The sequence below is a fragment of the Oreochromis aureus genome, linkage group 22 (assembly GCF_013358895.1).
Source record: "Oreochromis aureus strain Israel breed Guangdong linkage group 22, ZZ_aureus, whole genome shotgun sequence".
NCBI lineage: Eukaryota > Metazoa > Chordata > Actinopteri > Cichliformes > Cichlidae > Oreochromis > Oreochromis aureus.
This window is the reverse complement of record NC_052962.1, coordinates 619,041-763,219: the sequence shown is the minus strand read 5'-3', so window position 1 is coordinate 763,219 and position 144,179 is coordinate 619,041. Positions and strand designations below refer to the sequence as shown.

Sequence of the window (144,179 nt, the reverse complement as noted above, 5' to 3'; positions counted from 1 at the left end):
AGGACAAGAGACTGTGTATATACTGGCCGTATCAGTGGACTAGCAGAGGAAGATGGCAGTAGTGATTTATGTAATGATACTGAATGACAACTCGAGAAGCTGGAGGAGTACCAAGGGCTCAGAGAAGAGCTGGAGCAAATGTGAAGGGTGAAGGTAACAGTGGTCTCAGTGATAGTTGGAGCGCTTGGCGCGGTGACTCCCAAGCTAGGCAAGTGGCTCCAGCAGATCCCAGGAACAACATTTTTTAAATTTTATTTTATTATTTATATATAAAGACAAAGATAAATTTCTGAGGCTGAAGCTGACGTCACGCAGATGCTGTTTACTCAGAAACCAGAGCAGAAGAAGAAGAAGACAGCTCGACCTGTTTTGCTGCAGCTTCAGCGACCTTGGGAGAGAAATGAGAAACACCAGCAGCAGCAGATTAAATCAAACAAATCGCAGCAGCAGTCCTTGTCCTCCTCAAACACACATACAGAACTTCAGCCACATTTCAGAGCGTTATCTTTCCTCATAAATAATCAGGACAGATAAGGTCAGGTGACCGTGGAGGAAGGTCTGACAGTCAGCTCCTCTGTGGTCTTTGAGCTGTGTGAGCTCATTATCGTCCATAATGACTGAACTTTCAGGTTACACGAGATAAAACAGACTTTCACTGAGCTCCACACGGATATTCAAACGGCCAGGAACAAGGAATGTTTTATTATCTTCATCAGGAGACTTCATCATCACGCCGACGATGATTTTAGAGCTGGAGCTAGGATGGTGATGATGATGAAGGTCAGCGACACAGCCCAACACATCAAACACACCTTTCATCTTCAGTGTGTGTGTGTGTGTGTTTGTGTATGTGTGTGTGTGTGTGTGTGTGTCTGCGTGTGTGTGTGTGTGTGTGTGTGTGTGTGTGTGTGTGTGTGTGTGTAGTGTCTACAGGACTCTGCATGGACACATGTCAGACCTAAACCTTCATACTGAGGATGTTTCTGCACTTTAAGGACGTGTCCTCTCCACAGAGACAGTCCTGGATTAAAAGGACATCGCTGTGAAAACCGTGGGCATGATTGTGATCCGCATGGAGGAGGACACCACAACAAACACCAGTTTCTTCTTTGTGTGGTTTAATTCTGTGTTGTGTGAATATTTAAGGTCTTTACCTTACAGTGTTGTTGTGATTTGGCTCTGTGTAAATGAGCTGTTGTCATCACAGTTTAAAAGCTGGAGCTGATTTCTTCTGATGTCTGAATGTTTCTCCTGTTTTCTGTGTTTACATGATGAAATCTTTAAATCCAGAGTAAAACTCTTCTCGGTGAGCAGGTTTGGGGTTTGCGGTGTCGTGCAGCTTCCTCCTGGACTGAAATAACTTCTCCGCCTGAGGCATCCATCAGCTTCTCCTCCTCTGCATCTTTATCAACACTCACTGTGAGTTCTGACACTGACGGACTTTTCCTGGTTAGCAGACACCTCCGATCACGATCAAACCTCCGTCGCACGGCCGACATCAGAAATAAACGCAAAATGTGTGAAGCTGGAAGGCTTCATGCAGAGAAGAGGGTGTTGCTCTGAGTTTGTAATATCATTCTTTGTCACAACTACACCCTGCCCCCACAAAACCCCCCAAACAAACAAAAACAAAAAAACAAATGAAGTTTGTCAGAGTCAGAGGCTCGGCAGCAGAGCTTTATCTGGAGGAGGAAAAATGACTTCTTGATCTGTAGATAAATACACACCAGGAAATAAAAAGAAATAAAACGTAAGTGAACAAATATTTACATGCAGAAAATGTGCAGACCAGTAGTGTTGGTCAAGTTACTTGAAAAAAGTAATCAGTTACTAATTACTGATTACTTCCCCCAAAAAGTAATCCCGTTACTTTACTGATTACTTATTTTCAAAAGTAATCAATTACTTAGTTACTTAGTTACTTAGTTACTTTTTAAAAACACGATTTACAACCTGAATAGGTGATAAAGCGATAGATCTTTCAGCCCAATTCTACTTTTTCTGCATAATTCATCATACAAAATGTAATCAAATGGAAAAGTCTCTTTTTAAAACTTGTTTTATTAGTTTTAATCTTTTAACTTTATGCATCAAGCAAAAATTAAATTATATGCAACATTCTCTGACTGGAAGAAATTTGTTTAACATTTAAATCTATTTTCTGCACATTCCAGCACATAAAATAAAATATGTTTTTGTGTTTACACTCACTCTTTCAAATAGATGCAAGTAAAACACAGCAGAAAATAAATAAAATCAAAGACTAGCGGTCCTGTTGCTCTATTTTCACCTGTAAAGCAGGACTGGGGTAGGCGGAGGAGGTTTACCCTGGTGCAGGTGTGCCGCAGCGGTCAGTGGAAGAATCCGCGAGTTTCTCTGTGAATTTCACATTACGTCAGTGGCGCACTCGCTGCTTGCTTGGAAGTTTAGGGTTTTTTCGCTGTAAAAAGAAGTTTTCTTCCACGCACAACGGACACTAATGTTTTTGTCACTTTTATAGAATCAAACTCAAAATAAGGTCAGTACTTCCACGCTTTAAACGCTGCATGCTACACTCTGTCCCGCACTCGATATATTATGATCTGCAGACAGCTGTTGTCACGAACGCCGCACTCGCTTACGTCACTGTCATGAGACGTTCTCGCAAAAATCACGGTTTTAGTAACGCAGTAACGCAGCGTTCCTACGTGAAAGTAACGGTAATCTAATTACCGTTTTTGCAATAGTAATCCCTTACATTACTCGTTACTTGAAAAAAGTAATCAGATTACAGTAACGCGTTACAAGTAACGCGTTACTGCCCATCTCTGCAGACCAGCAGCCTTAAACACACGTTTGTCCTGTTTATTATTTAGAGCTGTCAATAGATTAAGAAAAAATACCTAATTAGTCTCACAATTGTCTGTAATTAATCGCGATTAATTGCAATTACTTGATCAATGCAATTACATTTTTTCAACTTTATATTTAACCTTTAAACTGACATTTATGCAATAATGAAGTAAACGCAGAATAAACACAAAGAGCGTATGCTTAAATTCAAAGAGAATATGAATAGTTTTCTTCAGTCTTTTAGCACAGGTAATAAAACTTAAAAAAAAAAAGAAACTATATACTAATATGTAAGTATACACTAATATATAATATATATTAGCACTCTCAAACAATCAAAATGTTCAATCTGATTCATCTCAGGGTTACGGTGGATTTTGAATAATCACAATTAAATATAATTCATTTTTATTCCATATTAATTGCATTTCATTTTGCATGAGCAAACAGACTCGGGGAAAAAAAAGGTGTTCTTAATGATATTAACAGGTCTGCAGTTTGTTGCAATCCACTTGTGTCAGTCAATATGTCCGAGGTAGACTTACTGCGTCCCCGATGCTCCGTGAGTGGTTTGTTGCAAGCTGGGTGACGCGTTAGCCAAAGTGCTAGCAGCATCCCCGGCTAACGTATGCTTCCGTCAATGTGATATTTTAAGCTGGAAGTGCTTCGGTGAAAAGAAAATTCCTTCGTGCACAATGTGCATAATACTCTATGTTGGTCGACTGTTCCGTCTTGTTATTTTTTTAATACTCAAATTTCCCATCGAGAGGGCCAGTGTGCGTTTATCATCTTCCATATTGAGTTGATTGGTTCAGCTGCCCGTCACTACCAGATCCATACCAGAAACCCGATTGGTACCACGTATGTGCGAAAGGCCACTACTAACGCTTGAAGCATTTTACAATAGTTACGCGTCAGAGTATCTGTTAAGATGTTAACAATAATAAGTATCTCTTAAAATGTTTGCAGTAATGAAACATATTAATATAAAGTGGACAAAAACAGAAAAAAAAGGTAGTTATGGATCAGGACTCCCCGATCCTTACTGCACATGTGCAAAGTTGGACCGTACAAAACGGGTCTACCCAGCGCCTCCTCCCATTGTACAAAACTGAAGCCAAAATATCCCATTTGTGGAGGCTGCCATCCTGCATTTTTGGAGCCGAAGTCTGCGCAGTAGTGACTTGAGGTGGAGCGACTGTGTCACGCTCCCGCCCACACACCCGCTGGACGTGACTGCAAACACGCCCCCCTACACTTTTACGTAGCCCGGCTGCTCCAGTTTATTTGCTGATGAGTATACCGCCACTGACGACTTCTTCAATTAAGGTAAATACAACCATGTCACAGTTATGAAAAAGACACACAGCTTATCATTTTATACTTCTAAAACATCTAAAATCACACTAATTCGTTCGCTAGATAAGCCGCTAGCATACGCACTGTGTTGGAGGCTTGTTGCTAGCTAGTTAGCGATGCTACACACCTGTTACTCTAATAGTCTGTGTTATTGAAGGATTCAGCACTTCTTAGGTTTTTTTTAATCCATTTTTAGACAGCAATGAGATCATCTGCTCACTCTGCAGAGGCCCAGAGTTACTGTTAATATCAAAAATATAATGCTGTCCTTTGAGATTTTAACATAAGACTGTGAGTGTAATGGATCTAAAACTGTTTAAATCTTCAGAGCCCTCTACATCCTGGTAACATGGAGACTTTAAAAACATCAGCAGAACGTTTCAGTGGTGTAGTCTAATTTGTTCTTTTCATTTAATAATAGAGTCCATATTATATCAACAGCTACATTCACCCTGGGGAGAAACTAGTGAGGGAGACCACCAGGACCAAGTAGACTTGTAGTCAAGACCACCTAAACCGAGACCAAGACAAGACCAAGACGACCAGAGGGTATCGAGACCAAGACAAGACCAAGACCAGAGGGTACCGAGACCAAGACAAGACCAAGACCAAGACAAAGTCGAGACGGGACCAAGACCGAGACAAAAAAGTCTTTAAACTGCAGCCAGATGCTGCTTCGTTTACAGGTGTCAGGCATGTTTATGTGTTTTTGCTTTCGCACAGCCCTCCTCACCGCTGTCTACTGTCTCAATCACTTACTGAGAGGACAGACGCACCCTCCACTTGACTGTCGCGTCTCTCACCCTCTCTGTTTTTCACACAATGATATTATCCTATATCCTCGCATGTGATTGACCATAATATGGAGCGATTGGAGCATAGCTGAGCCACTGTGTGAGAGCTGAGCAGCGAAAGGAAATTAAGTGAGGGTAGAAATGACTGAAAGATTAACAGGCTCTGTTTTGAATTTTGTTTAAAAAAGAATGACTTCATATAGGAAAAAATATATATATCACATATGCAGGACACCTTAAACTAGTTTTTTAATTAAGCAGCAAGGCAGAACAAATTTGGGGCTGTATCAAGACACAGGGACTAAACCCCAATTCAACCAGACCCAGAACTGATCTGGAATTAAAACAGGACTACAACAGTTCAAAATCAGGACTACTTAGGACTTAACCAGGACAGAACTAGAACCAGAACTACATGATAGTAGCACTAAAAATCATCATAGACCTGCACTACACTAGAGAGGGATATTAGGCCCCTTATGTCAAACTGAGTGATTTGTGGCCCCAATAAGTTATTCATGAGCTCAGGAAGTAAAGGAAGTAATAAAGGAAGTAATAAAAATATGATATTTATTAAAAAAAATATGATATTCATAAAAAGTATGATTTTCATAAAATTATGATATTGCTCAAAAAATATGATAGTTCATAGCTCATTGCTTTTTCTTCCCCCCCCAAAAAAGAACTAAGTGATTATTTAGAAAGTTTTTATATCAAATAGCATTCTTTTATTTTTAAGCCATTAAAAAGTTTTTACTTTTTTATACTTAAAAAACGCCATCTGGTGGTGGCTCAGCGCGTGTGTGCGCGCCTGTCTCGGGCCCGTGCTTGTGTCTCTGGGACCGTGCTTGTGTGTGTGTGTGTGTGTGTGTGAAAATGTGTTAAACCGTAGTAAAAGTGCTTAGTTAAACTTGTGCTTTTGTAACGTTCAGTATGGCCACACATACAGGGTGCATGCCTTGGGGGAAAACTTTATTTCAATTTGGTCAAAGGAGTTTGCAAAGAAAAGCGTCTGGACTTCTTAAAATTGCTTGAAGACGTTTCACCTCTCATCCGAGAAGCTTCTTCAGTTCTAAGGTCAAATGGCCGAGAGTCCCAGATTTAAACCCAGTGGGAGTATCCCCCCAAAGAGGGACAAAGGACCCCCTGGTGATCCTCATATGACAAGGTGGGGCCAGGTTTCACAATGAGCTCACCCGAAACCCTGGCTGATTAGGTCCCACACCCGCTTTCACACCTTGGCTCATGTGATTAGAGGATCACCAGGGGTCCTTTGTCCCTCTTTGGGGATACTCCCACTGGGTTTAAATCTGGGACTCTCGGCCATTTGACCTTAGAACTGAAGAAGCTTCTCGGATGAGAGGTGAAACGTCTTCAAGCAATTTTAAGAAGTCCAGACGCTTTTCTTTGCAAACTCCTTTGACTACGATGACCTGGATGACTGAGAACCTTCACAGATTTATTTCAATTTATATGCATTTGTTTAATCCGAACAAGGAGATTTAGAATCAAAGTCAGAGTCACAAAAAACTCTCGCAATCATAAACGCACCGCGGCTCCCAACATTAAAAACTTCCTGAAAAAAACTCTTTTCTCCAAAACACGCGCAACAAAAAAACCCTAGAATAACTTGTAGGGAACCCTCTATACCCAAAGCCTTATATTTGAAAAAAGGGGAAATCCTGAAAAAATCCTTAGTCTTTTTTCTTCAAACCAGCCCTCTACTAGCTCCGTCTCAAATTCAGCAAAGTCTAAGTTCTCCTTTCGGTCTGACTCGCATCGAACCTCTCCCAGAGCAGCATCTTTTTCCTTCTGTTCGCTCCCCGGCTCATCCCCGAATGCTGCTTACCTAGTTTGAAAATTTGCGCCAGAGACCAACTCCGCCTCCCAGGCGTGCCTAACTCGCCCCGCTGCCAATCACATAACAAAGGGGCGGCTCCCCTCGCACCCCAGTTAGCCAATCGGCTGCAGGTCCGATGGAGGAGAGATTCAGGCTCAACACCGGTGGGCTTTGGGGCTATGCTTTCAGCCTTAGAGAGAGCAAAATCTATTTCTACCAGCTAAAAGCGGGTGAAGGTTTTGGCCCGCTAACACCGCGGATCGCCTTTACTTCGTCTGATTGGGGTGTTTTGAGCCTCATCGCTACACCCGAAGTGCAGAAGAGCCTGCGGGACGAGCTCGCAACAACCGCGAACCAGGGATCAACAACAACTCGCCTCGCTTTCCCTATGTGCATATCAGTCGGTAAGTGTTAATCTTCCTCTCTAACTACATTTTTGCATTTTCCTTTTTACCATTCTGTCAATCCTTTCATTTAAAAAAATATCACAATGGTTTGTAACACGTACAATACACCATCCGTCCATCCATTCGCTTCCGCTTATTCTTTTTTCAGGCTCGCGCAGGGCGCTGGAGCCTATCCCACGTACAATACACTTTGAAAATATATAAAAGCTCGACTTTAACTCCCGTTAAAAGTTTATACATTACATGTCTACATCACCTATCATGGCCTCATCAGGTATCTCATATCATCGTGTTATTGTTATGTTATGCTCCTTTGATATTTTGCTAGTTTGCGTGTTTTAAAACTCTTTTTGTTTTTCTTTATATTTTTAGACTCTGATTTAAGCCAGATGTGTTAACCTGATCCCTGCGAAACACCAGCTCTGCGTGGATTTTGACCGCGAGTGACCGGATGTTGTTTCCGGCCTGAGGTTGCCTGAAATGCCGTCAGGCTCGTTTGAAAGATTGCGCCCGAGACCAACTCCGCCTCCAAGGCATGCCTACCTTTAGCTGCCACCAGTGAGATATCAGAGCCGGGCTCCACATATCCAATCAGGAGCATGTCCAGAGGAGAAATATTTCCTGCTATTATTTGCTGCTATTAGTACAATCATCATTACCATTTCATTATTAATAGTGATGTTGCATTCAGTTGCAGTCAGATGTTCAAATATATTGGTATTATATTAGTCTTTATTACAAGTCCAGAAGAACCACTTTAAACTGTGGAGTTGAATCTATAATTTTAAATGTTTTTCAATGCTCCTATATAATAATCTTAAATGTTTCTGTGTAGACTGCAGGGACAGGAAATACACGGTGCCAAAATGAGACAGGAAACACTTCTGCAAGGCATGCTCCTGCAGAAGTGAAACTGAAAGCCGAGTCTTATATATTAGTCAAGATTACTGCACACATACACACACACATAGTTTCAGTTGTGCTGGCCTTCTGTCTGGTGGAAAGGTTACGAGGGTTAGCCGATGAAGTGAAGGGTGAAACAAAGGGCAGCAGAAGCTGACACACATACACATACATATTAGACTCATTTATATAGGTAAGAGTAATTATGTTTTGCTTGCGACTGCAAAGTTTGGGTGCGTACGTGGTAGTCTGTTCCAGGAAGTACACCAGATGTCCCAGAGATAAGCGACAGCGAAGGAGAGCTGAGAGGAAGCACCTGGCTTCGACCCGAAGAAGATGTTCTGTTTTAACTATGTTAAAAGTCATTGTGGTTTTGGAGTGACGTATGCTTTGTTTGAGTCTGCCTGGCAACAGAAAAGGGGGCTGTACTATCTTAACCCTATAAAACCGTGGTCTGACTATTGTAAAGCAGTTCAATACTGAATCTGAACAGTATTGGCTCCGCATATGTGTATTCATTAAAATGCCGTCTAATTTGCACCCGGCTGGATCTGTGGTTATTTTTGGATTTCCCCTCAATATTCTGAACCTTAACAAGCACAAGCAAGACAGCTTTTGCAGACTCGCCAGAAATATACAAATCCTTACCAACTGCTCTGCAACCCAGTGTTTCTGGTCCCCTCACTAACATCGCTTTTTGAGATATTTTTTTTTATGAACCACCAAAAAGAGCCATTTTACCCCCCAGTACAGAAGACTGGATCTGAGGGCAGCAGCAGCGGGGACAAATGCTTGTAATGAAGCGACGGACATTTCATGGCTGGTCTTAGATAATCGTGAGTTATTGTGTCTTATGGTGAAAAGTAGTTTTGCAAGAGGCATGCAAGCACTGTGGAAAAAGTAATCGTGTGTAAGTCCTCTAAAACTGTGTTTTGTGAACACTTTGCTCCCCACGTTATGCTTTAAAAAATTTGATACATGTAATGTGATCATCAAAGAACATGAGTTTTTAAAAAGACTTTTATTCTTATGCTTTTAAAACTATCTCAGATTATCATAAAACACTTATTTGTATGTTATAATGTTTTTCTTACACCATGTGTAATTTTCATTCACACCTTGTTCATTGTATCAATGTGTAATTATGTATCTTTGATAAATAAATAACATATTTAATCCTGTATTTGTGTACTTTCTGGTGATTCAATAAAAAATTAGTCACATATCGCTCTGATAAACACAGATGGCTGAAAGAAATGTTTGATGGAACAAAAGAAACAAGTGTCTTGCTGCTAAACTTTTAAGTCACCAAGGTTTAAATGAGAAATTGCCACTAGGAAACTAGCAGCCCTAAGTCTTTATGTAAAACATGAAAAACTCCATATCTGGGATATTTGTTCTTACAAAGGTGTACTCATTTCTTTGTTATGGTACTTTACTGTTCCAATGAAACGAAAGAAAATATCCTGACCTATTTTCAGGGACAACAATGTTCATGTTAGACTGTGTTTTAAATCAGGTTGTGATCTTAAACGAACTATCACAGCACTGATTTTACAGTAATGTGCAACAGTTGTAATGTCAATTAGAATTCCAAACTGGCTTTTCTCCACTCAGTGTTATGGTGAAATTTAAACTTGTTCTTTTGTGTAATTGCACATGGCCCATCACAAAGCCCCTTAGTAAGCTGTACAGCAGAAGTTTTCAATTCACTTTTTGTCAGAAACCTTCACAATAGCACAGCACAGTTTCTCCAAATGTGTGCTTCTTTTTCATCACTCAGTGTGCTTTTAGAGCATCTACATTAGCTCATCAAATAAAAGTACAATCAGTAAGTGTACTTTAACATTTCAGGTTCCAATAGAGTCTTACTTAGATAATCTCAACTATCTCACTAACCTCTTTTTTTGTATTATTCATCAAACAAATCTCTTGTAATTTATCTGAACAAATGTAGGGACAAGCAACTCCTTTTTAGCTTCTGTTATGCATTTACCTCTCACGCGTTAAACTAAATGTTCGTGTTCTCAGAGTTAACATGTCTCATGTTACCATGTTGTATTTCTAATACCCAGCCTCAGTGTTCGCCCTGTAGACCCTCAAATCCAAACACCAATGATCTAGATATTCACAAAATTCATCAGGAGATTCTTAAGGTCTTAAGTTTTTGTTGTTTTTAATGTTTTACACAAAAACTTCACATTTTTATATTTTTAAATGAAAGTGTCACGGAAAGATATTTTTTCTTTAATGATGTTGCTGCCACATTCTCAAATAGTAACTATTCTGGGATTTTATGGTCAAACTATAAGATAAGATGAGATAAGATAACCTTTATTAGTCCCACATGTGGGAAATTTGTTTTGTCACAGCAGGAAGTGGACAGTGCAAAAGTTATGAAGCAAAAATTAGAATAAAATAAAATAAGAATAAATACAGTGCACAACTGTACAGAATAGAATAAAATAAAATACTATATACAGTAGAATAAAATAGAATAAAATATACAATAAGATAAAAATAGAATACAAATGCTATATACAACTGAGTAAAAAATACAACGATGCCAGGAAGATTATTGCACTTAGTGTTATTGCACATGTGTGTGTTTGATCAGTTAAAGTCTTTATTGTGGAGTCTGACAGCAGTGGGGAGGAAAGACCTGCGAAATCTCTCCGTCCCGCACTGTGGGTGCCGCAGTCTCCCACTGAAGGAGCTGCTCAGTGCTATCAGAGTCTCCTGCATGGGGTGGGAGATGTTGTCCAACAGGGATGACAGCTTAGCCACCATTCTCCTGTCACTCACCACCTCCACTGGGTCCAGAGGGCATCCTAGAACAGAGCTGGCCCTTCGGATCAGCCTGTTCAGTCTCTTCCTGTCCCCAGCAGAGATGCTGCCACCCCAGCAGACCACACCGTAAAAGATGACTGAGGCCACCACAGAGTCATAGAAGGTCTTCAGGAGTGGGCCCTCCACTCCAAAAGACCTGAGTCTCTGCAGCATGTACAGCCTGCTCTGCCCTTTCCTGTAGAGGGCGTCTGAGTTATGAGTCCAGTCCAGTTTGCTGTTCAGATGAACACCAAGGTACCTGTAGCTGTCCACAGCCTCAATGTCCATACCTTGGATGTTCAGTGGTTGCAGTGGAGGATGTTTGTGCCTGCGGAAGTCTACCACCAGCTCCTTGGTTTTACTGGCATTGATCTGGAGGTAGTTCAGCTGGCACCAGTCCACAAAGTCTTGAGTCAGTCCTCTGTACTCCTTGTCGTCCCCATCAGTGATGAGGCCGACTATTGCAGAGTCATCAGAGAACTTCTGCAGGAAGCACTGGGTGGAGTTGTGGGAGAAGTCTGCAGTGTAGATGGTGAAGAGGAACGGAGCCAGAACCGTTCCCTGTGGGGCCCCCGTACTGCAGACGACCCTGTCCGACACACAGCCCTGAGTCCTCACATACTGTGGTCGGTCGGTGAGGTAGTCCAAAATCCAGGTAGTGAGGTGATGGTCCACTCCAGAGTTCTCCAGCTTGTCCTTCAGAACCGAGGGAAGAATAGTGTTGAAGGCACTGGAGAAATCAAAGAACATGATTCTCACAGTGCTTCCAGCGGTCTCCAGGTGAGCGAGGGAACGATGTAGGAGGTGAATGACGGCATCATCCGCTCCAATGCCAGGTTGGTAGGCAAACTGAAGTGGGTCCAGTGATGAGCTCACCAGGTGCCGAAGCTGAGCCAGGACCAACCGCTCCAGGGTCTTCATCAGGTGGGATGTCAGAGCCACCGGCCTGTAGCTGTTGAGGTCCTTGGGGCGTGAAGTCTTTGGCACTGGTACGACACAGGAGGTTTTCCAGAGCTGTGGGACTCTTCCCAGCCTCAGGCTCAGGTTGAAGAGGTGTTCCATAACACCACACAGTTGGTCCGCGCAGGACCTGACGACCCTCGAGCTGATGCCATCTGGACCCGCTGCCTTCTTGGCTTTAATCCTCCTCAGTTCCCTCCTAACCTGGGTGGTTGAGAGAGACAGGCTGGAGCCTTGTGTTGATTGTGTATTGGATGCCGTTGTTGGGGGTGGGGAGGAGTGAGCAGGGTGAATAGAGGAGGTGTGAAGTGTCTGAGGTGTCAGAGGTGGAACAGCAGCAGTGGGGGTGGGTGAGTCTGCAGCCGATGTTGGAGACTGCCTCATGGCTGAATCAAATCTGTTGAAGAAATGATTCAGTTCATTTGCCCACCTCACATCCCTCCCAGGCAGAGAGTTCTGATGTTTGTGGCCTGAGATGGTTCTGAGGCCTCTCCAGACTTCACCAACGTTGTTTTGCTGAAGCTGGTTCTCCATCTTCTGCCTGTAGCTGTCCTTCCCATTCCTTATCAGTCCCCTCAACTCTCTCTGCACCCTTTTCAACTCCTCTTTGTCTTTGGATTTGAAGGCCCTCCTCTTCTGCTTGAGGACAGCTTTAATTTCTGGAGTAATCCAAGGTTTCTTGTTGGAGAAACACCGTACAGTCCTGGTAGGTACGGTGTTATCCACACAGAAATTAATATAGTCAGTAATGCATGTAGTAAGGCTGTCGATGTCCTCTCCGTGGTCGCCACAGATCACCTCCCACACAGTCGACTCAAAACAATCCTTAAGAGCCTCCTCGCCTCCTCCGACCATCTCTGCACTGTGCGGGTGGCTGGTGGCTCCCTGCGCACTAAGGGCTCATACACAGGGACAAGGTGCACCAGGTTATGTTCAGATCTGCCCAGGGGAGGGATAGGTGATGAACTGTATGCCTCTTCTGCATTGGCATACAGTAAGTCCAGTGTTTTATTGTCTCTGGTTGGGCAGGTCACATACTGGGTGAAGGTGGGCAGTGTGGAGTCCAGTGAGGCATGATTGAAGTCCCCTGATATTATGAAGAGGGCTCTCGGAGATTGTGTTTGCAGTCTGCTGACCACAGAGTGGAGAGAGTCACAGGCTGCATCCGCGTTGGCCGAGGGGGGGACATACGCTGTTATCGCGATAACATGCGAGTATTCCCGGGGCAGGTAGTACGGATGCATGCTAACGGCTAACAGCTCAATGTCTCTGCTGCAGAGTTGTTCTTTTACAGTGATGTGCCCAGGGTTACACCATCTGTCATTCACAAACACTGTCAGTCCCCCTCCTTTCCTCTTACCGCTCTCTCTCGTCCTGTCCGCTCGCAGCAGCTGGAAACCCGGTAGTGTCACGCTCGTGTCCGGAGTTAGCGGTGTTAGCCATGACTCCGTTAGCATCATGATGCTACATTGCCGGTACTCCCTCTGTGACCAGGTTAGCGACGTGAGCTCATCCATCTTATTGGGCAAAGATCTTACATTTCCAATAATTACAGAAGGAAGAGATGGTCGATAACGTCTCCTTCTCGGGCGACGGCGCTCCTTCCCAGCACGACACCCCCGTCTTTTCCTCCTCAGCTCGCTGGGAATGTCGGGTCTGTCCGCCGGCAGTACCGCTGTGGGACGCAGCGCTAACAGCTGATCCCTACTGTAAACAAAGGATCCCTGCTCTGGGTCCCCAGACACGGGTGAAAAAAGTAGAAAAAAACTAAGAAAAACGACCAGAACTAGCACAAAACGGTAGAACATGGTTGCAGAGACTAATTACTAATACGTTAGTTATAAAAAATTACGAGAAGAAAAAGATAAGAAAGAAAGAAACTCAGAATGAGCAGAGCTGCTGTAACAGGCTGCCGCACACGGGGGGCGCCAGAAGTATGTGATTTTCCAAGTGTGTGTGTGTGTGTGTGTGTGTGTGTGTGTGTAGTAAAATGACCTTCTTATGATGTTGTCACCGTGAATCATTCAGGATTAACAACACAAATTGTTTTGATAGCAGAAACAGTCTTATAACTTATAATTCTCAGACGTTACCGCTAGTTTTTACAAACACACTCTTCTTCAGCTCTGTTTATGTAGCGTTTATGAAACTGATTTTCCATAGTACAAGTAGCATTTAATTTTTCTTTGCTCTCCAGTATAAATGCAAGAATTCGCAGGCTTTATTGAAACTCTCACAATGCAACACTCAATGCCTAAAACAGAGTTGATCCATGTTTCTATGAACATTGCTTCATATATCAACAGCTCTGAAAATATCTTCTTTTTTTTTTAAGTAATGCAGAACAGGATCTCTCTCACTCTCTGTGTCTCTAAAAATCCCAACAAAACTGGCAATCACCTTGTAGAGGAATTTCTTTCATTTATGTATTGATCACTGTGTTTATTGGTAATGCTTTTAGGTCATTGTTTTAGCATGTCTGCCTCATACTCCATTCAAACAGTTTGACAGACAGTGGGGTCTGGTAAGGAAGTTGGGGGGAAGCAGACAACTCCACAGGAAGAGTCTTTTTGTCTTTTCTCCACTGTAAGAGATAGCAAGGGAGTGTGAAACTTTCTTTGGGGGAAAGACCAAAGGTGTGAAACAGCTGTGTACTGCCTTTTGTTCCTGTAGGAGGTATTTAACTGAGAGCCATGCTCACCCTCTGCCCCAGCGATGGCAGTCCCTCACCAAGCTTGGTTTCTGTTCTTTGTCTTGATTAAAGTATGTTAGCTACATCTCATCACTTCTCTGCAGGCTTTATTAAATGGAAAACTACTACATCAGCCTCTAAACAGTGGCTTATCGCTTTTTGTCACCTGCAACACCATGTAACACTTGGATGTTAGATTCTTCTACCAGTCAGTGTAGTCAACCCCAACCCTCAGGCTCCAGGTGTCTGAGCTCTAACCCTGGCTGCCAAATGTCCCCCTGAGGCCTTTGTGCCTTTTACCACCAGACTAAGTTTGTAGTCCTATCTACTAATATTATTTTATTTTTTATTATAGCATAAGGTTCAGTTAGGTTACTACTTTGACTTCCTCACTTTGAGCACATTTCTGACCCGATACTTTATCAAACCTTTACTCGAGTGTTTTTGACACTAGCAGCTGTACCTCTACTTAAGTAAAAAATTGCCTGCACTTTTGCCACCTCAGTTGCCACTTTTCTGGAGTTTGTACAGTTTTTATATTGAAACGTTCAACATTTTACGTGTTATTCTTGATCACAGTTCTAAACAAGTTAACTTTCTTAACTTCAAAGTAACCCAAAAAAGCTAATACAGTGGCTTGCAAAAGTATTCGGCCCCCTTGAACTTTCCCACATTTTGTCACATTACAGCCACAAACATGAATCAATTTTATTGGAATTCCAGGTGAAAGACCAATACAAAGTGGTGTACACGTGAGAAGTGGAACGAAAATCATACATGATTCCAAACATTTTTTACAAATAAATAACTGCAAAGTGGGGTGTGCGTAATTATTCAGCCCCCTTTGGTCTGAGTGCAGTCAGGTGCCCATAGACATTGCCTGATGAGTGCTAAATAGAGTGCACCTGTGTATAATCTAATGTCAGTACAAATACAGCTGCTCTGTGACGGCCTCAGAGGTTATCTAAGAGAATATTGGGAGCAACAACACCATGAAGTCCAAAGAACACACCAGACAGGTCAGGGATAAAGTTACTGAGAAATTTAAAGCAGGCTTAGGCTACAAAAAGATTTCCCAAGCCTTGAACATCCTACGGAGCACTGTTCAAGCCATCATTCAGAAATGTAAACCTACCAAGACAAGGCCGTCCACCTAAACTCACAGGCCGAACAAGGAGAGCGCTGATCAGAAATGCAGCCAAGAGGCCCATGGTGACTCTGGACGAGCTGCAGAGATCTACAGCTCAGGTGGGGGAATCTGTCCATAGGACAACTATTAGTCATGCACTGCACAAAGTTGGCCTTTATGGAAGAGTGGCAAGAAGAAAGCCATTGTTAACAGAAAACCATAAGAAGTCCCGTTTGCAGTTTGCCACAAGCCATGTGGGGGACACAGCAAACATGTGGAAGAAGGTGCTCTGGTCAGATGAGACCAAAATGGAACTTTTTGGCCAAAATGCAAAACGCTATGTGTGGCGGGAAACTACCACTGCACATCACTCTGAACACACCATCCCCACTGTCAAATATGGTGGTGGCAGCATCATGCTCTGGGGGTGCTTCTCTTCAGCAGGGACAGGGAAGCTGGTCAGAGTTGATGGGAAGATGGATGGAGCCAAATACAGGGCAATCTTGGAAGAAAACCTCTTGGAGTCTGCAAAAGACTTGAGACTGGGGCGGAGGTTCACCTTCCAGCAGGACAACGACCCTAAACATAAAGCCAGGGCAACAATGGAATGGTTTAAAACAAAACATATCCATGTGTTAGAATGGCCCAGTCAAAGTCCAGATCTAAATCCAATCCAGAATCTGTGGCAAGATCTGAAAACTGCTGTTCACAAACGCTGTCCATCTAATCTGACTGAGCTGGAGCTGTTTTGCAAAGAAGAATGGGCAAGGATTTCAGTCTGTAGATGTGCAAAGCTGGTAGAGACATACCCTAAAAGACTGGCAGCTGTAACTGCAGCAAAAGGTGGTTCTACAAAGTATTGACTCAGGGGCTGAATAATTACGCACACCCACTTTTCAGTTATTTATTTGTAAAAATGTTTGGAATCATGTATGATTTCCGTTCCACTTCTCACGTGTACACCACTTTGTATTGGTCTTTCACCTGGAATTCCAATAACATTGATTCATGTTTGTGGCTGTAATGTGACAAAATGTGGAAAAGTTCAAGGGGGCCGAATACTTTTGCAAGCCACTCTATATGTCCAGTTCTCTTTACTCCAAACCTGGTTTAAGGCTATGCTGTTGTTGTGATATGGCCATACAAATAATATTAAGTTTAATTAATCTTAAAAAAAAAAAAGGTTGCTTCATGGCTACCTGTTCAGAGAATTTGCAGGCTTTTATGGAAACTGTCACAATGTAACACTCTCACTGTCAAAACAGGGTTGATCCATGCTTCTATGAACACTGATTCATATATCAACAGTTCTGAAAATAATTTTTTAATGCAGGACAGGATCTCTGTGTCTCTAAAAAACCCCACCAAACTGGCAATCACCTCTAAACAAATGGAAGTAGTTTATGGCTCTTTATCACCTGCAACACCATGTAACACCTAGATGTTAGACTCTTTTACCATCACATTTTCAAGGGTTTATGTGTTATCCTTGATCACAGTTCTACAAAAGTTAACTTTCTTGACATAAAAGTAGCCCAAAGAAGACAAATATATGTCCAGTTCTTTTTTACTCCAAACCTACTGATCGGAAAACATTATGTGATGCTGGAAGTTTTCATCCTATCCACCTCCAAAACAAGTTTACCTGTAAGCCAACACATTAGACTTAAGCAAATTTGTGAAATTCCTGAACAATATGCTTTGTGCAGTAGCAGTAGTACTAGAACTAGTACTAGTAGTCCTAGTATTGTGCAGCAACCAGGCTTCAAGAGTGATCACTCTTCTGGCTTGCAAATGGTGAAAACATGTCACAGTCTTAGCTGCAAATCAGAAATGTTGGTAAATTTAAAAAAGGAGTTTAAACGTCAGCTTTGACATAGACACAGACTTTCTTAATCCCACACTCGGGAAATTCACATGTTACACATGATTTAGCTCACCTGCTAAATCCCCAGAGCAATAACCCCATCAGCATCATTAGCCTGAGTGTTGATCCTCCAGGTGAGTGAGTGGAGTTGAGTGTGTGTGTGATCAGAGGTGAAGCTGCTTTCTGCAAAGTCTCAACAACAACATCTTTAGAAACAAACATCAACAACCAGGAAGAGTCTAAAAGCACTGAATATGAAACTGACCATTTACCATACCCAACACTGAGCTCCTGCACAGTCAGATGGAGTGAAACATAAGGTCCCAGTGGTGTTGTTGGATTTAGCAGGTGAGCGTTGTTGCCAGTCAAAACCTTTTTTGGAAACTCTTTACAAGTATCAATGTAATTATTGGTTTTACAAACAAATGTATTGGTTTATATACATCAAATAAAACTTTCTTGGAAAAGCATTGCAAGAATCAATCTCGTTATTTGTTTTACCCCGTTCAAATCTATTGGTTACGAACTCTGCAAAAGGAATACTGCTCAACTGATGGTAGCTGAACCTGAAGAGCTTAACCACTACATCCCATTGTCAGCATACACTGTACGGGGCAGACTCCTGGTGTCACCAAAGGCATTTCTTGTACATTAAGGTAATTTGTTTTTGTGGCATATCATCCAGGTCATCGTAGTCTAAGGAGCTTGGAAAGAAAAGCGTCTGGACTTTTTTAAGTTGCTTGAAGACGTTTCACCTCTTATCTGAGAAGCTTCTTGACCTTAGAAGTGAAGAAGCTTCTTGGATGAGAGGTGAAATGTCTTCAAGAAACTTAAAGAAGTCCAGACGCTTTTCTTTCCAAGCTCCTTAGACAATATTTAAAGTTGTTTTCTTCCCCCCTCCATAAGTACAGTGGAACCCCGGCTTACGAAGACCCCATTTAACAAAAAATTCAAGTTACGAAGGCACTTAACGGCAATATTTTTGCCCGTGGTACGACAAAATGCCCGTGTAACATAATGGGTTTTGCTGTTCCACTTGAAAGACGTACAGGGAGTGCAGAATTATTAGGCAAGTTGTATTTTTGAGGAATAATTTTATTATTGAACAACAACCATGTTCTCAATGAACCCAAAAAACTCATTAATATCAAAGCTGAATGTTTTTGGAAGTAGTTTTTAGTTTGTTTTTAGTTTTAGCTATTTTAGGGGGATATCTGTGTGTGCAGGTGACTATTACTGTGCATAATTATTAGGCAACTTAACAAAAACAAATATATACCCATTTCAATTATTTATTTTTACCAGTGAAACCAATATAACATCTCCACATTCACAAATATACATTTCTGACATTCAAAACAAAACAAAAACAAATCAGCGACCAATATAGCCACCTTTCTTTGCAAGGACACTCAAAAGCCTGCCATCCATGGATTCTGTCAGTGTTTTGATCTGTTCACCATCAACATTGCGTGCAGCAGCAAACCACAGCCTCCCAGACACTGTTCAGAGAGGTGTACTGTTTTCCCTCCTTGTAAATCTCACATTTGATGATGGACCACAGGTTCTCAATGGGGTTCAGATCAGGTGAACAAGGAGGCCATGTCATTAGTTTTTCTTCTTTTATACCCTTTCTTGCCAGCCACGCTGTGGAGTACTTGGACGCGTGTGATGGAGCATTGTCCTGCATGAAAATCATGTTTTTCTTGAAGGATGCAGACTTCTTCCTGTACCACTGCTTGAAGAAGGTGTCTTCCAGAAACTGGCAGTAGGACTGGGAGTTGAGCTTGACTCCATCCTCAACCCGAAAAGGCCCCACAAGCTCATCTTTGATGATACCAGCCCAAACCAGTACTCCACCTCCACCTTGCTGGCGCCTGAGTCGGACTGGAGCTCTCTGCCCTTTACCAATCCAGCCACGGGCCCATCCATCTGGCCCATCAAGACTCACTCTCATTTCATCAGTCCATAAAACCTTAGAAAAAAACAGTCTTGAGATATTTCTTGGCCCAGTCTTGACGTTTCAGCTTGTGTGTCTTGTTCAGTGGTGGTCGTCTTTCAGCCTTTCTTACCTTGGCCATGTCTCTGAGTATTGCACACCTTGTGCTTTTGGGCACTCCAGTGATGTTGCAGCTCTGAAATATGGCCAAACTGGTGGCAAGTGGCATCTTGGCAGCTGCACGCTTGACTTTTCTCAGTTCATGGGCAGTTATTTTGCGCCTTGATTTTTCCACACGCTTCTTGCGACCCTGTTGACTATTTTGAATGAAACGCTTGATTGTTCGATGATCACGCTTCAGAAGCTTTGCAATTTTAAGACTGCTGCATCCCTCTGCAAGATATCTCACTATTTTTGACTTTTCTGGGCCTGTCAAGTCCTTCTTTTGACCCATTTTGCCAAAGGAAAGGAAGTTGCCTAATAATTATGCACACCTGATATAGGGTGTTGATGTCATTAGACCACACCCTTCTCATTACAGAGATGCACATCACCTAATATGCTTAATTGGTAGTAGGCTTTCGAGCCTATACAGCTTGGAGTAAGACAACATGCATGAAGAGGATGATGTGGACAAAATACTCATTTGGCCTCCTTGTTCACCTGATCTGAACCCCATTGAGAACCTGTGGTCCATCATCAAATGTGAGATTTACAAGGAGGGAAAACAGTACACCTCTCTGAACAGTGTCTGGGAGGCTGTGGTTGCTGCTGCACGCAATGTTGATGGTGAACAGATCAAAACACTGACAGAATCCATGGATGGCAGGCTTTTGAGTGTCCTTGCAAAGAAAGGTGGCTATATTGGTCGCTGATTTGTTTTTGTTTTGTTTTTGAATGTCAGAAATGTATATTTGTGAATGTGGAGATGTTATATTGGTTTCACTGGTAAAAATAAATAATTGAAATGGGTATATATTTGTTTTTTGTTAAGTTGCCTAATAATTATGCACAGTAATAGTCACCTGCACACACAGATATCCCCCTAAAATAGCTAAAACTAAAAACAAACTAAAACTACTTCCAAAACATTCAGCTTTGATATTAATGAGTTTTTTGGGTTCATTGAGAACATGGTTGTTGTTCAATAATAAAATTATTCCTCAAAAATACAACTTGCCTAATAATTCTGCACTCCCTGTAATCCTATTCGAAGTAATTAAGTTTTGTAGAGAGGCGGGATGAGTTTGGAAGTGATCCAATCAGAAGTATCCCTATGCAGTAAAGTGAGAATGCACAATTTGATCTGCTCCCTCTTTCTCATGAAAATGTGACAAAATGCCAGTGCATGGGGAGAAAAGTAGACATATCGACACATTTCAAATGAAGGAAAATAAGAAGCTTTGTGAATAGTGTGGAGCAACTCTCACCAGTAAAATCTTGAAAAACTTTATATTTTAGTCACTGAATCAACTTTAGATTAAGTCAATGATAATCTCCTGGTATTTATTATAGTCTAAAACTAAATGATGTTTTAGTCAAAACACTGACTATAACTAAATCAAAATGTTCTGTCAAAATTAACACTGGTTCAATGTTTTGTAACTTTTCCAGCTTGTTAAATGCATTATTTAAAATTTACACAATTCTCCTTTTTTTAATAATGGTAAAGCTCTTTTTTTATATACAGTACATAGATGGCTGCCAAAAAAGGCAGTAGTCGTATGTGAATGGTTGATATAATTTTTTTTTCTTAGCATCTCCTGTGAAAATGTATTCGTGCTATTCACACTTTATTTCTGTTTTTCTTGTTGGAAGCGATTCATCATGCTGCTGCGCATCATCCTGAGTGAAGATGACATAAGAAAGGTTACCATCGACAACTTGCCAGAAACTGTTGAAAACTTCCATATACTTCTGAAGACGAAACTTGGATTGGAGGGGGACCTTGTGGTTCAGTATCAAGACCCTGAATTTGATAATGAACTGTGCAATCTGAGTAGCATATCAGAACTTCCTAAAGAGAAAGCAACATTGAAGGTGTACACAAAGACTTTTACAACCTACAACACAGACTCCACTCTAGACACAGCAAGCCTGTCATCATCTCTTGAGGAGGGCACCAGTGGTGGCCAAACTCGTCAGCTGCCTCAGCCATTTGTCATTCCTGCCTTTTCTTTTGATGTTGAGTTAAAACTGAAGCAAGGAAATGAAGCCTACCACAGAGATGGATCCTTACTTGACATATCGAAGGACATGAAATCGGATATCTTGGAGAAGCTGGCAGAAGCCATGTATATCCACAACCCCTACCCAACACGTGACAAATATGATTGTGTGGCCCAGGCTCTCATCAACAAGCATCCTTGTCTCAAGGAACCAGGGTCTGTCAATGGGTGGTACTGTTGGAAGTTTAGTTTAAAGTTCAAAATGGGAAACTTCAGACAGAGGCTGCGAGTGGCTGGATGTCCTGAACTCAAAGTAAACACACGTACCTCTAGTCAAACTGGGTCAAAAAAAACTGAAGCGGGCCAAAAAGTCAGAGGTAAATTTTCTACCAGGTTTTCCAGAGGGGAAAACCCAACATGATCTTGACATAGAGAGATCAGTCTTGGTCAGTGAGATGAAGAAAAGAAAGGTTGACTGGAGGCAAATTGATGAAATGATGTACAACACATTCTCTTTACGGAGAAAAGAGATTGTTGAGGATGAACCTCTGGTGGCACAAGTCAAAGAAAGATGGCCAGCCTTGTTCTCTGAACGGCAGGTAAAATGCATCTTTGTAGTTGTTTTGCTTTTGTGTGTGTATTTTGTCTAATGGGCCTCAGATGATGTTTGCTTAAATTTAGGTCTTAAATTTTTTTTTTAAATTCTGCCTGTACCCCCCACCCCTCTTCTTCCATTGCTCAGGTTGAAGCTGAATTTGCCCGTCTTACATCTGTTGACCTGAAAGGCTCCCTCTTTGCTGGGCTTGACCAATATCTGGAGAGGTTCCTTGACATTTAAACATGAGATCTAAGATAAACCTAACAGTTTGTTGTTTTGTTTTTTGCTGAAATGGATGATGGAAAGCTCAAATAATAACTTTTTTGTGTAGTAAACATCTTTACATCAAGTCAATCAACCTTTAAATCAGTTTCATTTTATTTATAAAGTTCACACAGCTACCTTAATTAATAAACCTTAATCAATAAATTAAGATAAGCTAAAATAGATTCCTAAGTTGAGAGAACTACTAAAACATTTGAATTAACTAAGAAACCCAAGTCAACTAAATTAGAACAAGAGTTTAAACAATTGATTATTTTAATTTAGCTTAAATAGTTTTCCCAAGTAAAAATGACTATTAAAGCAGTTGAACTGACTAACAAACCTTAGTCAACTAAACTAAGACAAAAGTTTAGACAACATGTGATTTTTCATTAAGATAACAATTGGTTGTGTTATAAGAACAAACTCTATTTCTTGACTTAACTTAAAATTTTAAGGCAGCCCTGTACCTGATATTTTTAAATTGAAACAACAAGTTATATTTTACAGTGTGGAGTTTAGTTGTGGCAGCACGGTGGCACGGTGGTTAGCACTGTTGCCGCACAGCAAGAAGGTCCTGAGTTCAATTCCACCATCAGGCCGGGGTCTTTCTGTGTGGAGTTTGCATGTTCTCCCCGTGTTTGCGTGGGTTCCCTCCGGGTACTCCGGCTTCCTCCCACCATCCAAAGACATGCAGCTTGTGGGGATAGGTTAATTGGATAATCCAAATTGCCACTAGGTGTGAATGTGTGAGTGAGTGTGAATGGTTGTCTGTCCCTGTGTGTTGGCCCTGCGACAGACTGGCGACCTGTCCAGGGTGTACCCCGCCTCTCGCCCTATGACAGCTGGGATAGGCTCCAGCGCCCCCCGCGACCCTGAAAAGGATAAGCGGAAGCGAATGGATGGATGGATGGATGGAGTTTAGTTGTTCAGATTATTGCACAGTGTCCTATGAAAACGTTCTTTTTCACATGACTGTATGTTTTTGCAAATTATAACTTTTGATTTGTTATAAGTCACTCAGTGTTTTCTTCTCTGTAAAACTTTAGCAGCTCATTAAGGGGTGTTGGTCACAACGAAGCCCAGGTAATGCTACGAAGCATGTAAAGAAGATGCCTGAAAAGTTGAACCCCTACACAGTCAGCCCTGTGAACACAATGATGAACCTGGTAAAAAGAAAGTTCCATCCATCCATCCATCCTCATCGGCTTTATCCGAAGTCGGGTCGCGGGGGCAGCAGCCTAAGCAGAGAAGCCCAGACCTCCCTCTCCCCAGCCACCTCCTCCAGCTCATCCGGGGGAACACCAAGGCGTTCCCAGGCCAGCCGAGAGATATAATCTCTCCAGCGCGTCCTGGGTCTGCCCCGGGGCCTCCTCCCGGTGGGACATGCCCGGAGCACCTCACCCAGGAGGCGCCCAGGGGGCATCCTTGTCAGATGCCCGAACCACCTCAACTGGCTCCTTTCGATGTGGAGGAGCAGCGGCTCTACTCTGAGCCCCTCCCGGATGGCCGAACTTCTCACCCTATCTCTAAGGGAGAGGCCAGCCACCCTTCGGAGGAAGCTCATTTCTGCCGCTTGTACCCGCGATCTCGTTCTTTCGGTCACTACCCACAGCTCGTGGCCATAGGTGAGGGTCGGGACGTAGATCGACCGGTAAATTGAGAGCTTCGCTTTTACACTCAGCTCCCTCTTCACCACGACGGACCGGTGCAGCGTCCGCATCACTGCAGCCGCAGCACCAATCCGCCTGTCGATCTCCGGCTCCCTTCTCCCATCACTCGCGAACAAGACCCCGAGATACTTGAACTCCTCCACTTGGGGCAGGAACTCATCCCGACCCGGAGTGGGCACTCCACCCTTTTCCGGCTGAGAACCATGGCCTCAGATTTGGAGGTGCTGATCCTCATTCCCGCTGCTTCACACTCGGCTGCGAACCGTTCCAGTGCGAGCTGGAGGCCCCCACCGATGAAGCCATCAGAACCACATCATCCGCAAAAAGCAGAGATGAGATTCTGAGGCCACCAAGTGAAAGCCCTCCGCCACTTGGCTGCGCCTAGAAATCCTGTCCATAAAAATTATGAACAGAATCGGTGATAAAGGGCAGCCCTGGCGGAGCCCATCACCCACCGGAAACAAGTCCGACTTATTGCCGGCAATGCGAACCAAACTCTTACAACGGTTGTATAGGGATCGAATGGCCCGTAGCAGTGGGCCAGACACCCCATACTCCCGCAACACCTCCCACAGGACACCCGAGGGACACGGTCGAATGCCTTCTCCAAGTCCACAAAACACATGTAGACTGGTTGGGCAAACTCCCATGCACCCTCAAGTATCCTCGAGAGGATAAAGAGCTGGTCCAGTGTTCCGCGACCAGGACGAAAACCGCATTGTTCCTCCTGTATCCGAGGTTCGACTAACGGACGAACTCTCCTTTCCAGCACCCTGGCATAGACTTTCCCAGGGAGGCTGAGGAGTGTGATCCCCTGTAGTTGGAACACACCTCCGGTCTCCCTTCTTAAAGATGGGGACCACCACCCCGGTCTGCCAGTCCAGGGTACTGCCCCTGATCTCCACGCAACATTGTAGAGGCGTGTCAACCAGGACAGCCCTACAACGTCCAGAGCCTTCAGGAACTCGGGCGGACCTCATCAACACCAGGGGCTCTGCCACCGAGGAGTTGTTTAACTGCCTCAGTGACCTCGACCCCAGAAATTGGCGGGTCATTCCCTCATCCCCAGACTCTGCTTCCTCCTCGGAAGACGTGTCAGTGGGATTAAGGAGGTCCTCAAGTATTCCTTCCACCGCCTGACAATTTTCTCAGTCGGCGTCAGCAGCGCACCGCCAGCACTATACACAGTGCAGGTAGAGCACCGCTTTCCCCTCCTGAGACGCCTGACGGTTTGCCAGAATCTCTTCGAGGCAGTCCGAAAGTCTTTTTCCATGGCCTCTCCGAACTCCTCCCACACCCGAGTTTTTGCTTCAGCCACTGCCCGAGCCGCATTCCGCTTGGCCTGTTGATACCTGTCAGCTGCCTCTGGAGTCCCACAGGCTAACCAAGCCCGATAGGACTCCTTCTTCAGCCTGGTGGCTCCCTTCACCTCTGGTGTCCACCATTTGGTTCGGGATTACCACCACGGCAGGCACCAACCACCTTGCGGCCGCAGCTCAATGCAGCAGCCGGCAATGGAGACGCTGAACATGGTCCATTCGGACTCAATGTCCCCAGTCTCCCTCGGAATGTTGTTGAAGCTCTGCCGGAGGTGTGCGTTGAAGATCTCGCGGACTGGGGCCTCTGCTAGACGCTCCCAGCACACCCTCACTCGCGTTTAGGTGCACCGGTCTGTCCAGCGTCCTCCCCGCCACCTGATCCAACTCACCACCAGGTGGTGATCAGTTGACAGCTCAGCCCCTCTCTTTACCCGAGTGTCCAGAACATATGGTCGCAGGTCTGGTGATACGATTACAAAATCGATCATCGACCTGCGGCCTAGAGCATCCTGGTGCCACGTGCACTTATGGACACTCTTATGTTCGAACAAGGTGTTCATTATGGCCAAACTGTGATTTGCACAGAAGTCCAATAACAAAACACCACTGGGGTTCAGATCAGGGAGGCCGTTCCTCCCAATCACGCCCCTCCAGGTCTCGCTGTCGTTACCCACGTGAGCATTGAAGTCTCCCAGTAGGACAACAGAGTCTCCAGGTGGGGCACCTTCCAGCACCCCCAGGGACTCTAAGAAGGCTGGGTACTCTGAACTGCCACTCGGCGCATAAGCGCAGATGACAGTCAGGACCCGTTCCCTGACCCTGAGGCGCAGGGAACAAACCCTCTCATCCACCGGAAAAACCCCAGCGTGCCGGCAGCAAGCCGGGGATATTAGAATACCCACCCCAGCCCGCCGCCTCTCACCAGGGGCAACTCCAGACTGAGACAGAGTCCAGCCCCTCTCCAGGAGACTAGTTCCAGAGCCCAAGCCATGCGTGAGGTGAGCCCGACTATATCTAGCCGGTACTTCTCAACCTCACGCACTAACTCAGGCTCCTTCCCCACCAGAGAGGTGACATTCCATGTCCCTATTGCCAGTCTTGGCAGCCGGGATCGGTCCGCCAGGGCCTCCGCTCCTGGCCGCCGCCCGACACACATTGCACCCGACCCCTATGGCGCCTCTTGCGGGTGGTGGGCCTGCGGGAGGATGGGCCCATGTCTCCTCTTCGGGCTGTGCCCGGCCGGGCCCCATGGACTAAGGCCCGCCACCAGACGCCGCCCTCGGGCACCCTCCCGGGCCTGGCTCCAGGGCGGGGCCCCGCAACCCTATCCCGGGCAGGGTAAACTGTTCCCTCGATGTTCTTTTCATACGGGTCTTCTGAATCGCTCTTTGTCTGGTCCCTCACCCAGGACCAATTTGCCATGGGAGACCCTACCAGGGGGCAAAAGCCCCCAGACAACATAGCCCCTGGGATCCCTGTGACACACAAACCCCTCCACCACGATAAGGTAGCGATTCACGGAGAGGAAAAGATTGCGTCACTACAACAGAAGAAAAGTCTGACTCGAGCTTCATCGGGAGATGAAAGTTAAATTTGAAATAATTACAGACTGTTATCTTTAAGAAATCTGGGTTTCTGTGAGTTTTAGACTCACAGAAACATCTGGTGTCCTTGGAGGAAGTCCACTAGATCTTCTTCAAGAGAAAGTGAAGACTGATTGATATACTGTAAGAAAAACAATGAGGAGAGATGGAAAGGGTCCACACTGCTTTAATGAGGATTATGAGAAGAGAACACACTAAAATATATAGGCCAGCAGAACTTATATTTATATAATAGGTGGTTAGGAACAGTAAAATATTGTATTACTACTACTTTGTATTTCCGCTGTGCGCATTTCACAGTGAAGCATATGAACAAAAAACAACACTTGAATTGAGATTTAGTAGTGTGGTGGTGAAATGTACTCACTGCCATCTGGTGGAACATTAGAGACAGTTATCGCTCCAAATACAGAGTGAAAGCACCGTCAGCTGTGAAATCTTTGTGCAGGTATGCTACCAAAGCTAATGGCTGCACAACATTGGACACAATGCTGTTTACTTAAGCTTTGTGTCCACTGAGCTTGTTTCCTAGTGGATATTATTTAATTTGAAAATAATACGTCTGAAAGATTTATTATCTAAAGGGTAATTTATCAATTTGCTGTCAGAGATTTTCTAATTGTTAGTGGAGCTGTTCCTGTATTTCCTCCATGGCAGTCTCTGGGGTCCTTGAAGAAAGTGGCATCAATCATGCGGGAGAGGAGAGATTCCCAGTATGGCACTGGATCTTGAGCGCGTCTAGCCCACAGTTCAGATCAATCCTGACACACAGATGAAGATCCCTCAATCCGCTCCTGTGGTCATCCTTTTAACAGTTAGTCTCACCACACAAACTACTGTGCACCATGAATCAGACTGTACATAAAAATAATCTGACATGCAGATAAAAAAATAATATAAAGACTATAATTAAACCACGAGAACAAACGTCAGCTTTCTTTTTACCTAAACACAGTGTTTGCTTAGTTTATTGGGATCCAGTCACCCTGCACATACGTGAAGTCTGATCAGGACTCATAGTACTTCTTTTTCAACTTTTACTTGCGTGTGCATTTCTGTGGGGAAATACATTTACAAACACTCGAGAAGGGGGCGATCTTCAGCACATTCCTGGCCACTGGCAGCGTCGTTGCTGCAGTGATTGGATCTTTTGTGGCATCTCAGTGAACAAAGAGGATCCCTAAACCCACTCAAGTTAAACCTAATTATGGTGGTATTTCTTGCATACCATGACATTTGTTATTTTTTTATGTATTTTGAAGGGAAATGGATGATATAATAACAGATAAGCCTCTCTCATATTTGAAACTGACTAGAAAACACATTTATAAAGCCAGGGAATCTTCACTCCAAATATAAATGCGTGTAACAGATATTTGTACTCATTTCCCATTAACTTGTACATTTCTGGCTTCTTTTCACATGGTAACCTAAAACCTCTTTTTATGTGGGTGGTGCCAGTATGATTACCGGGGAGTGGTTAACATCTCGTTCCCGGGGGACAGGGCCGAAGAGCTGACGTTGATGTCTTACTCAGATGGAGCCTCAGCTGCTGCTCTCTGCCATCAGATCCTAATGGCTTTATTGGTAGGCCCTTAAAAATGCACCCTTTAAGGGTCCTAAGGCCACAAAACGGCCACGCCCCAAAAAGTGCTATAAAAATATTATATATTCATATTTTTTCCACTTTAAATGAGTCAGTCTTTTAAAACTACTTCTCCCTGAAATATTCATAAAGTTTTAATTATATTTCGGGGGTTTTAACCCTTTAAATCCCAGTTTCGTTACATGAGCGCACTGGTTTTTTAGCTGAAAAAAAAAAAAAAAACTTAAATATTTTCCATAAAATACATTTGAAGTAATATTCGTTTGTTATTATAATTAGGCCTTTGGATGGTCCAAAGATTACCACTGACATTCATTTTGATACATTAATATTTTTTTGGCAGAAGCACACTAAATGTCATAGTGCCATATCAGGTTTATCATGTTTTGCTTACACTAAATGCTTATTACCTTATTTTGTTCTAAAATAAAATAAAAAAAAAGTCTAAATAACAATGCAAGATCACTTTGAACGGGAAAAACATTTATTTTACAAGGATGAACATGATTATTTATGTTGCTGGAAATCGGGAAAGTTGTGTGTCCAGCGGCGGCTCTCAGTGGCTCCAGCAGCCGCAGCTCCAGTGCCTACTGCCAGTAGCTGCAGGGGTGGGATAGTGTTTGGGTCCCGGTGTCCCCAGCACGACACGTCCGATACCACGTTAAAACAAATATATAGTGTTCTGTTGTAGCCTTCACACTGAATGTAACGACACAAATTTTTTTTTTACTCTTTTTGTTATTCATGACACAAAGATACTACTTTGTGCATAATCACAACCTAGTGGAAACTTGTTCCATCTAATTTGGCATGGCAGGTCACATAGCACGATAGCATGTGTGAACAGTAAGATTCAAGATTATTATTATTTGTCACATGCATAGTTATACAAGTACAACACGCACTGAAATGTATCAAAATAGAGGGAACGCAGCGCGTTTTACCTGGCGCTGTGCGCTTAGCGGATTGATTAGCGGCATGTCGGCGTGGAACAACAATAGACGGGCAGCCTCGGTCGGGTTTAAAAGTGTCCAAGATTACATGTGCAACCTTATCACCGACGTTTAGAAGTGATCTGCTGTCGTTGACTATAAAACTAGAGGACTTGGGGATGTAAACAAGTTGAGCGTAACAACAAGGCGGATAGACCGGAAGGAAGTTGTCGTGACGTCAACGTGCCGCCTTAAAATTTAAAAATATAATTTTTTGTTGTAACCTTCAAACTCAATGGTAATGTAACGATACTTATTTTTCACGTTTTCAAACGAAAACATCAGCACTTTTCGTACCTCCGACAGCGGGCGTGGGGAGTTTCTGTGCGCATTTGGCACACGGTGAGTCAGACGCTGTACGCTGCTTCCGGAGCAAAGTCATTGTCCGTGAGTTTGTTGACATCATCCTGTGGCTGTTCCCATCGATCTCCTCTTCGCTCACAATTTGCAGATAATTTGTGTCGCTACATGATCCATTGACAGTGTGAGATGAGAGAAGCTCCATTTTCTGCTCAATGCGCATCTATTTAGAAACGCGGTTTCTTAGCTTTCCATCAATGACTACTTCCGGGTCATAGGTCATTCAACCGCAGCTGTATTTAAAAAATGATTTTGAAGAGAAAAATAAAATCTAATTTGCTTTTGGTCCATGCTTTTATATTTAATTTGTTTGTATTGCAGTGTGGCCGTCTGAGAGAAAATACTTTTGAAAGCTTTGGAATACATTTGAAAAAAAAAGTGTTTGTCTTTTTTTCTTTTTTTTTTTTAGGCATAAAGACCTTTATATTTTAAAAAAATATAAAAGTTATTGATAGTGACACACAACACCACTCTCTTTTTTCCCACTTTTTAAAGCAGAAAGACACGCTCAAAACCTGAATTTTTGGCTTGAGTTTGTTCAATGCTCAAAAATGGGGGGGGAAAGGGCGCCACCTGGTGGACAAATAAAATTTTTTACAATTTTAAGGCCTGGACTCCAAAGGATGGCCCTTCAATTAGTTATAATGATCGTACAATGAAAAATAGCGTTTATAATGGGTTTCAATGGGGCACAAATCAACCACTGAAGCTAATTTAAGGAAGTCAGACTGAAATTTTAAAATAAAATTTAAAAAACTGTTTTTTTGGAAAATTTGGCTATACAGGGAGTGCAGAATTATTAGGCAAATGAGTATTTTGTCCACATCATCCTCTTCATGCATGTTGTCTTACTCCAAGCTGTATAGGCTCGAAAGCCTACTACCAATTAAGCATATTAGGTGATGTGCATCTCTGTAATGAGAAGGGGTGTGGTCTAATGACATCAACACCCTATATCAGGTGTGCATAATTATTAGGCAACTTCCTTTCCTTTGGCAAAATGGGTCAAAAGAAGGACTTGACAGGCTCAGAAAAGTCAAAAATAGTGAGATATCTTGCAGAGGGATGCAGCAGTCTTAAAATTGCAAAGCTTCTGAAGCGTGATCATCGAACAATCAAGCGTTTCATTCAAAATAAGCGTGTGGAAAAACCAAGGCGCAAAATAACTGCCCATGAACTGAGAAAAGTCAAGCGTGCAGCTGCCAAGATGCCACTTGCCACCAGTTTGGCCATATTTCAGAGCTGCAACATCACTGGAGTGCCCAAAAGCACAAGGTGTGCAATACTCAGAGACATGGCCAAGGTAAGAAAGGCTGAAAGACGACCACCACTGAACAAGACACACAAGCTGAAACGTCAAGACTGGGCCAAGAAATATCTCAAGACTGATTTTTCTAAGGTTTTATGGACTGATGAAATGAGAGTGAGTCTTGATGGGCCAGATGGATGGGCCCGTGGCTGGATTGGTAAAGGGCAGAGAGCTCCAGTCCGACTCAGACGCCAGCAAGGTGGAGGTGGAGTACTGGTTTGGGCTGGTATCATCAAAGATGAGCTTGTGGGGCCTTTTCGGGTTGAGGATGGAGTCAAGCTCAACTCCCAGTCCTACTGCCAGTTTCTGGAAGACACCTTCTTCAAGCAGTGGTACAGGAAGAAGTCTGCATCCTTCAAGAAAAACATGATTTTCATGCAGGACAATGCTCCATCACACGCGTCCAAGTACTCCACAGCGTGGCTGGCAAGAAAGGGTATAAAAGAAGAAAAACTAATGACATGGCCTCCTTGTTCACCTGATCTGAACCCCATTGAGAACCTGTGGTCCATCATCAAATGTGAGATTTACAAGGAGGGAAAACAGTACACCTCTCTGAACAGTGTCTGGGAGGCTGTGGTTGCTGCTGCACGCAATGTTGATGGTGAACAGATCAAAACACTGACAGAATCCATGGATGGCAGGCTTTTGAGTGTCCTTGCAAAGAAAGGTGGCTATATTGGTCGCTGATTTGTTTTTGTTTTGTTTTTGAATGTCAGAAATGTATATTTGTGAATGTGGAGATGTTATATTGGTTTCACTGGTACAAATAAATAATTGAAATGGGTATATATTTGTTTTTGTTAAGTTGCCTAATAATTATGCACAGTAATAGTCACCTGCACACACAGATATCCCCTAAAATAGCTAAAACTAAAAACAAACTAAAACTACTTCCAAAAACATTCAGCTTTGATATTAATGAGTTTTTTGGGTTCATTGAGAACATGGTTGTTGTTCAATAATAAAATTATTCCTCAAAAATACAACTTGCCTAATAATTCTGCACTCCCTGTATTCCATTCAACACAGTGCAAATGGCTTAGAACTGAAAAACGCAAAAGCCACAAAATGGTCCCAGGACCTCCAGAGGTTAAAGAAACAAATTGTTTCATGACAAATCATATTAACATCACAGTGGTCTAAAGTCACTATCTTCTACATAATATGTAAACTGTGCAAGATGTTACATTCTTCCTATGCAAAAGCAGCAGATATACTACCTGTTATAAACCTAACAGCAACATTTACTGGAAAAATGCAGCTGTCACTCATTCTCAGTGTTGTAAACAAAGAGCCGGCATACTTGATTTGATTTGACTTAATACAGAAGAAACCATAAACACTGGACATTAATGATACGTTTAATTCAGTGATGGGAGTTTTTGGCTTCAGATGAAGCTGTTCTTCTCCTGTGAGAGTGTGTGGTCCTCACTGTACTCCCACTGTTGGTGCTGGATGATCGATTCCTCCGCATGCTCCCCGTTTGTCTTTGGTTGCACTGAGCTGCAATCACATTGAGGGGAAAACTTCAAATTAAGTTCATGCAGGTACATTATGCCATGCTTATTACTAATTCAGAAATTGTGGTACACATAAAGCTACCACACCTGTTTTCTGGGATAAGGCAAAGCGTGGGCTACAGGTCAGCGGTGGAAGCTGACGCGAGCGGGACACACTGGGTGTGGGGGAGGCTGTGTCTGAAGGACATTTGATGAGCTTTTCTGGAGCCACCGTCGCAGCCGCCTCTGTTTCAGCTGCTGGGGAAAAAAAGAGGCTGATTTAATGATTGCTGGAACTGATGGAAATTACTCATCACTTAAAAAGAAACTTAGTCATAAGTCTATTTGGATATATTTTCCTTTTTTCAACTCCTGTTAATATGTAACATTTTCAAACCATCTAAAGCAACTGCTGCTCATCATTTTAGGGAAATTGATAGAAAACTGAGAGACTCACATATCAAAAAGGCACCTTTAGATTTTAACAATGGGGTTTTCTTTGAGTCTGCAAATGGACTCAAGTTTAAAAACCGGTCTTTGAGCCATGTTGCTCGATCCTCCTCAAGGGCCCACCTCTGCAAAATGAACCCCCAAAAAAGGTTTTAAAAACAGTTCAAACATCTTAACTGAAGTCAGTAACCTGTCATATGCACACAACTTTGCACAAGATCTAAACTAATATTTGTTTTTAATCACCTCGTGGCTCAGTCTGATGGCTGCCTCTGTAAAGTTCTTCCTCTCCCTCTCAAAGATCTTCCTCTGCTCCTCCAGAGTCTTCCACTCCTCCCTGAGGCGCTCCTTCTCTTGAAGCATGTAGCAATTGCTTAGCAGGGATGCGGTTTCCTCATCACATGGAGAGCTTAGCTGCTGCTATAGGAAAGAAAGGAACGTGGATGGATTAATCAACAATTTATTGATTATTTATAGAACAAAATGAGTTTCAACCAGAACACAAACAACAGTAAGTCAGGTGTTCATTCCAGGGTAACGTGAGAAGTAGCAGACATCTCTGATCCTGGTTTTGGTAAATGTATATTACCTTTCACTAAACACCGATAAATATTAAAGACACTTTCTCTCTCTGTGCAAATATCAGCTTGACCTTTTAAATCCACAAAACCTCAGGGCTAATTCATCCGTACCTGTAGGAGCTGCTGCTGTGTTGGAATAAAGTCTTTGCACTGCTGGATCTCCAGCTTTAGTCTGTCCATCTCTTCCTCCTGAGTCTCTTGTGGAACAGCATCAGTGTTTTTGCTTTCCACCGTCTGAACCAAGGATGCTAAGCAAAAAGCCCAAATAATTAATCAGATTTAAATGTGTCTTATAAATACTGAATTCAGCAAGAAGAAGGAACAAGAAGTAAACATCAAACACAAAGTGACAGAGCCGCTGTATACAAAATATTCAAACCACACATTATCTTTTGCTTCCAATCAGCTCATAACATTTCTTGATTTTAACAGACAAAAAAATAACAGGTCCATGTGTGAACATGAACTTTTAATTCTTTGAGCAATCACAGCAGAGGCTTCAGTTAATAATTTAAACAATTATTTGCATTAGTGAGGAATCGTTGATGTCACAGTATTTTACCTTGGCTGTCCAGTCTTTCGACGTGGCTCTTAAGTCTTCTCCACTGGAGACGAATACTGTTGGTCAGTTTCTCCGGGGCATGAACGCAATAAAGCTCTACACTTTCCTTACTGGAATCAAACACCTCTTCCTCTTCCTCCTCCGATGTGGCCTGGAGTGAATAAATAAAATAAAACATTTTTCAGTCTGCTGGTAGCATATCTAACAAACATTTTTGAATGACTAAGTGAAACAAAAAAGGAGGCTGATTGTTTAAAATTGCGAGGAAATGTCATCAGCAGCTTTAAAATGTGACGGAAGAGTCTCAAAAGAAAAATACAAAGTATACAAAAGGTGATCAAACACTACCTGTACGCCACTGTGTTCACGTTTGTTGCTTTTCACGGCTGGTTTTCTTGAACTTAGAATGGACACCATGTCTTTTTTTATCTGCTGCAACACTTTTCTCAGCTCTGCATTTTCCAGCACGAGCTCTCTCTGGCGAGCGTCATAGTAGCTCAGCAGAGTCTTATACATTTCCTGTTCATGCCTTATGAAGAGAAACACAGCTCTCTTATCAGTTAGACAGTTGCGCTCAATTTAAGAGGAAACATCCAAGATTAGTGCCAGCCATGTTTGAGGTTCATGCTGCCAAAAATGTTCATTAGAGTGACCTAGAAAACTGACAAAGGCACTAATCTGCTTCTTGTTTGAGGCTCCAAAGTACAGTGACTAACATAGAGGAGTTTCTCTGATCCAAAAAAGGTTCACCTATATATCTAGGGTTCTCAGAGTGCCACTGGCCACCCTTACTAACATTTTATGCAAACAACAAAGAAGATTGAGCAGAGGGGTCATTTCTCTAATGCCAACTTTCCACTCTTCAGTCATCTTAGTCACACAGGTCTAGACACCAGTGTCTCTAGGCGAGTGGTTATTGGAGGTTGCTGGTGAATAGGTGAACATAATCACAAAGAGGTATGCAGTGATACACCAAAGACCACCTTATGATTAATTTGGTCACTAGCAGATAGCCGCGGTTACTGTAGCTGTAATGCTGTCTGCAAACACTTGCCAACTACTCACCGAGTGCTAGTCAAATTGTGGAAGGTGCAACACAAACTGGTCTCTGTATCATCAGGAAAGGCAAAGTTTGCCACAGGATCCATCTACGCAGCCTGCTCCTGAAATAGACGATCAGATTAACAGCAGCGATTCAACTTGTCTGGATTACAAGGATTTGGGAGGCAGTGGTGAGAGATGGAGGCATGAAGCTAGATAGCACGGTCTAAGGATAAGTGATTTATTCACTTATCAGTGGCAACAAGCTACACAGAAAACATCCAGCGCACTCGCAGTTACCCCACAGTGTGTTTATTTAAAAAGTTTAGCTTCAAATCTAACGATGTAGCTTTTGTTATCAAACCATTGTCAGTGCAGGCTGAGTATCTAACAGGTTACTGTTTGGGACACGGGAGATCATCTTATCTCAATGTGCTTATCAGCTGATTAGACTAATCCCAGACAGACAACATGCTTGTTTGTCTGCAGGCAATCACGTTCAAAAACATGAATGAAAAAAATTATGTGAGGAAAATATTTGCTTCTAACAAAATAAACAGTGTGCACTAACACTACTTCAAACATACAACATCCTTTTACAGCGCTTCACAAGACATCAGCTACTGTACCAGAGCGAGACCTAAAAAATATTTTTTCCCTCTTATCTGCATCTGTAATGAGAAGTGTGACTTTTAGGGGACCTACCTTTGGTTTCAGTGATACTTAATCAGTCTGCACAAACAGATGGCAAGCCTTCAGCCACAAAGCCTGAGGAGCCTGGGCCCGGCTTATATAGATTACTCAACAAGTATTAACCTTTAGCTCATTAAGTCACCATTCACAAATTGAGTCCTGACAGAATGTGTTTACAGTGTAATGGTGAAATAATATAAAATAGTCACTGAAATTTTAGACCGCATCCTCAAACATGAGGAGAACTTGATGGAATCACAGCAGAAACTAAACTAAGCCGCACTGTTTATGTTTACCGGGTGGAAGCTAAAGCTCTCTGTAGTAAATCTTTCCTTCATATAATAGTATAATATAATATAATATAATTAAAAGTTCAGCTACATCCCTTTATAAAATTGGCAGCTATATTAAATTTAAAACATCTCTAAAATTATTTAAATTGGAAATGAAGATTATTGGCCGTTTGAATGAAGGATTTATTACACCATAACTGCGTAGTCGGTGTTCCTAATTATTGGAAACTCAAAAATCCCAGGTAAGTAAAGTGTCATCCAGTTACGCATTATTTTAGCTAACGTTAAGGTTTGCCGATGAAATTAAATAAATAAATAAAGCATAATAAAGCAAATGTTATTCGGGTTTCTCACCAGCCGTCAGTGCTAAACTAACGTTGTCCACGGAGCGCTACCACCTCAGAACAGTGAAAACAGAAGCAGGTGTTCTGGGAATCCATCCCACCCGTTGTTTCTGCGCATGCGCACAACACGAAATTAAGTGGCAAACCGTCCTACCTTTGTGAATATTAGCTCGAAAAATACTCTGACGGGTAAAATTAAGTGCCAAACCATCCTACCTTTATGAAAATGAGCTAGTGTGGAGGTAAACACAGACGACACGAGAGCTGTCGATTAACACTCCTCGTTTATTACTCATCACCACACAACTGAACACTTCAAAACATAGCAACCACACTTCCTGAGAACTGGGTGTGAGTGGAGCCCTCCAGTGGTCCACCACACTAGAAGCATACTTTAACGGCTAAAATTAAGTGGCAAATCATCCTACCTTTGTTAATAAGAGCTAGAAACATACTCTGACGGGTGAAATTACGTGCCAAACCATGCTACCTTTGTGAATGTTACCTATAAGCATAATTTAATGGGTAAAATGAAGTGGCAAACTGTTATATTCCCACTGTAGTGTCAGTACACTATTAGGGCTTATGCCAGGGGTCTCAAACTCGCGGCCCGCGGGCCATTTGAGGCCCACGTCTCCTCTACTTGCGGCCTGCATATTGATGTGAAGAAATTTTTTTTTTTTAAATTATTATACAAAAAATGATTTAATACGACGGCAGAGTGTTACAGGCATGGCCCTTTAAGACTGTAGCCTCATGGGCGGTGTAGTCCTTGCTGCAGGGAGAACCTGTGGGAGCGCCCCTCCCGCTGTGTGTCTGAGCGTGAGGGAGGGAGAAAAAGGAGAGTCAAAAAGTACGAGGTGCTACCGAGCAAAAACGGGAGATGGAAGCATGTAAATATAAAAATAACCACTGCAGCCAAAAAGAGTGCCTGACGAGCCCAGTTGTAAGTGCCATTAAGACTCGACTGTACACCGTGTTCGTGTTTTCCTCCAAAACAATAAAGTTCTGCTGGAGCAGCCTTTCAACGCCTCTCTCTGTCTCTCGCTAGCAAAGTTGACCCAGACAGTAAAGCCCGTTCCCGGCTACGAGCCCGACACAGAACCCAAAGTATTAGCCAGAGGTCTCCTTACCACTGTTCGGAGCCGCGGACCTGGCCGAGGTAACAAGAGAGTGCAAACATGTTGAGGGCTGTGTTAGTTCAGTGAGAGATTTATTTGGAAAGAAAACTATTTTCACTTGCAGTCAAAAACTAATGTGTACGCTTATGCCTGCATTTTTATTTTGTTAAATACAAACAAAATTGTAGCAAAAGTGCTGGAAAGTATCTGGCCAGAAAGAGCTGTTTATTTGGTAGTTCAATGAAACTACTGTAGTATACTGCTGAGTGACTGTTGCTCGTTAAATACATTTCATTGCAATGTTGACCCTGTGCTAACTTGCATATGACAAATGAAACTGAAGTGGAAAGGCTTCAGATAGTTAAGAGTGAGAAAAAAAAATTGCGTTCATGTTTGCAATTTTGTCTTGTTACACAATATTTGGAATTAAATAAAACAAACAAAACACTACATTTTAGGAAATATTAGAGGGTGTTTTCGTTTTTGTTTTTTTGTACTACTTGGACACTAAAGTGGCCCTCCAATGAGATGACGGTGCCAGAAGTGGCCCGCGGCTCATTTGAGTTTGAGACCCCAGGGGTCCGTTCTTCGTACCTCGCTAAGTAAGTTAGCTGGATTTGATTGTTGACGATTTCGCGTGATCTTGGATCGTTCGGTTCTCCGAAGCTCATCCAGGACTTGCTGTCATAGCAACAGATCCGTAAGCGTAAACCTGCTTGGGAGCAGGCTTACTTTATGTAAACAGGATTAGATCGCGGCCACTCAGGGGCCCGTTCTTCGTACCTCGCTAAGTAAGTTAGCCGGATTTGAATGTTGACGATTTCGCGTGATCTTGGATCGTTCGGTTCTCCGAAGCTCATCTGGGACTTGCTGTCATAGCAACAGATCCGTGGCGTAAACCTGCTCGGGAGCAGGTTTACTTTATGTAAACAGGATTAGATCGCGGCCTCTCAGGTATGTCCGCTGCAGTTATATGAAAGCAACAGCGATATTTCTCCACTGTTTGTCCATAAATAAATATTATCAATGTAACTAAAGATAATGCAGCATTTGATTCTTTTATTGATTTCATACAGATACATACAGGTCATTTCCGAAAAAAAGGGAAATGTACTATTAATCATTCTATTACATGTAGTAGATCATGTCAGATGTAATTCATATTTTAGAGTAGTAATAGTAAATTACTACGTGCAATCAAGATGACAGACCACGACTATAAAAGCGAAGGTGGATTTGGGAAGTCTGTCGCAGCCATGTCCTGTCCGTTTGTACGCGAGCAAGGAAGGTGCAAGATTGATAAGGAGAGTTTACAGAATTTAGCGTATATTGCGGGATAGACGGGATCCTTTAGCTCAGCGCGACAGTGTGCTCATAGAGAGATATTGATTCTCCCGTGAGGGTATTATTTACTTTCTCTCTCTCTCTCTCTCTCTCATATATATATATATATATATATATATATACTTACTGTACTGTATATACTTACTCCCGACTTACTGTGCATGCTTCAGTCACCCCTTGCATGGGAACAGGTAAAAGTGATGGAGTGTTATGTCAAACTACACACAAAAAACCCCACAATGTCAATAAATGTCACAGTACAAAAGGGGTGTGACGAGGGGTGCAGGACCACCACCTGTCTTTATTTGCTCTGCCCTTTTTGGTTGCTGTTATAAACAAACAAACAGATTATTCCAGGGTCTCTTGTCATAGACTAAAAAGCAATATAAGTGATAAATATTACCATTCTGTAGAATATTCTTATATTTCACTTTTACTTTTTCCCATGTTCTAGTGGGTCCTGTTGTGGCTCTAATGTGAAAGAGGATATGATGTAATATAATATAATATGGTATGATATAATATCACATGATATAATGTAATATCATGGATCACTTACGAGTTTAATTTGTCAGCAACTTTCTGCCAGCCCTCTCTCCTTGCTTTTGCAGCCTTTGCAGTGTTCCCTTGCGTTTTAATTAAACTCTGAAACTCCTGAAATCCCTCAATCAAGAGTTCTTGCTCTGCTGCCGAAAAATACTGAGCGCGCTCCTTCGACATTTTCGCCGACCAATCAAAGGGTTGCCGATCAATGTTTCTACTATCGATGCGTAGCCCCTTTTAAGCCACCCAGTGATCTCACATTACTTCATCCAGCTATACTAATCGTCAACAACAGGTGTGTTCGGAGAACCGGAAAAGCGAGCTCAAAGTTGGCGCGATGATTTGATCTTGGATGTGTCATTTGATCTTGGATGTAGTAAGCGAGATACGAAGAACGGACCCCTGGCTTATGCCGAGTCAGACTGCACATACGATAGTTTGTTTACAAGTTGACTTCTTCTTTATGGATGACACAGAAGTTACACACACACACATAACTGGGCGTGGTGCCCCCTACTGGCGATAGCTTGCATAGCACACCATAACTCTTGGTTCATACATAACACAAACCATCCTGGATTTAAGAATATAAGCTACAAGCATACTCTGATGGGCAACGTTAAGTGGCAAACCGTCATACCTACTTTAATTTGTGCTGGGATTACTCTGTGACAGCAGAAATGTGCAGAAACTACTACCACAGCCGGACGAACAAGTTAGGTAGCCTCAACAGTTGGTGTTTTAAATGTTTACATCATGAGGAAACAAAACTTACTTGCATTTTCCAACGTATTTTTCCAATGTAGCTAGCAACGGACCGTCTCCTTAAGCCCCGTCGTTCCTAATGAAAGTGTAGGCAGGGGCGGATCTAGAAGGGTGGCATGGGATGGCAAGTGCCACCCTAAAATGATCCCTTGCCACCCCAAGTGCCACCCCAGTTTTGCATATGACAGTGTTGTTTATTAAAATATGATAGCATTAACAGTTTGAGCGTAGTTACAGTCAACAGTGAATATAAATGCTAAAACTGAATATATTGGATAGTGTTCCCCCCCTCCACCATTAACAAATGGTTCAGCCCATAGCGGGAAGGCTTTTTTTCTTGTTTTCAGTAGCAAGCCATGCTTATGATTGTGCCAGAGCACATTTTGAACAACACCATGGGAATTTCGGATTTTACACAGGTGGTTGGATGTTACACTGTGGAAATGGAAGGAAGGTGAGTGTTATTAACCCTCTGTGGTCCACGGACACGCTGCACCTCCAAATCACATGACTGATGTAAGCTGACATAGCAACACGCTGCAGCCACGCGGAGTCTCTATTTCAGCCCACATTGAAAGTTCGGACTTCAAAGTTTTTAAATTTTAATTACAGGCCAGTAAATCCAGAGTTATGATAATAAATATAAGCCACGCTTTTTTCTAAATACTGTCCTCACGTTTGTGTGTGTGTGTTTTAAGCGTTTTCTAAGGACAGCGCGAAAACAGTAAAGAAAGAAAAAAGCCACCTCTTTCCTATCGGCGGAAAAATGTACCATGTCCCCATGTCGACCAATTTAAAAAAAAGTCAACACGTGGGATTTGGTTGTTTAGGAAGAGGGGAGAGTTTTTAGAGTGACGGTAACGGCAGCGAGACAGAGGGAGAGAGAGAGAGCGAGAGAGTTTTTAGATGTGGGAGATTTGTGACGTTTAGTGTGGAGTGTATACTTAGTGTGTTGTGTTGTCTTGTGTAGCTGTTCTGTTGTGTAGTCGTTTTGTCTTGTGTGTCAGTGAGGGCACTAATGAATGTCACTAAGGCACATTTGCAACGTAAACACTGTCACTAAGTAGAAAACCAGGGGAGTGATACACCTGCTGTTGTCAGGCCTGCAGGTTAGTCCCTGTGCTGCTCTCCTCTGTCTTTTGGTGGACAAACTTGTTTTTTTACTGGCACACATCATTTGTGGGGCATCTTATTGCGACACCTGATTGTTCTCTCACTTTAGTTTTAGTAATATTTTTAAATGGTTGTAGAAAATGAAAAAAAAAAAACTGCAGGTGTATTGGCTGCATTTTCAGATAAATAGTTGTATATGTTTACAAAATGTACAATTTATATTTGGATTTCAAGTTGTAAAAATTTAGTCAACATGTCTGTGTTTTTTTTTTTTTACATAAAAAAAAAATACTACTAGGATTTTAATGTCATACTGGGACCATTTTCTGCCACTTGCTTGTTTCAAATGCACGCCATTTCCACTGTGTTGAGTGTAATATAGCCAAACTTGCCAAAGGATTTTATTTTTTTTTTAAATTTTAAAATTTCAGTCTGAATTTCTTAAATCAGCCTAAAATGGCTGAGCAGCAAAAATACTCACACTGATCACCCTAGGGCCGTTTTCTGCCCCATTGACAACCATTATGAATGCTATTTTTCATCCCAAAATTACTAGAACATAAATTAATGTATTTCTTTATCTTTGGAGGTCAATGTAGACTCAGGGCCTTGAAATTGTAATTTTTTCATTTGTCCACCAGGTGGCGCCATTTTTTCCACTTTTGGGCAAGTGAATGAAATGGAGTAAATTTCCGTATTTATTCCATAGACTTTCTGCTCAAAAAATGATAATTCTGTGTCACTAACAGTCTTAGACAATGGCGTGTATGTTTTAAAAAAATAAAATAAAGGTCTTTATGCCTAAAAAAAGAAAAAAACATGACACACGCACACACACACACACGCGCGCACGCACACACCTTTTTTTCCGTCTTTTCTCTTAGGCCACAATGCAATACAAACACAATAAATATAAAAGCTGGAACCAAAACCAAATTAGACTTCATGGCTTCAAGCTCATTTTTCAATGCAGCTGTGGTTGAAAAAGCTGTAACCCGGAAGTAGTTATTTTTGACGGCGGAAGGGCTCGGCGCGCATCGCGGATCCTCCTGGAAAGGCACGTGGAACGCAAATTTAACGGTAAAAAAAAGCACCTTTGCCACTCATTTTAAAATTGGGAGCGAAAGGGAGATGAATGAAACAGTAACAGGGTGATTTTTGAAAAATTTAAAAGTATTTTGGTGACCCGCGAACAATGATCCTCCATCCCCTTCGGCGATGCTCTCCGCCATCGCCGATGGTGAAGCACTGTTCGCCGGTGACAAAATCCCCCCCCCCCGCAATGTTTTCGTTATTTGAAAAATTAGTATCCAGTCAGTTTGAGGGTTACAAAAGAAAACTATTATTACTACGATTTATTGCGTGGGATCGGACATGTCGAACTGTCGTGTAGGTAGCTACCGACAGAACACGTCACCCGCGTCACGATGACGCAGCGAGTTTGTTTTGGTTTCATGACAAATGTGTATTATTACATTACCAGTCAGTTTGAGGGTTACAAAAGAAAACGATAGATTTATTGTGTGGGATCGGACATGTCGTGTAGATAGCTACCCCGACAGATGATGCCACATGCGTCGATGACGCAGCGAGGTATGGGATGTTTTGGTTACAAAACATTAGTAGTATTGCTGCATTACCATTCAGTTTGAGGGTTACAAAACATTTTATATTTTAGTGTTCTCACGTTCGGACGGGATTATTGTAATAAACGAAGGACAGTTTTGCCTGATAATTATTTATATCCTGCTGTAACTTTTCTGTATAAAGAACTAAGCCCTCCAAAGTTCCACGCGTAAAACGTCATAATTAGAAGTGTTTGTGAACTAAAAATAAAAATTGTGGAATACTGTTTGTGCATGATTTAGACATCTCAGCCTGTGCTCCCTACACGGGGGAAACAAACTCGGCCAGGGACACTCACCGCGGAACGACACCGGGACCTACCGCAGCAGCCAGCTAGAGGCAGCCGGCTGGAGGCAGCCGGCTGGAGGCAGACCCCTGGAGGCGCCGCCTCCAGGGGAATCGAGAAAACATCATGTTTTCTCGATTCCCGATAACATAACTGTTCACATTCATCTTTCTGAAATAAATGTTTTTCTGGTTCAAAGTGATCTTGTATTGTTATTAACATATTCTTGTAATTTTATTTTTGAAAACAACGAGGTAATAAGCACTTAGTATGTGAAAACTAAAAACATAATATACCGTTTTATTATAATTTACTATGGTGCTGCAAAAAATAATGCTCGATCAAAATGAATGTTAGTGCCAATCTTTGACCCATCTAAAGGCCTAATTATAATAATAATCAAATATTACTTCAAATGTATTTTATGGAAAATATTTAAGCTTTTTGCTTTTTTTGTCTAAAAAAACAGTGCGCTCATGTAAAGAAACTGGGATTTAAAGGGTTAAAAACCCCGAAATATTATTAAAACTTTATATGAATATTTTAGGCAGAAGTAGTTTTAAAAGACTGACTCATTTAAAGTGGAAAAAAATATTAATATATAACATTTTTATTGCACTTTTGGGGGCGTGGCCGTTTTGTGGCCTTAGGGTGATCAGTGTAAGTTTTTAAAAAAAATTTGCCCCTGCAAAAAAAAATAATGATCAATCAAAATGAATGTTGGTGCCAATCTTTGGACCATCTAAAGGCCTAATTATAATAATAATAATCAAATATTACTTCAAATGTATTTTATGGAAAATATTTAAGTTTTTTGTTTTTTTCGACTAAAAAAACACTGCGCTCATGTAATGAAACTGGGATATAAAGGGTTAAAACGCCCGAAATATAATAAAAACTTGATATAAATATTTCAGGCAGAAGTAGTTTTAAAAGACTGACTCATTTAAAGTGGAAAAAAATATTAATATATAACCTTTTTATAGCACTTTTGGGGCCGTGGCCATTTTTGGTCCCTAGGGTGATCAGTGTAAGTTTTTTTTAAAGGATGACACAAGGGTTAAGTTCTTTGTGTGATTTCAGATCAGTAATAGTAATATTAATAGTAATAGTAGTAATAATGCAGTATGTCAGTGAAAAAAACAACTAAATTCAGTTGAGCTGAAAAGAATGATCCCAAACAAGACAAGGGGGAAAAATAAAATGAAACAATCTGAGGGTGAAATACAAACGTAAACTCAAAAGGAGTCAAAAATGGGCAGTTGTATTTCAGACCTCAGTGGGTTAATCCAACAAATCATGAAAAATTAGGTTTCAACTTTTGTTCATGACAGTGCAGATTTCTGACATTTTGTGTAATTTAAGCTGTAACAATGTGATTGTTTACTAACAAAAAACAGTGTGGAACTTAAGTTAGACTTGTGTTTGTAAATGAACCGCCCCATGTTGTGTAGCTTTCTGGATTTTATACTTATTGGGCTACATATTTATTTATTATACAGGCTATACAGTACATAGAGTCAAAACTCACATGTTTTATGTAACTAAAGTGTGTAATTATGTGGGCTACAGACAATAATTAAGTTATAGACTATATTTATATGAAAAACATGTATACTTACTGCATTTGAATCATTTTAACCATATGTAACCACCTGCATATGTGTTTGGGGGAAAAAAGGCTTTGATTTTGCCACCCCATTTGATTTCTTTGCCACCCTCATGCCACCCTAAGAAAATTTCTCTAGATCCGCCCCTGAGTGTACGCCACCGCAAGTGTAACGATGTAAAAGAATGAATATGGTTTTGTTGTTGTTAGATTCCTGTTAAACTTGGGATCGCAGCCATGGGTTTATTTTGATAGATTTGATGTTGGAACATTTATTTTGAAAATCCGCAGCGGAAGTCTGCTACTGGTAAACTGGTTTTCCCTAAGCTTATCCGTTAGTAGCAATGAAGCTTTTGCTGTGGTAAGGTCCTTCTCAGTCTGCCCTGACTGAACAGTTTAAACATATTTGAAGATCCTCATTGAGGTTAACATGACAGTACATTAACAGCATGAACTGTCCATACAGTAGCATCTGAGTAGATTTCAGTTTTATGATCTTGTTTTCCAATTAATGGGTTAGACGGTAGGAAAAATGGACACGCTGAGCTAGCGGCTAACAGCTAGAGGAGACTGTCGTGTCTAATAATTTGAAACTTTTCTTGATAGTTTGGGCGGAATGCTGTTGCTGGAAACCCATGGTTATTCATGTCCCATGTTACTGCAGGTATGTGTATTTTGAAACATGTATGTGGTTGAGCTGCAGGCTAATTCTGTTTAAGAAATACTGCTTATTAAGTTTTTCCCAGTAGATGGCAGCATTGTTCCATTTACTATTGTACATGAAAGTAAATTTTGGCTTTGGTCTGGAAGTTTATTTATTTCACATGAATGTGCATTTAAGTGAATTAATTTCTCTTCTTTTACCTAAACCACAATGCAGTCCATAATAAGTTTTGTTGCCATTTTATTTTTCAATCAATATTTGTTTTTTTAAATTTATTTTAAGAAAACTGAGAGTTCCACTATACGATCATTAGCTTATCCGTTAGTAGCAATGAAGCTTTTGCTGTGTTTGGGTGGAATCCTGTTGCTGGAAACCCATGGTTATTCATGTTCCATGTTATTGCAGAGACCCACAAAAGGGGAATAAATCACGCCTGAGCTCTACCCATCTCGAGTCCAGAGAGTTTTACTCATACAGCACCGGACATAGAGACTGAGAGGGGTTACACAAGCACTTCAAGCATAGCGCTAATTGGCCCACTCGTTGTCTAGCAACCAAACATGGCTTATTGTGATTAGCTCTTGGCTGTAAAGCGTTTTATCTGCTTCAACAGCAAGTATTTATTTTATGTTTTACACTTATTATAATACACAATGTTAGTGATATATATACATATACATTATTTATTTCATTATTTCATTATTATTTAGTAATTTAGTGTTCAGCAATAAGAGGGAGATTTAAATATAGAAGGAGCACATTTTCGTGAATAGTGGGATTTTTCTGTAATCAGATGCATTCACCATCGTACAAACAAAATTATCACTTCACATTAACTTTAATGTCTATAGGAAAAGTAGAATTAATACTCCAAATTGTAGTTACAATGATCAAAATGACAAAACAGACATTCTTATATTACAAAAGCAATGTTTGGGTCAGACACTATTTTTGTAATATATCATCATCATCATCATCATCATCATCGTTTATTTATATAGCACTTTAAAAACACACAAGGCTGACCAAAGTGCTGAACAATAGAAACATAATAGATACCATAAGAATAATAAATACGATAAAAATAATAAACATAATAAACATAGCAAAAACAATAAAATATAAGTAAATACAAGTCAGTCAACCACTGAGTCAAAAGCCAGTGAATAAAAATGCGTTTTCAATCTGGATTTAAAAACCAGCACTGATGTCGATTGCCTAATGTGAAGAGGAAGGTTATTCCAAAGCTTAGGAGCCACAATAGAGAACGCTCGGTCGCCTCTCAGTTTCAGCCGTGATTTGGGGACTGAGAGCAACAGCTGCTCAGCTGACCGGAGCGAACGAGTGGGGACATAGGGCTTCAGCAAATCAGACATATATGCAGGTGCCAGACCATTTAAAGATTTAAAACCAATAAAAGAACTTTAAAATGAATCCTAAATTCAATTGGAAGCCAGTGCAGGAGGCCAGAACTGGAGTAATGTGCTCAAATTTCCTTTTACCAGATAAAAACCGTGCCGCAGCATTCTGTACTAATTGCAGGCGTGTCAGAGTGCCCAGTCCAACCCCAATTAAAAGGGAGTTACAATGATCCAAGCGTGAGGTTATAAAAGCGTGGATGACAGTCTCCAAGTCACGCCTTGAAAGGAAAGGTTTAACCTTCGACAGACGCCTGAGGTGATAGAATGACGATTTCACACCACCCCATTCACGTGGCCATCAAAGGTAAGAGCAGAGTCGATTTTAACCCAAGATTGGTAATCGAGCTCTTCAGGTGAGGGGTCAGAGCAGCAAGGTCAACATCAGGGATATCAGAGGAACGATTCGGGCCAAACACAATTGCTTCCGTTTTACGTTCATTAAAATTTAAAAAGTTTTGAGCCATCCATGACTTAACATCACTAAGGCAATCAAGCAGGAGTCTAATTGAGGAGCTATCAGAATGACTGAAAGGAAAATAGAGCTGGCAATCATCAGCATATAGATGAAATGAAACATTGTGTTTACGAAAGATCGCACCCAGTGGCAGGAGATACAATGAAAACAGTAATGGCCCAAGAATAGATCCCTGTGGTACACCCCATGACAGAGGGGCCACAGAAGACGATGACGAGCCCAACTTAACACAGAAGCTCCTGTTTGAGAGATATGATTTTATCCACAGGAGTGCCAAGCCAGAAATGCCCACACAATGCTGTAATCGAGATCAGCAGCAGTTGTGATCCACTGTATCAAATGCAGCAGTCATATCTAGTAGTATAAGCACTACGTGTTTACCACAGTCTGTCGCTACCAGAATATCATTCATAACCTTTATGAGAGCTGTCTCTGTGCTATGAAGCGGCCTAAAGCCGGACTGGAAAACTTCAAAGATTTGAAAGTTGTTTAGATAATCCATCAGCTGAGTGTGAACAACCTTTTCAAGATCTTACTCAGAAAAGGAAGTTTAGAGATGGGTCTAAAATTTGACATTACTGAAATATCTGAGCCTGGTTTCTTAAGTAAGGGATGAATAACTGCATGCTTAAACTCACTTGGTACTTGACCTGACAAGAGGCTGGTATTGATTATGTTCAGAATATGTGGTCCAACAGTAGGAAACACCTCTTTCAGAAAACGGGGATGAACGACATCATTCGGAGAACCACACGGTTTAGCAGTTAACACAAGCTTCTCTAGTTCAGGTAGAACAACTGGTTGGAAAGCAATAAGCAAATTTAAACAGGGAACATGCACAGCCGGGTCAACAGAAGCTACAGTGGAGGGTCTCAAACTAGCAACCTTATCCACAAAGAAATTGAGAAACCTATTACACATAACCTCAGAAGATTGCAAAGAACATGATCCTCTGCATTCAGTACAGAATTAATGGTATTATACAGAACACGAGGGTTATGTGAATTAGCAGCAATAAGTTGTGAAAAATAGGAGTTTTTGGCGGTCTTTACTGCCCTCTGGTAAGCTTTCAGCTCGTCTTAAGAGCTTCCAAAGAGACGTACAGCCTGTCCTTTTTCCATCGTCTTTCACATCTCCTACATTCTCTTCTAATGGCTCGAGTAAAATCGGTTAGCCAAGGGCTGGCCTTGGGTTTACACTGCCTGAGTCTTAGAGGTGCAACAACATCAAGGGCAGATTTACAAACAGAGTCCAGATGAGAGAGTAATCCATCTACGGAGGACGACTCAGAGGGACTGGACATAATAGTTGTTCAAATAGTGTTGAAAAATCTTCAGCAGTATCTGAGCCGAAGGCACGATAGCATCAGCGTCGGTGCAGCCCGTTTAACAACAGGACTAAGAGGAACAACGTCAAATAAAATGGGCATATGATCAGAGAATACAGCATCCTCCACATGTAAGTTACAGACAGATAACCCATATGACAACACCAAATCCAATGTGTGACCACGTTCTTGAGTGGCACATTTAACAGATTGAACAAGATTAAAAGAGTTCACCAGGTCCATGAATTCCTTAGCCAGGGGCTTCCCTGGGCAACATACGTGTATATTAAAATCACCGAGTAGCAGGACCTGGTCATACCGGGATGCACAGTCAGCGAGAAACTCCGAAAACTCAGATAAAAACTCCTTTTTATATTTAGGAGGCCGATAAACTATTGCACACAGCAATGAAGGCGAGTGGCCCAGTTCACACAGGCAAAGTTCAAAACTGGTGTGGCGTGTCCATGAGGATATGATATACCCAATCCTGATTAATAACTAAATAATGATATATTTGTTCATCCTATTGCCCTAGCTGCATATTTGTTCTCTAAACAGGCTGCAAGGACACAGCCTTTTCACACACTGGTTTTCTGTAGTTTTAGGAAGCAATCAGTCACTCATTGAAATTGGGACCAAGGTTATTATAGCTAACTAAAATGCTTTTTAGTTAACTATAGTAACCTGGTGAAAAAGGCAGTTTTGTTAACTAAACTAAAACGTAAAAAAGGCTTTTAAAATGAAAATAAAATATAAATATAAAGAAAATATCTTTAGTTTTAGTATTTAATAATAATAATAATGCATTGGATTTATATAGCGCTTTTCAAGGCACCCAAAGCGCTTTACAATGCCACTATTCATTCACGCTCACATTCACACACTGGTGGAGGCAGCTACAGTTGTAGCCACAGCTGCCCTGGGGCAGACTGACAGAAGCGAGGCTGCCATATCGCACCATCAGCCCCTCTGGCCAACACCAGTAGGCGGTAGGGTAAAGTGTCTTGCCCAAGGACACAACGACCAGGACAGAGAGGCCGGGGATCAAACCGGCGACCTTCCGGGTACAGGTGCGCTTCCCAACCCCCTGAGCCACGGTCGCCCATATTTGTTGGTTTGGTAACCGTGTTATTACAACTAATAATGCCCAATGAGGCATTGATGCACATGTTTATTGAGACTTTGGATGTCTACAAGTCTGTGAGTCAACTGCTTTCAAAAAGTTCTGTGTTTTTATTATAACGCCTGTACTGATTTTCATAAATCTGACACAAGCCCTCTAGACAAAAATAAAAGCTAATCATTTAAAAAATAATAATCAGATTTTTTTTTTAACACAGAAACTAATTTAAAAAAAGTCAAAATCTCAAAAAATAATAATAAATAAAAATTATTGGAGAATACAAAACTATCACAACTCTTACTTCACATTAACTTTCAAATAGAAGATTCATGCACAACCTTTTCCCTGTTGTATTGAGAGAAAGAAAATGAGAGTGGCTGAATGAGAGAAGAGAGTCATATTGCAGCGTGTCTCCCCTTTGAATTTTAAATAACTTGTGTCTTAAGTCCTTCCATCACACAGAAAATTAAAAAACCTACATGGTTCACTTTTATATCACAAAATGTTAGAAATATAAGTCGTTCATAACAACCTGAAAGGCTGGGAGTTTAAAATGCAAACCGCTGGAGGCAGCAGTAGAAGACTTTAATGTCACAGAGCACACGGTGTCTATAATTGTGTAGACATGTATAAATAAGAGCTTAATTTCTTAATAAACAGGTGGAGTGATCTTTATCAAAAGTAGAAGTTACATCTGTGGCTAAACCCCTGTACCCAAAAACTTTAAAAATCTACTGTGTGTGAGGCTGTGTGAGTAAAGCTTGCCCTTCACACCCGCGTGTAACAAACCATTTGTTGGGGGGTTGTGGATTTGTGTGGATTTGACACCTCAGCATTGTGAAAGTGGGGAAACATATTTGTGGCTGAGCACAAGATTTCTGCTTACAACTTAGAATCTCAGTTCTAAATGAAATTCAGATGTTTTTTGTTTTTTTTAAGTGTGGCTAATGTATTATTTGACTTCTAAGGCATACACACACACACACACACACACAGGCACACGCACACACACACAGGCACACACACACACACACACACACACACACAGGCACACGCACACACACACAGGCACACACACACACACACACACACACACACACAGGCACACGCACACACACGCACACAGGCACACACACACACACACACACACACACACACACAGGCACACGCACACACACACAGGCACACACACACAGGCACACGCACACACACACAGGCACACGCACACACACACAGGCACACACACACACACACGCACACACACAAGAACAACAACAACACAGAGAAGAAGAAGAGGGGTAGTTTTACTACGCATCATAAAAACACAATCATGCATCTTCCAACTGTATCTTTCTGTTCTGGCTTTAGAATCATTGGTTGTTTACTGATCCGTACTTTGGGAGTCATACTGTTGTGATACTGGGGAGGAAAGGATAAGGTTTGATAGACTAAACCGTTACACACAAAACTTCAAAAACCTAGAGAGTGAGTGAGACTGTTAGCTGTGTGGTTCAGCAATAAACTTATCTACAACTGTGTTAGTAAAGAGTGACATGTACTTCTGTCACATTAAGCAACGGTTTAACAAATTTCACTGCAAACTATAAAAGGAATCTGGATTTAAATAGAACATAGTAGTGATGGATTAAGTGCAGGAAACACTAGTATGAGGTGTCTATGGAACAAATCTCCTTCAGCGTTCAAAATGACCAAAGTGAGGACTACAAGCGTTTCTCTCAGTTGGTTGTGTTTAGGGAAAAAGCAGCTAAATACACTGAGACTGCTCCACATTGTTAGTGAGTTAACTCTGGATGTCTGTGGGTTTGTCAAACTTGGAGTGAACAAAAGCAGAAAAACAGTAAAAGATGCAGACGGTGAAAGTCTGGTTTATTTCATGAATACAATGAAACATTTTACAGTCCACAGAGCAAAGTAGCATACATGATAAATAGATACACATAACACGACGTGTGAGAAGTAAAACTCATCGTCTTACCACATGTTATATTCTGTAAACTTAAAATAAACCACAGAAATTAGAGTTTAGTGTTTTAAAGTCATCTATTAAAAACATGAGTCAACATTACTGAAGTGACACTTTAACGATGCTTCATATCACAGTCTTTATGATGATAAACATGTTCTCTCATTAGCACATGTCTGCGCTGTCACCTGTCATGAAAATGTCCAGAGCCTGGGTTCAGCTTCCTCTTCAATCACCATTGATCATTAATAGGGCCACAAAAGATTTGTTACATTATCCCCATAAACAACATGTTTTTATAGAAATCATTGTGACACAAATATTTAGATTCTTGTTTCACAATGTGCATGAACTCAAAATCTTTAGAGGTTCATATTTATAAAGTATCGCAAATAATACAATAATACCAATGTATGAGCTACACTTCTTGTAAAACAATGATTGGAAATGCGTTTGAAAAAGCTCCTGCTGTGACCTTCCTTCAGTGAGGGCACACACACACACACACTCACACACACACACACACACACACACACACATGCACACAAGGTATATTACTACTAACAGCCTTTATTGAGACATGCAAGGCCCGAGCTGCAACGTGTTGAAACAACGTTCAGAATACCTTTTTTTTTATAGTGTAGACTGTTTTGATCGGATTTCTATTAAAGAGATATTTTCATATTTTCTCCTACTTTCAGGCTGACGGTAGAGGAGCATGTGTGGTTTTATGGCTGTATGAAGGGTCTGTCTGAAGCAGAGGTGAAGGCGGAGCTGGACACTTTGCTGGAGGATGTGGGCCTCCTGCACAAGCGACACGAACAGACCAAAAACCTTTCAGGTAAAGTTACTAGTTTAACCTCAGTGTGTGAGACTTTGTGCATGAAAAACAACAGGTTTGTTTTTCAGTCAGTTTTCTTTTCAAGCTTAAAACTTTCCGTTTGTCAGGCGGCATGCAGAGGAAGCTGTCTGTGGCGATAGCGTTTGTCGGAGGCTCAAAGGTGGTCGTCCTGGATGAACCTACAGCTGGGGTTGACCCGTACTCCCGCAGAGGGATCTGGGACCTGCTGCTCAAACACTGCAAAGGTGCTGTGAACATTGTTTTCTGATCAGGGTTTGAGGGTAAGAACAAATTACATTTTAGCCAGGAGACTAAACGGTCATTTATTGGTTATTTGTTTAAAGATAACATTCTTCTTGTTATGTTTAGTGGGAAACAACAAGACTAGCATGCAAACTTAATAAACAGTAAAACTAGCCTTTATTCAGGCGAGACATAAAAATCCAACAAGCAGCAGAAACACAAAGGCCATTGATTCAAGTGGGGTGGAAACACAGGCAGGCATGATGGGGTTTAAGTGCACACTAGGGTGGTTGATGGCAATGGAAGACACCAGGGAACACATCTGAAACTAATCAGGGGAAAACAAGACAAAAGAACTAAAACTAAATACAATGCACACAGGACAGGACAAATAAAACGGGAAGTAATTGAGTAACGGAACCTTGATCCACATCTCTATAAAGCCTGGATATGCTTGTCTTTCTTTTGAGATCTTTATTCTGAGACTTATAAGAAAATAAATCGCACTAACGGGCTCTCTTTCCCCCTCAGACCAGACCATCATCCTGTCCACCCACTACATGGACGAGGCAGAGTTGTTAGGTGACCGGATTGCCATCATCTCTCAGGGGAAGCTGTGCTGCTGTGGCTCACCGCTCTTCCTTAAATCTCAGCTGGGGTCTGGCTACTACCTCACTGTGGTGAAGAGGGAAGGACTGGACACCAGCACTCCCAGTAATTTCAGTATTTCCACCAGTGCCAGCTCCAACAAGCTCCCTCCTCTCATCAAGGATTTTCATTTATATTCATCATAAAAATGAAAGCAAATTTAAAGTTTTAATTGTTTATCTATTACCTTGCTGTTATATAGTTTTTATAATTTGTACATAAGTTTAAAGAAAGCACAGAAATGTGGAGTACTGAAAGAACCGTTCTCTGCTCTATGTTTCAGGACAGCGACTCATCACTGAGTGAAGACACCGGGCTGGGAAGTGAGGATAGCAGCTCATGTGAGTGTACACTACATTAATTGATCATTAGCAAGGTTGAGCACCAATGTAAAAGCAGACGGTTTGGTGGTTTGTTGGTCTGGAGCAAAGAAACTGCAATTATCATTTGCAGATGAGACCGAAACAACTATATTAGCACCACATTTGGCAAAAACAAAGCACAACATTTCAGTACAAACACCTCATATCAACTGTCAGCGCAGTGGTGGAGGGGTGATTATTTGAGCTTATTTTGAAGCCACAGGATGTGGCCATCACACCAAAAGCTTGGTCAAAACAGGATGAATGATCTCAGGACAACAGAACAGCTGAAAAACTGAAGAATTGAGGCTTTGCACTCGCCAAGTCCAGACCTCAACCTGATTAAAATGCTGTGACCTGTGCATAAATGAATGCACACAAACATCAATGAACTAAAGCAATTTTGTAATAAAGGTGGGTTTAAAATTCACCCACAGCAATTTGAGAGATTGATAAAGTCTTATAGAAAATGGTTATTTCAATTTCTTGCTGTTAAAGCTGGTTCTACAAACTATTTAGTCGTGGGCTGTGTCCGTAGACTTCCTCCTGTTTTGCATTAAATGTCTGAAGTTGCATTTTGTCGGGTTTATGTGTAGCTTTGAATATGTAGTTTACAATAGGAGAGACTGAAAATGTTGAGTGCATGTTTGAAAACATCTTTAGAAGCAATTTAAAATCACATTCATCTTCATGGCAGATTTGGCAGCTTTGCTGTCGCTGGTTCAACACCACATCCCTGGTGCCAGACTGGTGCAGGAGTCTAGACGTGAGGCGGTGATCAACCTGGCCAGACGGCCGCCAAAGACAGCAGCCTGGCCATCCTACTGATCACACTGGACCAGAGGCTGACTGAACTGGGAATCAGCAGCTACGGGCTGTCGGACAGCACGCTGGAGGAGGTGAGACAATGTTACAGTTACATTTCCCAGTTACATCACTGGAAAATATAAAACTAGGTCAGTGAGTGGTTGGTTGTGATAAAACTAGTATAAAAATCTCCTATTACACACTAATCAATATAGTGAATGCACAGTCCACAAGGGTGACGTAAGAGTAAACGGATTGAATGGCGTATTATCCGTCTCTTCAGGAAGGCTGGATATTTGTGGAGCTGCCGTGCCAGTAGCAGGCTTAACATTAGCCTTCGATTAGCACTGATAGCAGATTTGTGGAGCCTGATAAGTCACCTTTGCATGATTTACCTTCTCACTCTCTGCTCTTTTGCAAGGTTTCTGGATGCTCCCTTCACTGCCACCTGCAGTCTGCAGCTTACACTGTTAAGGAAATGCCTCAGTTTGAACTTAAAATTGCTTTGGCTGAGTTTTTATAAGAAACTCCTGCTACAGAGTATCAAATGACCTTTAAGACATTGTAGATTTCCACTCTTTCCACAAATAAAACGTTGTGGGGTTTATTTATTATCTTGTTTTCGTTTTCACACTCTTTCAAAGAGTGCCTTGTTGTGCATGTACGGAGGATTTAAATTTAAAGTATTTTCCAGATCTTTCTGCGGGTGGCAGAGGAGACAGGTGTGGACACTGAAGCAGAGGTGCAGCCTGAATTACCCCACAGCCAGCCGCCGTCAGGACAGGGAACTGATGGCCATCCTCTAGATGAAGCAGAAACAGGTGTGTGTGTGAGTGTGTACACGCACACACTCACACACATATCATGCACATGCAAGTGTTCTGTTTCCCCTTGTGACCGTTTGTTTCCAAAATGCTGCCAGGAAGGGAAAAGCCTCATAGAAAAGGTACTCTCAGCTCACAACTGGCTGAAAATAATTATTAGATGAGATTGATTTTTTTCAGTAGAATATAAGTAAAATGCAAAAAAAGTAGATGTAAATTATGACATTTCAGTTTTTTCTCTGGTTTATTTTGCCTCTGTATCCATGGACGTGTCTAGGTCCAAGTATTTGTCAGTTAAATGTACATTAACAGTCCAGGTTCTCACATTGTGTTTTTCTTGTCAGCAGGACCTCAGGAGACAGACCTGCTGAATGGCGATGGCCACGGTGGGGTGCCTGCAACCGGCTGGTGGCTGACGTGGCAGCAGCTGAGAGCGCTCTTCATCAAACGCTGGCTTTACGCTCGGAGGAGCCGTCGGGGAATCTTTGCCCAGGTTAGACTATCTGTCAGCAGCTGACTAAAATATCCACCCACTTCTATCGCTATGCCTTTTTCTTTGAAATTAGCTGCTTGTCATTAGCTATATGTTGCAGAATGATAGTTATTCTGAAACATAGACGGATATCTTTAAGGATGTCTCGATTTGTGCCTCAGATCGTTCTCCCTGATGTATTTGTGCTGATCGCCCTGCTCTTCAGCCTTATTGTTCCTCCTTTTGGGAAGTGCCCTGCAGTTGCATCCCTGGATGTACGGCGAGCAGTACACCTTCTTCAGGTACCCCACTGAGTCGTAACTGCCTACAAAAGCTCTCTCAGCATTTTGTTTCTGTTATTGAACATACAGTGGCTTACAAAAGTATTCGGCCCCCTTGAACTTTTCCACATTTTGTCACATTACAGCCACAAACATGAATCAATGTTATTGGAATTCCAGGTGAAAGACCAATACAAAGTGGTGTACACGTGAGAAGTGGAACGAAAATCATACATGATTCCAAACATTTTTTACAAATAAATAACTGAAAAGTGGGGTGTGCGTAATTATTCAGCCCCCTGAGTCAATACTTTGTAGAACCACCTTTTGCTGCAATTACAGCTGCCAGTCTTTTAGGGTATGTCTCTACCAGCTTTGCACATCTACAGACTGAAATTCTTGCCCATTCTTCTTTGCAAAACAGCTCCACAACTGCCCTGTGACGGCCTCAGAGGTTGTCTAAGAGAATACTGGGAGCAACAACACCATGAAGTCCAAAGAACACACCAGACAGGTCAGGGATAAAGTTACTGAGAAATTTAAAGCAGGCTTAGGCTACAAAAAGATTTCCCAAGCCTTGAACATCCCACGGAGCACTGTTCAAGCCATCATTCAGAAATGGAAGGAGTATGGCACAACTGTAAACCTACCAAGACAAGGCCGTCCATCTAAACTCACAGGCCGAACAAGGAGAGCGCTGATCAGAAATGCAGCCAAGAGGCCCATGGTGACTCTGGACGAGCTGCAGAGATCTACAGCTCAGGTGGGGAATCTGTCCATAGGACAACTATTAGTCGTGCACTGCACAAAGTTGGCCTTTATGGAAGAGTGGCAAGAAGAAAGCCATTGTTAACAGAAAACCATAAGTCCCGTTTGCAGTTTGCCACAAGCCATGTGGGGGACACAGCAAACATGTGGAAGAAGGTGCTCTGGTCAGATGAGACCAAAATGGAACTTTTTGGCCAAAATGCAAAACGCTATGTGTGGTGGAAAACTAACACTGCACATCACTCTGAACACACCATCCCCACTGTCACATATGGTGGTGGCAGCATCATGCTCTGGGGGTGCTTCTCTTCAGCAGGGACAGGGAAGCTGGTCAGAGTTGATGGGAAGATGGATGGAGCCAAATACAGGGCAGTCTTGGAAGAAAACCTCTTGGAGTCTGCAAAAGACTTGAGACTGGGGCGGAGGTTCACCTTCCAGCAGGACAACGACCCTAAACATAAAGCCAGGGCAACAATGGAATGGTTTAAAACAAAACATATCCATGTGTTAGAATGGCCCAGTCAAAGTCCAGATCCAAATCCAAACAAGAATCTGTGGCAAGATCTGAAAACTGCTGTTCACAAACGCTGTCCATCTAATCTGACTGAGCTGGAGCTGTTCTGCAAAGAAGAATGGGCAAGGATTTCAGTCTGTAGATGTGCAAAGCTGGTAGAGACATACCCTAAAAGACTGGCAGCTGTAACTGCAGCAAAAGGTGGTTCTACAAAGTATTGACTCAGGGGGCTGAATAATTACACACACCCCACTTTGCAGTTATTTATTTGTAAAAAATGTTTGGAATCATGTATGATTTTCGTTCCACTTCTCACGTGTACACCACTTTGTATTGGTCTTTCACCTGGAATTCCAATAACATTGATTCATGTTTGTGGCTGTAATGTGACAAAATGTGGAAAAGTTCAAGGGGGCCGAATACTTTTGCAGCCACTGTATTATTGAGGAATTCTTTCATCTTGTAGGGGGAAAATCCCAAATAGAAGGCTGCCAAGTAAAACAGAGACACAGTGAGACAATATAATGAATCACATGTACATGGGTGAACGTCTCTCGAAAGAGTCACACAGTACACTTCTTTATTGCAGGTTATATAGGCATGGAGGCAGTCTCCGCCTGTTCTCAGAATATAGATTGCTTAACTGACAAATGCATATCTTGCTAAAACATTCTGTCCATACTATACTAAACGTCTGCTTAAGAGGAGCTTTCCGTTCTTTTTTACACAGGAACTTGTCTTCACAGGCATATGATAAGCATAGACAAGGCTTCATGTTTATCAGGGTGAATCGTCATTCAGAGTTTACACAATTACAAGCAAAGCATATTTGAAGAATAAACAAAATCTTTTCACATTTCCCTCCTGTTGTTTAACTTTCACACTAGTTAAAACACCATTGGTTTATTATCTGTGCATGATTTCTTGCAGCGCATTTTTAATCAACACGTCATACATTGGTGTATCACAGCATTTCAGTGTCAGGGGGATCATCATCATCTTCGTCCATGGGCAGTGTCAGGTATGCCTGCACATGAACTGCAACAACTTTATTAATCATTGATTGTACACATGGCAAGATACAAGAAGTAAAACAACAGAGTAAAAGTAAAAGAACTCCTACAAAAACCAGTCCTTTTATTAAAAGAGATTTCCAGGAACCACTCAACAGCCAGGTAAGCCAATCTTCAGTGTTCGTGACATAGTCCTGTTGCTGAGCGTCCCTGAGTTGTTTCAGCGTGCGTGGCGTCGGTCATGTTGGAAGAGTGAACATTATCTGGAATGTATGTACAGCATGTGTTGTTAAAGAGTATACAGAGTCCTCCTTTTTCAGCCAGAATCATGTCCAGTGCGACTCGGTGTTGCATCACAGTTATGCGCAGGGCATCAATCTCTTCATTTTGTTGATTGTTGATTTTGCACGAGGCATTCAGGAACAGTCCAAAGCGGTAATCCAAAGTTTCAATCCTTAACATGTTCTTTCCGGTGCCCACCCATGGAAACAGTGAGTGGAGGACCTTTTGTCCGGTGGTCCAAAGCTTAAATTCCTCTGGCACATCACTGCCATAGATGGGGTCATGTGGTTGCACTGCGGAGACGTCTCGTCGTCGTCTTGTAGTCTGAGAGCTATTTACAGCTGACATCCTGAAGGTGTGGTCTGAAATGAAGATTGGGGCACAGGTGCCCGTCCATCCGGGTGGCAGTATGAAGTAGGCACGTTGTCCACACAGCCAGGCCATTCCCTGCACCCAGTAGGTGCCGTTGCTGGGCGCGGACGTGTTTACAGGTGCGCCCTCTCCGTTGGCTGCGGTTTGGTTACAGTTGGTGGTGTTGCCTAGGGTCTGTTACCGTTGTCTTGTCGGTAGCACATGGAGTGGTTCTTCCTGGGGTTTGGTCCAAGAACACTGGGAAGTGAATGGACGTGTTCCGATTCGTCACATTGAAGTTGATCCAGAAGAGCTGGTCACACGTTCCGTTGTCAAGTCCAGCGTTTTCGACGGTGATTACCTCGTATTGGGGTGGTCCCTGAAAGATACTGAGAAAGTTAAGTGAATAGATGATAGAGCTTGTCTCATCAATGATGATTTTCTTATGTTGATAGCCAATGCCCGCGAAGCTGGCAGTGCACTTGGCTTGTGTTTTATTCATGTAGTTTCCATAAAAGGTGGAAATGTCGAGGTGCATGGCATGTGGGAGCAGACGTAACATGCAGTGTTATTAGGCTCTCCCTTAGTTCTGTCGTGTACGTAGCGGTACCAGGCATTGTTCATCCATGGATGGATATGGTCTTGCGTCATGTCACGGAGGTGTGAGTTGTCGTGTGTCCATCTCGTCTGTAGGTGGTGCTGTTTGTCTTTTTTATTGTCCTCGAAAAGCGCGAGGAGTCCTGCTAGGAGCAGGAGGACAGCTGCTAGGACGGCGAGTGTCTTCATGACAACCAAACACACCTAGGTCCTCAGGTGAGTAGACTACTGGCAAGAAGCAGAGGGCGGGATATACCCAATCAGCCCTCCCTTCACCAGTCAGATCACCTGAGGGTAGGGGTGCCGGAGTCTATGAGTCTGGGCTGTCACTCACTTTTTTTTTTTCTTTTTTTTTTCAAAACAAGAAACTAAGTTTTAATTTCTCAGCCTTGTCACATAAAACAAAACAGACAACCCAGCTCTCAGCTGGCTCTGGACTTATCATCATCAAGGACACATGGTGAGAGCTACTTCAGAAGTTACAGTACTCAGCACACTGCACAGAGAACAACAACAAGACATAACTGAAGATGTTGTTCTTGTTTGTTCTCCTTGAATTTTAGAATAAAGTTATTACATCTGCATTAGTAAATCATATGCCTAATCATTATGTGCCACTGTGATCCACAAGTATGATCACAAATTTATTCATTTTTCAAACCAACAAAACAAAAAACAAAAATAAAAAAAAAATTGCCGATGGCATGAAGGCTTTACACACATGAGTCAGGACACAAAAGAAAAAGAAAAAGCTGCTGCCAGAAACAGAGCAGAAGTGTGAGGAAAAACTGAGCTCACAGACAGCTGCATGTGTGAGCTTTAATATGCAGCTTCTGCTCTAAAAAACAAATAAAAATGTGTAACTTGCTCATCAGCTTGGTAGTGTCCACATATTTAATTCATTTTATTCAGCTTCTCAAACCTGTAGCTTTAGCTGTTGTATACAGGGTTTGGCTCATTAGTTGTTAGTATAGGTTTGCTCTTCATCTTAACAAAGTCTCATCTAAGATGACAGGTTTACAACCAGGTCAAGTGTCTCTATGCACCTGATTAGTGTAGCTATTTCCTTATTTTCTTCATCTCCTATATCATTGTACTGAGTTTGAGCAAACCTTAAGCTTGAATCAGACTACTTTAAACAATCTTCCACCTCGCATCATAACTGACTGAGGTGCCTCTTCCTATTAATAGTATGTCATTATTAATGTTATCATTGTATTGTTTTTCCTTTTTTATAACAGCAATAGTATATCACAATACACTACTTCACTACTAATATACAATAGTATATTAGTTTATATTTTATTATGTATCCATCACGGGTCTGTGTGAATCTGCAGCTTCACACCTTCCCAAGCTGGAGACATTTTCCTTGGCTGAACAATGACACAGCCTTAATATACCTTATGCATCTCTTTTTTATTTGATATATTTTGTGTGAATTATCTGGTTTCACGCATTCTATTCATTCAGCTTGGTTGTCTTCCCAATTTTGTTTCATTGCTTTAATTTAAGTTAACCTTAATTTAACCTTTTGTTTATTCCACTTCATTCCTCTTTCCATGCTTTAAAATATTACAACTCTTGTGTATGCTTTGATTTATTTTTAGCTTCCTTTTCAGTATTTATTTCTGCTTGGAGGGTTTCTTATAATTTAGTTAATGCATTTTCCTCCCACGTGGGACATTTAGTTTTCTTTGGATTTCTCCATCTATATGCACTAATTTGTCCGGTAGCCTGGACATTTCTTTTCTAGCCACTGCTCGTCAGCAGTGAGTTTTGTTGCTTTATTACCCATTATTAGTTTATGCTTCTTTTAGCGCTTAGTAATACACACACACCTGTGGCGCTTTCGCTGGCATGAGAACAGAGAGAGGTGGCTGACACGCCCTTCTACTTTCAAGCTATTCTTGAAAGCAGTGTCACCTTTACGTGATGAAACACGACCTTCCTCTCAGTTCACCAGTACTTCAGCGACCAACAGTAAACAAATTAGTGGAATAGTTCAGCCTCCTTATTGTGCTGTAAAATCAACTTATTCCACCAAAAAATAGACAATAAAAGACAGACAGTTTCAACGCTGCTCACACGCTACCAGCTTCCTTAAAGCGGCGTGAGTGCTTCCAGCCTCTCTGGGCGAGCTTATAGGCCTATTTTTACCCTTTCGGGCAGCTACCAATCATTCTAGACGAGCTCAATATTTATTTTACTGCTTCCAACCCTCTTTGGGCGAGCTAATTTTACCCTCTCGGGGAGCTACCAATCACTCTGGATGAGCTCAATGTTTATTTTACTTCCAGCCCCTCTGGGCGAGCCTAATTTCTTTTAAGTTTCGTTTTCGTTTTTGCGCAAACCTTTATTATCTCAAAGTAGTCTGTCTTACCTTGGCGCTGGTTTCTTCAGATGCACCTGATCAGCCCCCGACGGTGCGGACCGCTTGTAAAACGTTGGCCAAGACCCGAATTCACGTCCTTGGACTTTATCACACACCTAGTGCGTGAGCTGCCGGCAGACTTCAACGTGGGCTTCTCGCACCGACGGGACCTGGTGAGGCGCCTGTTATGATTTAATGTTGTCAGTGTTTTGTTTTGTCATGTTTAAGGATTTTGTTCTCGGTTGTATCTCACGTTTAGTTTAGTTCAGGTTCCATGTGTCATTCTCTGTCTGTCTCTCAGTGTCAGGTCTGCGTCTTGGTGTAGTGTTCTCGTTTCCTGTTTTATTGTGAAGGTCTGCGTCTCATGTGAGTGTGTTCAGTTTTACCTCTTGTCTCGTCTTGTTGATTATTCCCAGCTGTGTTCCCCACCTGTGTGTAATCTCCCTGTGTTTCCCTGTGTGTATTTAAGTCGCGTCCTCTGTCTTTGTAGTTTGGCCGGTCCGTCTGTGTATCCACTATGTCTCATCCGTGTGTTTCCCTGCTGCCCAACTGTGATCTGTTTTCTGCTCGTGGTTATTTGTGTTCAGGTTTGTGTTTCTGTTCAGGGTCAGTAGTTTAGTTTTCCCAGTATAGTTTAGTTCTCCGTTCACCATTTTGTCCATCTCTTTTGTTGTGTTTGCCTTAGTGGCACCAGCCATTTTTAGCCAACCTGGTTGTCCATTTTAAGATAAAGCCTCTTCTCATCCCACAAACTGGTAGTCATCTTCTTTTATGTTGCGGCCTTGAGCCGGGTCGTAACACGCCTCTTATGGGAGCTGCTTTAAATAGGCTGTCTCATCCGGCTTCGAAGGACCAAGAAATGTAGGGGGAAAATCCCAAATAGAAGGCTGCCAAGTAAAACAGAGACACAGTGAGACAATATAATCAATCACATGTACATGGGTGAACGTCTCTCGAGAGAGTCACACAGTACACTTCTTTATTGCAGGTTATATAGGCATGGAGGCAGTCTCCGCCTGTTCTCAGAATATAGATTGCTTAACTGACAAATGCATATCTTGCTAAAACATTCTGTCCATACTATACTAAACGTCTGCTTAAGAGGAATGTTAAGAGAATATTGTATAATATGATCAGCTATATGAAATGTATCTTTTTATATTATTATTAAGCACATGTTTAAATGACTTTTTACCTAGTAACTTGTGTGATGAACCTATGCAGCTACTAACCGCTTCCTGTCTTCAGAGAACATTTAGATGTAGAAAAGGGAAAGTCCCGCTACTGGAGTGATGATGTTATCTATGTAACATACACACACACACACACACACACACACACACACACACACACACACACACACAATACAGACAATCTTGTATAAATAAATGTCGCAGGCAGTCGTGGGGCGCAGTTCGTGCGTTCTATGACTGTCCCTCGCGAGTGAAAAACTTCTGCAGTGTTTGTGTGTTTTCTGACTCAGACGTCTCAACTGAACAACGGCAGGGTGATTTAAAGAAATCCCTGTCATTTAAATTGGTCCTTCAAGCCTAGAGATGGAACATCAGACACGTTTCTGTGACTCCAATAAGGTCTGATTGCTGCATCCTGACGTCGTGGGAAAGCCAGAACCAAGTCTGTCGACAGCCCTCTCTAGGTAGAGGTGAAAGCCCTGGGCGTGAATTCGTATCCAGGCCGGGCCTGGTCCACGGCGTTGGGGTCCAGCCAGATGACCTGAACAACCAGCAAAAGACGCGACTGAGGGTGAGAAAACACTTTTGGTTTTAAACCGCCGGAAGGGTTTAGAAGAATGCGCAAAATAGGTTGGAAGTAGCGGAATTACTTCATAAAAACATGTGAAATAGGTTGAGTTCGCGGAAGGAACTAAGTTTAGAGTGGTTTCAGAAGTAGCCGTCAAATACTTAAGTGACAAATAAGGTTTAAGTTCGCCACAAGGAACTGTGTTTAGACTGGTTTCAGAAGTGACCGTGAAATACTTAAGTGACAAATTAGCGCAAAATGTCTATCTGTGTGTATGTATATTTGTTTTGTGTATGTGTTTGGAAGTAAGTTGATTTTACAGCACAATAAGCTGCTGAACTACTTCCATTGTTTTTATTGTTTTCCTTGTGTATCCTGCAAAAGCTGAAGTACTGGTGACGAAGAAGTAGGTTGGGTTCTGTCCCAAAAACTGACACCGCTCCGCGGAAGTAGCCCCGGAGTAGAAGGGCGTGTCAGCAACCACTCCTGAGTCTCATACCAGAGAAAGCTCTGCAGGTGTGTTGTAACAATGGGGAATCAGCCCACAAAACTCACTGCTGACGAGCAGTGGTTAGAAAAGAAATGTCCAGGCGCCGGACAAATCAGTGCTTGTAGATGGAGAAATCCTAAAAACAAAATGTCCCACTTGGGAGGGGAAATGCAGCCCCTCAGCACTAACACAGCTGAAAGAAGCTCTTCTGAAAGAAATAGCAGAAACAAAAACTTAAAAAGAAAGGAAAACGCTCAAGAAGAATCACAATATTTCCAGGCCTGGAAAGAAGAAGCAGCTAGACGAGAGGAGAATAAAAAGAAAAACAAGAGAAAAAAGATAAAAAGTCAGAAAAACAGAACTTAACTGCCAGCTTAGTAAAACCAGAAGACGAGACACTGTGCAGTGCTGCACAATATGCGTCTTAATCCACCACCATATGCACCGCCACCTCCCACTTCTGCAGCCGCAGCTGCAGCATCACCCGCTTCTGCAGCTACAGCTACAGCACCACTTACTATGCACTCACCCATATCAGGAAGAACTAGGTCACACACACATCATCAGCCTTATGTAAAAGCACAGACAATGCTAAACGAACTTTCACTCAAAAATAACCCACAAGAAGAAATAGGTCGTGATCCCACTGGGACCGACATCTGGGGAGACACAGTCGACCCGCCAGCCACTGGTATCTACCCAATGGTAGCAGTAGCTAACCCCAGATTTGGCCTAATAATAGGGCCAGAAGGACAAGAAGAGCAAGATGACCGTCCAAACATACATATTTTTCGTCCGTGGTCACAAAAGACAGACAGAATGTCCTGAAAGACGTTCCTCCACTGAATGAAGGTTTTATACCATGGAGGGATGCTGTAGAACTGATCAGAAGGCAATGGTATTTAAACGGTCATGAAATGCTTCAAGTAGTGCAAGATTTATTAGGTTTAAAGATAGGAACAGTTAGAGGAGATTTTACCGGCTCAAACGCTGGGGGTGTAGCATACGCACCAGGAAGCACCGACCTAATCAATGACCTAACAAATTTATATGAGAGAATTAGAGTACGGTTGGCCCCAAGGGCTGACTATGGAAAAATAGGAGAGGTGAAACAAAAAGAAGCCAAGCAGCTTCTGATTTTTGGACCGCCTGCGTCCAATTTTTTAGACAAAATTCAGGTTTAAATTATGAAGAGGGTCCAGAGACCCCATATCAGCAACAACTAAAGAATGCCTTTTAAATGGCCTCCTACCACCAGTGAAATCACATGTAGAGAAACACTGGGTGACTATGAACACAGGATCACTGCCCGACGCACTGCAATATGCAGAGCATGCAGTCCGTGTTATAAAAAAAAAAAAATGAGAATGTAGGTACTTTCACAGTAGATCCAGAGACAGGATTTATTGCATTTTCAGGAGGACAGATGCAAGGGTGTAGGAGAGGAAATAGAGGAAGAGGCAGAGGAGGTTACAGAGACAGAGGAAATAACCGATCAGAACGTTTTCGACAGGGAAAGAGACATTACCTATTGGCAGTGTGGAAAGGAAGGACACATTGCTAGAAAATGTAGATCAGGAATAAATAGAGAAGGTAGAAATGAAGACTGACTAGACAGAGAACAAGGAAGTGAGGAAAACAGGATGACACAGAAGTGTTTAATGTGTATGAACTAGTCACACTGTTAGAAGACAAACCCATACTAAAAATTCATGTAAATGGCCAACCCATGACTATGTTATGTGACACAGGTGCATGCAAAACTGTGCTAAATCAAAACCTAAAAATCTAAAATTTTCAAAAGACACCCTGACAGTTAAGTCTGCATCAGGTCATACTAGTGTAAAATCTCTAACAGAAGGGCTTCTGCTAGTGCATAAAGAAAGTGGCAGGAGCTGTAAAAATCAATGTATATATGATCCATCCTGTCCAGCCAACCTCCTAGGGAGAGACAGCATGGAGAAACTAAAATTGGCGTAGTGCCAGGATCACAAGGCATGCACGCAGAATTGATGTTAAACTATGAAGAGGCAGGAGAGGAGGGACAGATTAATTATAGCAGTGAGGGAGAAGGAGTGCCCCACTACTATTGGACTCTAGACCTTCCACCATTAGAGCCTCTACAGAGATTGGCTGAAAAGTATTTGCCACCAGACTCCCGACCACTTGCTTTTGATGAGTATCACAATACTCTAAGATTTAAACAAAGCCCAGGCCCAGATCCTTCATATGACACACAAATTCACAGATTAGGCCCACAGAAGCTTACATTGCAGCACCTCTATGTAACTAAAAGTGGCAATGCTGTGTGCTCAGTGATACAAACAGGAAGAGTACAGGAAATGAATAGAATGTCTAAACCACATGTGTCTGTAGCACGAAATGAAAACACAGACTGGAGGGAGTTAGGTCACGTCCTGACTCAAGTTGAAAGAGACAGATATGAAAAAACTGAAGAAACACATAAAGGGTGGCTTCAGGGCCGTAGAACAGGATGTATGAGGTACACATTAGGGTGGGTGCTTACGACACAGCCAGCAACTCATCTATCTGACTGTGCAGATACTCACATGTCTGACACCAATAATGAATGACACTTACTCTCACTAGAGCTCTTCCCAGAATTAAAGCAGTTGCCTGAAAAGCTGTGGTCAACAGGTCCAACTGATGTTGGACTAATCAAAAGTGCAGACCCTGTTGTGGTAAAAACAACCTCTACGTACAGACCAGTTAAACCACAGTATCCCCTGACAACAGAAGCAAAAGCAGGGATCAAACCGGTAATTGCAGACATGGAGAGAGCAGGCATTCTAGTGAAAACAGATAAAGTAACTTGCAACACACCTATTTTCCCAGTAAAAAAAAGCAAGCACGGGAAAATATCGTTTAGTGCATGATCTCAGAGCAATAAACAAAGTAACGGAGCAAATCCCACCCGTAGTGGCAAACCCACACACAATTTTGAATCAAGTGACACCTAAAGAACAGTGGTTTTCAGTCATAGACCTGTCAAATGCATTCCTTTCTGTGCCATTACATCCAGAGTCACAAAACCTTTTGGATTCACATTTAATGGCCAGAAATACACGTACACGAGACTCCCTCAGGGTTTTCAAACAGCCCAACTTTGTATGCAGAGGCGTTAAAGAAATGTATGTCACTCTGTACATTGCCCGCACCAGGGCAGTTTCTCTTGTATGTGGACGACATCCTGATTACAGGCAACACACAGAATGACTGTAAAGCTAACACAATGGCAGTACTACATCATTTAGCTGAGCATGGACACAAGGTGTCACAACACAAACTCCAATTGTGGAGTCCCAAAGTTACATACTTAGGGCACACACTCACAGGAGAGGGAAGAAACTGTTAGACAGCAGGAAACTAGCAGTACAGAACGCTCAAAACCTCTCACAAAACAGCAAATGATGAGTTTTCTAGGACTTTGCAATTTTTCAAGAAGTTGGATACCGGAGTTTGCTTCACTAATCGAACCCCTGCAAAGTATGATCTATGGCAGGATTTGGGACTGAAAGACAAAATACAATGGACTCCAGCAGCAGAGGAAGCATTCAGTAACTTGAAACTGGCATTACAGACAAATATAGTTTTGGCCTTGCCTGACTATGAAAAGCCTTTCTACTTACATGTAGATGGAGGTGCAGGTCACATGAAAGCCGTGCTAACACAGGCATTTGGAGAAAAACAGCGCCCGCTGGCATTTTACTCCTGTAAATTAGACTCTGTTGCTTCAGGCCTGCCTACGTGTGTACAGGCCTGTGCAGCAGCAGCAGAAGCAGTAAAAAAGTCAGCTGACATTGTTTTAGGGCACACTTTGATTATCAAAGTACCCCATGCAGTGACTTCAATACTACTCCAAGCCAATTTGTCCTACCTCACACGCAAGACAACTGTCGTATGTTGGAATCTTGTTGTCACAATCACACATCAGCATTGAGAAGTGTGGTCAATTAAACCCTGGCACACTTTTGGCCTCACCCGACGAAGGTTATCCGCACTGCTGTATGACAAAGTTAGATGAGGAGACAAAGCCACGAGCTGACATCTACAGCACACCACAGGCTGGCTTCACTGACATTTTTGTAGACGGTTCAGCGTCTAAAAATAGCCTAGGACAAAACTGTGTAGGTTATGCAGTAACTACAGCAGATAGAGTCGTAGAAGCGAAACCGCTAACATCCTCACACTCTGCACAGAGTGCAGAACTAACAGCAGTGATACGTGCATGTGAATTGCACGCAGGCCAAGACATAAATATCCACACTGACAGCCAGTATGTTTTCTCAGCAGTGCACCATTTTGCTAAAATTTGGCAGAACAGAGGAATGATTACCTCTACTGGTAATCCAGTGAAACATGGAAATCTTCTGAAAGCACTGTTGCAAGTGATAACATTGCCAAAACGGTTAGCATTATGCAAATGTGCTGCACATCAGAAAGATACATCAGAAATAACTCAAGGCAATAACTTTGCAGATCAAGCAGCAAAGTTAGCCGCACAACAAACTATAGACACGTTAATGTCTGCATCCGCTATGCAAATACCACTTGATGTACTTAGAGATGAACAAAAAGCTGCACCAACTACAGAACAAAAGAAATGGTTAAAGTGTGGAGCACAATTGCAAAAAGATTTGATGACTTGTGAAGGTAAACCAATACTCCCAAAGTCCCTACACAGAACAGCAGCACTGGTGACCCATGGGGTGACCCATGTTTCGACGGGGGGAATGGTCCAAGTTGTAAACACACACTTCTATACTCTGAATTTTGAAACTTCAGCAAAGGAATTTGTGAGGACATGCATGATCTGTCAAAAACACAATTCACAAGGCAATCTGAGGACAAAAAGAGGACATTTCCCCACACCACCTCATCCATTTCACACCATTCACATGGACTTTATTGAATTAAGTGAAAGTCAAGGCTCAAAATACGCTCTAGTGATTGTAGACGTATTTTCAAAATGGCCAGAGATTTATCCAGTGAAAAAGCAGATGCAATCTCAGTTGCAAAATGTTTATGCAATCATTTCATTCCAACATATGGTATTCCTAGTCTGATAAGATCAGATAATGGGACACATTTTGTCAATGATGTGATTAGTAAAGTCTCTGAAGCACTAGGATTCAGCATAAAAAACCATTGTGCTTATCATCCACAAAGTGCAGGGTTGGTAGAGAGAACTAACGGCACAATAAAACAGAGACTCAGAAAATGCATGGCAGAAACAGGAAGACCATGGCCTGAATGCATAGGCCTAGTAAAAATGTGGATGAGATTAACACAAGGCTCTCAAAACTGACACCTTTTGAGGTTGTTCATGGGAGACCTTTTCCACTGCCAGTGACAAGCGAACCTTTAGAAAAATCCGTCAGAGAAACAACTCTGGCAGAATGGATGGCAAAACTACTAGAAAATAAGGATATTGTTTTGAACAGTAAACTGCCGTATGAATCTTCTCCAGTCTCTTGCAGGTTGAAACCAGGCGATTGGATCCTGTTACGGGTGCTCCAGAGGAAAAATTGGAGTATGCCTCGCTGGGAGGGTCCATACCAAGTGTTATTGACAACACCCACAGCCTGTAAAATTGCAGAGAGACCCTCCTGGATACATCAGAGCCACTGCAAAAAGGTTGAGGTCCCGAGAAGCCCCGACACCAAGGAGGAAGCACATTAGGGAAGCCTCACCTACGTTTGGTTGCTTCGGGGGTGAGGGGGGGTAGTGCGATTGGGCCCCCGTTGGGTAAGCCTGCACTCCACCCTCTATCCGATCAACTTTAGGGCAGCCAGGTGCAGGTGTGATGGACCAATGTGCAACAATGTGAAGGGGAAGCCTCCTGGTTACCTTGACTATAAAAGCTCACCCTTACAGGATCCCAGCTGATGCCAATAGCAGCCGAGCCACAAGGCAGACAGAGATGATGGACGCACGACAGCTTACACCTAATGGACATGACACAAGATCACATCCATCCTTGGATGAAAGGTGACTGATACAGATATGTGTTTAACAAAACCACAGAGAAAGACTGTTATGTTTGCTCGCACATGCCGAGCATATTAACACAGCCATGTATGAGAAACACCCTGGAACAAGTGCACCAAATCTGATCTAATGACTTTTGTAAGGTGCACAACATCATCAACATCCTGATCCAGGAAGAAGCCCTGAACTTTAACAAGTTTTAAAGAGACTGTTGATCGTCATTGAATTTTTCTTGATTTTATTTTGCCTTTCTTTACGTATGTTATTCTTTGTTTGAAGCTGTAATTTCACAGATGATTAGTTTGTCATTCACAGCATACACAGATGTACCAAAACCGATGAAGACTTCTTTTCCTATTTGTCAGATGAAGATGAAGTGTAACTAATGATGTAGTAACTGAGAATGTGAAAGGCAAGTAGTTACTCACTGATGAATTGTACATTTCACTTCGTGATCAACAGGAGGGAATGTTAAGAGAATATTGTATAATATGATCAGCTATATGAAATGTATCTTTTTATATTATTATTAAGCACATGTTTAAATGACTTTTTACCTAGTAACTTGTGTGATGAACCTATGCAGCTACTAACCGCTTCCTGTCTTCAGAGAACATTTAGATGTAGAAAAGGGAAAGTCCCGCTACTGGAGTGATGATGTTATCTATGTAACATACACACACACACACACACACACACACACACACACACACACACACACACAATACAGACAATCTTGTATAAATAAATGTCGCAGGCAGTCGTGGGGGCGCAGTTCGTATGTTTCTATGACTGTCCTCGCGAGTGAAAAACTTCTGCAGTGTTTGTGTGTTTTCTGACTCAGACGTCTCAACTGAACAACGGCAGGGTGATTTAAAGAAATCCCCTGTCAAGGAGCTTTCCGTTCTTTTTTACACAGGAACTTGTCTTCACAGGCATTTGATAAAGCATAGACAAGGCTTCATGTTTATCAGGGTGAATCGTCATTCAGAGTTTACACAATTACAAGCAAAGCATATTTGAAGAATAAACAAAATCTTTTCACACATCTGTTTTTATATTCACAGCAACGATGATCCTGGAAACCCAGCCATGGAGAATCTGCTTGAAGCTCTCCTTGACCAGCCTGGATTTGGTACCAAGTGCATGGAAAAGGAGGACAACATGACGTAAGATCATCCCATTGAACTGGTTTCAGTGGTATTTATGGAGGCAGTAGTAAAGATAGAAGGACTTGTGGTGCTGAGACATCATGATGTTAAATACAGTGTATTAGGCACCAGAAAATATTTATTTTCCTTACACAGATATTACTGCTGTGGCTAAAATGTATGCACGTTTTCAGAAAGTGTCGGTTTTAGTTTGGTTACAGAGTGGTTAGACAATATAAAACCTCCAGTGGCATTCAGCTGAAATTGCATCTCTATATAAGTAAACATATAGATTTGAGTAAATCTGCATACTTTTTTTAATATTTTCACTGCACATCGATGACTATGACACCAAAACTGTCTTCTCCCTGCAGGGATCCTCAGTGTGAAGCTGGGCGGGGTGGTTTATTCATGAGGCCACAGTTATCTTACTCTGCCTGGGACATGTTCAGCAGAGGCAACTGGAGCAGAAACAGACCCTCACCTGAATGTCAGTGCAGCACAGAAGACGTCACCGAATGCTCCCCGAGTGTCCTGAGGGTGCTGGAGGGCTTCCGCCTCCACAGGTCAGCGCGGGATCAATCGGGACTGATTTACTGTAACACAGTGATCAGTGAAACGATCTCTGCACCATCAGAAAATATCACCAGTTAACTCGTAACAGAACCAACATTATCTGATTTTTTTTGTCATGAAATGTTTGTTTTCGTTAAATACTGTAGACTATGTCTGGACTGTACTGGACCCCAGTGCTTTCAACTGACCCACTGCAGTTTTTTATTTTCAGATTAAAAGGCCGACTGGAGACATCCTGCAAAATCTGACAAGTTATAACATCTCAGATTACCTGGTGAAGACCTACTCTCAAATCCTTAAGAAAAGGTACTTCATTAACTCAATACAATAAAAATATACATATAGCTATCATTTATTTTGATCCCAATTGACCGAACACTTCACAGTATTCATAAATGTCTTCATAAACTTTGACTGATTTGCATTTTTCCATCATGATTGTAACTCTGTGATCGCTTGTCTCTCTCTCTGCCTTTAATAGCCTAAAAACCAAGAAGTGGGTGAATGAATTCAGGTAAGCTGTTAAATTACACTTATCACAGTTAAATAGAGGAGATATTTTGTATATATCTCTTTAAATGCTTTGTACTGGTTTACATGAACTCGGTTGAACCACCTTTGTATTATTTCTAAAATGTATCACAGATATGGTGGCTTCTCCCTCGGAGGCAGAGCTGTATCTCAAACCCAATATCTCCAAGACTCGGTCATGGCCATCAGGACTCGTTTCCGAGTCCCACAGGTACAGAGAGCCTTAAGATGAGTGCTTTAATAAGACTAATTCCTTTTTCTACCTTTACAGAGAGAATAGCAGGGAAAATGGAAGTAAAATATTTAAAAGGGCTGGAAGTTCTACTGCTGGTGCCAGGAAAAGCTAGTCCTGACCAGAGCACCGGCTAATAACAATAAAAAGCCTCACCCACCATCCCCCACACCACATGATTCCCCATTAAAGCAGTCAACACTGAGAGTGTGCTTTTTGCTTCATCACAGAACAGTTCACTGGGAAACCTGCTGCACAGACTCCCAGAGGTCTTAGGAGGGCTGAACAGTGAAAACAATGTGAAGGTAAATGAGCATCTTTTTATCTGTCTTTGTGTCTTCTGTTTGTTTTTCCACAGACTTTAAAGAAAGCGATGTAGGTGATGCGTCCAGATATTTCTGTCAGCTCAAACGCTCCCTTTTCTGTGCTCAGGTGTGGTACAACAACAAAGGCTGGCACGCCATGGTGTCATTTGTCAATGTGATGAACAACGGCCTGCTGAGAGCGAGTCTGCCACCAGGTCCTGAGAGGAGGAAGCACGGCGTCACTGCCTACAATCACCCACTCAACCTCACCAAGGAGCAGCTCACCGAAGTAGCCATGTTAGTTCACTGCTGTGGAGAGTTCAAGTTCACCAGTTTGGCTCTTGTGCTCGTTGTATTAGTTCTATTTATGTGAGGGGGAAGATTAGAGTGGATTTAAACTCTGTGCACTGTTGTTAAAAAATATTTATTCTTTTTTTTCTTTTCTTTTTTAAATAAAGAGGTCCACAGTCTTCTGATGCGTTTTTCTCTGCTTTCTTCTTCAGGATGACTACATCGGTGGATGTCCTGGTTTCCATCTGTGTGATCTTTGCCATGTCCTTCGTGCCGGCCAGTTTCGTCCTTTTTCTGATCGAGGAGCGAGTCAGCAAAGCTAAACACCTGCAGTTTGTCAGCGGGGTCAAACCAATTCTCTACTGGCTGGCCAATTTTACCTGGGACATGGTCAGTACAGCTCGAGATAGAAGAAGTTAACTGTCCTCAGTCAGACAGATTTGTATGCATCAGTGTAAGTCAGGAAGTTTCATCAATCCATTTACTACTGTAAAGGGTACTGTCACTGTAAAGACCATTACACACAGCATTGAGCGATAATGAGCTGGTCCGGATGTTTCTGAACAAGACAAGGAAGAAACTGAGATTTCACGGTTTGATCCAGGAGTTGCAGCTGTATCACGGTGCTTTCGCACACATTTCAGGATGTCAGTGGGACAGTTTGAGCTCTCGTTGGCTTCCACATCTGAGGAAGCAGAGACAGAAGTTCAGAGACCTGATTGACCTGGAGAAGCGTCTAGCTGTGTGTCTGAAGTAAAATAGTATTATTTTACTGTTTGTGGATCCAATACATGTTTTGAGCTACGAGCGCTCTTGTTGCCAAATGCAGTGGTCAGATTGATCAATGCTGTTTATTCAGACACAAAGAAATCAGAAAATTCAAGCTCAGTATGAAAAATAAATGTCCAGGGAAATTACTGAGCATGAATAGTTGCATTGAGAATCGTCCCAGAAACATTTTTAACACGAAATATTTGTACAGATTTTACATGTCAGGTGTGTAAAGGCCTTTAGACTATCATCACATACTTGACTAGATAAAAATCCAGGCTCAGGATAGTTTTCCCTTTTTTTTGCCTTTGTTTCCAGTTAAACTACACCATTCCTGCTATCATGGTGGTGCTGATTTTCATCAGTTTCCAGCAGCAGTCATACGCTTCTGAGACCAACCTGCCCGCTCTTATCCTGCTCCTCCTGTTCTACGGGTGGTCCATAACCCCTCTTATGTACCCAGCATCCTTTGTGTTCACTGTCCCAAGCACAGCTTATGCATTTTTGACCTCCAACCTCTTCACTGGAATCAACGGCAGCATTGCCACCTTCGTCCTGGAGCTGTTTGTAGATGAGGTAAATTTTACGCAGCCGTGAAGTTCAATTACTACTTCACCTGTGTTCTAGGAATAAGTAAGGGATAAATATATGTAAATAACAGTAACTATGCTTTTAACTCTCTTGTTTTACATTTTCTTAACTAAGGAAATGTTCCTTAAAATATTTCTCTGCAGTAGAAACATAATTTTGTTTAATGCACCTTTAACTAATCCATCATATGTGAATGATTTTGTCTTTCCAGTATCTGAACGAGGTGAACAGAATCCTGGAGGTGTTTTTAATCTTCCCTCATTTCTGTTTGGGACGAGGACTTATCGACATGGCCAAAAACCAGGCCATGGTGGATGCCTTCAAAAGACTGGGTACATATTAGTCAGCCTCAAAAGGGTTATTTGCTCTTACAAAGACTAAATATAGATGTATAAGTATAGAAAGGTATAGAAATATGTAATGTCTCTCCTCCAGGTACCAAACCAAGCCTGGACCCCCTTCAGTGGGACTTTGTAGGAAAGAACCTTTTTGCAATGGCAGTAGAAGGTGTCGTCTTCTTCATCTTTACCATACTCCTTCAGTACAAATTCTTCATCCGCTACAGGTAAAAATCTCTATTTTTAACCTTCTCTGCACTCTTGTTTCTCAGGTTGTTTCCCTTTTCCTTCCTCTTATTGCTGCCGTGCAAGTGTGTCAGTTTAATGGATAGAAATTCTGAAATCAAATAAAAGTGGGATCTGTGAGTTGGTGATTGGTTGCTTGTGTGTTTGTTCAGGCCTTGGTGGACTAAGCCTGAGTTGCCTCCTCTTGGTCCAGAGGATGAGGATGTTGCGAGAGAGGGTCAAAAGTGGAAAAGCACACTCAGACATCCTCACCATGATCGACCTGAGCAAGGTACAACGTGCAGGAAAATGTAAACGCTGAACTTTTTAGGTCACTAATTAACTCTACTGCAGCTAAATGTTTTTCATTCGAGACTCTCACTGATGAGCTGACACTGTGAGTTGTTAATTTCAGCTTAAAAGTGTAACAAATAAGCTTCTTGTTGTTCAGGTTTATAAAGCCGGCAGAAAGCCAGCCGTAGACCGTCTTTGCCTCGGGATTCCTCGCAGCGAGGTGAGGATCTCTGCGCACCAGTGATTGTGAAGACACACACACCACCTTTGGCTATCAGCTCTGTGTTCTTTATCCATGTAGTTACAGCCACATTATCACAGGGACTGTTATAATAATAATAATAATAATAATAATAATACATTTTATTTATAGGCGCCTTTCAGACCCTCAAGGTCACCTTACAGTAGCACATAAACAATACCATAAAAAACATTAAAAAAGATGTATATATAGCAAACATGGTAGATAAAATTTAGACATAAACAATCATGAAAGCAAATATAAAAACTGAGCAAGGTAAAAATGGTCTAAGACAGATCAGGTGTATGCAATTCTGAACAGATGGGTTTTGAGTAGTGATTTAAAAGAGGTGAGACAGTGTGTGATCCGTAGAGCAAGTGGAAGTGCATCCAAAGTCTCGGGGCAGAACAACTAAAGGCTCTGAGTCCCATGGTAGTCAGGCGAGCAGGTGGAACTGACAGAAGGGAAGCTGAAGAAGAGCGGAGTGTACGAAGGGGTGAGTATGTATGGAGAAGATCAGATAGATATGGAGGAGCGAGGTTATGAAGCGCTTTGAAAGTGAGAAGCAGGATCTTGAAATTGACACGGAGGTGAACTGGGAGCCAATGGAGCTGTGTAAGAACAGGTGTTATATGTTCAGTGGATCTAGTTCTGGAAATAATACGAGCAGCTGTATTTTGAACCAACTGCAGTTTATGGAGGGATTTATGAAGTAGACCATAGAGAAGAGAGTTACAGTAATCCAGACGAGATGTGACAAGAGCATTGACAAGTATGGCGGTACTGTGTGGTGTGAGTGAGGGATGAAGACGGTTAATATTACGGAGATGAAAGTAGGAAGACCGAGTGATATTATTTATATGTGCTGTGAAGGACAGAGTGCTATCGAGAATGACACCAAGACTCTTAACCTGAGGGGAGGGTGTGACAACAGAGTTATCAATGGATAATGAAGGACTGGTTGGAACTGTAGTCAGTTTTGATCTGGTGCCTATTAAAATGAATTCTGTTTTATTGCCATTAAGTTTAAGAAAGTTGTGCGTAAACCAGACCTTGATTTCACTTAAACAGTCAGAAATGGATGTGGGTGGGAGAGTAGCTGTGGGTTTGGAGGATAGGTAGAGCTGGGTGTCATCTGCGTAGCAGTGAAACTGGATGTTATGCTTCCTAAAAATATTACCTAGGGGTAGGAGATAGATGATAAAAAGTAAAGGACCCAGGACAGAGCCTTGGGGTACACTGGAATTAACTGGAGTAGATACTGATCTGTGAGGGAGTAATTGAACAAACTGTGAGCAGCCAGAGAGATAAGAAGTAAACCAGGCGAGTGCTGTACCATTGATGCCAATAGATGCTGTTTTATATTGTAAATGCAACTTGAGGTACTGCTTTTCACCACTGTAACTGCTATTTATACTTTCACATGTAGTGCTGCAGTTTCTAAAAATACCATCGTTACTAGTAATGGACCTTCTACTTTTTCTATAGTTGCTTCTGCTAGTAAAAGCCTCTGTTATCTTATGACTTAATAACTGAGCTGTGTGTATATAAATAGATGTTTTTAGCATGCTGCTCTTATGTCTCTGCCGTCCAGTGTTTTGGGCTGCTTGGGGTCAACGGAGCTGGGAAGACTTCAACATTTCGGATGCTGACTGGAGATACACCTGTCACTCATGGAGAGGCTTTCCTCAGCCAGCACAGGTACAAAGCGTGTCTGCTGCAGTGACTTCAGCCCCTACAGAACTACTATTGTACCAAACCACAGACATTGCATCAGCTATTTCTCTGCTCTCAGTGTGCTGACAGAAATGGAGCGGGTCCACCAGCTGATGGGTTACTGCCCACAGTTCGATGCCATCAGCGACCTGCTCACAGGTCGGGAACATCTGGAGCTGTACGCCCGCCTGTGGGGGGTGCCAGAGGAGTTCGTCTCTAAGGTGGTGTAAAATTCCCAAGCTAGAGTTTTATGAAGGAAGATATGTTGAAGAGTTGGTGTTTTTCTCCAAAAGTTGAATCTGTTCATCTGGACGTAGCGTTTGTGGGAGAAACGTTTCGTCACTCATCCAAGTGACTTCTTCAGTCTCAGCTGACTGACGCTGGTTTGAGCGTGGAGTCAAGGAGGCCATTTACGTGAAGAGGGAAAGACCATCTCTGAATCGAGGACGGGGCCTAAGGGTACATCTGTCACCATCTTACAATGCTGTGATTGCAGCCATTCCCCAACTCTCTGTGAATGGGACTCATGGCCATTGATCAGTGTTCTTTGATCAGTGGGTTTTGGTCAGTGATTGTTGATCAATGGTCATGGGAATTTGCATAATTATGATTAAGGAACTGACCTCACAGCCCATTGTTCCTTCAGTGGGCTGGTTTCAGTCATTATGCAAATGTACTGTTTATAAGGTTTGGGGAAACCTGCAGTCAGCTGAGACTGAAGAAGTCACTTGGATGAGTGAGGAAACGTTTCTCCCACAAAACGCTACGTCCAGATGAACAGATTCAACTTTTGGAGATTTACTTTCCTGGATGATTGAGAATGCATCAAGAAGTTGGTGTTTTTATTTTGCTAAATATGTGGTCATCGTAAAAATCTAGGTTTTGTCATCTTTAAATGTTATTTCAAGAGGTGAAGTATCAAGTTTGGCTACAGTCAGCAGTTTCTCTGCTGTTCTCTAGGTGGCGCAGTGGGGTGTGAAGAAGCTGGGGCTTACTCAGTATGCAGATCAGGAGACTGGAGGCTACAGCGGGGGCAACGAGAGGAAACTCTCCACAGCTATCTCCCTCATCGGGTCTCCACCTGTTATATTCCTGGTGATGATTCAGCTTAATAGAAAAGATGATGTGGTTATTATTGAATGACCTTCATCCTTAAAATATTCCTAACTTATATCTCACTCCATATCTCCTCTATGCTCCCCCACCACCTTTTGTCAGGATGAGCCCACCACTGGCATGGACCCAAAAGATTTTTGTGGAACTGCATCCTCAGTGTCACCAAAGAGGGAAGAGCTGTAGTGCTAACCTCACACAGGTACCAGTCGGTTCAGCTTTATTTCATTCCCGGTGGAGTTTTGTATTGTAAAGGCAAAATATTTACTGCTGTCTCTAAATGTTTGTATTGTCAGCATGGAGGAGTGCAAGGCACTTTGCACCAGGATGGCCATCATGGTCAGCGGCAGGTTTCGGTGTCTTGGGTCTGTGCAGCACCTGAAGAACAGGTAACCAAACGCTAGTGCTGTGCGATACAGCAAATATAGGGATACGATCCGATACCAGCTAAACAATATCCACTTACCTCTACGAAACGCTGCACTTCTCCCTGATTTAATGTCTGGTGTGTTGTCTACATTAGACAGGCTGAAAGTGCATCCTGTAGTGTTTTGCATTTCACCCCCAGTTCTGACTTAATACTGAAAAAAGTACCGCAAATGGCCTTGACCCTTTCCAAACGGAAGGTGAACAAATTCATGAAGAGGTCAGGATCTGAGAAGTTTATCTTCTCATGTAACAGTCGTGAATCACGTGCTTCGTTTCTTCCCGTCTTTCAGGTTTGGTGATGGATACACCATCATCCTTCGTTTGGCAGACACCAAATCGGACCCTGACTCGTGTCCCGTCAGCGCCTACATGAAGGAGTGTTTTGCGATACCCGATCTGCCAAATCCCACTTTAAAGCTTGGTCGTAATTAAACAAGACTTGGGTCAGTAAAGAAAGAATAAGTCTCAGTGATACTAAAGCCCCTTACCTTTTGTAGGTGTTTGTCAACTTTGCCAAGGATCAGACTGATAGACTACAATCAAGAGACATCTTCATGAATGGAAACAGAGAGGCTTCACGACAATTCAGTCTGTCAGTTAGGGTGGGGACAGCTTATGACTTGGGGAGCAGCTGCATGAATTTTGAGTTGCACAGGGCTGTAGTCTTCGCCAGATTCAGCAAAATGCTGCAAAAATGACCAGATAGAGCTTCACAGTGCAAAGCAACCAGAACTGAAGGCAGATAGAGTAAAGGCCTCGCAAGGGAGGAAACAACATTTGATATCTATGAGTTCTACACTCCAAACGGTCAATTATTAACAAAAAAACTTGCTTGTTCAATTCAATTTGAGCCTTTGAAAATGGGGGGATTGTATAAAAATGTCTAAATCCTGAACGAGCATTTTCAAGGATTTCAAGCACCTGTACAAACCCTGTTCAATGTTCACTTGAAAGACCACCTTATAAAGTACTTCTAGCTGAAATGATGAGGACAAAATCCGTGCTGCTTGTTATGTGAAAAATCTGAAAGTTGTGGCTGAATTAGACAAACACAGTGAAAATCTTCTGAAGTCTCAGTGTCCCCGTGTGTTGATGCAGACTGTGTGCACACAGAAGACTCAGTGCCAGTTATCAATTTAGTTATTTATTTTTGCACCGCATTAGATAACATCAAAATAGTGTTTTCAAAAATGGCAATAATATTCCCAATTGTGTTATTTTTATGTTGTAATCTTTATGAAAAAACTTTTAAAAAAAAACCCAAAAAACCTACCTCATAATCTTTTGAGTCTGGTATATGGCGGGGCGCTGTGGACACCCAAGTTTGTGAATGCAATAACTCAAGAAGGAGACAATGTAAAATTTTTAAATTAATACCATGGTTGCATTTACTGAAAATCTCTGTAAGGTTTAAATCTCAGGGACCTTGACTTCAGTTCAGTTCAGTTCAGTTCAGTTCATTTTTATTTCAAACATATACATTCACCAACATTTCATAAAATCATTCCATGCAGTTGTTTGAAAAGGAGTAGGCTGAAGTATATACTTATTTAGCCCTACCCCCTCAGGTTTACATCCTCATCATCTAAATTTGAACAACAAAACGTTTACAATGCCTTCAACTTAGAACATAATAACATCACAAAAAAAAAAAAAAAAAAAAAATTGTCATGTTCAACAAGAAAATCAAGAAAATAAACATCAGTTTGACTGCTGTCTTGGGTTAATTGCATTTTCTTCATTCTTATACTTATTTAAAATTTCTTTTTGAGTTTTATTTTAAACTGGTTTATATCACTACTGACCTTTATTTCTTCTTTTAACTCATTCCAAAATTTAACTCCCGCTATTGAAATAGACATCCTTTTCAATGTTGTTCTTACTTTTTGTAATTTTAAATTCCACTTCCTCTAAAATTATACCTCCTTCTCTTTCTAAGAACCATTTACTTATTTCGATTGGGAGCATCCCTTTCCTTGCCTTATATATTATTTGCACTGTTTTAAACTTCACCAGATCCTGGAATTTTATAGCTTATGCGTCTTAATAAAGAGCGGGTTTGTGTGAGCCCTATACCCCTCCTGATTTATTAGTCTAATAGCCCTTTTCTGCATTATAATTATAGTCTGAATATTACTTTTATATGTATTTCCCAAACCTCTACACAATAACTCATGTATGGTAATAGTAAAGCACAATATAACATATACAATGTTTTCCTATCCAAAATTGTTTTACTTTCCCCAAGACAGCAATGCCCGTGCTAACTTTCCCCTCACATAAGTGATGTGTGATTTCCAACAGGCCTTATGATCAATGATCACACCAAGAAATTTTATGGTATTAACCCTTTCTAGATATACATTATCAACACAAATTTCAATATTAATTTTTTTCTTATAGTTTCGAATAACATAAATTTTGTTTTATTTAAATTTAAGGACAATTTGTTTCTATCAAACCACTTCTTTAACATCTTTAACTCCTGTGTGATCACCTCCAAAACCTGTTGAAATTCCACACCTGAACAAAGTATATTGGTATCATCTGCAAAATTACAAACTTTAGTATCTTCGATACTTTACAAATATCATTTATATACATAATAAACATTTTTGGTCCCAATACTGATCCTTGAGGTACTCCACATTCAATATCCATCAGTTTAGATTTAAACTCATTTATTTGTACATATTGCTGTCGATTCATCACATAGCTTTTTATCCAATCTAATACCACACCCCTAAACCCATATTTTTCCAGTTTGATTATTAGAATTTTGTGGTCAACAGTATCAAATGCTTTTTAGATCTAGAAAGACTCCAAGTGCATACTTCTTCTTATCCATACATTCAGTTATTTCTTCCATTAAATCCATCAATGCCAAAACTGTTGATCTGTTATTTCTAAACCCATACTGGCAATTTGCCAACAATTCATGTTTATCCACAAAGTTATCAAATCTCTTTAGAAATAGTTTTTCCAGTATCTTAGAAAACTGAGAGAGTACCGACACTGGTCTATAATTTGTAAAACAATGCTTTTCACCTGATTTATAAATGGGAATAATTTTTGCAACTTTCATTTTTGTGGAAAAACCCTTCCTGGAAAGACAAATTAAAAATATATTGTAGCGGTTTTACAATACCATCAATTACTCTCTTTACCATTACCATATCAATATCATGACAGTCAGTACTTGTTTTGTTCTTAAGTCCACTGACAATATCATATATCTCCTTCTCTTCCACTGCTCTTAAAAACATTGAACTTGCATTCCTTTCAATGTTTCCTCCAGTCTCCCTTTCTATCATATCAACCTTTATTTCCGCAGCCAATTTTGGCCCTATATTTATAAAAAAATCATTGAATCCATCTACTACTTCGTTCATTTTAGTAATAGTATTTGTCCCTTCCATAAAATACCCAGGGTAGTCATTAGTCCTTGGTCCATTTTTTATTATACTATTTAATACCTTCCATATCCCTTTCATGCTATCTTTATTATCTTCTAACTTTTGATGAAGTATTCTTTTTTTTTACAAGTTCTCATTATGTTAGTTAATTTATTTTTATACTTTTTATATTTCTTTTCAGATTCTGTAGTTCTCTTTTAATGAAATCTCTATATAAGGTGTTCTTTTTTTTTACAGGCATTTTGCAGTCCCTTCGTCATCCATGGTCTTCCTGTATACTTATCTTTCCTGTTGACTTCAATGAGTAGGCTGTTTTTCTCTAATAAGGCCATGAATATGCTTAAGAATGCCTCATAGGCTTTATTGACATCCTTGTGTTTATATACAATAGTCCAATCTTGTTTTATTAACTCATTTTTAAGACACTGCATTGTCTTTTCTGTTCTAATTGTTTTATATATCGTCTTACATTCATTTCTGTGAACTTTATAGCAACAGTCATAAGTTACAAAAACTGGTAAGTGGTCACTTATATCATTTATCAATATCCCGCCTTTTATATTTTCTTCCATTACATTTGTAAAAATATTATCTAATAGAGTTGCACCATGAGTGGTTATTCTCGTCGGTCTTGTTATCAGGGAAATAATCCCATACAATACATTGAATCAATAAATTCTTCAATACTCTTGTTATGATTTGGGTTCAATAAATCAATATTAAAGTCTCCACAAATAAACATTCTTTTCTGATTCAGATTTGTATACAAGTCCTCCATAATGTCCTTAAAAGTCTCAATCTTTGACCCTGGTGTTCTATATATGCAACTGACAATTATATTTTTCTGTTTTTTCATATTTATTTCCACTGTTATACATTCCATCACTCCATCTACCACCCTCGTCATTCTACTCATTTTTCAAACCTTAAATTTTTATCAACATAAAGTGCCACCCCACCTCCTTTTTTTATTAGTCCTATCTAAATGGAGGAATTCATATCCCTCTATCTCAAAATCCTCTTCTTTTCCAGTGTTTATCCAAGTCTCTGATATTGCTATCACATCAAATGGTTGATTAAACTGTGCTATATATTCTTTAATAAATTGAAAGTTTGCATATAGACTTCTACTATTGAAATGAACCATGGCTATATTCTTACCCCGCTCTATGTTCCTATTAAATTGTTCCATTGTATAATAGTTACAGTCCTTTAACATTTTGGTAAAAAATTACAGTCAGGATCTATATTGCTATCATACCCCAGTGTCCCAGTTTCAACATCCATTTGATTTGTTACTTGAAATCTGTCAGACATCTGACTTTATTATATATCTTATCCACACACCATCACCTTTAACAATACTTTGCCTAAGCAAGTACCAACCAATTTGACAATTCATTGAAAGTACCATTGACCATCCCAATGCTTTGCCTTACATTTTATCAGCCGTATTTTTCTAATTCCGTCAGCTCTTTAATGACTAAGACCTTTGCCTGCTCCGGTGTTCCATTTAGCTTAATGAACACCTTACAATCTGATGTCCAGGTTGACTGTATTTTCTTCTGTTTTCTTAATAATCTTGCTTGTCTTGCAATATCTGCGTTTTTTCTTGATTAGGTGTTCATTAACATACACATTCGTTCCTTTCAACTTTCTTCCTTGCTTCAGTAGCTCTTTTTCTGCTTCCTATTAACAAATCTTATAATAATGGCAGGTTTTTGATTCTTGTTTTTCCTTGGAAGAGTATGGCACCCCTCAATGTCCTTACTATCCATTTCAATGCCTTTACTACTGAAAAAGGCCATTACCTGTTCTTCCAGGGAGCGCAACTCTTGCTCAGGCGGCTCCCCTCTCTCTTCTGCTGCTGCTCGTGCATATGTCTGGTGCTTGGTTTCCAGACCCGTTACTATACATCTGATATTCTCGAATATTGTTCCAATTCTGCCACTGTACTTCCAACAAAGCAATCTTCTTGTCCTTTTCCTCACTTTGTCTTTTTAATTCTTTAATATCCTCAATTAAGTTGATTATCAGTTTTTGTTGTTTTGCAATGGTTGTAATTTCTTCTGACATAAAGTTCAAAGATTTCTTTATGTCCTCCAGTTCCTCCTCATTGATATTACTTCTTTTAGGCGGCATCTTCTAAATATTTGTGCCTCTTTTTACTGCAGCCTCAATCAATCCTGAGGCTTGCTAACTCCGGGCCTGCCTTTTCCTGTAGCTTCACTAGCTCTTGATGGAGCCTGGTTGTGGCCTGGTGGCTGCTGATGGAGCCTGGCTGTGGCCTGCTGGCTGGGCCTGCTAGCTGATGGTGGAGCCAGGCTGTGGCCTGCTGGCTGATGGTGTAGCCCGGCTGTGGCCTGCTGGCTGATGGTGTAGCCCAGCTGTGGCCTGCTGGCTGATGGTGGAGCCTAGTAGTGACCTGCTAGCTGTGACTTGCTGGCTGATGGTGTAGCCTGGCTGTGGCCTGCTGGTTGATGATGGAGCCCGGCTGTGGCCTGCTGGCTGATGGTGTAGCCCGGCTGTGGCCTGCTGGCTGATGGAGGAGCCTGGTAGTGACCTGCTAGCTGTGGCCTGCTGGCTGATGGTGGAGCCTGGTAGTGACCTGCTAGCTGTGGCCTGCTGGCTGATGGTGGAGCCTGGTAGTGACCTGCTGGCTGGGCCTGCTAGCTGATGGTGGAGCCTGGCTGTGGCCTGCTGGCTGATGGTGGATCCTGGTTGTGGCCTGCTGGCCGATGCTGGAGCCTGGTTGTGGCCTGTTGGCTGATGGTGTAGCCCGGCTGTGGCTTGCTGGCTGATGGTGGAGCCTGGCTGTGGCCTGCTGGCTGATGGTGGAGCCTGGTAGTGACCTGCTAGCTGTGGCCTGCTGGCTGATGGTGGAGCCTGGTAGTGACCTGCTGGCTGGGCCTGCTAGCTGATGGTGGAGCCTGGTTGTGGCCTGCTGGCTGATGGTGGAGCCTAGTAGTGACCTGCTAGCTGTGACTTGCTGGCTGATGGTGTAGCCTGGCTGTGGCCTGCTGGTTGATGATGGAGCCCGGCTGTGGCCTGCTGGCTGATGGTGTAGCCCGGCTGTGGCCTGCTGGCTGATGGTGGAGCCTAGTAGTGACCTGCTAGCTGTGACTTGCTGGCTGATGGTGTAGCCTGGCTGTGGCCTGCTGGTTGATGATGGAGCCCGGCTGTGGCCTGCTGGCTGATGGTGTAGCCCGGCTGTGGCCTGCTGGCTGATGGAGGAGCCTGGTAGTGACCTGCTAGCTGTGGCCTGCTGGCTGATGGTGGAGCCTGGTAGTGACCTGCTAGCTGTGGCCTGCTGGCTGATGGTGGAGCCTGGTAGTGACCTGCTGGCTGGGCCTGCTAGCTGATGGTGGAGCCTGGCTGTGGCCTGCTGGCTGATGGTGGATCCTGGTTGTGGCCTGCTGGCCGATGCTGGAGCCTGGTTGTGGCCTGTTGGCTGATGGTGTAGCCCGGCTGTGGCTTGCTGGCTGATGGTGGAGCCTGGCTGTGGCCTGCTGGCTGATGGTGGAGCCTGGTAGTGACCTGCTAGCTGTGGCCTGACTTCAAGGTCAGAGCTTAACTTTTCTAAAGAAAAGAGGATTTTCCCATTTATAAAACATGTATGTCTACTAGGAGGCTAAAGGTTAGCACTATGTTTAAAAAGAGTTACAAACAACAATTAGATGATGCTTAAAGCTGGTTTATTTAATAAACATCCAGTTTGTTTCCAATTTGGATCAAATTAGGTCTGATTGAAGTACTGATGTAATGGTAAGTTGTCCGCTGCTCCGCTTTGAATATTGGTAAGAACTTGACACAGAGATTACTTAATGGATTTTAAGAAAAATTGTGCCTTAGTTCAAGAACATGTTCATCAGTTGTTTTTATCTTTTTAGGCTTTTCTTCCCTTTTAAATTTTCACAAGAATTGCTAGTTCCCCTAGAGTTTTGGCCACCCCAACAATCAAGTGATTCCCTATGAGCAAGCAATGAGCGACAGTGGGAAGGAAAAACTCCCTTCTAAAAGGAAGAAACCTTCGACAGAACCAGGCTCTTAAAGGGACAGCCATCTGTCGCGACTGGTTGGGGTGGGGGGAGTGAAAATTTAAAAAAAAAAAAAAAAAAGCCAAAGTGATCATTATTGGAGCAGCTTAATTAATTCTTGCAATGTAATCTGCTGTTAATGGCTTTTTCCAATCCCTGTTTGTGTTTTTGTCATTTTTGTCCATGGTTGAAGCAATGCTGGAGATTGATTCTCTATGATCTTTCTGTTTTGAAGGCTGCTGAGAGACCACAAGGTTTTGTCCCCCTGTGCTACTCATGTCAGGGAGAACTCTTAGAGAGGCCAGGACTGAAAAAGGGGTGATGGAGAACCTCCGAGGGTGTTATGCGCTGGTTTGGATCCAATGCTAACATCTGTTTGATTAGGCTGACAAATACATTTTGGATTTTTTCCCCGCACCCCCTTATCTTCAGTAGTTGTTCAAGGTCATCGAGGCACTTAAGTCTTATGCATCGAGTGTCCTTGGACTGATAACCTGTCTCATCTTGAAATTGTCTTTCGGTCTTAAATGTCCAGCGCTGTCCGTTGTAGTTGTCTTTTATGAAATAGTCATCAGTGTATAAGCCAGAATCTAAAACGTGATCTGGTGGCTGTCCCTGGGTCTGTATGATGAATTTCAAAACATCATAATCATTTCTCCCAGGGTAGAAAGGAAACCCTGTAGCAAGCTCCACAGCTACCAGCCCCAGGGACCACATGTCTATTGCTTCATTAAATAGACTACCAATCACAACCTCAGGTGCTCTATAACCAACCGTCCCCACACAGTCACCAGGAATCACTGTAGATGCGGGACATGCAAAGCCAAAGTCTATAAGTTTGACTTTGATGGGACACTCATAGCGGTCCACAACCATTATGTTTCTAGGTTTGAGGTCAGCATGCACTATTCCCACAGAACCCAGGTGGGACAGAGCATTTGCAAGCTGAAATAACACTAGCCTGATTGCGCCTATTGGGAGAACCTGGTTATTCCGGTCCGCATGTACTGCCACAGGCTTTGATCGAGGAGTTCAAAATTTAAGCAGATGCTGTCACCGTCGATGAAAAAGTTGTTCCATTGAACAATGTTGCATCTATCTGCATCCAAGCCTCGCAGCAGCATCAGGATGAGAATTTCCTTTTCTGCCTGTTGCAGAATTTTAGGTTCTTTTTTGTTGACTTTGATAGCAACAAATTCGTTGGTTTTTGTATTGCGACATTTGGTTACAATACCAAAGCGCCTTTCTCCAAGGAAACCCTCAACCTCGTAGTGATCTCCCAAAAGGGTCCCTTTAGATATTTTAAGATCATCTATAGAGGAGGATGTGTTGGCTGATGCGTTGACGATATTCTTGTTGAGAAAATTCTTCTGAGTTTTGGGAACTGCAGCTGATTTTCTGCGTTCTTTCTCTTTTGCAACTTGAAGGCTGCTGAGAGACCACAAGGTTTTGTCCCCTGTGCTACTCATGTCAGTGCAGGAGAACTCTTAGAGAGGCCAGGATTGAAAAAGGGGTGGTGGTGAGAACCTCCGAGGGTGTTATGCGCTGGTTTGGATCCAATGCTAACATCTGTTTGATTAGGCTGACAAATACATTTTGGATTTTTTCCCAGCACCCCCTTATCTTCAGTAGTTGTTCAAGGTCATCGAGGCACTTAAGTCTTATGCATCGAGTGTCCTTGGACTGATAACCTGTTTCATCTTGAAATTGTCTTTCGGTCTTAAATGTCCAGCGTTGTCCGTTGTAGTTGTCTTTTATGAAATAGTCATCAGTGTATAAGCCAGAATCTAAAACGTGATCTGGTGGCTGTCCCTGGGTCTGTATGATGAATCTCAAAACATCATAATCATTTTTCCCAGGGTAGAAAGGACACCCTGTAGCAAGCTCCACAGCTACCAGCCCAAGGGACCACATGTCTATTGCTTCATTATATCGACTACCAATCACAACCTCAGGTGCTCTATAACCAACCGTCCCCTCACAGCCACCAGGATTCACTTTAGACGCGGGACATGCAAGGCCAAAGTCTATAAGTTTGACTTTGATGGGACACTTATGGCGGTTCACAACCATTATGTTTCCAGGTTTGAGGTCAGCATGCACTATTCCCACAGAACCCAGGTGGGACAGAGCATTTGTGAGTTGATGTAAAATTGGCCTGACTTAAACATGGGGAGACCCTGGTTTTCCGGTCCTCTATGTAGTCCCACAGGCATTGGTCAAGGAGTTCAAAATTTAAGCAGATCCGCTGGTGGTCAAGGAAAAATCCGTTCCATTGAACAATGTTGCATCTATCTGCATCCAAGCCTCGCAGCTGCTCCAGGATGAGAATTTCCTTTTTGCCTGTTGCAGAATTTTAGGGGTTTTTGTTGACTTTGATAGCAACAAATTGTTGGTTTTGTATTGCGACATTTGGTTACAATACCAAAGCCCCCTTCTCCAAGGAAACCCTCTACCTTGTAGTGACCTCCCAAAAGGCTCCCTTTAGATATTTCAAGATCATCTTTAGAGGAGGATGTGTTGGCTGATGCGTTGACGTATTCTTGTTGAGAAAATTCTTCTGAGTTTTGGGAACTGCAGCTGATTTTCTGTGATTCTTCTCTTTTGCAACTTGAAGGCTGCTGAGAGACCACAAGGTTTTGTCCCCCTGTGCTACTCATGTCAGTGCAGGAGAACTCTTAGAGAGGCCAGGACTGAAAAAGGGGTGGTGGAGAACCTCCGAGGGTGTTATGCGCTGGTTTGGATCCAATGCTAACATCTGTTTGATTAGGCTGAAAAATAAATGTTGGCTATTTTCAGTTCTTCGGCAACCCCTCAGTATTCGTTCCAGGTCATCGAGGCACTTAAGTCTTATGCATCGAGTGTTTTTGGACTGATAACCTGTCTCATCTTGAAATTGTCTTTCGGTCTTAAATGTCCAGCGCTGTCCGTTGTAGTTGTCGTTTATGAAATAGTGATCAGTGTATAAGCCAGAGTCTAAAACGTGATCTGGTGGCTGTCCCTGGGTCTGTATGATGAATTTCAAAACATCATAATGATTTTTCCCAGGGTAGAAAGGACACCCTGTAGCAAGCTCCACAGCTACCAGCCCCAGGGACCACATGTCTATTGCTTCATTAAATAGACTACCAATCATAACCTCAGGTGCTCTATAACCAACCGTCCCCACACAGTCACCAGGAATCACTATAGATGCGGGACATGCAAAGCCAAAGTCTATAAGTTTGACTTTGATGGGACACTCATAGCGGTCCACAACCATTATGTTTCTAGGTTTGAGGTCAGCATGCACTATTCCCAAATAACCCAGGTGGGACAGAGCATTTGCAAGCTGAAATAACACTGCCCTGATTGCGCCTATTGGGAGAACCCGGTTCCCCCGGTCCCGCATGTACTCCCACAGGCTTTGATCGAGGAGTTCAAAATTTAAGCAAATGCTGTGACCTTCAACGAAAAAGTCGTTCCATTTAACAATGTTGCATCTATGGGCATCCAAGCCTCGTAGCTGCTCCAGGATGAAAATTTCCATTTTTGCCTGTTGCAGAATTTCAGGGTTTCTCTTGTTGACTTTGATAGCAACAAATTCGTTGGTTTTTGTATTGCGACATTTGGTTACAATACCAAAGCGCCCTTCTCCAAGGAAACCCTCTACCTTGTAGTGACCTCCCAAAAGGCTCCCTTTAGATATTTCAAGATCATCTATAGAGGAGGATGTGTTGGCTGATGCGTTGACGTATTCTTGTTGAGAAAATTCTTCTGAGTTTTGGGAACTGCAGCTGATTTTCTGTGATTCTTCTCTTTTGCAACTTGAAGGCTGCTGAGAGACCACAAGGTTTTGTCCCCCTGTGCTACTCATGTCAGTGCAGGGAGAACTCTTAGAGAGGCCAGGACTGAAAAAGGGGTGGTGGAGAACCTCCGAGGGTGTTATGCGCTGGTTTGGATCCAATGCTAACATCTGTTTGATTAGGCTGACAAATACATTTTGGATTTTTTCCCAGCACCCCCTTATCTTCAGTAGTTGTTCAAGGTCATCGAGGCACTTAAGTCTTATGCATCGAGTGTCCTTGGACTGATAACCTGTTTCATCTTGAAATTGTCTTTCGGTCTTAAATGTCCAGCGTTGTCCGTTGTAGTTTTCTTTTATGAAATAGTCATCAGTGTATAAGCCAGAGTCTAAAACATGATTTGGTGGCTGTCCCTGGATCTGTATGATGAATTTCAAAACATCATAATGATTTTTCCCAGGGTAGAAAGGACACCCTGTAGCAAGCTCCACAGCTACCAGCCCCAGGGACCACATGTCTATTGCTTCATTAAATAGACTACCAATCATAACCTCAGGTGCTCTATAACCAACCGTCCCCACACAGTCACCCGGAATCACTGTAGATGCGGGACATGCAAAGCCAAAGTCTATAAGTTTGACTTTGATGGGACACTCATAGCGGTCCACAACCATTATGTTTCCAGGTTTGAGGTCAGCATGCACTATTCCCAAAGAACCCAGGTGGGACAGAGCATTTGCGAGCTGAAATAACACTGGCCTGATTTCTCTTACTGGGAGAACCCGGTTCCTCCGGTACCGCATGTACTGCCACAGGCTTTCATCAAGGAGTTCAAAATTTAAGCAGATGCGGTCACCGTCGATGAAAAAGTCGTTCCATTTAACAATGTTGCATCTATCTGCATCCAAGCCTCGTAGCTGCTCCAGGATGAAAATTTCCATTTTTGCCTGTTGCAGAATTTCAGGGTCGCTCTTGTTGACTTTAATAGCAACGACTTTGTTGGTTTTTGTATTGCGACATTTGGTTACAATACCAAAGCGCCCTTCTCCAAGGAAACCCTCAACCTCGTAGTGATCTCCCAAAAGGGTCCCTTTACATATTTCAAGATTATTTGAGGTGTAAGTCATCTTGACTGACTGAAATGTGTTTGTTTGCTCAGTGAATTAGTGAGAACATTTAAAAAAAATTTGGTTTCTGTCGTAAAACTCTCACAAAACTTTTCAAAAGGGTTTTGGTTGCCGTCAGGTCAACGTCAGTTAAGCAGTAAAGTTTAACAGTTTAAAGCTCCTATTTAAGGATTTTTTGGGATCAAAGATCAAAGCAAGGTTGTGATGTCACATAGAATCAAAAGCATTCCAATGTGTGTGTGCACGTGTGTGTGTGTGCACGTATGCATGCACTTGTGTATTATTGTTCACACTAAATTTGACCCTAATCAGTTTAATATGAGTGAATAAAAAAAATTGTTAGTTTTGGAGAATTTTGAAATTAAGAAACTGAGTCATAAAAATTTCTGTGTATTTGTTTATCTTTTCCTTACATACCACGTCAAGCTTTTCTTTGTATATGTTATGTTGTAGGTTTGGGTGCAAACAAGAAATCGATTAAAATGTTTTATTTCAACCACCATCAGCCTTATATATTCATATTCATTCAAGCAGTGTTTTTAGAGCTTTTCAACCCTGGCCTCTCTTCTTGCTGGGCTATGGAACATGCAGATATGTTTATGTTTAAATTATAACACCACATTCTAATCTGACATGTGTTTTTTTTTTTTTTTTTTTTAACAACTTTATTGGAAATTATTCTAATCTGACATGTTATTCTATCCGGTTGTTCAGTGATGACGTGACGAATCCTACTTCCGGGCCTAAAGTAGTCTGCGTTTAATATGGCTTTTGTGTTGTTAACATGTTTAATGTTTTGTATTTTCTTCTATTTAATCTCAAAAGCTCCTAAAACAGTCAGTGATCACTGTTGACCTCCCTCGGCTTTTATTACTGCTAATCATTTATTTAAGCTCAGTTTTAAAACCTTACGATGTAACTACAGCACAGACCATTGAAAAGCAGTATATGAATAACTAACCTCGTATTGTGGATGGATTATCTCACTTGTTCTCCTGGCTGAAGTTTGGTCCTTTTACAGCATCCTGCCATGCGATTACATTTGTTCCTGACCACCGAGAACACTCACGTTAACTTTTATCGAGTGGAAAAAAAGTTAGCTTGTTTATGTTATGCTAACATAGCTGTGTCGCTAGTGATCACGTAGCACATCATTATATACCAGCTAGCCAAACTTCAGTAACCCTACAAACGTCACTGCTGTTTAGTTTTCTGTCTTCATTTATGTTGGAAGTGATAGCAGAGCTGTACGTTTGAATTTTTTTCCAAAACCCCGCAGTCAGGACATGCTATATTGTATTTAGATAGAAGCTAGCGAGCTAACTTCCTGCTAACTTCTAACGCCGTTAAATATCATAAATTCCGTCTTCATGGATGCCTGGATGTTAAACTCAATTGTTACACCTGGTAGAGCAGAACACTGATCATTTTATTAAAGATGAAAGACTTTAGACAGTTTTTCAACTCTCAGTAATGCCACAGTGATCGTTTGATATATGGACCTGCAGCAGAGTTTAGGCCCAGACACGGCCAGTGACGTCAGACTGAACAACCGGATACTCAGCTGACCTGTTAAATGTACAAATATATATTTGTATAAAATCTTTTTATATGTGATTTACGTATTTAATTTTCTTTATACAAAGTTTAATCAAGATTGCTCTTCTCATCCAGGAGGAATTAAGGAACACATACATAAAACTTTTATACTACGATGATTACCCTTAGAAAAGTGGTCCAAAGGCATAATGTTGCATGATGATATTTCAGTTTAAAAATAGATAAAAAAGGATCTTGATCTCGAGCAATGATGCTGGAGAAGAGCTGTTAGCCTTCGCGTATAACTGTGCTGTTAGGCCAGCAGAAGGAGAACAATCTCAAGAATAAAACTAGGTCTGATTTTAAGTCAATATTACAAATGTGAATGAACACTTTAACTTCCATTTATTTAAAGCACTCACACAGATTTTGTTTTCAGCATTCTGACGATAATAAAATGAGAAAATGGAAAAAAAAACTTAAATCATTTAATAGTTGCAGTGATACTTATAAGTATGCACACATACACAAAGATTTTTCAGTTTATTGTATAAAGCTCTCAAACTTTTGGGGCATTTTCAATTCAAATGTTGGCATAAGTCAATTAAATATAACATGATTGGCACAATTATGTGTACATGTAATGGAAAATTTGACAGGGCCCCGAGGTGAACATAATTCAAAAACAGGCTGGGCTCTACACAGTACACAGAAATGAGCACTACATGACATTCAGAGTGACAAGTCAAAAGCCTGAGAAGTTGGATTTTCACACGCACACTTTGGTTGTTGACAAAATGCACCAACAGGTCAAGTTTTGTTACTCTGCTGCCGTCATTATAAAAAGAAAACAGAAATAAAGTCTCTTTTTCCTTAAATAACCTGGATACATGTTTCCAAAACCCAAGTACAGTACAAAGTAGAAAATTGTACAGAGAAAACATAGAAACTGTGTTCATAAGGCAGAAGTATTTTCCAGGGATGCAAATACTGAGATTTAACATACCTGAGAGTCAAAGCTCAGCAGGTTTTATCCCCCATTTACTGTAGGTACAGTATACATTGAATCCGTGTTAGTTAAAAGCTGTGTGTTCATGTAAACCAAGAGAGCACTCTGTACGTTGATGCACCAAAACATAGAATAATATAGTTTCTTATCCTAAATATTGGCTATTACTGACATAACACTGACAGTGTGCAGTGACAGCAGCAGTCTGTCAGCATCTATGCTCGATCTGCTGCACATTCAGAAAACTGAACCTAATGCCCACATGGCACACACATGCACTGGAAGCAGAACTCATAAAGCTGCTACTCAGCTGTCACAACTTTCAGGACTTACTGCTGTAATTTACTGTGCCTGTTTTGTCCAGTGTTAAGTCCACTGTTAGTAAACTTCAGCAGCTGGATTTCCTGTGCTGCTTGTACACACACCGTGGGGTAGAAATGTAACGGTGTGACAGCAGAAGTCAAGTTACCAACCTCAAACAGGTATCAGTTTGTAAGCCTCAGATGGGACTTTGTGTCCAGACCCTGCTTTGCTGAGCTGTATACTCACTACATATTACCCAACCTACAGTTTAAAATTCAACTTTAAGCACGAACTAACCTAGCTAACGCTCCAGTGATCAATTCTGTTGCGTTTTTGGATCTAGTTAATGGAAAATTGACAGAGAGAAAGAGAAGCAGACATTTTAGCTGGGTGGTTATTACAAACAATGTGTGAAGACTGCACATCATATCTACATTTCAGAGCTCCTGTCTGCAACAGGAAGAAACAAAAACGGGCGTGGTCCTGTCCTCAACTCATCTGCTCCAGGTAGGCAGACAGCAGGAGTCCAGGAGGCAGGAACTCTTCTTGTTTGTTCACCACTTCAGTCTGACGTAAGCCATTGTAGTCGCTGCCTGGAGGCCCAACAAGCAAGAAATAGACTTTGATCACTGTGATGTGACTGAAACAAACTAAACTGGCTTAGCAGGCGCAGCCAGGATTGGATAAGTAGGATTATGTAAAGACAGAAGCATTTATAATGATAAATCTTCCAATTTTAATGAGATGAAAAGATGATACATGCCAGTAAGTCTTTGGGGGGGGGGGTTGTAAAAGATACATTGCGTTTTTCTTTTGTTGGTATTTTTTATTTCGTGAAGACGCTGTTCAAAAATTCTGTACATTTAAGAACACACAAAGTGGCTTTAAACTTGAAGTACGAGTGTAAATACTTGCAACTGTAACACTCCCAACAACAAGGAAATTTGCTGTTAAATTCCATGTCTGTTCAGACTCAGAGCACACATATGTAGTGAAGACTCAAGGATTTTAACAGGCAGACACCAGACTACTGTCACCAACTCTGTAATATAGTCTCCTTTTTGGCATTAACGTCAGAAACGTGTTAGCGCTGAGTGTTTAGTTTCACAGTATTGTTTAAATCAGTATATTAATTCTTGAGTTATAATTATAGCTTAAATCTGCATAAACAGGAATTCATATTCACCACTTATATTCAGTACATCTGACTATGAGCAGCAGATTAAGTAAAAAACAAACAAACAATTGGCTCCAGGTGTCCATGAGTTATTCCAGCTGAGTACAACTAATTATGAATTAAGAATATTTATTTTTCAAAACCCCGACTTACTTGTTTGCTTAAAACAAATTACCACCCCAAAAAAAGAAAATTCAGATATTAACATGTTTTGTTTGTTTAAAACTAATATCATTATGAAACACTGTTTTCTGCTGTACTGTCACTTTGTGGTTGGTTAAATATTGTATTCACCATGAGGAATAGGGGCCCGGTATGCCTACACCCTCTCTCTTAGAAATATATATATATATATATTTTTTTTAAATACTGTTTGCTTTGTTGCAATCAGACAGAAATAAAATGAGTGAATGAGAAGCTCATAGGTTGACACAGGCGCCAGCGACCTTCCCTTTACACAGCAATATAACGAGCTGAAATAACCAATCGGCTGAGTCGAACCTTTACTGCAAAGAGACACGCCACAGAAGAGTTGTGCTCATCGACACAGACAGACTCAGACTGCAACATGTTGGCAATCTACCATCCTAACTTTACCCTAGTGTGACTGAGCCATTATGTATTATTGCCACTCACTTGCAGAGACGAGGTCCATATACTGGCAGATGGCGTGAAGCAGCAGCCTCTCAAAGCTGATTGACGAACACAAACAACAAAAAATGTGACAGTTATTAACCCACTTGATTCAAACTGACTACGTTTGTGTAGTGTACCAATTTCCCCGCACATCTTGACAAAGGGAGACTGTGTATTCACCACCGGCTGTAAGCTATTTTCTCCTGTTCCTGTTGTGTTCCTGTCGCTATGGTGACAGACGATAAAGACTTGATGTAATCTAATACAGCAGGTTTACCTGCATGTTTTGAACCTGCATGTTTGTCAGAACAATCCAAACAGCAGCACTGTTGAGATGAGATTAATTAACACATTAATGAGGTGCCAAAGCAATGCACTGAGGGTCACTAGGTTGTAATTTGCTCAGATTTTACATGACAAATGACATTCCACTGAGCTCTCCAGACCACTTCCCACAGGTGTAATTCCACTGTCCATTATCAAAGTCTAACCAATTAAAGACTAAAGTGAATGAAAAGCTTTTGAAGAAGCACAGACACACCAACTGAAAGAAGAGGATTTCTGCCTGCTGCTGAGGTTGGTTGTGTAAACTGAGTGAGGTTGAGCGTTGAAGAAGCTCAGAAGGTTTTCCTCCAGAACTTCCAGCGTTCCCTGAGAGAAGCAGAAACCACAGATCTCACAAAATTCATAGTTTGTGTTTGGGAAAAATACTAAACTTCAGCAGGCGATCTCAGGGAGTCCTGCTCTCATGTCCCTGCGCATCATCTTCGTCCCTGATAATGATTAGGAGTATCTTATAATTTCTGATTTAATTCAGTGTTTCATTGGGCACATTCATACAACAGAAGGCTAATGAACATCCTCTTTTTCACAAATTTCAAACATTATATAAAACATAAAAAAATAGGAAGATTAATCAATGAGGAAATAACTCTTGCAGCACGAAGCCACAAGCAGATGGGTCTATTAAGAGGACCCACCAGTGGTGGTTAAGAGATAACTGGCTCTGCATAAAACTAACATGAGTTGAACTTACTATTGGGGCTGGGCGATATGGCCTAAAATCCATATCACGGTATAATTTGAAGCATGTGCGGTAACGATATATATCATGATATATTCTTTTCTTCTGTATAACGTATTTTACACACTATAAGGCACACTTAAAATCCTTTAATTTTCTCAAAAATGGACAGTGTGCCTTATGTATGAATTCTGGTTGTGCTTACTGACCTCAAACAGATTTTATGTGGTACACGACGCACAGTAATCTGTCAAAAATGTTTTAGTACGACTTTGGTAAGCTATAAAGCCGCACCGCCTGATGAATTGTCGGAGCATTACAGCTACCGTAGTCAGGAGCCTCATGGAGTAATCTGGGTCCAAAACACCGTCTGGTTCAGGTCCCAATAGTCAAACGAACACTGCAGCATCACTGAGAGTTAAAACTGTCTAAATTCTTTCATCTTTAATAAAATGATCAGTGTTGCTGCTTTACCAGGTGTAACAATTAAGTTTAACATCCAGGCATCCATGAAAACAGGATTTATTAAATTCAACGGAGTTAGAAGTTAGCAGGAAGTTAGCGCGCTAGCTTCCACCTAAACATGATATAACATGTTCTGACTGAGAGATTTCTGAAAAAATTCAAACGTACAGCTCTGCTATCACTTCCAACATAAATGAAGACAGGAAACTAAACAGCAGTGACGTTTGTAGGGTTACTGAAGTTGGGCTAGCTGGTATATAATGATGTGCTACGTGATCACTAGCAAAACAGCTACGTTAGCATATCATTAGCACAGTGAAGCTAAAGGATGAACGCTAACTTTTTTCCACTCGATAAAAGTTAATGTGAGGGTTTCTGGTGGTTAAGGACAAATACAATCGCATGGCAGGATGCTACAAACGGACTACACTTCAGTCAGGAGAACAACTGAGATAATCCATCCACAATACGAGGTTAGTCATTAATATACTGCAACAACATGGGAATAGAGCAGCTGCCAGAGAATTCAGCATTAATGACTCAATGGTACAGAAGTGGAGGAAGCGCAGTTTTTGGCTTTCCCCATATTCCAAAAGTGCTTCATCTCTGCTATTACTGTCGCCCGGCATAATTTGCAGATGATGTTGTTTGCAGCTGCTGCGATGCTTTCGACCAAAATAGGCGCAGCTTGTTGACACCAACAACATGCACTATCGCAGTAGAGCGGTATAGTAAAAATCTCTACCATTGGCCAAATTAATATCGTTTCTACCGTATACCGTTTATACCGCCCACCCCTACTTACTATAAAGACAACGACTTCAAATACATGAGTGATGCAATCACTGACCAAACAGTGAGAGATTTGAAGCAGAGAAGACACTCACCATGGGGATTTGTTTCCGCCTCAGAGTTGCTCGCAACCTGCGATCGATTCTCTGGAAGCAGTCCTGAGCAGTGAAGGCAGGATTTACTGCAGAGAGAGACGACAAAGTCAGACAAACAGCTCCACTTTAAAGGCTCAAAGGGTGAGACTCACCATTCCTCTGGTCTTTGAGGAGCTGGTTGGTGTTTTTCTTCTTGGCCTCTCCTGCTCCTCACCAGAGCAATTCATGAAGTCGTTCCACGGCTAAAACAACAACAAGACAAGAAATGACATTAGTCAGCGTCCCTGATCTTTCTAGGTGGTCTTCAAAACCCTGTGCCCTGTGAGACCCCACAAGCCAAACCACACAGTTTACATTTCTTTGGACACATAAACATGGTTTTGAGCGGCAGTTTCCTGTGGGACCTCTCAGGTAAATATTAGCACACAGTACACAAAAAATTTGAGAACATGACACGGTGAAATTATAAATCTTTTCTTAAGTCGTGCGCACTTCTGCAACAAATGCCACTAATTTGTGTACCTCTACATAGTTTCCATTGGTGCAGACTTCATAGAAGATGGATGGGATGGCTGGGTTGCTGCAAACCTCCAGATCGTCTTTGGAGCACTCATCTTTCTCAAGGAGATTAGCAAGGTAGGGTGCTAATTTTCAAAGGAGAAGATTAGAGAGAGATAAATGAGCAAAGCAATGACAGGTTTATGACTTTATAACTAATGTAAAAGTTTTTCTCATCCTCTAAGGTATTGAAGCCACTAACGTCAGAATTCTTTGTAAAAATGTTGCCCAGCAGCCTCGGGAGCCTCAAATACATCTTATAAAACATTTTGAACTTGCACACAGAGATTCTTCCCCAAAGTAATCCTTTCAATGCTTTCCCAGCATTGCTCCGCCTGCAGTCTCTGACGCCGTCTTTTAATTTACGTAAAATGAGAGCTTACTGTTCTCCTGTCGGTGGAGGCTCTTCTTGCCTTTGGCCCTGGGTGTGAGGTCAGAGTTGCGGATGGCTTGGTTGATATAGAACTGTTTCTTTTTGGTGGGTGACACTCGCTTGGCAGGAGAGCTAGGCAATGAGGTGCATTTACGCTCCTCTACCAGGCTGGAAAAACAGAGCACAGTGGATCAGTTTAGTGAGTTTGAGTTGATATATCTTTCAGAAGAATTTCCAGCTTCCAATCTCAAAATCTGATTGAGTTGTTGGAATTTCGAGGAATCAAGTTAGCTTACTTGTTCCTCAAGCTGCTTTATTTAAACCTATCCAACTGCTCAGATGTGAAGGTAAAAGCAAGGTGTACCCTGTAACAGGCCCGGTTCACAGAAGCCCTTAGCAGGATAAACACATATAACTGACTATTTACTTATTTATTGTGTTACAGCCTTTCCTGCACAACACCTGGTACAGGTGCACAATAATAATTTCACCCTGAAACGACATGCAATAACAGCTGTAGTAAAAATCTATTGAAATCGCATATTTACATGGATGGCCATGTAATCACCTTATCTGAGGAATAAATAAGACAAAAGCATATAGATCAGTGGTCCCCAACCTTTTTTGCGCCACAGACCGGTTTATGCCCGACAATATTTTCACGGACCGGCCTTTAAGGTGTCGCAGATAAATACAACAAAATAAAACTAGTACCGGTACCGAAAAAGATTTATTCATAACACACGTGAAAAGACCCAGGAAAACCGAGTTGACAATAAAATCGATAACAGAATAACGCTGAAAACCGATAAAAACCCTGAAAACAATACATTTCACACCTGAGCCTCAACTCTCGCGGCCCGGTACCAAACGACTCACGGACCGGTACCGGTCCGAGGCCCGGGGTTGGGGACCGCTGATATAGATGACATTTATCCTACTAAAACTGAAAATACACCCATGAAAACTGCAGATTTTTTCCTCCTCTGGTTTCTCTATGTAACTGGGTCAGAACAGAGCAGAGCATCCCACAGCAGCTTCAGATGTAGGTCAGTGGGTGTCTGTGTGGACCGCCTTTGCTGGAGCTTCTTCCTGTGAGCTCAGTTGTCAACATGCTGATGCCATTTTTAGCCTGAGCCCACAGGTTATTAGCAACATAATATGATGTAATCTGTGCCTGGACTATTTAGGTTCGCCCATACTCTCCTCTGGCATCCAAACCTTAGTTTAATAAGTAAGACCTAACGAAACATGTTTCAATGCAACCTTAAAAACGCGTATTAGTTATTATGGTCGGTGTTGCGATTTCTGGCTTAAAACAGGATTTTGAACATTAAAACCGCCTCTCACCTTTAGACTCCGCTACAGGAAGGCTAGTTAGGTGCTAAAAGGCTAACAAGGACAAGTGTTTAAATTGCCCTTTAACTCTTAAATAACCAAAACCAACTACAGAGTGTACTGAAATTTTTATGTGCAGGAAACGTTGCAGGATTTCAGCTGAACTAAAACAAGCAACGACTCCTGAAAATAAACCTAGCTATTTATGTTAATATGACTTATTTTACCGGCTAATAGCTAGCCAGCCAGCTAACGAAACAGACTGGTGTTTTTGTTGTTTTACTCACATATAATCCTGTTCTTCATTGCTATTTATCAAAACGACCATCTTATTCCAGCAAAAAATAGGCGGAAAGATCCCACTGTCGGTATCTTTACAGATCGAGAACAAAATAAATAAATACAGTTGACACAAGAAAAAAAAAAACCCGGACAGATTATCAGGTGAGCAGCTAGCTGCTGACCGCTAACTTGACAGTAGGCTGTTGTCTTTTCCACAAACAAAGAGAGGAAAACACCGGGAGCACTCACTCCGTCCATAGTTTGTAGTCTCACATGACTATAAATAAATACAATACATTTGGAGGACAAATCCTTCATAACACAAGACTTCAGGATGAATGATAAAACATGGACCATGAATTTGTTTGGAAACATTTTATTTTTGACTATTACTAAAACATTTGTTGATGCAATAGAGTGTAGAAATAAGCAGAATTTATCATTGATCAGTGAGTGTCTGTTTAAAACGGAAGCATTCACTTTAACCTAAAGGTTATAATTTTAAGTGCATATGATTCTTAACAAAGACATTTGAAAGCAGCTGAAAAAAAGCTTTCAGATTTATTTCTAAGAAAATGGTTTGATGTTGTTGTTGTTGTTTTTTTAACGTCTCCTTAGTGGGTCATCTTTCTCATAGACGATCTTTGCTCCACCTCAGCAAACAAGAATTCCTGTCATAATTTCTGTAAGCGCCTCCATCATCTGTAAAACCCTCCATGTTGGAGAGCTTTGAACTCAGGCATTATTCCTGCTTTGACTTTGGTTTCTTTCTTCTTAAAGTTCAGGTGACAGCAGTTTGTGTGCTCGTTACCATAACAGCAGATTTAATGGGCCAGCCACAGAGACCTCCAATTGTTCTCAGTATTTCCCACTGCTGCTGGAGAGAGAGGAGTTCAGCCTGACAGATCCGAGAGGGAAGCTTTTATGCAATAAAGTTTTGCGGGATATGTCTGAATAATTTCATAGGAGGTGGTCAAAGGTGTTTTTATGTATATTTATTAAGTGAGATGGGAAAGAGAACAACACATTGATAGTAAAACTAGAACCAGGTTTCCCACTAAATATAGAAGCAAAGAAGCAATTTCCCAGGATGAGCACAGTGAAGTCAAAGAAGAGGATAAAGAAGATCACATTGGACAACAGGTCCACCACAGATAAGGACGGGACTACATGTGAGATATCAGGGAACATAATGAGGTTTTGTGTCAACTTAATGCCGGTTTTAACCTTGGCTAAGGAGACTGAGCAGGAGGAGGAAGACGAGAAAGAAGAAAGCAACACCTCCATGAGTCGACAGGAAACAGAAACCAGCAGCAGAGACCCATCTGTCAGCAAACTAGTGGAACAGAAACAAAACGCAATTGACCTCCAGTCAGGATTAACCTCAGAGAGAACAACCAAACCAAGACTCTCACTGACTTCTCCATTTCTGCCGCCGCCTATAAGCGAACCAAAACCATTTGATCAGAGCTCAGGCTGTCTCACTCCTCTGCCTGCCATCACTGTGCATCAACAAGCAACAACCAGCTCTGCAAAGCTTGGAGCAGAAGGCTTTGGAGTCAGTGGAGCAGTTACAGTGCAGGCTTCAGACATCAGGCCCTGGATAGACAATCCCCTGTTCTCCAAGAGTGTGAGTTAGTTTCAGATCCATTCACTGGGACGTTTTCTGAACATAGTGGTTCCTGTCCTTGCTGGAAGTGTATTAAACATTAAAGAGACAGTCTACTGATTTAGCACAGGTGAAGGGTTGAGGGGAGCACCTCTCAGCCTGTAGAAATAGTAGATGTTGAGCATCAGAAAAGAAACGCAGCATGTAGCAAGCTGGGACAATGTCTAAAAGAAGTTGGCAGTTTAAAGATTGGATTGTGGGAAATGTAGGCTTCCAGTCAGGGCTTATTTAGCATGAGCATATGCCCATCTTTATATGGGACTGCACTGCATTTTTATTCTTTGTCCCTCCTGCCCCACAGCTTCAGACATTGTCCCATATTTTGAGTTTGTTCTTTTCTGTGCAGAGATCAGCTGAGGTTCAGCTTCCTGACATCACCTTGTCCAGCCTGAATGCACTGCTGCAAACTGTCACATACAGACTGAGGAAGAAGAGGAGAGGGGCCAAGGAAGGACTATGGAGACAAGACCGGTCTGATCAGCTCCTCGTGGCCTTTACAGATCAGTGTCGGGCAGCAGGATGGGAAGCGGGGCAGCGTGTACGTTTGATAGATGTTACAGTTTCCGTTAATCTTCAGGGACAGCAGTCTGTCCAGTTAGATAGCAGCAACAATAAGACAATAAGGGGATGTGTTTGCAGGGGATTTTCTCTAGTTTTTCCTCTACTTTATAATTTCATGTCCTTGTCACTAGTGGTAGCATAAGACAGTACCTACACATGTAGTCAAACTCCTTCAAGATGTGGTCAGAGGAGGTTTTGCTGTCTCTCTCAATACAGTTTCAAGACTGAAGGAAATACCAGGAGATGGGCCATCGCACAGGGAGAGCTGGACAGGGCAGTAGAAGGGCAGACTGTTGTCTGAAGTGGGACAGCACTGCCACAGCCCCACAGAATGACCTCCAGTGGGGCTGTTCACGGGCAGATTTTTCATCAAACTGCCAGAAATGCAGTCCACGGAGCCCTGATGTCCTGTTCCCACAGTCTAGCACATGAAGGCTTGACTGGCCTTCATCAACGATATGCCTGCTCAGGCCATTACTGACCCACTGTAAACCCGGGACTGCTGGATGATGTTCCTTCAGGTCCCGCTGAAGGACATCAGGAGGTCACAGCATCCTCGTGGAGTCACTTTCATTTGTACCAAACCAGGAGGATTCACAGTGGTTTCTGCTTCCTAACTGGACACACTGGTATCCCTGAAGTTTAACTGATTCTGTGTCACACTGTGATGATCGAGCATTCCCTTCATTTTTTTTAAATATACTTTATTTACCCCAAGAAGTATAGGAATGTCTTCTAAATGCTGATATTTCTGTTAGGTCTAATTGTTGAATGCTGCCATTGTGTTTCTTAAATTTGTACAGTCTTATTTCAAGCAGTATTATCAAAGCCATTCCTTTGATCCTGAGCACCTCTAACCACTCTGTGTTGGGGGAGGTTTTATTGTAGATACATCCTATCTGAAAGATCTGTTTCTTGTGTTGTAAGCTTCCTGCTTTTATGACCCTTTTGGTCAGCAGGAGGTCACACAAACGCACCCCCAAAACACACACACACACACACACACACACACACACACACACACACACACACACACACACACACACACACACACACATTTCTTACTTACATACAGAAGTTCACACATATACATACAAAGCCTTGTCTTAGAACCATGTGGGTGTTGCTTTGCTGTGTGAACTGTCTCTCAATAAAAGGCAGCGAGAGGAGGCCATCGTCTGGGTCATTTTCGTGGTGAACACAGATGAGGCCTCCCTTGCGCAAGTAATCGATCAAACACCGTTGCCTTGTTTTTCTTTCGTGGGAATAAGTCCTGGATACAGCGGGGTCTGAGTTTAGACCCAACAATTTATTTGTGTCGATTATTTCTTTAAGAAAATTTTTTTTTTTATTGACTTCAGTAGTACGTAATCCACAGGCGCTGTTGACAGTTAGTGACCCATAAAAACATGTCAGTTAGTTGATTTAGTGTTAATACTGAACTGAACAAATATTATCACAAGAGCAAGTTTTATGCAGGTTTCGTGTGTGTACATGTAAATATCTACACCAAATAAACGGTAAAATTTGATTCTACATTTTTTTTCTCCTTTAAAACAGATGAGCTGGAAAAGACAGATCACCTGGTGCCTGCGGGGTAAACAGACAGATGAGCCTCCCTCCACTTCATCCTGCACCCAAAGCGCCGCTCATCTTCCTCAGGATGATGCAGCCAAACCACCTGACTGCTCAGATGCCGCAGTGACTGAACAGCCACACATAACTTGCAGTGTTTGAAAATTGTGCTGCAGGTCAAATATTTTTAATTTTTCAGAACAACAGACATTCTTTTAAGCTACCATACTTCAAGGAAATAACGTACATCTTACAGCTGATATTCAAGTAGAACAGCATATTCATTCCAAAATGAGACATCCAGCTTACAGTTTCAGTTCTGCAGTATTTCAGGGCATTTCAGTATAATTCTTGATCTTTTATTAAACATTTTCTGCCTTTTTTCCAGAGTTAGACAGGAAATATAAGAGAGGGAGGTGGGAAATTACAGCATGCAGCTGTAGACTTTTGTCCACTACATGGACAAAAGTATTGGGAGTAAGTCTGTACTGTTGAATTAAAGCAGCTAGCATGCCGTCTGTCTTTACAAAGATTCCCGAAAGAACGGGCTGTTGGGGAGAGCTCACTGAAATTGAGCTTGGTGCAGTAACAGGACGCCACAGCCGCAGTTTGTGACATTTCTTCTCTCATAGATATCCCACAGTCAGCTGTAAGTGGAGGAAGTGTTTGAGAATGACAGAAGGTCAGACTCCAAACATCCTCTGGCATTAACAGCACAGAAACTGTCAGCCGGGAGCTTCATGGTTTTGGTTTCCATGGCTGCTCCACTACTTTTATCCATGTAGTGCACATGTCCTAACCACTCACCCGTCCAGCTGCCCCACATTGTTAAAAACAGGTTGCATTTTGGAATGAAATCCTTCTGATATGTCACGTTTGTCTCATGCATATATATATAAAATGCCATTACAGTACGGTAACATTCAGCAGCCAGTGTGTCGTTTGTTAGAAAGAAACAAACACATAGTTCAGAATAAAAACAGTTGTTGACTGAAGGCAATGTTTTTGTCTCACTGATTGCTCTGTTTTGTTAAATATTACTTCTTTGATTGAACGTGGAATTTTTGGCATGTTTGACATGAATTTAACGTCTACAGTGACACCTGTGTATCTCATTTATCACGAGGTTTCCAGCTCTTTTAATGTCATTTTTGAGCTATTTTGTACCTACAGCTTAATTCACCTTCAGTGTACCTGCTCCATTTGCTTTAGCTAATTTTCTTTGCCTCCAGGAATGTGGAGAATGATGACAGATCTCAGTATAATTTCTGTGTAAATTTGGCTGCTACATCAGATTTGATATTTAAAGAATCTTTTTAAGAAATGACTGTTGTTGTTACTTAGTTTCTCCTTAAGGAAAATATTATTTGACCAAAAAGATGAAAAATGCAGGGTTTAAATTAAATCAGTAAAACAGCGACTGCTGTTTGAACGGTCATGTCGCATTAAATCCGTCTTTTACGTCACTGACACAAGACAGACGCCAATTATCAGCGCCGGAGAGGACATCGCGAACGATTTCTTGCCATCCGGTGAAACTGTTAGGAAGACCACGTTGGAGAAATGTGAACATTTTATTTTTACTGTATTTTCTGCAGATTCTGACAGAAATCTGCAGATTATCCTTTGAAGCACCGCTCCTCTAAAACAGCAATAAGGATCATTATTAGGTTATTTACATTATTATGTAAATAACAGAATAATTTAAAGCAAAAATTTGGAAACGTAAAGTCTGAAGTCTTTATATTAAGGGCCATCAGTCAAACAATACTGTTTGCTCTGGGTCTAAACAGAGCGCGTTGTGTGTGACGTCTTCTTTTGCGCATGCGGGACGCTTTGAGCGTTCACACTAGAGCGCGTTTGCTGTCACATTTTATTTGTAGTGTGAACAAGCAGACAAAAAAATCGGATTTGATCAAAAAATCGGAATTGAGCATTAAGACCTGCAGTGTGAACGTAGCCTAAAACATCGGATATGTATCGGATTCAGGACCACATACGAAAGTGACCCAGATCAGATTTGAAAATATCGGATTTGTGCCGTTCACACTGTCATACCATGATCGGATATGGGTCGCATAGGGTCAAAAAAATCGGATTTGATGCGCTTTCGCCTGCAGTGTGAACGTAGCCTTAGATAAATCAAATTCAACTAAGACTAAAGAAGTGACTAGATTTGGTGTTTGCTGTTTTATAGTAACAGATTTGGTTGACTGACAGAGTGATTAAGTGACTGTAAATAACACATAAAGTGTGAGTGTAAAATAGTTGTTTAGTAACACCACCAAGAGACCACCACCCTGATCTAAGGAATTATTTAAATTAAATAAAAGTGTTATTCTCTTTCCACTGTTCTGCATCTGTGTGATGCAGTTATTCTGAATTCAGTACCTATATAAATGTGAGAGCTAAAACTAATTTCACTGGTCACTGGGACACGACTAAAGCTCCATGTATAGAATCAAGAGTCAAATCTAATTAAAAAAATACTTTAAAGGTTTGGTGACTTTACCCAAAATAAGGTTTAAAGGGACTTTTCCCCTGTAGATTGTGCTTCTACATGTTTATAGCTTCATTATCAGAGTATTTTCGGACCAGGGACAGGACAGCATCTTTAGTGTTTAAGAATTCTTCTATAGTTGTTTTTTTAAGGATTCTTTGACTCTGTATCTCCCTCGGATTGACATTAGTGTCATGGTCCTGGGTCATGTGACCCAGTATTCTGAGTTTCTTGATGTTTTGTTATTCTTTTCAGTCTAGGTTCATTTCAGTTATCTAATTACATTCTGTCATGCCTAGGTTAGTTTTAGTTCATGATTTATCAAGCCCCATATGTCTCATCCCTGTGTGAAGTTTTCTGTGTTAAGTCTTCGTGTGTTTATCTGTCAGGTTTCATGTCCAAGTTTTCTTTGTTTGCCAAGGGTCGAGTCATTTCTGGGTCTCGTTATGTTTCCCGTTTTATTTTGAAGGATCCTTGTGTTGTTTTTGTTTATTGTATTTAGCTTCACGTCCCCTGTCCTGTCATTATGTTAATTGTTGTCAGCTGTTTTTCCCCATGTGAATTTGCGTCCCCTGATCACTCCTTATGTGTACTTAATCCATGTGTTTCCACTCAGTCGGTGTCAGGTCGTCTGTTATCCCCACCATAGTCACAGTCATAGTTATTGTTATAGTTATAGTCTTAGTCATAGAACTTCATAGTATTTGTTTCTTAGTGTTTTTTTAGTTTGCTTAGAGTTCCATGTTTAACCCTGCAATCATCCAAATAAAGGATCGCTTTCTGTTTAAACCTGCAACTCCTCGTCCACATCTGCTTTTGGGTCCTGTTTCAAAAAACACACCGGCGCACCCCGCCGTGACAGAACGACCTGACCATTATGGACCCAGCGGTTGTTTGTGAGGACTTTTGGGAGTTCAGCACTCAGGTGACCATTCTCCGCGGGCAGTGGATTGGCTACTCCGTCTGCGGGCAGGAGAGGGGGAAAGAGTCGGTTAAAGTTCGGCTGAATCAGATTCTGTCTGCATACACGGAGGGATTGTCGGAGGATGTGCAGGAGTTTGTTCGCACCGTTTTGCCACTGCAGCAGCATCCAAACCGCGACCAGGTATCTCTGCCGCTGCCTTGCGAGCCCGAGACGGTTCGAGTCGGTTCGCTGAGACTCGCCACAGCGTCACCACCTCCCAGCTCATCAGTTTCCACATCCTCGTCACAGTCTAGCCACACTCTTGCCACGGTCCAACGCAAGGAAGCGCTGGACGCCATAGATTTGGACAACGACGAGCGTCAGACAATACTCAGCGCTCTATTGGAGGAGGAGCTCCTGTGGAAGCCATGGCTCATTCCGGAGCACGGGCACTCTTTCCGGGGAACTCGTCTGGCTCTCGGGGGTCCCCGGAGCTGCCAGGGACTTCCGCCCATTGCTCCGCCGCCTTCCACTGTTAAGAGAAAGCGGCGTGCGCGCCACCGACGCTCCGCACTACAAACGGAGGTGAGTGACTCTGTTTTTGCCCCTCACATCTCCACTAAGGAGGTTTCTGAGATCAAGACTGTGTTGCCGGTTGAGGGGGCCGGCTGTAAACTAATGAGCCATGCCAAGCCAAGCTCTGAGACTGAAGTTACTTCTGCCACAGCGCTCGGGGTTCAAGTGACTGCAAGTGAGGCTGCTAGCAGCAGCCCCGCTAGCATGACAGGTGGTATCAAATCACAAAGGAAGCCCTTCACTGACTGTGTTAATGTAGCTTCTCTGTGTATAGACCCTGTTGAGCACTGTTGTTCCATAGAGTTTGTTAATGAAACTTCATCAGTGCACAATCCAAATCACGAACCCCCCGGCGCAGTGTCTAGAGACTCTTACAGTGTAACTAGCCCTTGTTTAAATGTGTCTGTTAAGAATCAAAGTTATGTGAGTATCTTTCAAGAAAAACAGCTGAGTAACTCAAGGTCTGAGATTCTGTCTGAATCGTGCTGTACTGTGCAAAGCACCATGTTGAATAGAGCTGAGAGAGAAGCCAAAGAGAACTTGGATCTTGTCCATGATGCTGTTAAGTCAGAAACTGACTCTGTTGTAGCTCCTATAACTGTGTCGCGAGAGATTAATGTTCTGGATCCCATAGTTAATCAGAGTAACCCATCTTTTCAGACTGTCTTTCTGAAGACCAGTTATGAGACTGAGCCTTCTCAACCCCATTTACATGAAGTTGAATTTGAGAATTGTGACCATGAACTCATTTTAGTTGAAGATGACACCGTTAGATATTCCGGGTATGGGACTCTTGATTTGGCGATACACCCTCCTCCATTTCACAACGATAGGGTTACTGCCTCCACCTCTGCCAGTAATAATCCTGCTCAGGATCTAAAATCTATTGGTGATCTGGTAAACTGTGAATTCATGGTCAAGTCGGTGTCTTGTGTGTCTAAATATGCTCACCTAGAGATGGTCACGAATCACACTGCGGGGGCTATGAATAACTCGGGCTGCGTTTCTGATTCTTTAAGTGTTAAGCAAACTGTGGTGGCTGACATGACTTCTTCCATGAATGAAACACAGTCGAAGCCATGTTATGAGTCAGAGAACACTGTGTTTAGCTCCACTGAGAAGGCAGCCAATGACAACGGAAGCTATGATAATGACTTAACACAAAGTACTGTTTCAGGTGTTGCTTCTTTCGCCACACCTCATGAAGCCACTGTTCCTGATGTGGAGACTCATGTCCTATGTACTGTATGTTCCTGTGACCTGAAGGTCAAAAGTAACATTCTGTGTAACTCAAACCTGGAGACCAATAAAGAACTGCTAAGCGATGTTTCCACAGGCGGCACCCTGAATGTCGTTCAGGTGGCCAGCTTGACACCCAGTCATTCTGAGTCAATGGACTCTGGGTTGGAGAAATCTACCACTAACAACACCATGACTGCTGACTCAAGCTCTGTGAACATTAATCCCACTCACTACATGGGCACTTGTGGTAAAGCAGTGGGCACAGAGGACTGTCTTCCCCCTGCCCTCAAGGAGTGTGAAATTGTGCCTCAGTCTGTTTTTGTTCAGTTGCCAGCTGCAGTTTCTCAGTCTCCAGTTCTGATGTCCTCACAGTTCCCTTTTCAGTCACCACCTTCATCTGCTGTGAGCTCGGGCGAGCCATCTCAGCCGTGTGCAGCAGCCTTCTCTGAGGGCTCAAGCGAACTCATTCCGCCCACTACAGACTGTGGGTTGCTGCAACTGGAAAGGCAACCTGCCACGTCAGCGGGAGGGCCCGAGGAGCCCGTCCAGCCTCCTGCCACGTCAGCTGGAGGGCCCGAGGAGCCCGTCCAGCCTCCACCTGCGGCTCCACCGCCTGCCGCTCCTGCATCACCGCCTGCCGCTCCTGCATCACCGCCTGCCGCATCACCGCCTGCCGCATCTGCATCACCGCCTGCCGCATCTGCATCACCGCCTGCCATCGGGTACCGCAGCCGTCCCTTCTGCCCCGCCTGGTCCAGCTTCTGCCTCTGCCCCGCCTGGTCCAGCATCGGCTTCGCCGTCGCCTGGTCCTGCTTCTGCCTCGTCCGGGGCCCGCCATCAACGGCCACTTTCCAGGCCATCAGCTGGGCGTCTCCGCCATCATGGGTGGCCCCCTGAACTGTTTCGCTGCTGCCACCTTCCGCATGGTCGCCCTCCTGAGCCGCTTCACAGTCACTACCGTTGGTTCTGCAATCGGCCGCCTGGTTATCTGCTCTGGTGCTGTCGGCCTCCGGGTCGGCCCCCTGAACTATTGCGTCTTGAACTGCTGAGCCGCCAACCCCTGGGTTGTCCCCCTGAGTTATTAAATTGTGGACTGTTGAGCCGTCGGCCCCCGGGTCGTCCGCCTGAGTTGTTGAATTATGGACGGTGTCACCTCGACCTCGGGAGTCGTATTTTCTTTTTGACACTTGTGCTTGTGTCCTGGTCTGGGCGCTCCTGGGTTTTGTTTTTTTTTGTTGTTGTTGTTTTTTTCTCTTCTTTCGTCGGTTTCTGGCCGTCCGTCCGTGGCCCCCTCCGCCCTCCCGTGTCTGGTGTTTCCTTTGCTTTGTTTGCGGCCGTCGGGAGGCGGCCGTTGGGGAGGGGTACTGTCATGGTCCTGGGTCATGTGACCCAGTATTCTGAGTTTCTTGATGTTTTGTTATTCTTTTCAGTCTAGGTTCATTTCAGTTATCTAATTACATTCTGTCATGCCTAGGTTAGTTTTAGTTCATGATTTATCAAGCCCCATATGTCTCATCCCTGTGTGAAGTTTTCTGTGTTAAGTCTTCGTGTGTTTATCTGTCAGGTTTCATGTCCAAGTTTTCTTTGTTTGCCAAGGGTCGAGTCATTTCTGGGTCTCGTTATGTTTCCCGTTTTATTTTGAAGGATCCTTGTGTTGTTTTTGTTTATTGTATTTAGCTTCACGTCCCCTGTCCTGTCATTATGTTAATTGTTGTCAGCTGTTTTTCCCCATGTGAATTTGCGTCCCCTGATCACTCCTTATGTGTACTTAATCCATGTGTTTCCACTCAGTCGGTGTCAGGTCGTCTGTTATCCCCACCATAGTCACAGTCATAGTTATTGTTATAGTTATAGTCTTAGTCATAGAACTTCATAGTATTTGTTTCTTAGTGTTTTTTTAGTTTGCTTAGAGTTCCATGTTTAACCCTGCAATCATCCAAATAAAGGATCGCTTTCTGTTTAAACCTGCAACTCCTCGTCCACATCTGCTTTTGGGTCCTGTTTCAAAAAACACACCGGCGCACCCCGCCGTGACAATTAGAGGTCTTGTACATCCATTAGCAAGGAGCTCAACCCCCAATGCAAATGAAAAATGTTGATTGATAATGAAGCACTGAGCTAAGCCAGAGGTGGCAGTTTGGAGAAACTGCTGTAAGGATTGGCGGTGAGCTTTGCATATCCCTTGATGTCTTAGCGAGAGGATGAAAAATTAAGAAACAAAGGAAAGGGATGATGGAAAAAAAGGAAGCAAAAGCAAACAAGTATGAACAAACAGTTTAACTGTGTTAATTTGCCAGACTAGCACAGTTAAATTACTTTAAAATCATTTTTATCCTTTGTTTTTTCTTACTGGTGTGTTTCATTTCATCAACTTTTTTGCAGGACTCTGTGCAGTCCTACGAAAGACTAAGTACATCCTTCCTGCTTTCAAAGGAATTAAGAGGACAGCAATCTGACACTGTTAATCAGATTCCACTTGATTAGCTGATCATCAACAAGTCTAAACACCTCACTAAAAGAAGAAATTTGGGCAGTTTACTGGTCCATTTAGTTAGCATGTACATGTTCCACCAAATTCACCTCAAGGTCAGACCCACTCTAATGTCCGAAACCGATATCATAAATTTGGATATCGGCCGATACCGATGTGAATCCGATATAGTGTGTTTTTTAATCAATAAAACTGTTTTGTTTTTTGTTTTTTTTGAAATATCTTGCTGCATTTTGTATAAGTTCAAACTCAAGTTAAAAAAAACCAAAACACTAAAACTATTCTTTTATACCTGTGTGCAAAAAATACACTGCACCCAAAATATTTCATTGTTCAGCAACACTGATCAATCTAATAAACTTAAACCTGCTCCATCCTCCCTATTCTGGTATTTTAAAGAGTAAGCAACCTAACTAATAGGGTTGAAAACTCCCAGCAAAACAAAATAGGGAACCACCCCCCACCTCATGATGCTTAATTGACATAATCAACTTTAATTTGATGCAGTGTGGAAAAAAAATGCACAGAAATAAATTATTTTTCAAGAATAATTAAATGGATTCAACATTTTTCTTCAACAGAATTGCAGACTGCACAGATTGTACATTCCCAAAGGAAAAAGTAATAGCTTACTAGGGTATATTAGACTCAATAGTTACTATATACAGTAATGGACTTCTATACATTTTACATCAGATTAAAACTTTGGGTGTAAGATTCAGATAATTATTTATTAAAAGCGAGACATTTTAAATGAGAATAAGAAAGAAAAGTATGTCTTTGTGCCCCCTTTTCCCTGTTCATGCCCTATCGGCCCCCCTGGCTAAACTTTGCTAGATCCGCCCCTGCACAGTTACCAGCCGTCAGCTACATAGAAAAGGATCCTGGTGTAGAAAGTAATATTAAATACATTCTAACAACAGCTTATCAAGCTTAAACGTGCTGCTGTTGTTCAGCCACTAGTCTCCTCTTTATAGCGCAAAGTGGGCGATAAACAAACAAGAAAGACGGGACTTGCGGCAGAAAAGTCGATCAGCTGATCGTTGATCAGCTTCATGTTTTAAGTAATAACAGGAGAGGGAGGGGGAGTGACAGGGGCGGATCTAGAGAAATGTTTTTAGGGTGGCATGAGGGTGGCAAAGAAATCAAATGGGGTGGCAAAATCAAAGCCTTTTTTTCCCAAACACATATGCAGGTGGTTACATATGGTTAAAATGATTCAAATGCAGTAAGTATACACGTTTTTCATATAAATATAGTCTATAACTTAATTATTGTCTGTAGCCCACAAAAAAGATAACACTACAGCTTGTGTCTCAATTTGATTGATGACCCTAGCCTTGACCTTTGACCCTCCCTCCCCACCGGAAGTGTGTAATTTGATCCCCTCCCCACAGGAAGTGTGTAATTTGATCCCTAAGCATGACAAATTGCATCAGCGGCTTGTGTCAAAATTTGATTGATGACCCTCCCCACAGGAAGTGTGTAATTTGATCCCTAAGCGTGACGAATTGCATCAGCGGCTTGTGTCAAAATCTGATTGATGACCCCTCCCCTCCCCCACAGTAAGTGTGTAATATGATCCATAATCGCGCCATGAGAAAAAAATAAAAAAAGTTTTTAGAGGGAGGAGAATAAAAACAGAGAGGGCGGCGCACTATGCACAGACAGCAAGATGGATCCTTTCATTCTGCAGCCCTGTGTTCCTCTGTACTTGGACGGGGAAGAGATCTGCTCTCATGGAGGCCGTAAGCATGGGAGGCAGCAGCGGCGAGTGGTCTTCGTCGATTATCAGCGACACCCCGTCACCGTCTACAGTAACAGATCGGAAGCAGCCGATGCTCCGCGGAAAGAAGGGAGAAATAAGGAGGTCTTTATGTTTCGCAGCCAGATACCGGCTCCGAGGAGCTTGCGGGGAGAATGGACTCTGCCTATTGAGGGCTGTGGAAAGTGGGGCTACATCTCCGAGTATGACGTATTCAAATACAGCATATTTACTATTGAAGGCCTCGATTTCGACCGTTTGACCCTACCAGAAATACTCCGGAAGTGTCTAGTCATTTTCAGACCTGTTGCTTCATGTTCCATAAGCATGAGGGGAGGGGTACGGTTGCAGAGGAGATCAGAGAGGGAGGGTTCCCAAAGCATAGGGGTGAAGCAGCTGCTGAGTCAGTGCTGTATAGAGAGACAGAGCGGCAGTTAATTTTCCACAAACTCATAGTTTGAATTCTGTTTCAGTATTATGACAATTTTCTCTGTATTTCTTTTTACAAAAGCGGATGTATTTTACTTTCTTAAGATGCACCGTCGCTTGTAATGAAAAAAGAGTGACTTCCTATTGCCTGTAGAGAACCGTTTCTTTCAATAGTATTTTGCTTTCTTATATGACATGCGCAATAAAAACCTTTAAGATTATCCAACTAGTAACGGATTGCATTTATATAGAGTGGGGTGGAGACAGGCTGCATCCTTGTATATATATATATATATATCCCTTAGTGAATACTTTTCTTTTTGAGAGTCCCTTTTACAAGGGACTGAAAAAACAAAGTCATAAAAGATAATTACCGAGGCAGGCGATCTTGTTTCACTCACACACGCGCACACACACACACACACACACCCCGCGGGTCAAGGAGGAGTAGTGAGACAACGGATATCAATGCTTATAACCTATAGCGCGCCCAAAAAATATTATTATTAAAACACCTAGCTACATCCTTGTATTTGTTAAAAATATATATATCCCTTAGTGAATACTTTTCTTTGAATACTACTTTTCTTTTTGAGAGGGCCCTTTTACAAGCGGCTGAAAAACAAGCCATAAAAGATAATTGCCGAGGCAGGAGGTCTTGTTTCACACACACTCCCACCGACCCCGCGGGTCAAGGAGGAGTGACACAGCAGATTTCTCAATGCTTATAGCCTCAAAAAAACATTATTAAATCATCTATACGAGGTTTGTTTTTTTGTGCAGCCCGCTCCTTGTCAGACCAAAGTAGAGAGTTTTTTCTTCATTATTTTTACAGCAGATTTTTCTCAATAGACAGAAAAATGATCTTGTACTACGCGCACTAAGCAGTCAACAGTCAATATTATCATCTGTCATTGCTTGTAACCCCGGTAAATAATTTCGTACATCTCCCCATAAAATAATAAGTTTATTAAAGCACCCCCCTCTGTGGGAAAGAGTTATTTTCTCAGTGTCTAGTTTACACCGTGAGGCGTCACAAAAGCAAAACAAATATTCACCTCTAAGTCGTATTTTACCGTCGGAGAATGTGGAAAAACAGACAACCCTCACAAGAAGGCACCCAAAAAAAGGGAATCGGACACCTCAACTTTCTTTCCCCCTCTCCCGGCCGCGCGCACACACAAACACACAAATCAGACAACCGAAGGGTGAGAGAAAACAAAAAAAAACAATAAAAAACACTCTCTAACTGTCGATATTGTCAGGAGAAAGATGCGAAAAACAGATGCTAGACGAGGATAAAATGAGAGAAGAAACGAGAGGGGGCTCAAAAGAACCGTTATCTGCTCAGACCCTACTGTGACGGTTCTACCAATCGCGAGGAAGAGTCCGTGAATATTATGTCAGTATTCCGTCCAAACAAAGCCGTCGATCAGAGCGCCAGGGCCAGCTCGCCAGAACTTTTCCTGCCTCACCACGGTAAGTTTTTTTTTTTTTTCTTTACGATTTTAAATTATATACTTCAACACAGAAGTCAATAATTTGATTACGTTCTTTTAGATTTCTACAACGATGATTTCACGCAAGTGGACTACGGTGCGTTTAAATAAGGATATATCATTTTTAAAATAAGTTTAGATAGACTTGTTTTTTTAATGAAACTCTGTTACTTACAGACGCTATCGATAGCACGGTGAGGAGCACCATAAATCCGGCCGTTTTCCAAGGCGATTTAGACGCCATCCTCCCCGCAGAACCTCCGCTGCCGATCGGCGAAAGACCGCGGCGAGAAGACGACGTTATTTTCGTCTCCGCACACCAGGAGAACTGCAGGAAAATAAGTTTTAAAACCGAAGGTAAAAAACAATATGTTGTATTATTCGCCATTTTGTTGAATAACAGGATGTGACGGAGTAATCCGAGCACGCTATACCGCCCCTCCCGACCCGGAGCGGATTTTTAAAACTTTTTGCTTTATTTCGTGACAGCGGTAATCGAGAATATACAGACCCCGCCGCAGCGAAAAGAAGAACAAGAAGACGACGTTATTTTCGTCACCGCATACCAGGAGAACTGCAGGAAAATACCTTTTAAATCCGAAGGTAAACAATATTTCTACAAAATAACGTATTCGAAAAGCGGAGCATGCTATACCGCCCCTCCCGACTTGGAGTGGTATAACGTGTGCTAGAAAGTTTTTTTAATCTTTGTTTTATTTCTCCACAGCCGAGATTGAGAATATACCCATTCAAACCCCCGCTACAGACAATTGGGCGGAGGAGCGAGGTAAATAAAAGTTTTTTTCTTTTTTAAAAAACGAAGGATAAGCCACCCCTCCCTTGTTTTCTTAAAACTTTTTCCCTTTTGTTTTTCTCGACAGAGAATATACCCATTCAAATCCCCGCTACAGACGATCGGGCGGAGGAGCGAGGTAAATAAAAGTTTTTTTTTTTCTTTTTTAAAATACGAAGGATAACCAGCGCATGCCGTCCCAGAGAGAGACAATTTGTTTTCTTAAACTTTTTCTCTTTGTTTTATTTCTCAACAGAGAACATACCCATTCAAACCCCCGCTACAGACGATCGGGCGGAGGAGCGAGGTAAATAAAAGTTTTTTTCTTTTTTAAAATATGAAGGATATGCCGCGCATGCTGAACCGGAGAGGTACAATGTGTTTTCTTAAACTTTTTTTTTCTCGTTTTTCTCGACAGAGAATATACCGACCGATACAGAAAATCAGGCGGAGGAACCATCCAGAGCTCCTCCTCTCAGGAGACTGAGAGGTAATTGACGGGGGGATGAATCGGCCCTAATAAATATTTATGTTGTATTAATAAAGTTCTCCGCTCTATAAAATAAAAAATTTTAAAAAAATGTGTGGTTTTTTTACTCTCAACTTTATACAGCAAGAATAAATGAAACGTTTGTGCAAAACACGATCGTCCTTTCGAAGGAGTAAAAAATACATTTTGTTTTGTCTTTTCTTACAGCCCGACGGCGACTTCATAAGAGGAGGATCCTCGGAGACCTCAGATTCATGTACGCCATAACCGTCCGTGCATATGCATCAATATATCGACACAAGGATCTGTAAAAGGGATGCAAAGTAAAAGCATACACGTGTAAAAGTCTGTGAATTAAGAAATAAAGAAAATCATGTCGGAAGAACGCAGCATTCCTGACGCTTTGTTGGAAGCCGTGGCAGAATTGAACAGAGACGTTGATCATATAGCACCACCGATCGACCCCCTACAGCCTTTAGAAAACGCCCTGCAGGCCCTCCTTCAAAACATTGAAAACGAACGGCGTGCCGACCGACTGAACTTTGACCCTCTGCAGCCGTTAGAAAATGCTCTTCAGCTCTACGACCAGCAGAGGGAGGAGCGCTCTGCGGAGGAGCGGCAGGAGCAGGTGCAGCCTGCGGAACATCGACACGGAGGAGGAGGATCTCGGGTACAGAACGATGCGGTGACTCGCCGTGAACAATTTAATAATTTTGAAATAAGGCGAGTATTTAACATTCCCTCTCAGGATGACGCGGCCGACCTCGCTCAATTTTACCTCGACGTCAGGGACAATTTTGTAGATCTAGCGGATAGGGTGAGACCGGAAGTTAGTCGTAACGATCGGGTTCAACTGGAGATTATCAGCGAGCACGCGCAAAAGCACGCCGTCTTTAACGGCGACGATCGCGGCGAAAACATTGTACCGGCTTTTGAGAACCTGTTGGCCAGGCTGATACAATCAAACGGTGCGATCGTGGTCGGCTCTCCCCTAGAAATTGTTGTGCAAGTAATCAGAAATCCTAGAGGCGGCGGCAATAACCCGCGTAAAAAGATTCACAAAACGTTAGATGATGAAATTCTAGTCAAAAAGCGGCGCTGTCTGTACGTGGTAAAAAATAAAAACGATAATCTGTGCTTCGCCATTAACTTGGCTCACCTCACCGAGCCTCATTTCACAGATAAACAGGCCCTGGAACGCGGCAGAGAGCTGCAGCGTTTAGCGGGGCTCAGCGATCGGACCCAGGTAACCCTCACCGACATAGATAAATTTGAGCAAATACTAAATCGTAAAATCGTTGTGTTTTACCGCCCTCCCGAGGACAGGACTCTTTCGCTAATCGAAACAGAGTCCCCAAACACTCCTCACCCGCTGTACTTATTCTTATTCCGGCATCACTATTACGGGATAAAAAATCTAAAAACATTTTTAGGAGTCCCGTACATTTGCGAGGAGTGTCACCGCGGGTACCAAAAACGCGAGGAACACGTCTGCCAAAATCGCTGCAATCTCTGTTTCGACCCCGCATGCCCCGCTCACTTTCTGGACGCTGTAATCTGTCCGGATTGTAACAGGTCATGTCGCACTCGCGAGTGTTACTCGAAGCACAAACAGCCCAGAATTCACTCTAGTTCAGGCCTCAGCGTTTGTCAACAAATGTATAAATGCCCTGACTGCAAACTCCTCTCCCGTCGCGGGAAGCACAGGTGCAGAACCGCCAGATGTAAAATCTGCCGCGCGGAGCTTCCTCCCGACGAAAATCAGCACCTGTGTTACATTCAACCTCTGAAACACGAAACCCTCGATACCGCTTCCATAATCTTTTATGACTTTGAAACCTTCCCAGACCGGGAGGGGACGCACGTCCCTTACCTAGTGTGCACAAAATCGCTAGAAGGAGAAGAGTGGCACGCATACGGTGTAGACTGCGTTGGAAAGTTTGTTCAAAGATACAGAAGGAAAAGATATAGAGAGACCACGTTCATCGCCCACAACGCGAAAGGGTTCGACAGCTATTTAATTCTCTCCCACCTGGTGGGAGAGGGCATGACGCCCTCGCTCATCATGCAAGGCAGTAAAATTATATGTTTCACAGAATCCGATTTCCTTCTCAAATTCATAGACTCGCTTTCTTTCCTCACCATGCGTCTCAGCGCCATGCCCAAAGCTTTAGGCTTCGAGGACAAATCCAAGGGTTTTTTTCCCCACAAATTCAGCTCGCGGGACCGTTTAAAATACGTGGGCCCGTACCCCCCTCCTTCGGATTACGGGGTAGAGCGCATGTCCCTCTCCGAACGAGAGGAGTTTCTGCGTTGGCACGGCGAGGCCTCCCGAGGCGTCTTTAACTTTGAAAAAGAGTCGCTGTATTACTGTCAAAACGACGTTAATATCCTGAGGGAGGCGTGCGTAAAGTTCAGAGACGGGTTCATAGGCGAAACTAAAATCGACCCTTTCAGCTGCGTCACTATAGCTTCCGCCTGCATGAAAGTGTTTCTCACCAATTTCCTCCCCAAAAACACTCTGGCCATCCCCTCGCCCGACAACTACGGACGCACGTCCAAAGCCTATTCGCACGCGTCCATTCAGTGGCTGGAGTGGGTATCTCGCTCTCAGAAAATCCCCATTCAACACGCTCTCACAACGGGAGGGGAGAAAAAAATAGGTCCGTACTATGTTGACGGATACGCGCTGATTGACGGCGAAAAGTGGGTGTGGGAATTTCTGGGGTGCTTTTATCACGGCTGTCCAAAGTGCTATAGGCCGGAGGAAATCTGCCCTCTGACCCGCGCTCCTTACGGGAACCTGCTCGCCTCTACCGAGGCGAGGCTCCGGGAGCTGAGAAACGTTTACAGAGTCCGCACGGTCACGCTGTGGGAGCACGAGTGGAGCGAGATGAGAAAATCGAACGAGGAGGTTAAAAAGTTTTTGCAAAGCTACGAAGCTCCGGAACCTCTGTCTCCTCGCTCGGGCCTTTACGGAGGACGCACTTCGGCCTTGAGGCTGCGTTACAGCGCCTCGCCCGGAGAAAATGTGTATTACGTAGACGTCACATCCCTGTACCCTTACGTCAACGCCAAGCGCGCTTACCCTCTCCATCACCCGAAAATCATCAGAGAGAATTTTGTAGACCCTCGCCGTTATTTCGGGCTGATCAGAGCCACCGTTTACCCGCCGCGCGGGCTCTATTTCCCCGTTCTACCTTACAAAACCCCCGGAGGTAAATTAATATTTTCCCTCTGCCGCACCTGCGCCGAGACTAATCACCAAAGCGGCCCGTGCCCTCACGACGACGAGGCCAGAGCTCTCACAGGGGTCTGGGTCACCGTCGAGTTTAACAAAGCCTTAGAACTGGGTTACAGGGTGGCTAAAATCACAGAGGTCTGGCACTTTGATCGGCGCAGCAGCGACATCTTTGCCGGCTATATTAACACTTTTCTCAAAGGCAAACAGGAAGCCTCCGGCTATCCTCCGGAAGCTCGCGACGAGGAGGAGAGGAGCAAATACGTGGAAGAGTACCACAGGCATCAGGGCATACGTTTAGACCCGTCAAAAATCGAGGTGAACCCGGCCAAAAGACAGGTATCGAAATTGTGTCTCAACAGTTTCTGGGGAAAGTTTGCTCAGAGAACCAACCTGACTCAGACCACTCTGGTCAGAAAACCCAGTGAGTTTTTTAACTACGTCTTTTCCGGCCAGTACGACTTTAAACACGTCTCTTTTTTAAAGGCCAAAAAACAGGACGTGGCGTTAATTCAGTGGAGCTATAACGAGCGCTGCGTGATACCTCCCGGCGCGTCCAATAACGTTTTCATCGCTGCTTTCACCACAGCCTACGCCCGCCTAAAACTCTACGAGTATTTAGAAAAATTGCAGCGCAACGTTCTGTACACCGACACCGACTCTCTGATCTACGTAGTGAAAGAGGGGGAGGAACCTTTAGAGCTGGGCAATTTTCTGGGGGATCTCACGGGCGAATTAGGCGGGGACACCATCCAGGAATTTGTCTCCGCAGGTCCAAAGAGCTACGCCTACAGGACCAGAAACAAGAAGAAACTTGTGGTAAAAATGAAAGGTATAACGCAGACGAGAGAATGTTGCGAGCGGGTCAATTTCGACAGCATGAGCGAGCTGGTGGAAAGTTACCTTTCCGGTATGAAGGAGGCGGAGCTCGAGACCCCTCAGCACGGCATTCAGAGGGATAAGAGAGGGTTTGTGCTCAAAAACAGAACATTTCAGAAAAAGTTTCGCGTGGTCTACGACAAGAGGCGCCTCTTTCCAGACGGCACAACTCTGCCTTTCGGGTACTAGTGTTGTTTTATCTTTGTTTTCTTCTAAAATGGAGGAAATTGATTTTGATCACAGACTGAAAGTGCCTTTTTCCTGTCTCGTTGTGGGGCCTAGCGGGTGTGGGAAAACTCATTTTGTAAAGTGTGTTTTGGAAAACTGTGAACGCTCCATGAATACTGTGCCCGCGAATATTGTGTGGATTTATACTTCTTTTCAACCCATGTACGAGGAACTGTCAAAGACCAATAAAAACATTAAATTTGTCGAGGGTTTGCCCGATTCTTTCGAAGATTTCCAAGACGCTCTGGTGGTGCTGGATGACGTCATCTTTCAGGCCTCGGATCACCCGGAAGTGGTTAAAATTTTCACTCAATACCGTCACCATAAAAACGTCTCCGTCATGATGCTGACCCAGAACGTTTTCCATCAGGGCAAATACAGCCGCACCATCGGCTTAAACTCCAATTATATGGTGCTGTTTAAAAACCCCAGAGACAAGCTGCAGATTGAGATTTTGGCCCGCCAAATTTTCCCTTCGCAAAAAACATTTTTCTCAGACAGTTTCAAAGACGCCACGGAGGAGCCCCACGGGTATTTAATCCTCGATCTCACTCCCTCCTGCCCAGAACGTTACAGAGTGCGCGCCGGTCTGCTTCCGGGACAGCAGCCCGTCATCTACCTGCCCAAATCCAAGTAGCGGCTCGCCATGTCTCAGCGTATAAAAAGGAACGCCGTCTTACTGCAGGCTCTGTACCACGCGTCGCCGCAGAAACGCAAAGACATTCTCGCTCACAGCTCCCCGGATTTCCTCCAGGCGCTGTGCGAGATAGCTTTAAATCTTTTAAAGGGGAACATACCTCTTTCCACTTCTCAATACCAAAAACTGAAACGCCAGAAAAAGATCATCAGACTGCTGGCCGACAAGAAAACGAGCTTAAACCGAAAACGTCAAGTTTTAAAGAAACAGACGGGAGGGTTTCTATTCCCTCTCCTGTCCGCCGCCGTGCCTATTCTGGGAAACCTGCTGGGAGGAATATTTCAGAAACGCTGAGATGTTTAAAAAAATGATTCTCGTTCCCTCTCACGAGATGAAAAAACTGACCCGACCCGCCGAGCCCACGGTCAGAGAAGCCGCCAAAGACGATTTGGACGAAAAGATGAAAGCTATACTGGAGGATCCGCGGCTAAACTTGTACGAAAAAGTCAAAAGATACGAGTCTCTGCTGCGGAGATATCTCACGCTCTATAAACAGGGTCGGGACGAGGAGAGTCGGGTGACTTTCCACCTGCCGCCCGAGGAGCCTCAGCAGCAGCAGGTGCATCATCAGCAACAGGTGCATCATCAGCAGCAGCAGGTGCATCCGCACCAACAGGAGCAGCCCGGGGAAGAGGATGAAATGGTGGAAGAAGTATTAAAATCCCTACCCCCTCGAGACCGCAAAAACGCCCGCTACATTATGCAGAAATTAGCGGAGGGGGGAGGAGGAGGATGGACAAAGAGGGGGGAATTTGTTTACAAGGGGAATGCGGTGCGGGGTTCTCACATGATCGATCTATTTAAAAACCTCTCCCTCTCTTTTAAAAGTAAAAACCAAACGCGTCCGAAAGGATGGACGGCGTTTTTAACTACTTTGGTCGAATCAAACATCCCCTCATCCTCCATACATAACCGTAGAGCTCGCGAGCAGTACGCTCGTCTTAAATCCGAGGAGGAGGAGGAGGAGGAGGAGGGAGGACCGACACCTGCGCGAAGGGGGAGAAAACCCTCTCGGTTCAAAAAGATGCTTTCCCCGACCTGGACCTCTATATAAAACCGTGTTTTTTGTTATGTTTTTTCACAAATGAAATAAATAAAAACGCTGCAAACAAATTGATCGTTGTTTACGATTCTTTATTTGATACACGCATTTTTAAACTTTTGTAAGGAGCAAGCCCCGTGATGACCTCTGCGAGATCGAGCGGGACAGCGCCCTTTCAAAAAGTCAGACACCATGCCATCATTTTTAAACACATCATTATAGTACAGAGAGAGTATTTTGTCGACGGATAACCCCTGAGCCTTGTGACATAGATAAAAAATGCAATGTTGCCCGCAAACGACAGACAGAGGGTGCTGAAGCTGACGATCATGATAGAGTATTTTTTCGGAGCGGTCTTCCAGAAACTCTGAGATGACCGAGGGATAGTGAAGAAAGTCGGGAGGGAATCCGTAAGAGTCAAAAAAAGTGGAGGAGCCGTCCTTTTCCAGAGTCAGAGCCAGCCAGTGTTCTCCCCTCAAGTGAGACGGATGAGTGTTTACTATAAAGTAGGCGGGTGCTTTAAAGTCGCGTCTCAAAAAGGCCAGCTGGTCCGAGGCCCAAACCCCGCAGAAAACGTCTCCCAAAGCGCGATGCAGAATGTGCTCCAGTTGAAGATTATCCATGTATTTTTAATAATAATCCACCAGCACCTGCCTTTTAGAGTCAATCTCCAAAATGGAGTCGTAGCAGGCGTACACTATGAGCGTGGTGGTCTGAGGCAGAGGAACTCTGAATCTCATTTCCAGCCTCAAATTTCCGTTGGAGACCGGAGACAGGGCGTCCGCGTCCTCGCTGGGCTCCAGATTAAAGGCAAACAGGGCGTACCCCTCGTTAAATTCCCGGCGGTCGATGCTCAGAGGCAAATCTTTGAGGTGTCTCCCGGTGGCGGAAAACATGTGGTAAAACTCTCTGACCGAATTTCCGCGGTCAAACTGGGGCTGGAAAGCTTTGGCGGGCACCTGCCTGCCGTCCTGACACAGCGCCAGATACTCCACGTCGTTGTGTCTAAAGTTGAAAGGCGACAGGTCCCTCCTCCCGGTGAAGGCGTCGTGGTGAACCATGCCCAGGACCACGTATTTAGGCATGGCTCCCAGAAAGAGATTCTCTTGGTTGCAGATCCTGGAATTTTCGGGGATGGAGTAGGTTTTCACAGAAACGCGCGAAAGAGGATAGAGGGCGTTTCCTTTCATCAGGGCCGCGGCGTGGCCCAGCCTGACGGCCGGCGAAACCGTGACCTTTTTAACGAATAGAGAGGCCGCGGTTATTTTCAGGGCAAACTGCGAATCCCGAGTCCCCATCAGGGAAAAGGCGTCGCTGTTGCGAATCAATTTAATTCTCAAATCCACAGAGTTCAGCAGGAGCCTCTCGCAGAAGAAAATGTCGGCGTGAAGAGGACCCAGCAGGTCCACTTCTCGCGACTCTGCCGTGAAAGCGGCTCTCTGCTGTATCCCTTTGTTAGGCCCGTTGTTTATAACCGTAGAGTCCATGGCTCCCGCCGTGTCTTTGTAAAACAGGCCGGCGCTGAATTGACTCTTTAGAGTGTCTTCTGAAAAGTTGAGCAGCGTCTCGATCATGGCCCTGTAAGGGTGGGTGGCGCTGGACTGTGAAATCAGACGATCCCCCAGAATAACGTCGCACTGACTGAAAATTGTATTGAGGGGGTAATTGATGAGCGCTACGCCGGCATCGGGCGGGATGTTGGTCCCGTCTCTCTCCGTAATCTTTACCCTCAGATGGAGCATGGTGTCGTTCAGATCGAGATACTTTTCCCCGTCTCCCGGGATGAAAAATTCAATGGGTGAGTTGTCGTTCAGCGCAGAGAGGGGCTGGCATTCTTGATATTTTTTATCCTCTATGGATAGCTGGGTCATGGGAGCCGAAAATAGATCCAGTTCGGCCAGGGTGCATTCGGCAGATTTCTTGTGTAAGAGAGACATTTTTTTTTTTTTTTAATTTATATATTTTTTTTTCTTTCTTTCTCAAAAAATATACGTTATTAAAATATGTCCGAGCTCCGTTGAGGGGTCCTTCTCTTCCCGCCGCCGGTCTTGACTGATTTGGTTTTTACACCCGGGCTTTTATTTTTAACCCGCTGGCCCGGAGGGCGTTTCCTCTTCCTGCGGGACAGCACCATCATGCCTCCCGCCCCCTCCTGGCGGGGCTCGGTCAGCTTCCCCATCACTCTTTTCACAGCGTCCGTAGCGATGTTGGTGGCCGCCGTTTTCAGGTGAGGTTTGGCTACGGCGAACCCCGTTTTGAAGAGAGGAGATACGAAACGAAACAGCCTGGAGAAGATGGAGCCTATCCCTCTGCCGTACATCACGGGGGCTCCGTAAAAACCCGGAAGGGATCCGCCCACCTGCCCTTCATAATAGCGCACAAAACGGTGGGGGTCCTGAGGGAGGCGCGCCGCCATTCTCAAGCGGGTTTAAAGTGCAGCTTGACTATCGTTTTCCCGTAAACAAAATCCACGAACCTGTCGCGGTCCGTTTTAATTTCGACGCGAATGGTTTTAATGTATTTTTTAGATACGCGCAGGTAATGCACCGTGTTGTACCTGATGCTCACCACGTCTCCGTAATCGCCTTTCACGTTCACTACGCTCAGCAGCGGGGAGTAGCTGTCGCCGACCGGTTGATACTGAACGATGTCGGTGTAGAGAAACAGGTTATATACTCCCGCGCTCATATCGCACGGATAGGGGGTAGAACGCTTCGACAGGGTCCACCACTCGTTCGCTCTCAATCCCAACATGTAAGCCAGAGGAGGGAAGGCCTTGATTTTATGGCTCCCGTTGCCTTTCACATCCAGACGTTTGGTGATGTTGTTGAAAGAGGCCTCGAACGAGGGGTCGTACTTTTGGATCGCCGGCACCAGGTGCTCCAACAGATCTTTAATGCGGCCGTAATGACCTCCCCTGCCAAATTTTAAAATCACCAGGGGCTGATCTTCCTCCTCCTCTCCCTTCGTCCGCATCAGCTCCAAGTAGGAGGCGTCCGGGGGTAGGTTGTACCAAGTGCGCGGATAAATAAATTCGCAAAGTCCCACGGTCCATTCTCCGGTCAGCTCTATGGGTTTGGCCAGGTCCACGGTGTAGCATCCGCTCGTATTATCTTTAAATAATTCCTTGCTGGCGTTGGAGGACAGGGTCACGTAAAACCCTCCGGACTCCATGAGGCGAGTGAAAATTTAAAAAAATGAGCCGAACGATCCCGGGGGCTCTCTTTTTTATACCCCGACCACTTCCGAGGCTTTCACCCAGCTGTTGAATTTCTCGGGCCAGTTTTTCCACTTGACAAACACCTGCTTTTCGCCTCTGACCGCGCGCCGCTTTAAAATCTTCTCCACATGAAACGCTTTGTCCTCTGTCATTTTCACTTTCTGCAGCTCGGCCTCATAAAACGACCCTTCGATGGGCTCCCCGTCATAATCTTCCAGCTTGTACACGGGGGGTGAGCGCCGAAGGGCCCGGGTCACGGTAAAGGTTTCGTCCGTGAAACTCTGCTCGTATTTTTTATCAAATACTCCTCTCACTTTGGATATTCTCACCAGATCCCCCCTCTTAAATTTCACGTTTATTTTCGGACGGGCGGGGGTCGTGCCGTACAAGTTGCGAAACACTTGATCCGCGTTCTCGGGGCACACCTCGGCGGGCGTCATTTTAATGCCGCTGTGATAACTGCGGTTATACCCTTCTAACAGATCGGGCAACACCTCCAGATAGCGTCTGGTATTGTGGGCGGTGAAATACCTCCACATTCGCGTTTTTAGCGTGCGGTTAAACCTCTCCACCACCGAGGCCTTTAGGTCGCTGGCGGTGGCAAAATGGGTGATGCCGTGATTTCTCATCAGAGCCTGAAAACTCTTGTTGAAAAACTCTTTTCCCGCATCGGTTTGTACATTTTCGGGTATTTGACTCTCTCTCAACACAGACTCGAAAGCTTCGGTCACTTCCGACCCCGTCTTCTTTTTAAGGGCGCACGCGTAAGCCTTTTTTGAAAATACGTCTATGACGGTCAATAAATAATTAAATCCGTCGTTGTATTCAGACAGGTGTCTCATGTCGCACAGGTCGGCCTGAAGCTGCTTCAGCGGTTTGGTCACAAACACTCTGTTTCTCTTAAATCTTACTCGCGCCGGTTTGTGCAGAGTATAAGCGTCCTGCTCGGATAAAAAATCTTGCACCTTGCGAACATCCGCTTTTTTACCCGTCTCCTCTTCCACACCCCGCCTGAGCCTATCTACTCCTCCGAAACTACCGGGGTGAAGGGGGTCGTAATACACTTTTTTCATAGCTCTTTTCTCAGCCATCCCGTCTTGTGATATAAAGCCGTCTGCGTTATCGCGTCGCAGGAGTCGGCTTTTATTATTATTTTATTCGAGGATCTGTTTAATATATTCAAAAACCAGAGATGAAGGCTTTTTAAAAACAATTTTTATTCAAAAACCAGAGGGTTTAACATGCAAAAACAGGAATACAAAACCCTGAGATAAAACACGCTTATAGAATCAAACGGGATACATTTTATTCAAAACCAAATGCTTTAACATGCAAAAACAGGAATACATTTTTTTAATTCAAAAAACCTGAGATCAAACATGCTTTTGAAAAAGGTTACAAAAAAACAGGATACATGTTTTTAAAAGTGTACTAAATGCAGGATGATCAGCGTTTTTTCAAACCCTGATATATGCTTTAAAAAAGCAGCGTACATGATTAAAAAATACATGATTAAAAAACGAGGTAGGTTTTTAAGAAACACAATACATGTTTTTTAAAAAAAGCAACACACATGATTAAAAACGAGGTAGGTTTTTAAGAAACACAATACATGTTTTTAAAAAAGCAACACACATGATTAAAAACGAGGTAGGTTTTTAAGAAACACAATACATGTTTTTAAAAAACGAGGTAGGTTTTTAAGAAACACAATACATGTTTTTTAAAAAAAGCAACACACATGATTAAACAAACGAGGTAGGTTTTTAAGAAAGAGGATACATGATTAAAAAAACGAGGATAAATATAGGATACATGCATGCAGGCAGGATAAGAATCAGTATCCTTTGTAACACTCTGTGACCAATCGCAACTCCCCGATTTTGACCACATCCTGCCCCACCAGATTGTCGTAAGCCTCGGTGATGGCGTCAAAAACTCTCCTCACCGACTTCAGCTCATGGAGCAGAGTCTCCGCCACCGTGCTGACTTTGGCGTCATCCGTCTTGATGTTGCGGGTAATCAGCAGACGTTGAATGGAAGGAATGAAACGAGGGGTGAGCAGTTTCTTCCTGATGCTGTAATAGTTGTCCGAGTAAAAATCATCCTCCAGGATTTGCAGACACTCGTGTTGTCTCTGGCTGGGATGATCGATCTTACAGCCGTTGCATTCATCGGCGCGGTACCTGTTGATCACCAAGTTGACCAGATGATACACCGCGGTTTTCACAGCGTCGATGAATAAAGAAGACGCCCAGCCGTCCGGCTGGTCGGCTTGCTGCTCCGGAGGTTCGTAGTAGCCGGGAGTGTCGGGTACCAGCTGACCCTCGTCCGAGGAACTGACCTCCTCCTCCTCATCGCGAAGCACGGGTGCAGAGGCCATCTCTCTCTCAGAGCTGAAAAATAGGCTTTTTGAACGACCGCGGGCTTCCTTTTTAAAACAAAAGGAAGGGGGGCGTGGTCCGGGATGGGCGGGGATTTTCAGAAGCTCAGAGTTTTTTTCACCGCTACGGCGTCTCTCCAGCAGCGGCAACTTTGAAAAAGAATTGTAATATCCTTCCTCACTTGCAGCATCCTTACGATCCATTCTTTGGCGGGTAAAACCATCATGCTGCGAAATAAACCGCAGTCGGGGTTGAATTTCTCCATGACGAAAATGTCGGGCGCATCAGACTCATCCGTTGAGCGCAGGCTGGCCCGCAGTCTCCATCTGCCCGTGGCTGTGGCTCCTGAAGACCAGACGGTTGACAAGATTATTTTAGTCTTGCTTAGTTCTCCGTCCTTGAAGCGTATGCCCCCGTTCCGAGGAGGAGGAGGAGGAATATCCTCTTCTTCCAAAGCTTTTTTTTCAGCAGCTGGGGGGATGTTTTCTTTATTCTCATCCGCTGAAGCAGGGGTTGCTTTCTCCTCTTTTTTTTCTGGAGCTGGGGGAACATCTTCTGAAAGTTTTTCAGCCAGGGGCTGATCTTCTTCTTCTTCCTCTGTAATGGTGTGGAGAGGATTGTCATCCTCATCGGATGAAGAATCATCCTCCTCATCCGAGGAGGAATCCTCTACAGGGGGGTCCGGAGTTTTTTCAGCAGGGAGGCGAGGAGGATCGACCTCTATTTCATCATTCTCAGCAGCGATGGTAGCAGGAGGATCATCAACCTCTATTTCTTCCTCATCATTCTCAGCAGCGATGGTGGCAGGAGGATCATCAACCTCTATTTCATCATCCTCTGCAGAGGAGTCGGAAGGAGAAGGAGGAGGGGGAGGAGGAGGAGGATTATCCTCCTCTCTCCGGCGTCTTTTAGGAGTAACATTTTCCTCTTCTGGAATAGGAAAATCCTCGTTAGCCTCTCCGATAACCAGCGCAATCAGCAGCTTCAACACGGCCCAGTCACCGGAAGTCAGCTTCACAAGGTTGCTCGATTCCGTCAAGTTTTCTCCTTCATCAAGCTGATAGAACCAAAGCTCTCCCAGCTCGTATTTGAAGATGTAGCCCCACTTTCCACAGCCCTCAATAGGCAGAGTCCATTCTCCCCGCAAGCTCCTCGGAGCCGGTATCTGGCTGCGAAACATAAAGACCTCCTTATTTCTCCCTTCTTTCCGCGGAGCATCGGCTGCTTCCGATCTGTTACTGTAGACGGTGACGGGGGTGTCGCTGATAATCGACGAAGACCACTCGCCGCTGCTGCCTCCCATGCTTACGGCCTCCGCAGAGCAGATCTCTTCCCCGTCCAAGTACAGAGGAACACAGGGCTGCAGAATGAAAGGATCCATCTTGCTGTCTGTGCATAGTGCGCCGCCCTCTCTGTTTTTATTCTCCTCCTCCTCTAAAAACTTTTTTATTTTTTTTCTCATGGCGCGATTATGGATCATATTACACACTTACTGTGGGGGAGGGGAGGGGTCATCAATCAGATTTTGACACAAGCCGCTGATGCAATTCGTCACGCTTAGGGATCAAATTACACACTTCCTGTGGGGGAGGGGTCATCAATCAAATTTTGACACAAGCCGCTGATGCAATTTGTCATGCTTAGGGATCAAATTACACACTTCCTGTGGGGGAGGGGGGATCAAATTACACACTTCCGGTGGGGGAGGGGAGGGGTCAAAAGGTCAAGGCTAGGGTCATCAATCAAATTGAGACACAAGCTGTAGTGTTATCTTTTTCCCACATAATTACACACTTTAGTTACATAAAACAGTTTTGATGTTATGTACTGTATAGCCTGTATAATAAATAAATATGTAGCCCAATAAGTATAAAACCCAGAAAGGTACACAACATGGGGCGGTTCATTTACAAACACAAGTCTAAGTTTCACACTGTTTTTTGTTAGAAATCAATCACAAAATGTCAGAAATCTGCACTGTCATGAACAAAAATTTAAACCTAATTTTTCATGATTTGTTGGATTAACCCACTGAGGTCTGAATTACAACTGCCCATTTTTGACTCCTTTTGAGTTTACGTTTGTATTTCACCCTCAAATTGTTTCATTTTTATTTTTTTCCTCTTGCCTTGTTTGGGATCATTCTTTTCAGCTCAACTGAATTTAGTTGTTTTTTCACTGACATACTGCATTAGTATTACTGATCTGAAATCACACAAAGAACTTAAAATCCTAGTAGTATTTTTTTACTATAAAAAAACCCACAGGCATGTTGAGTAAATTTTTTAACTTGAAATGCAAATATAAATTGTACATTTTGTAAACATATACAACTATTTATCTAAAAAATGCAGCCAATACACCTGCCGCTTTCTTTCATTTTGTACAACCATTTAAAAATATTACTAAAACTAAAGTGAGAGAACAATCAGGTGTCGCAATAAGATGCCCCACAAATGATGTGTGCCAGTAAAAAAAAGTTTGTCCACCAAAAGACAGAGGAGAGCAGCACAGGGACTAACCTGCAGGCCTGACAACAGCAGGTGTATCACTCCGCTGGTTTTCTGCTTAGTGACAGTGTTTACGTTGCAAATGTGCCTTTGTGACATTCATTATTGCCCTCACTGACACACAAAACAAAACGACTACACAACAGAACAACTACACAAGACAACACAACACACTAACTGTACACTCCACACTAAACGTCACAAATCTCCCACATCTAAAAACTCTCGCTCTCTCTCTCTCTCTCTCTCTCGCTCGCTCTGTCTCGCTGCCGTTACCGTCACTCTAAAAACTCTCCCTCTCCTAAACAACCAAATCCCACGTGTTGACTTTTTAAAAATTGGTTGACATGGTACATTTTACACCGATAGGAAAGCGGTGGCTTCTTTTCCTTTACTGTTTTCGCTGTCCTTAGAAAACGCTTAAAACACACACACACACATAAAAAAATGTGACGACAGTATTTAGAAAAAAGCATGATTATATATTATCATAACTCTGGATTTACTGGCCCGTAATTAAAATTTAAAAACTTTGAAGTCCGAACTTTCAATGTGGGCTGAAATAGAGACTCAGCATGGCTGCAGCTTGTTAGTCATGTGATTTGCAGGTGCAGCGTGTCCGTGGACCACAGAGGTTTAATAACACTCACCTTCCTTCCATTTCCACAGTGTAACATCCAACCACCTGTGTAAAATCCGAAATTCCCATGGTGTTGTTCAAAATGTGCTCTGGCACAATCATAAACATCGCTTGCTACTGATAACAAGAAAAAAGCCGGTCCTGCAATGGGCTGAACCATTTGTTAATGGTAGAGGGGGGGAACACTATGCAATATATTCAGTTTTAGCATTTATATTCACTGTTGACTGTAACTACGCTCAAACTGTTAATGCTATCTTATTTTAATAAACAACACTGTCATATGCAAAACTGGGGTGGCACTTGGGGTGGCAAGGGATCATTTTAGGGTGGCAGTTGCCACCCCATGCCACCCTTCTAGATCCGCCCCTGGGGAGTGAATGAGAGAAGTAGATGCAACTGCGCAGCAAAGACAGAATAACTTCAGCTTTGTGTCTATTTTTTAATTCTAGCTGAAGTACCGGACAAATCTATGGGCAGAAATCTGTGCCATCAGAAACTGAATTTGAATAATTTAAATTTGAATTTGAATTGTTCGGATTGAATCTGAATTGTACCTTGAATAAAAGCTTTTGAAAACTGAATTTGAATTAGTCTAATTTGAAATTGAATTTATGCTTTGAAACTGCATTTTATCCTTTAAAAATTCAGCTCTCGAATAATTTCAGATTCACTTCTCACCATTCAATTTCAGTTCCAAAATTCAGTTTTTTGGAACTTACATCCGGTTCCGGTTCAAGCGCAGATTAATAGAACTACGTTTTACTAGCGGACTGAAAGTGTTACTGATGGGAATCTACAGCGTCTTGAGCTGAATTAAGACTTCAGAAGTCATTCGTCATGTCGAATGACCAGCGGATAAACTCTCAGGTTGGTAATAAATGTATTACATGTATAAGAACAAGCGTCATGTTAACAAATGATAGCCGTACAGTAACTTTTATGCTTATTGTAGCTGCTAGCTAAAAACACTAATTTAGCGTAGTTTGCCCTGGATTTAGCTTTGACAAACAAATATGATCGACTGTTTCTAGTAGAATTCCAAAGTTGTCATCTTGTACCCTGTCAGAGCCCTGTGTGCTTGCAGAGACCCCTACAGTAGGGAAACATGCAAAACGGTGTCCAAACCTTTGTATTTGAGCTTTATTTATGTCTTACACAGCATCCCAACTCTTTAGCTAACTTAATAACTTTAGCTAAAGTGAATAGTTAGTCTAATTCATTAGTGCAGCATTACTGGGATCACCTCTGTTTGAAGTGATATAATATGATATACAACTATCACTGTGTTTAACTACCCTAATAATTCTTAGAGTACTGAGTGCATGCTTAATTAGATTTTTTTTTAAAACATACTGCTCCATTGCTATGTTTGACAGGCTGAAGTTGTCGGGTCACCTCCTAAATCGACCATCTTTTACAGGTGTTTTGTGCCAGAAATGGAGTGTCCACTGAAGACTGAAGATACTGAATCTCTACGGCGTGCCATTGATCCCTCTTGTGCCTTCATCTAGACAAGAGACATTAACTTAACCACTCTCACATGCTCTGTACCTGCATCACCTTCCCTGACAGTCGTAGCTTGGCTCATCTGAGGGTGAAATTATAAGAATGTGTTATTTTGCAAAGTGCTCTCTAGGGTTCCTAAATAAAATATGGCATTGAGGTCATTTCTTTTGAATTAATCCCTTCTTCTGAAATATAAGAACCTCTCCTGGTTTTAATGGCACTTTCTGTTCCTTACTTCTTGTTCCACTCCCAACCCCAAATAGATGCTGACAAGCTGACACAGTAACATGGAAGAGGGAAAGAAGTTGGAAAGGACTACTACAAATAAACCCAATGCCTAACAATGAAAAATGTAAAATAAGAACAATAATAATAATAAAGATAAAAGATGAAGTAACAAGTTTTTAGTTTCATGTTTATTCCAAATGATCATCCAGATGTCTGTGACATGTGATGACAAACACCATAATGGAAGGCTTTAGTCATCACATGCTTAAACTCATCATATATTTTTGCATATGCTGAACAGGCAGTCAGACATGCTGTAACTGTGGGGTAGAAAACAGCATGAACACCATATGGCAGGGGTCTCAAACTCCAGTCCTCGAGGGCATGGAAAAGTTGCATGACACCGGCCCTCAAGGACTGGAGTTTGAGACCCCTGTCATACGGAACATGACAGGTGTGGTTGAACTTCATGAAGACTCTGAAGTTTCTCTTCTTTTCTGGCAGGACAGGAATGTGGCCTTGTCCTGTGAGCCACCATAAGGATGTACTTAGAGTAGAACTGGAGTTTCACCGGCCTCAGGCTCTTCACCTTTTCAAAGACAAAGCAGTCATTTAGATAAAATATTAGATATCGTTTACCTGTAAATGCACAAAGAGAATTTAGAAATGTAATTATTGTCAAGAGTGAACAAGCACTGATAGTGTAATCTACAGCTGTGGCCAAACGTTTAGAGAATGAGAAGTGTTGTTTATTTACAAAGTTTGCTGTTTCAGTGATAGTTGTATATCATATTATATCACTTCAAACAGAGGTGGTCCAGTAATGCTGCACTAATGATTTAGACTAACTATTCACTTTAGCTAAAGTTATTAAGTTAGCTAAAGAGTTGGGATGCTGTGTAAGACACAAATAAAGCTAAAATACAAAGGTTTGGACACTGTTTTGCATGTTTCCTTACTGTAGGGGTCTCTGCAAGCATACAGGGCTCTGACAGGGTACAAGATGACAACTTTGGAATTCTACTAGAAACAGTCGATCATATTTGTTTGTCAAAGCTGAATCCAGGGCAAACTACGCTAAATTAGTGTTTTTAGCTAGCAGCTACAATAAGCATAAAAGTTACTGTACGGCTATCATTTGTTAACATGACGCTTGTTCTTATACATGTAATACATTTATTACCAACCTGAGAGTTTATCCGCTGGTCATTCGACATGACGAATGACTTCTGAAGTCTTAATTCAGCTCAAGACGCTGTAGATTCCCGTCAGTAACACTTTCAGTCCGCTAGTAAAACGTAGTTCTATTAATCTGCGCTTGAACCGGAACCGGATGTAAGTTCCAAAAAACTGAATTTTGGAACTGAAATTGAATTGTAGAACTGAAACTGAATGGTGAGAAGTGAATCTGAAATTATTCGAGAGCTGAATTTTTAAAGGATAAAATGCAGTTTCAAAGCAAATCAATTCATTTTCAAACCATAAATTCAATTTCAAATTAGACTAATTCAAATTCAGTTTTCAAAAGCTTTTATTCAAGTTACAATTCAGATTCAATCCGAGCAATTCAAATTCAAATTTAACTTATTCAAATTCAGTTTCTGATGGCACAGATTTCTGCCCATACAAATCGCTTCCCTTTCACCTCAATATGGAACTCCGTTGGCCAGTTCAGCTGTGGCTCAATATATCAGTTGTTAAGCTTAACGTGGAAATACTATGCAAACATTCAGGGATGAACTTACACACTTGCTTTACTTCTCTGGGATAGTTTTCCTTGAGATGAAAAGCCTTAGGAAGCATGTAGCGAGGCTCCAAATGCTCCAACAGTCCGCCGACAGGTCTGGCAGACAACAGCCGCTCTATCACGTGACACATACTGCTCCGACCCGCCGAGCTCAGTCAGCTGCCCAGCAGCCACTCTCAGCTAGTGATGGTAAATTCGATTCTATTTACTGAATCGGGTTTTAATGAGTCACTCACCAAAGTGAATCGGGTTTCTTGAGTCATTTGAGTCACTGAGTCAGTTGACCAGAGAGTGCAAAAATGTATATTTTCACTCAAACTTAATTTGTTTCTCTTTTAATGTAAATCCTACTGCTAAGATGAATGATTGTAAAAGAAAACAACTATTTTATAGAGCAAAAAAATTCTAAAGGGAACATTTATTTATTTTTATTTTATTTTATTAGTATTTTCCTTAAATGTGTCAAATATATATTTTCTCATCTAAATGTGCACTGAGCTGTGAGCCAGGGGGCGGTAATGCGCCTTAACATTGGTTGCCAACCAAGAAGAAGAAGAAGCTGTGAGCCAGGAGGGAGGGGGTTGTCAGGAAGAGTAAAATATTATGCTGCTATTATTTGCTGCTATTTTTTATGATCATTATTACTATTCCATTAATTATTAATATTGATATTGCATTTAGATGTTTAAACATATTGGCACCCAATTAAGCTTTTATTACAGGTGCAGTTATAACCACTTTAAACTGTTGAGTTGAATCTATAACCCGAAATGCTTTTGAATCTATAATCTTAAAAGTTTATGGGCAGACTGCATTGTGAAAGAAAAGGCCTAATGCTGAGTATCCTCAAAATAAGACAGGAAACTGCATGCTTCTGCAGAAGTGAAACCGAAAGCACAGTCTCAGTGCAAGTAATTCTGAGGAGCAGTTTGGATGATGCTATTATCATCTTTGATGCATTTATATTTTTGATTAAGCTTTGATTAAGTTTTAAGTAGTTGTATTAGATTGAAACATTTGTTTTATACATTTTACATAGAAGTTAAGATCATCACAACACAGGATGGCCTTAGCCTGGTTGCCTAAGTTGAGGTTAGACATACAGACACATATAGTTTCAGCTGTGTACGTGCGCAGGCCTTGTGTCTGGCGATGACGAGAGGTGTGAGGTGAGCCGGGGTGCAGGAGAGGTCATGACACGTACGCAGTACACAGTACGCACGCGCCCCCGCACGTGCACGCACACACACACACACACACATCTGTAGACTCATTTATATAGGTAAGAGTTTAATCATGTTTTGCTTGTGACTGCAAAATTGTGCCTGCATGAGTGACAGTTTGTGCAGAACGTGGACCTGATGTTCCAGACAGATAAGCCTGGGCAGGATGGTGACAGGAAGCACCTGGCTTCGAGGCGAAGAGATTGTTCTTTTAAACTGTGTCAAAAGTTAATTGAACAGTTGTGGTTTTGGATTGACGTAGGAGGTATTGGGTCTGCCTGGCACAGAAACGGGGGGTGTACTATTTCACCCCTATAAAGTCTTTGTTCTGACTATTGTAAGACAGTTCAACACTGAATCTGCACAGTGTTGGACTCCACATGTGTATTCATTAAAATGTCGTCTAATTGCACCCGGCAGGATCAGTGGTCATTATTTTTGGTCTTCCTCCTCAATTTCTGAACCCTAACAGGGTGAGTGAGTGAGTGAGTGAGTGGGCCTTTCTCAATATGCGTACTTGTGCGTACTTGCGTTCTCGTGTACTTGTGATACGTCATCAGTCGGAGACCAAGTACTGTTCCAATTCGAAGTACGCATCAAGCCGAGAACGCGAAAAAGTCCCGGATGTGTTCTCGCTCCGCCCGTTTTATCGAGCATGCATCGGTGGTGACTTGTGTGGACTTGGTACAGCTAAATATCCCAGAATGCATTTCGTCCAAAACTCAAACGCGGCAATGGCGGACGAGCGGGGCTAAAAATTTTTAAATATTACTCTTTCTGGGTCACAAAATAAACTTTTAAGTTATTTTCAAGCGAGAATGTAGCTGTGTAAAGTTCAAATATCTGCTCGATTTATCAAGATATCATATATTTCCAAACGCACTCCGACGTTTTCGGAGACGTCTGTGACCCACCAGCTCCATAGCAGACAGCGAGGTCGAGGATTATTAGAGCCCGGCGAGAACAGCGGACTCCCGGCACATCGTTTTCAACCCCCCCGCGGTCTTTTCGCTACTCAGGTTAAACAAACCCCAAACCCCAGTAGCTGTCTATTGTATTGAGTGTCCACTAAAATAAAAATAAAAGCGTTCTAACATCTCACCTGCTTGTTTTTATTAAGGTATGTACAGGTATGTACATGTACACTATTTTTATTAATAGAGATTTCACTACTGAGGTTAAACATGATATATAAGTCACTTAGATCACATCTAAATGTTAATGTTTGGTTTATTTCAGTGTTTTATTTGTTCCTGAGTAAACCGGTTTGGCTGTGATTAAAGTTTTTTTTTTTTTTTTTTTTTTTTTTTTTTTTTTGCGCCTGTCCCGTTTGGCTCTTTTGCCATCAGAATTATTGTCTAAAGGCAAAGAAAGATGCCCAATGGATTTACTTTACCAAATGGACCATCCCAGCCTTGCCGTAATGGTCCATTTGATTCACCTTTTATTGTTTATTTTATTTTCATTTGCTGAATACGGGACAGACTTTACTGGGAGAAAGAAAAGGGGAGAAAGAAAGCGGGAAAGTGCTGTGATTAAAGTTAAGCTTCATAACATATTACTCACAGTTAAATTAAGAGGGGACGGCAGTAAAAAAAAAAAACTCCGGACCTGTGACATCATCAAGTACGCTGGTGTTCCAATTGTACAAATCGCGAGTCCGTACTCCCGTGCGTTCTCGGCGAGTACGTACTAACCGGGAGCGCGAGTACGTACTCGCGTACTTGAGAATTGAGAAAGGGCCACGATTCGTCTATGCTACGATTCAGCACAGGAAGGGAGGGGGTGAGTGAGTCAGTGATTCGTTCAACTCGTTTGAGCTGTGAGCCAGGAGGGAGGGGGTTAGTGAGTCCTGAGTGATTCGCTTACGCTATGATTCAGCACAGCAAGGGTGGGGGTGGGTAACTTAAATGTGCTGTTAGCATGTTAGCTGAGAGATGCTACTGTGAACCGAGGAGCTATTGTCTTGATGTGAGCTTCTACTCAGGGTTTTTTCTTCCAGTTCAGAGCAGAAATGTTTTTGTTAAGAAACTGGCTGTTGTCTTTTCCCCCCCAATTTTAATTATAAGCTAGATCTATTTCTACTAATGGAATTAGCTTGCTAACAGCAACAGGGATGAGTCATTGAGTCAGTTGCGCTTGTGAATCATGATTCACGAGTCAGTAAAGTGATTCTCGAGTATTGAACGAATCGTTCATGAATCGAACATCACTACTCTCAGCTCAGTCACCAGTATCAGCAGCTCACTCGCTCTCCACTCAGTCTCCTGTTCCCCCAGGGACACCTGTAGTTCAGTCTCCAGCATCTCCAGTGCCACTTTCAGTTCAGGCCCCAGCTGCGAGTCATATTTCCGGCGCTACGTTGTAATGAGATATGTTTGTGGGTGTTTTGTGCAGCTTCAGTTGTCTTTTTAACTGCTCGCTGGTTAGCTAGCGTGAGCTATAAGCTAACAGCTAGCCTGGTTAATGACGCTAGAGTTCCACGAACATGCAAACAGCTCGTCTCTACTGCTTTAACTGTTAAACAGAAGGCAATACTGCGGGTGACAGGGTTTATTATGTGAAACAGCAGCTTGTTTAGTTTAAACAGTCTGCATTAAGCTGGGCAAACACTGTGCGAGTTTTTTCAGTCACTTTATTCCGCTCCTGCTCAATCTGTACAATTAAATCGCAGAGGTTAGAAGTTCATAGGTCACGATGCAGGGTCTCTCACTATGCGACCTGATGCGACCTGAGTGCTCAAACTGTGCGTCCATAACATGAAGCTTATCATACAAAATCTGTCCCTCACTCTCCCTCTGTCTTTCACTCACACAGACACACACACCATCAACTCTGCTAAATTACTAATGAAAAACATTGACCAGACAGCTTTGATTGAGCAGCAATGTCCATCCAACTCTTCATGGTTGTTGTAGTCGTGATAATTTTGTGAGGCCACATTGAAAAGCCTCGGATACGGAAGCGTAGAGCTGCCACCGGGGCAAAAGAAAAATAGAGCTATGTCACGTTATAACGTGAAAGGTTTATTGTTCTAACAATATACTTTTAATGTTTGTACAATATAATATCACGTTATTGCATTATACATAATTATCACGTTCGTATAATGTAAATATTATATTGTTCAAACGTGAAAGGTATATTGTTAGAACAATAAACTGTTTACGTTATAACGTGATATAGCTCTATTTTTCATTTGCCTGGGTGGCAGCTCTACGCTTGCGTACTCAGATGAGCTTGCCTCATCCTACAAGTTGTGCCTCCATCTCTTGTGTCCAGATCACACGCTGCACTGCCGTGCTGCTCCACCTTTTCTTTCAGTTCTGTGTTTGTGCTGCGCAGTGTGAGAGGCGACAGGATTTCAAACTGGTTTGATTATCATGCGACCATACGATTGATGATTGGGAGCTGGTCGTGAGGTGTTAACTGCTTTTCGTTACCCCATGTATACTACACGATGCACACACGATTAAGGCAAAACACGGCCGATCCCCAAAATGGTTGCACGACTGAAAAATCCGCTCAAAATGGGCCAAATCGCACCGTGTATGGGCAGCTTTGGGAGGCTAGCTCCAAACAAACATCTGCAGCTTGGCAGTGTATACAGCACTATAATGACCAGACCTAATTCTTTTGAAAACCTTACATCTTTCCACAGGTCTCCACTTCATCAGACATCACCTAGACACAGAGCTGGATGAGGCCAGCACAAACAGCAGCCTAACCCACGAAGATGATGGATCTATGGGGTCAGGAAAGCCAGAAGCAGAGGAGCTGGAGAGATACCTTTCACTGTCCAATGTCCATTCACTGGAGGTGTGGATGTATTGCATGGCTTTCCTCAGATCAAGAAGCTGTCGATCAAAGTCAATACAGCTCTTCCTGCATCTGCAGCCTGTGAGAGACTTTTTAGTCATGCAGGACTCCTGTTCACTGCCAAACGGTCACAGCTTCACAGCAAGAACCTTGAGAGCCAACTGCTGCTGAAGCTGAAGCACCATTTCACTGACTGAAGAAACAATTTATGGTAAAGTGAGCCATACACATATGAACATCCACATAGTGGAAATTTGTATTTGTCTTTTATAATTAGTTTTACTCTGATTTCAGTGTTTATTTGTGAGTGTAGTTTTTACATATTACATTGTGTTAATCCACTGTCTATACTTCAGGGTATTTTAGTATACAAAATAAGTTTTGTTAGAATGCCTATTCCTGTGGAATTTTAGCACAGATGTTTTGTTTTGTTTTTAATTCCTGCTGTCCGCCTTGGGAATAAACTTTTCCTGATTATACCTGTTGCATCTCTGTGTCATTTGTTTCTGATTTACTTAATCCCTCCTTGTATTTAAAAGAATCACCCCTAGTATGACATTCTGGCGCATCAGCTGTAGTCTGTTATGTTGAAGCTGCCTCGTTCTAATGTTTTCTCTGAGGCTGCTGTAAATGTGAATATATTTACTGTAGGTTTTGCTTGAAAAAGCTTTACGTTGTGAAAAACTGAAATCTTGAAATTAGAATTGTTGTGCCTTATTTTGTGGATCTTTTTACATATATTCCTTTTGAAAATACTAAAATTTGTATATTTATTTATTTTTGATTGTCTGATAGCATTTATTTATAAAATAAATCGGACATTTCAAACAGTTACTCGCTATTTACTCAGTACTTGAGTAGCCTTTTCACCAAGTACTTTTTTACTCTTACTCGAGTAACTTTTTTGATGACTACTTTTTACTTGAGTAATAATATTTTAAAGTAATGATACTCTTACTTGAGTACATTTTTTGGATACTCGACCCTCCTCTGGTAAGCAGCATTCGGGGATGAGCCGGGGAGCGAACAAGAAGGAAAAGATGCTGCTCTGAGAGAGGTTTGATGTGAGTCAGAGCGAAAGGAGAACTTAGACTTTGCTGAATTTGAGACGGAGCTAGTAGAGGGCTGGTTTGAAGAAAAAAGACTAAGGATTTTTTCAGGTGTTTTCCCCTGTTATCGAATATAAGGTTTTGGGAATAGAGGGGTCCCTAACAAGTTATTCTAGGGGTTTTTTGTTGCACGTGTTTTGGAGAAAAGAGTTTTTTTCAGGAAGTTTTTTATGTTGGGAGCCGCGGTGCGTTTATGATCGCGAGAGTTTTTTGTGACTCTGACTTTGATTCTTTTTTTTTTTTCTTTTTTTTTCTGCCTGTCCCGTTTGGCTCTTTTGCCATCAGAATTATTGTCTAAAGGCGAAGAAAGATGCCCAACGGATTTACTTTACCAAATTGACCATCCCAGCCTTGCCGTAATGGTCCATTCTATTCACCTTTTATTGTTTATTTTATTTTCACTTGCTGAATACAGGACAGACTTGACTGGTGGAAAGAAAGGGGAGAAAGAAAGAGGGAAAGAAAAACAGTGGGGAAGAGGGACGGGGATAAAGGGCAAAAACCAAAAACCAACAGAATAAGCAGACAAAAAATACATATATCGATCACCTGGATCACCTGTTGAGAAAGAAAAAAGAAAACAAGCAGAAGAAAACGAGAGTAATAGAATAAACAACATCACAATGATATATGGGAATATGGCAGTAAATACTAAATGTTAAACATTATTGTGCAGCACGTAAGATCGACAGCGCACAGTGTGCTTTGAGGTAGGAGCCAAAAAGGGTGTAGTTTGTGTGTGTGAGCACCCGTGTGTACACCTGTGAGCATGGACGCGCTTGTTTTTAAAAGGTTCCTTCATGTAATGATCGGCTAGAGGGTGTGGGGGGCCACTGCCCCGTCCTCCAGGGCATGAAGCAGGTATGGAGGAGATCAAAACTCCAGACATCCAGAGACCCCCAGAACACAAGAGACCAAGGAAGACCAACAGAGGGGCAGCTGCGTCACTATCCCAGAAAGAGCTGAGGAGAGCCCCAGATGAGGGGTCACTCAGCAGCCACGGAGCAGAAGCCGGGGGGGTTGCAGTGACGTGCCCGTGAGCTCCGCCGACAGCCAGCTGTGCCAGAGTGACCGAGCCCCAGGCCGAGAGGCTGAGGGCACCCCAACCCCGAAGGTGCCCGAGCGAGCCCCAGGCTCCAGGCCCCGATAAGCAGCCACCAAGGAGTGAGCTGGTGTGTACCTGGACGCCCATCCCCGGACACAAAGAACCACCAATGCACCGATGTCTGAGGGCATCTCCCACAGGCAGGGGGAGTGGTGGGGGGAGATAGGCCTCCAAACCTTGGAGGGCCTGAGATGTCCCCAGAGAGGTGGCGTCTGATACCCAACCTGACATATAGACACAGACATACAGGCACACACAGATACAAACATCCATTCCCACCCTCATGCTCTCATATGCAATTACTCAACACTCACCCAACGTGGAGACAGACATAAATAGACACTGTACACACAATCACACTCCCCAAGCGTACTCTAAGCCCCAGGTCTAGGT

General features: G+C 42.5%; 3 protein-coding genes and 2 pseudogenes across 7 annotated transcripts; 3 read left to right on the top strand and 2 right to left on the bottom strand.

Annotated features, from left to right (window-relative positions):
* Positions 1-32,792: 32,792 nt before the first annotated feature.
* Positions 32,793-40,755, bottom strand: LOC120435645 (afadin- and alpha-actinin-binding protein-like). Of its 5 annotated transcripts, none has more exons than XM_039605421.1 (9): positions 40,694-40,755; positions 35,605-35,702; positions 34,888-35,068; positions 34,540-34,690; positions 34,089-34,225; positions 33,643-33,816; positions 33,404-33,521; positions 33,055-33,204; positions 32,793-32,950 (listed from the first exon to the last, which is right to left on the bottom strand). In XM_039605421.1, the coding sequence occupies exons 2-9, from the start codon at positions 35,685-35,687 to the stop codon at positions 32,814-32,816; spliced, it is 1,131 nt and encodes a 376-aa protein (XP_039461355.1). In that variant the 5' UTR covers positions 35,688-35,702; positions 40,694-40,755; the 3' UTR covers positions 32,793-32,813. The 5 variants fall into 5 exon arrangements, with proteins under 5 accessions (XP_039461355.1, XP_039461356.1, XP_039461358.1 ...); XM_039605422.1 differs by having other exon boundaries at positions 33,055-33,201; XM_039605424.1 differs by having other exon boundaries at positions 33,055-33,201; positions 33,419-33,521.
* Positions 40,756-47,666: 6,911 nt separating this feature from the next.
* On the top strand, positions 47,667-83,808 carry LOC120435739 (annotated as a pseudogene).
* Positions 83,809-94,049: 10,241 nt separating this feature from the next.
* LOC120435709 lies at positions 94,050-101,917 on the bottom strand (annotated as a pseudogene).
* Positions 101,918-102,726: 809 nt separating this feature from the next.
* On the top strand, positions 102,727-105,706 carry LOC120435708. Its single transcript, XM_039605644.1, has 3 exons — positions 102,727-103,341; positions 103,727-103,918; positions 105,502-105,706. The coding sequence occupies exons 1-3, from the start codon at positions 102,802-102,804 to the stop codon at positions 105,676-105,678; spliced, it is 909 nt and encodes a 302-aa protein (XP_039461578.1). The 5' UTR covers positions 102,727-102,801; the 3' UTR covers positions 105,679-105,706.
* Positions 105,707-116,635: 10,929 nt separating this feature from the next.
* On the top strand, positions 116,636-118,523 carry LOC120435456. Its single transcript, XM_039605117.1, has 8 exons — positions 116,636-116,902; positions 116,984-117,019; positions 117,100-117,279; positions 117,412-117,525; positions 117,650-117,709; positions 117,804-117,854; positions 118,134-118,205; positions 118,413-118,523. Exons 1-8 carry the CDS (start codon positions 116,824-116,826, stop codon positions 118,514-118,516), a joined length of 696 nt encoding a protein of 231 aa, XP_039461051.1. The 5' UTR covers positions 116,636-116,823; the 3' UTR covers positions 118,517-118,523.
* The last annotated feature ends 25,656 nt before the right edge of the window (positions 118,524-144,179 follow it).

Coding starts and splice junctions, on each gene's coding strand:
- LOC120435645 (XM_039605421.1), bottom strand. CDS start 35,687: ATGGATCCTGTGGCAAACTTTGCCTTTCCTGATGATACAGAGACCAGT. Junction 35,069..35,604: donor CACAATTTGACTAGCACTCG/GTGAGTAGTTGG, acceptor TCTCTTCATAAG/GCATGAACAGGAAATGTATA. Junction 34,226..34,539: donor CGAAAGACTGGACAGCCAAG/GTAAAATACTGT, acceptor CTTTTTGCTTAG/CATCCTTGGTTCAGACGGTG.
- LOC120435708 (XM_039605644.1), top strand. CDS start 102,802: ATGAGCACAGTGAAGTCAAAGAAGAGGATAAAGAAGATCACATTGGAC. Junction 103,342..103,726: donor ATCCCCTGTTCTCCAAGAGT/GTGAGTTAGTTT, acceptor TTTTCTGTGCAG/AGATCAGCTGAGGTTCAGCT. Junction 103,919..105,501: donor GATGGGAAGCGGGGCAGCGT/GTACGTTTGATA, acceptor CCTTTAAAACAG/ATGAGCTGGAAAAGACAGAT.
- LOC120435456 (XM_039605117.1), top strand. CDS start 116,824: ATGTCAGTATTCCGTCCAAACAAAGCCGTCGATCAGAGCGCCAGGGCC. Junction 116,903..116,983: donor ACTTTTCCTGCCTCACCACG/GTAAGTTTTTTT, acceptor ACGTTCTTTTAG/ATTTCTACAACGATGATTTC. Junction 117,280..117,411: donor AATAAGTTTTAAAACCGAAG/GTAAAAAACAAT, acceptor ATTTCGTGACAG/CGGTAATCGAGAATATACAG.